A 144179-nucleotide genomic window follows, 5' to 3' on the forward strand; every position below is an offset into this window, starting at 1 on the left:
TCGGCCTGCAGCCGGCTCCCCTCCACCACGAGGCTGTTTTCCTGCACAGGACACATTGCTGCCGAAGGTCGTCCTGGGAGCCAGTTACCCCGCTGGCTAATGACAAGTGTTGACACGTGACTGGACTGGCAACTTGGACTCCACGCACTCCGAATATAGCTCCTTTTCTCTCCCATGCCACCCTCCCTTTATTTTATTTTTTTTTTAATGTGATATTACATGACATTTAATTTTTTTTTTAAAGATTTATTTATTTATTTAATTTCCCCCCCCTCCCCTGGTTGTCTGTTCTTGGTGTCTATTTGCTGCGTCTTGTTTCTTTGTCCGCTTCTGTTGTCGTCAGGGGCACGGGAAGTGTGGGCGGCGCCATTCCTGGGCAGGCTGCTCTTTCTTTTCACGCTGGGCGGCTTTCCTCACGGGCGCACTCCTTGCGCGTGGGGCTCCCCCACGCGGGGGACACCCTTGCGTGGCACGGCACTCCTTGCGCGCATCAGCACTGCGCATGGCCAGCTCCACACGGGTCAAGGAGGCCCGGGGTTTGAACCGCAGACCTCCCATATGGTAAACGGACGCCCTAACCACTGGGCCAAAGTCCGTTTCCCCACCCTCCCTTTAGAAGCCAAGTCTGTCCAGAGAAATCATTCTCCATGCCGAGGACCAAGGGACTTTAGAAGAATATGTGAATCTACAAAAAAAAAAAAAGCAGAGGAAACCTCAGATGATTTTTATCCTTGGAAACACAGGAGGAAACGTCCAGGTTGAATCTGACCTGCAAGTAGACAGGGTGGTGGTGGGGTGAGTGGTGAGAGAGCTCCCACGGCTGAAGGCCGGGGGCATCTAGCACGGCTGTTTTCAATCTAGGCACAGGGTCAGGTGGCTGGGGCTGGGGGGCGGAGGTGGCAGCAAGGGACAATCCCTTGAACACAGGCCTTCTCCGGGAGCATCTTGCTATATCTAAAGGCCCTGATGTGAGGCACTTGCAAGTCAGAAACTTCATGGATATCCTAAGAGCATCCAAGTCTTCCTGCGAATTAGTAGCACATATCTGGAATTTTAAATTAATCACCCCTTGTGTCAGTCAGCAGCTCTTGCCATTGTTGTGCTGTGTAACAAAATCGCAAACATTTCAGGGACACACCACAGTAAGCATTTGTTTCTCACTCACACATCTGTGGTTTGGCTGGGGTAACCCAACTTCAAGCTACGCATCCTCAGCTTGTCTCCCCGCTGAGTGTCACTCATTTGTCCCTAAAACGAGGACCTGAAACCGCGACACACTCTTCTCATAGCAATGGAAGAAGCACAGGAGGCAGGCTCAGCCAGGGGGCATGCCCCAAGCCTTTGCTCACCTCGCACCTGCTCACGTACCGTCACCCAAAGCAAGCCACGTAGCCCAGCCAAAAGTCAAAGGGAGAAGATGCATATACTCTGCTCTTAGTATGTGTGTTGGGTGGGGAGCAGGGCGTGGAGAGCAAATGCTTGTTAGACAGTAATCCAAACAATCACACATCTTCAGACCCGAATGTTCCTTTGAACTAATCAGTGGGTGGAAGATAACAGAGATATGGCACAGGCAAGGGCTAGCTAAGACACCTGCCCTGGGCAAACAACTTCCGCTTTCACAAGAAGATGTCTCTCTCCCTGGTATGTGATGCCAGGTTGATGCCAGGGTTCTAGGACTGAAGAATTCCCTGGATTAGGAGAAAATGGAAACTCCTGGTAGGTGCCATTCACTGGAAATACCCAAACTTAGTAAAGGGCTCTGTAGTAAATGAACTAGCACATTTTGCAAAACGATGGCTTATTTTTCTTCATGGTACAAACTTACACGAGCAGGATGAATCTGAAACAGCTACAACATGGGCACAATTAATAACCCTGACAGAATTCCTTGAGAGGGACAGATCTCTATTATGAAGGCAGACATTTAAAAATATTGGGCATGATTCAAGCACAGCATTCTAACTTCTTGCATTCACAGCTTCCCAGCGCAGAAATAACTCTCTTTGCAGCTTCCCTTTGTTCTTCCAGAGTTGAAGACAAAAAGCAGGGACCCTATGGCAAAATTATGAAGCTGCCAGAATGAATCTTTCTAGTTCTCAGTCTACCATTTCTTCTTCTTTCCCCAATAGCAATCACAAGTTTTCCCTTTAGAAACTTAAGTGCTTACTCAGGGTTGGGTCAAACTTCCCAAATAAGGTTTCTACTTTTGTGTGACAAATTACTTCCAAACTTAGTGGTTTAAAAGAGCAACATGCATTTATTATTCCACATAGTTCCTGTGGGTCCGACATTTGGGATTCTCTTCGCTTGATGTGTCTCTGGTGAGGTGGCATTAAAGATGGCGGGCCACCACCTGAAGGCTCGACAGGCTGAGGAGCCACTTCCAAGATGGCTGCCAAGATGGCGCCATGGGGACCTCTCCAGAGGGCTGCGTGAGTGTCTCCATGATGCGGCAGCTGGCTTCCCACAGAGTGAGAGATCCAAGAGAGCAAGGTGGAAGCCATGGTATTTTTTATGTTCTAAGAACGCCCCAGATTCCATAAACCATTATTTTTGCCATGTCCTCATGGTCACAGAGTTTAGCTTTATTTAAAGTGGGAGGGGGGAAGCAGACGTGGCTCAACTGATTGAGTGTCCACCTACCATAAGGAAGGTCCAGGGTTCAAACCCAGGGCTTCCTGGCCCATGTGGTGAGATGGCCCACACGCTGTGCTGCCACGCGCTGTGCTGCCACGCGCAAGGAGTGCCCTGCCACGCAGGGGTGTCCCCTTGTAGGGGAGCCCCACATGAAAGAAGTGTGCCCCGCATTGAGCTGCCCTGGATGAAAAAGCGCAGCCCACCCAGGAGTGGCGCCGCACACACGGAGAGCTGATGCAGCAGGATGATGCAACAAAAAGAGACACAGATTCCAGTGCCGCTGACAAGAATGCAAGAGAGCACAGTAGAACACACAGCGAATAGACACAGAGAGCAGACAACTGGCGGGGGGGGGGGGGTGTAGGGGAGATAAATAAATAAAATAAACCTTTTAAAAATAAAATAAAGTGGGAGCAGGGAGCACAAGGGTATGAATGCCTGGAAGTGAGGACCACTGGGGCCATCTTGGAAGCTGGCTCTACCACAACCCTCAGCTCACTTAAAAAAACAACAAGAGCAACTCTTTTCTCCTAAAAAGACTGAAAATACTCTGCTGTCAATCATTTACACAGGTTCACCACGGGGTTAGGTTTCAAAGTGGTTTCAGTCGGTTCCGTCAGCCAGTGTTGGATTTTACCTCTAACTGTAATAGGAGGCGTTGTCCCATAGTAAAGGAATTGCAGGCGTTGCAAACAAGAGTGAGACCTCCTGAGTCACTGCATGCTGCACACGTGGGGTCACACTTGAGGACAACTGGGCTGGCCCTTTGGGGGTGCGTGGTCAGAAGAGGATTCAAGTGCTCTACTGGCCATCCCAGGAAACGGATCCTCACTCTGGGCGACACCGCCCCCCCCCCCCCTCGAGTTAGTGAAGGGCCCGGCTGGGACTGGGCGTGGGTGGGGGGCAGCCACGGCAGCCGGGGTGCAGGATGGCCCCCCTCGCCGGGGCCCACACCTCCGCCGTTGTCTGCGCCCTGTCCCTGCACCCCGAGCCCAGGCCTTCTGCTTTGCTAAAGCGCCCCGAGCCTCCCTCCCCACTTGGGAGCACCCCTTCCTAACCTGTGCAGCTCGCACCCCCTCCACCGCCTTCGGGATCCAGCACAACTTAATGTGGTTTTTTTTTTTAAAGATATATTTATTTATTTCTCTCCTCTTCCCTTCCCTCCCCCCCCAGTTGTCTGTTCTCTCTGTCCATTCGCTGTGTGTTCTTCTGTGACTGCTTCTATCCTTATCAGCAACACTGGAAATCTGTGTTTCTTTTTGTTTTGTCATCTTGCCCTGTCTGCTCTCCGTGTGGGCGGCGCCATTCCTGGGCAGGCTGCACTTTCTTTCGCGCTGGGCGGCTCTCCTTACGGGGCGCACTCCTTGCGCGTGGGGCTCCCCTACGTGGGGGACACCCCTGCATGGCACGGCACTCCTTGTGCGCATCAGCACTGCACATGGGCCAGCTGCACATGGGTCAAGGAGGCCCGGGGTTTGAACCACAGACCTCCCATGTGGTAGACAGACGCCCTAACCACTGGGCCAAGTCTGCTTCCCTCAACTTACCATTTTTTTCTTCTTTTTTTTTTCCCAACCCTTTCTTCTTTTGTGCAATAGCTATTTCTAATAGAAGAAGATACAAATAAACCACAAAAATGCAAATAAATAAATGCCCATAATCCTAATTCCAGACATACTCGTGTTAACATTTTAGTGAAAAAACTTCTGGACTTTGTTCTAAATTTGTGGTGGTCGTCCTAGGGCACTAACTTCTTGCCTGACCAAAATACGATGGAGGGTCTAGCATAGACGTCCTGTGATCAAATCCCTGCAGGTCCGTGTTCTACCCTGACAGCAAATGTCCGCGGAGGACGTGCAGATCTGGGAGCTGGGATAACCGTGGCCATGAAACACAGGCAGCGCCTCGGTCATCGAGGGGAGGGGACACTTAATGACGTTTCATCACGGCTGTCCTGACGTGAGGAGGAAGAGCAGGGGGTGCCGGGAGAGCACATCCCAGATACTGAGCTGGGGGTTGGGGGAGAGCTGCTGGGGACCCCGAGGCTTCAACTGAGACGTGCAGGACAAACGGACAACACGAGGCAAGAGGAGGAAGAGGGCACCAGCGGGCGGGAGCAGCGCGTGGCAGCTCTGGGGGATGAGGGCTGAAGGAGGTGCAGCGCTTCCGGTCTCCTGAAACGCTGGAAGATTCTAGAAGAATTTCTCAATCCTTCTGCCGGCGTCAAAACCCCCGGATGTACCAGTTTAAAACGGAGTCTCCTGGTCGCACTGCAGACCCTCGCACTCCTCCCCTTCTTTTTTGATAAGTTCCAGGTGTGGGGCTGCACCTCTGCGTGGGAGGCGGCCCGGGGCTGGCGGGGGAGCAGCTCCCGGGGTGCAGGGCCTGGAGCCCCTGGTCCCCGCCTTGCAGAACCAGCACGGCCCGGCGCCACGCTGGGTGGGGGCGCGGGCGGGAGGCTTCAGGGGGCCGGTGCATGGATCAGCTGGGCGCACGCGTTTCTTTCTCACCTCGCGACGTCTCTGACATTGGGAGGCACTGGATCACCCGAGGCTGGTCGGGATTTAACCGGTGGTGTTTTCTTTCTTTTTCGGCTGAAGCACATTGTGGCACGTTCTCTAGATTTGTTGGAATAATGGTCACTCACTTCCTACGCTCGCCGGGGGCACTTCGGCCCGCGCTTACCCTGGCTCTCCACCCTGTCTTCGTTCTTTCCTAAAAGACCCCCCGGGGCCAGGGCTGACCCCTCAGGATGGCTGACATCTGGCTCATCTAGATTGGTGACCTCTGTCTGCCACCACGCTTCCTTCCTCTGACATCTTAACTGCCTTCTCGTGCCATTTTTGCCTGTAGTCACGAAGTTTCTGTGCTAGAGACAAAGCGTTCCTGGTGTGCGTCTTCTTCGTGTACAGGACACCTCAATACGTAAACATCCCAATAACCAGGAAAGAGGCTTTACAGCTGCCCCCCTGGGGAAGCCCATTCGGCTCACCTGATGGAGCGTCCATCTACCACGTGGGAGGTCCGTGGTTCAAACCCTGGGCCTCCTAACCCGTGTGGGACTGGCCCATGCGCAGTGCTGATGTGCGCAAGGAGTGCCCTGCCACGCAGGGGTGTCCCCACATAGGGAGCCCCACACGCAAGAGTGCACCCCGTAAGGAGAGCTGCCCCATGTGAAAAAAGTGCAGCCTGTCCAAGAGTGGCACCGCATGGAGAGCTGATACAGCAAGATGACACAACAAAAAAGAGACACAGTTTCCCAGTGCCGCTGACAAGAATACAAGTGGACACAGAAGAACACACAGCGAATGGACACAGAGAGCAGACAACAGCAGGGGTGGGGGGAAGGGGAGAGAAATAAATAAAATAAATCTTAAAAAGGAAAACGATTCCCCTGCAACTGACACTGGCAGAACTAGCGCAGTGGAAAGGCTGGTGTCCGCGGGGAAGGCCTGCGACGACGGCGGGGGTTTCCAGGCTGGAGGGGCCGTCTCGGGCTCAAGGCACAGACAAACGCCTCCCAGGGACTCTCCCCCGTGAGCATGGGGGTCTCCTGCCACCCTGCCCCCACTCCAGCCTCACCCTCCGTGGCCCCTCTTCCCACCCACCCTGCAGGCTTTCTCCTGCAGACGGGAGGGGACCTCAGTGCAGGCAGCCCCTCCGCAGGAGGGCACGGGGGGCGGGGTCTGCTGCCCTCAGCACTCAGGCTCGGCGTCTCACGTGCTCTCAGTTTCCCTCTTGTGAACGCCAAGGACCTCCAAAGGGGCAAAGTCATTGCCTTAGCTGGAAGGCGCACATCCCGAGACAGACCGTACGAGTGCCCTCCACGGGCGCTGCTTTGCGCTGCTCCCTAGCTGAAGGCACTGCTGTTAGACACCCCACTTTTCTCTGGGGTGGCGTGTTTGGTGTCTGGTGATTTGCCACCTATGAGGGTCTCTTCAAGACACATGCCTCCCACAGACACGAGTGAGGCGCTCGCCCCTGCTCTGTGTGTTCACCAGCCCCAGGGCTAATGCCTCGCGGTAGGGTGTGGCCGAGGCTGCCGATGGCCCGTCGATACCTAGTGTCACTCTCTTCATTAGTGACAACACTTCGATTTTGTTCAGACTGTGTTTCTCAGCCTCCCTTACAGCTAGTTTGACTATGTGACTAAGTTCTAGTCGATGAGTTATAAACACAAGAGTACAGGATTTCCTGCAAGCTTGTTTAAAGGGAGAGATTTCTTCTTCCTCTCAGTTGCTTGGAAAGTGTTAAAGATGGCTGGCACTCCAGCAGCTGTGTTGGGCTAAGAGGTTACTGTGAGCATGGAAGCCACTATGCTGGGATGCTGGAACAGAAAGATATGAGGAAACTGGTTCCCTGATTCCCATGGAGCTGCCATGCTATCCCTGGACTACCTGCCTCTGGATTCCTTTTAAGCATGAGAGAAATAAGCTCCTATCTTGTTTAAGCCACTGTGGTATTCTGACATAAGCAGCTGAACCTGAACCTAACAAGTATTGTAAGACTACTTACTGCCTTTAGATTTCCTGACTAACTGGAGGATCATTCTCTCTTCCTCCTGGGATGCAGCAAGCTAAGATGGAGAGCATGGACTTTGGAGTGGATGGAAATGGGTTTCAATCCTTGCTCTGCTGCTAGCTGGGTGCCTTGGGCAATTAGTTAGCCTCTTGGTGCCTCAGTTTCTGTAAAATGGCATGTGTTAATTAATGCCTATAACACACCAGGTATGCAGTAGGGGCTCAACAATGTTCGTTTCCTTTGCCCCCGTATTGAGCATTTGACTTTAAACGCTCATAAGAAATTCTAGGTTCACGCACATTTGGGTTCATTTACACACAAGTCACCCTGCTAGAAATGCCCAGGTGGGACCCGGCGGGTGAAAGCACCCTCACACAGTGCAGCAGGAAGCGCAGGGCAGGGGGAGGCGGCCAAGAGGAGAAACTGCAAATGGAGTTTCCGCTTGATCCAGAACACACTTCCTCCGGCTCAAAGGCCTGGGAAGCAGTGGAAACAGAACCGGAGGCCCCTGGGCCAGTGAGTTGCTCACCAAGTTGCCACGGAGCCCTGTCCCCCGAACGCTCAGCAGTGGGGTGACGGAGAGCACGTCCAGCCGGTGTGAAGGAAGCCGAGCGCCTGGAAGGTGTGTAGGTGGAGCAGGAGCAGAAAGGCCGGCTGAGCTGGTGAGGCCCCACCGTGCGGCTAAAAGCAGTGCAAGCAGCCAAACTGCTGGAGCGGTCTATACCGCCACCGCTGATCCGCGCCGCAGGCTGCGCGGCAGCTCACCACGCCCCAGTGCCTGGCCCTGCTGTAAGAAAAGTATGTCGGCAGAATTCCGTATTGTCAGGCCCCTGGCCCGCCCGTAGGCGTGGGGAGGGGGAGAGAACCAAGGTCGGTGACTGGCACAGGGACCACCCGGCGCAGGAAAGAACGGCAGGGCCCCACCTGGCCAGGGCCTGCTCTGGGCACACGCGGCCGTGGTTTCAAATTCCTTGACTCTCAGACTTTTCTGGCAGGGCCGAAGACCCGGTGGACTCCCACCTTTGCCAAAAAAAGTCATCACCTAATCTTAGGATTGGAAGAAACCGGCTAACTGAGCTCGACCCCCTTCTCTACTTTCCAGCGTGAAGCGCCGCAGGCGGCCCGAGGACGTGGCTGACGTCTGGGAGGTGACGGGTAGCCGGCCAGGGACCTGCTCTCCTGACCTCCCGCTCGCGCCCGTACGCCTGTGGCTCAATGTGGCCCTGTGGCCTCTTGGGCAGTTGCCCTGTCATGTGCATTCTCCGCAGCCAACCAGCTGGGAGCGGACCTTAAAGCCCGCGTGTAATGGGATCTGAAATTTCAGGCTGAACAGGGGGGCTTTGAGACCCCCACGCACGGTGGCTCCGGAGAAACGAGGAGAGCAGCCTGCAGAGGCGAGTGGGAGAATGCAGCAGCCAAACCTGAGAAGGACCACTTTTATTTGAAACCCAGAAGCAACCGCCTATGCGCATATTGGTCTGATTACCAGGAACCACGGGGCCAGGAGCGTGATGGGGCCGCAGTCTCATCTGCTTCCGGCGCGGGGTCCCGAGGTGCAGGCCGAGCCGGCTGTGACGGCCTGCAAGCTGCCGGAACGAGGAGCTCCCGGAGGTACGGGTTTAGATTCTTTTTCCATGCACTGGACACCACGATGTGCCAGAGTCTCATATTCCAAGCGTGAGCTGGGCGGCAGATGAGCAAACAAGTCAGAGAGCCGGGGGCCAGGCCAGGGGCCGCGATGGAACCTGCCCAGGAGTGACTCCTGTCCTGTCACTACCTGTGAGCCTCTGGGGGAGACATGACCCGGCACTTCATCCCCAGGAAACACTGGGTGGAGACCAGAGGTGCTGGGATCCTCCAGGCACCCCTCCCGGGGTCCCTCCTGCCTCCCTCCCGGGGCCAGCCTCTAGAGGTTACGGGGCAGCTCATGCACCCACAGCCAGGGACAATGGACACAGGTACCTGCATGCAACATCTTTATTTGGAGCATGTGTGTTACGGCGCAGGCCAGCCACCCGGAACTGCAAGAGCTACAATGTTGCGCAGAGCAATACAATGCGCTCCTTGGGCTGACCGTCATCTGTACATAGCTGGTACCTGCTGCCACCTTCCCTGTGCTCGCTGCGCCCCGCTCACCCTCACCTCTCATCCTCTCCTGCACTGAGGACCCACCAGCGGCCACAGGCCCTGGGACCCTCTCCACCCCTGCCGAGACTTGCGAGATGGCCACAAGCTCGGTCGGCCCAGGGGCAGAGCGCTCCGCTGACTTCAACGCTCTGCAGGTGGCTGCTTTCTCCCCGGCTGGGACACATGGTTTTCATTTCTAGTTTCTGCCATGCGCTCCTCGTAAACTTGCCTTTGTCACCCTCCCGCTCCCTGACGGTGTCTTGGCTCTGGTCGTGGGGCAGGGGCGGCGGGAGGCAGGAGGGAAGGGCAGCTTCTCGGGCTGAGCCGCACGGCCCCCCGGGGGCTCCCACCCGAGGCAGGGGCTTCCTCCTCGCTCCCGACGAGGCGCTGGGGCGCTGGCCTCTGGGCTCGCATCTCGGCCCTTTATCAGCGGCCACAGCACAAGGCCCTCCCTGTCCTCCGCTGGGCTCATCCGCACCGCCGCGGCGGGGACTCGCGAGCCCAAGCCTGGGGTCTGCGGGCCCCGCCGCCTCCCCCATGCTGCCGAGGGGCGGCCCGAGGACGCCGGCTACTGCAGGTTGCTGGACTGTGACCAAGAGGCCACCACGTGAACCATGGTCTGAACCACTCCTCCTTCCACCAAGCCGGGGGGCTGGGGGCCATTCGTCCTTTCGTGTGACTTGACCATCTGTCCCGCACGGACCAACCGGCTCTCCTGGGGAGGGACCTCCCACCGTGCGGCCTCGTAAAGGCCACTTGGCACGTGGCCCTTAAATCCTGTCCTGAGTAGCAGCTCTCCTCCCACAAGCAGATGCACAGAAGCTGCTGCTGGGAGCGCAACGAAAAGAGAATGCGCGAAGGGCCGGGCCCGCGGGAGCTGCGGCCTGGGGAGGGCGTCCCGCCCCCGCGCCCAGCGCCCAGGCTCTGGCTCGCAGCGCAGGCACTGACGGCAATGCTCGCAGGAGCAGGAAACCAGAAGTGTGTCTCGGACCGCAGACACTCGTGAGAGAGGCTTCTGCTGCGCGGTCACTTTCCTGCTGACACGGAATCTTATGTGACTCGATCGTGTTGAACAACGTCGTGGACGGCAACCACACGGGCAGAGCGCGCAGACGGGGTGGCACGTGGGCCGGGACTCTCTTCACCTGGCCCTTCTGCCGGGAGGTGTGGCGAGGAAGCTCTGGGTGCTGGAGCTCCTGCAGGCTTTTCCTCAGGAGCCCCCAGCCGAGCCACTGACAGAGTAAGTCACTTTGCTGCTGCAGAAAGTGGCTGGAGCCCTTGTTTCAGAATCATTTCGTTTTTAACACAGGTCCACAAAACAGAAGGAAGTTCCACTTAAGAGAATTTCCACATGAACCCAAACCTCCACCTACAGCTCTGGTAAGGAAACAAGGATCTCCAAGAGCAGAGACTTTTAAAAAAGCAGCCCAAAGAGGTCTAAACAACACAGAGGGGCACTCTGCAGATCTAACCAGCGGCTGCTTGCAGCTTTAGGAAGTTTGAGGCAGGAGGTTTCTGTGATGTGGAGAAACATGAGGTTGAAAATAATAACACAGATATTTGGCTTTCAATCATTCAGGAATTTTCTCCGAAGACAGCCAACTGGAGTCACATTACCATTGCTCGTCCCTTCTTTTGTAAATCAAGAAATAAAAATACATTTCATAAGGAATTCCTCATATATTTTTTGGTCCAAATGGTCAAAATTGGAACTTTAATTTTATAAGTTCTAAATTCTTAAATACCAACAGTAAGTCATACATGGAAAAAAAAACAGTACGAAACATAAAAACTTTTTTTTCCAGTCACAAATAATAATGGAGAGCTGTGTATATATGAGAAATAGAAATAATAAAATAATGAGCATTAAATTCAAAACCTCTGGAAAGGCTGCTTTTGATTAAAGACTGAATAATTTTATTTCATAATATGCAAGTTTAAACTTTTAAAAGTTAAATTTTGAAAGTTACTTCATTTTCACCCAAAAGATTTATATGTAGGGTTGAATTCAGAAACTAAGGATAAGGGCATAACGATTGGTCATTTCGGCTCAATTCAGAATGGTTTCAGAAGGATACGATACAAGCTTTAGGTAAAGCAAAGCAGAGGCACGTCATGTTTTGGTTTACTTAAGGATATACATAAGGTGCAACAATGAACATAGGATGCTTCTCTTTCTCTTGAGGAGTAAAAGTAAACTTTAATTATTTTCATTTGAAAAAAAAAGTTTTAGGTGTATCAACAAAATTTAAGAGGAAATGAGAGCAGAGTTAAGTGTATACGCGTGTCATTGAGTGCACCATCCCTTCTTTCATTTGTTTTTGAAGAGGGAAGACAGATCCCACCAGACCTGCAGGTGGCTCAGCCTTCATGTCCTTCTACCAGATGACCTGAAGGAGTCACAGCTGGAAGAGAGGGAGTGACAGTCCCCGTGAAATGTTTCCTGGGAAAAGTTGCAGCTGTTCTTAGCACTGAGACTCGGGCCGGGTTGCGGTAGTTGTGAACGTTGGAGCTACTCTAACTTTTTGGAAGAGCCCAAGTCTAGAAAGAGGTGACTCTGAGTCACAGGCAGGAACCAAGACTGCAGATGAGGGCATCTGAAAAGACTTCTCAGGAGTATTTAGAAGCTTCTCCTCTGTTGATTACAGTCCAACTACACGTCATTGTTGTGAAATAAAGTCATATGGTACAGATAAAAACCAACCAGAAAAGCCCAGGAAGAGCTGTCTGAGGGCCAAATTACAGACCACCCAATAGTTCACATTTTAGGAATTTGAAATGTCTAAAACTAGATAAGGTGGTTTCTCAATAAAAAGAGAGAGAAAAAAGGAAAGGAAGGAAGGAGAAAGAGGGAGAAAGGAAAGATGAGGGAGAAAGGACGAGGTGACGCTATTGAAACTTGATAAGAAACTACTTAGGAGACATTAGCTAATAAGAACATCTTGTTAGAAAGAATGGACAAGTGCGTTTAAAAAATGCAAAAATCTTTGCGCAGGTTAATGCAGTATTAAACACAGTAGAATACACAGGCTTATAATACTTTTGTAATGTCATATATATGATGCTCCAAGCACTTTTTAAAAATATGCAGAGACTAATCCAGGAGCATTCTAGAGAAAAATACAAATTTCTTTAAAGGGGCAGGGCAGGGGGGGAGGACAGTATAGTCTCAGGGCAGACAACCCCCTACATAAAAATGTTACACTACGTTCGGTAAAACCAGGTCATCTGGCAGCAAAAACTGTTGTAAAGAAGTTAGCTGGTTTTGAGAGGGTAGTTTTCAAATACGATCTTCTGGCTATCTATAAAAAAACTTTGTGAAAAGTCTATTTTATTAACCCTGTAATATATGTCTATATTGACATTTCTTTCTCCAATAAAAGAAAAGTAGCAGTGTTGTAAATGGGAAGGGGACATAGCATATGCTTTAAAGCAAATGTGAACCCTCTTTGGGTTCCTTTCACACAAAGGGATACAGATTCTTTTAAATAAAATAATACTTCCTTAAAAATCTGCCACCTAACAACTGTTTACATCATAGAAAAATAGCATTTTTGTAAAAAGAAATATAGTTACTTTGTTAAAATGGTCTATTTTAAACCAGCAATTATTTTTCATATAAAGAATTTCTAAACATCCACTTGGAAAATAAAAATAGATAATACTGAGTGCAAAGCAGACAAGGCGTGTTTGCAAAGATCAAACTATTTCATTCCCAGGTAAAGAATACTCCTAGTACATTATAGTACAAGTTTTAATCTTTTAGCAATTCAAAGATATTGCTTTTATTCTCTGATGGCAAGTTACTTTTACATAAAGTCACTGCCAGCAGCAGAAGGCCAAACTGACTAGAAATGGATCATGGTACATTCATTCCACATTTCCCCTAAATTCAAAGTGCTGAGACACCAGGCCACGGCCTCCACCCCAAGCCCCTGGACGTGAGCACAGCACGCAGGCCGTGGAGATGCAGAAGGGGAGAGTGAGGGTATTCGGCCCTTTCAACGTTATTCCACTAGATCTTCTGTGTTTAAACTTTCACGCAGAACCAGACTGACACCCAACCATTCGTCAACTTTGCCAAATCCATCAGCAAGGAGAGTTTCTATGAAAACACTTTTCTAAATGCAGGTGTTAAATCTTCATGCTCTAAAAATAGATGGTTTCAAGTGAAGATTGCTTCATCTCCACAAAGCAATTCTGCACGAATGACTAATTTCCATGTGGCAGTGGCAAAGGATGTATCGATACACTAAACCCAGCAGTTTCCAACTGAGGAGTAGGCCAATTGGGCAGGTATCCCCAAATCAGAGACTACTCAGCAAACCACTGCCATTTCATCACACCCTCTCCACTCGGCTAGGGTCATATGAATCTGCAAAAAGAAAAAGAAAAAAGGTAATTAGTGGTATATCCAACTGGTCTATTTTCTGCTTAATCCGCAAATCATAACAGGTATAGGGTGAAAATCCACAAGTATGACAGAGTTCATTTCTAGACATTTCAACAATCTTGGCTTCACTGAAAAGGAATGTAAATTGCCAGGCACAAGGCTGTTTCAGGAGATGTGGATGACCATTACCCAACCACGGAGGGGAAATGCGCTTTGCTTAGTATTCTGAAGGCCCTTCCTGTTGGTCATAGTGGGCTAGAATTACCTTCGAATACAGTGCTTGTCAACCACAGTGAGGCGGCGGAGGGCGGAAGGTGCTTAGGAGGAATTGTGAGTGTGTCTGTGTGTGTAAATGACCACCTGGGAGGACAACCTGCTTTATTTTACTTTATTTTTTTTAAGATTTATTTATTTCTCTCCCCTTCCCTGCCCTCACCCCAGTTGTCTGTTCTATTTGCTGCATCTTCTTTGTCCGCTTCTATTGTGTCAGCGGCACGGGAATCTGTGTTTCTTTTTGTTGCATCATCTTGTTGTGTCAGCTCTCCGTGTGTGCGGCGCCATTCCTGGGCAGGCTGCACTTTCTTTCGCGCTGGGCAGCTCTCCTTATGGGACGCACTCCTTGCACGTGGGGCTCCCCTACGCAGGGGAGACCCCTGCGTGGCACGGCACTCCTTGCATGCATCAGCACTGCGCGTGGGCCAGCTCCACATGGGTCAAGGAGGCCCCGGGTTTGAACTGCGGACCTCCCATGTGGTAGGTGGATGCTCTATCCACTGGGCCAAGTCCACTTCCCGACAACCTGCTTTTGAACGCAGGTGATCATATACTGTCCCCCAGGGAGCTAGGGGACCCCGAAATCCTGAACCCCAAGGACTGACACATGCCTTCTCAGGCCTTCGTAGACACAAGTGTATTTAAGGCTGGCTGTCACACTGAGTACTCTACAGTCCACACCAGAAAATCCCAACTGCGCCCAAAGGACCTGGATTTCCAAAAGGAAACACCCTGCGAGAAAGCAATGACCCTCGACTGCCACTGGCACCTCAGCAGGCACTGCCCAGCTTGATCACCTCAGGACCCACAGGTCTCTGCGGTGAGGCAAACCTGAGGTTCAGGCTACTCCTCTTTTGGTCAGAAATCTCCTGCCACTGCGGCTAAAGGTCTCTTAATTTCTTAAGAGAAAATGTTTCAGAAATCTGGAAGGATGGCATATAGTTTGGTGGTCAGAAAAACAGTTATAAAACAATCTGTTTCTAAACCCATCAGGACAAGGGTGTATCATGAAGGTGACATAGATTCCTGTTTCCCCAGTGGCGGCAAAATGCACCTGCCATGCCCTGCTCTCGCCTTTTCAGTGTAGCTATAGTATAGTATAGTATAGTATAGTTATGTGATGACTAAGCCAGCGTTTAGGGCGCTTGGAATTGGAGCTGGGGATTGAATCATGTCCCCACAGGAGACACGCTCCGTCTTAATCCATGCTCTGTCTTAATCCACGCTCCTGTGGGTGTGGCTTTGCAAAGAAGACCTCCGCAGGGGTGACGGTCGGTTAAGGTGGGGGACTCATCTTGAAAGATCTGTTGGGTGGGGCCACCATGAACCAGAGTGGGCCTCACCGTGCATGAGTGGGGCCCTTATGGGGAGGGAGCCTGGGGGGAGATGGAGGAGGACACCTGGGTGGTGAGTCAGACCTCCTGTGGGCAAAGAGGCCGTGTCTCCACCGAGAACGCGGTGGCCAGTCACCAAGGGGGGACGTGTGACGGGCGCGCTCTCAGCTAGCCGAGGCCAGGGGAAGGGGAGCATCTGCTGGGCCCCGGGTTTCATGGACACTGGGCACTGACGGGCTCCACGGGCGCTGGGTGAGCTGGAGGCACCTCCACTGAATGCGGCTGCTGCCCTCAGCTCAGGCTGTGGCAGGAACTCGGAGGACAAGGGACCCCTTCCGCAGAGCATGGAGGGCTGAGGCCCTGCTGAAATATAACGGGAGCCACCTGTGTTATTCTCGATTTCTAGCAGCTACAGGAAAACAGAGGGGAACAGGTGGTGTTAATCTTAATAATATCTTTAACCAAATGCATCCAGAATATTATCATTTCAGCAGGTACTCAATAAAAAAATTGGGGGAAGTGGACTTGGCCCAGTGGATAGAGCATCCACCTACCACATGGGAGGTCCGCGGTTCAAACCCCGGGCTTCCTTGACCCGTGTGGAGATGGCCCATGCGCAGTGCTGATGCGTGCAAGGAGTGCCGTGCCACGCAGGTGTGTCCCCACATAGGGGAGCCCCATGTGCAAGGAGTGCGCCCCGTAAGGAGAGCCGCCCAGAGCAAAAGAAGTGCAGCCTGCCCAGGAATGGCGCCGCACACACGGAGAACTGACACAACAAGATGACGCAACAAAAAAGAAACACAGATTTCCGTGCCACTGATAAGGACAGAAGTGGTCACAGAAGAACACGCAGTGAATGGACACAGAGAGCAGACAACTGAGGGGGAGGGGGAGAGAAATAAAAATAAATAAATCTTTAAAAAAATAAAAAAAATTGAAAAGTTGGGGGGACGGTTCCGATTTTTGGTGGCACTGAGTCTTTGAAATCTGGTGTGGACTTTGCACTCACAGCACAGCGCGGTTTGGGCTGGCCACGTGTCCAGGGCTCGGCACCCCGGGTGACTCAGGGCTACTCTACGGACGGTGACGGTCGGGGGAAGGCGTGCTGCCCTAAACGCTGAGAATTCGACTGCTGCGGGCTGGATTTCCGCGATGGCGCCTGCAGGCCAGCCTCGGCAGGGATCGCGCGTGGCCCTTGGAAGCAGGGCCCTGGAAGCCACACTCCTGCCCAGCCTTCCCCAGGCACTCCCAGCACCCCGAGGCCTTGCCAGACATCGCCACGTGGGGCCTGCGGTCTCCCCACGTTCCCGTCCTGCACTCATGCCGTGAGGTAAGCACCCGAGCCTGGTTGGGGCCTGTTTCCACCCTTCTGACGGGGAGCCTGCTCCAGCTGGGATGGGATCCTGGCCCTGAGCTGGTCTGGGGCCACTGACTTCTCGGCCAGGGACCCGGAGGCCCCCCAAGAGCAGTGAGAGGAAATGAGCATCTATAATCTGGAAGGACGCTGTGTAGCGTGGTACGTATGATGCCACAGGAGATGAAAAGTTCTGGAAGGGGGTGTGCATGGGGGGGTGGGAATACAGATACGACACGTGTAACCTTGGCTGAGACAGTTCAGTCTCACCTGAAGCGAGCTGGGCCTCGGGGAGCGGTGACGTCATTCCTCACCTTGGGGATTTGGGGGGACGGGGCGAAATGGGGGTGGAGGTGAGGAGGCTTGTGTTTAAAATGATAAAATATATCCAAAGGAACCCAAAGGAAAATGAAGCAACGAGGCTTTCTCCTAACTTGTGAGGCCCCAGTGGGTGGAAAAGGTCACGGATACCCAGTGTTCCTACCCCAGCCCCACGACCCCGGCGCCTCCAAAAGCAGGGCTCTGGCCACTGAGGCGCAGGGAGCCCCGCTGAGCACCGGTGCTCTTCCGGAAGCGTCCCTCCAGGAGCCCCTGCGGTTCAGCTACCCTGGAACACCAGGACACAACACGGGCAGCTCTGGGCACGTAGATGTTTGGGCCTTTTAATGTGCATTACCAAATGCACCAGACTGTGAGGAGAGACAAATAATGAAAATTTCTACTGGTCAGCAACAGTGGGGCGGTGTTTTTAATGGTTGGCTAAAATTAAGTTTCATTACCACACTGCTGTTTAGGTACCCACCAAACACACCAATGGTCAAACTAAACACTGAAGGAGCGTTTCACTGAACTAGCCATTTTACATTATAAAATACTCCCTGAAATATATGGCCATAGACTAAGGCATAGAACTATTTGTGAACTGGTTTATTATTATTATTAATAGCAGGATTTTGTCTTATGTTAAAATCTTTATAATTCTCAGAATGAGGTACGACTGACATAATCATGCTCGTTTTATAGATGAGAAAACTCACTTCAGAAGTCTACCGGGTTTGAACCAGCATTTCAACACAAGTGAGCATATAGGATTTTTGGGGGTAGGGGCGGATCAGGCTTGAGCCTGAATAAATCCCCACAGCTCTACAAATGGGCCCGTAACACTTCCCTCCATACTGGCAAAGGGTTCCATCCTTAGCATTCTCTCTCTCTCAGCAAAGAGCTCATTTATCAAAATAATGAGTTCCAGGGGGGCCCTGGCAAGCCTCTTATTTCAACCAAGTCCTTTGTAAAAGGAGCAGAGGCACCTGGACTCGGGTTCCTAAGGATCAAACTGCACTGGTGCGAGAATTTTTAAAGTGCCCCAGTAGAATTTTTTAACAAAAATGTCTGGATTTTTCCAGCTCTAACAACAATTGCTCTTTTCCATCTGCATTTAAATCCGTGCATTTCAAATCAGAAAGCTGGTAGGTACTGGGGACAGCACCGTGAAAGGGACACAGCAGCCTGGCCTGGGAGGTGGGGGGGCGGTCCTGGGGCAGCTCTAGAACCCTCTGCTCCTGGGGAGCAGGTTTTCCTCACCAAAAAAAGGGCAGGCCTACATGAACCTCTGTGAGCCTAGATGAACCTGCTATGGTCTATAGCGTGAGCCTCTGGCAGGCTCAGCTTTTCCCCAACCACTTCTGGGCTCAATAATTTACTAGGAAAAGAAGCAGAGACATCGAGAGGCCGGGCCTGAGCTCGGGGAGGGAAGCACCGTCACTGAAGGGCAGACCTGCTGGTGGTTTCAGGGATCACAGAAGCTCTGAAAACACACGCAGGTGAGGGGCCGGGGGGCTGGCGGGTCTCGGGGCTGCGCGTGCCAAGAGGGTCTCGCCTGAGATGTAACGATCCCAGCACTGGAGGCAGCACCGCGGAGGTTGGTTACCTGGGGGTGGGCAGTGAGAAAATGCCCACTGCTAACTTTATCGACTGAACCTTTTCACATTTCATCGAGGGCGTGGTAGTGAAAACAGAAAAATGGGGAGGATGGCTTTGGAAGGTGTGACGTTAAGACACAGCACAGCAGGAAGGACAGTTTATTACATCAGCCTGGTACGTCTTTTCTTATTAAGTTAATGAAGAGCACTGAGGGTTGTTTGGGTGGCTGCCTAGTGTTTTAGGGGGGAAATTCAAAGTACAGATGCCATGGTCTCTGAAAGGTTTATCAAGGGGGCCACACCAAGGCTGGAAGACTTAACTGGTTTACCTCTTCACAGAATGCAGTCTGCAAAGGCAATCTAGATAATTTCTATAAATACACAAGCATCTTGAATACATTTCAAGATCTTGATTTTTTTTTTTAAGGAAGCTTCCAGATAATTCTTTGTAAAACACAGAATCTTTGGGTAAAATAATTCAAAGATTTATCTTTTCTGTACATGCAAACTTTCATTACCCTCCAGCCTGGTAATTTGCATCACCCAAGGATTCCAAACCACTACGAAAAGCGGCGCCCGCGTCCCCTCCTTACCTGGGCACCAGAAGCCTTCGTCCACTCTCTTTCTCTCCCCGTGCGGGGCCGGGCGTCTGTTTTCTTCCCACGAGAAGCAGCCCTTAGGGACGGAGTCCAGGCGACCCGCTCTCGGCGCCGGGTCCCCGCCGCTCGGAGGCCCGCAGGCGGCCTGGGCGCCGAGGCCCCTGGCCTCGTCCGCGGCCTCGGCGCCCCGCGAGACCAGGAGCCTCATGCGGGACACGGAGCTCACCTCCTTCATCCTCATCAGGCGGCCGGGGTCGGCCCTCCTGGGCGGGGAGGCCAGTTTCTCCTGCAAGCTCTCGATCACTCTGGAGGTGCCCTTGGGCCTCTTCTCCGAGCCCACGGCGCTCGGGCTCCCCTCGGGGGTGCGGGGTGGCATGGAGCCGAGGGGCGTGGCGGACCCCGCGGCCTCCGGTGGGCTGGGCCGGGGCTCGTCCACCCCCGCGGGCTCGCCAGCGTGGTCTCTGCCCCCTACGAAGAGGGGGCTCTCGGTCCAGCCGCACTTCCTCCTGCTGTGGAAGGCATCTCGGGGCCCTGCGGGCTCGCCGCGGAGTGCAGTGCCGGGCGGCGGCTTCTCCCCGGTGGGGGCCGGCCACGGGGCACCCTCGCTGGGTGCGGGGTGCTTCTGGCATCCCCCCCTGCTGCTGCCCGGGAGGAGGGACTCCACGGCCACGTCGATGCCCAGGATCCTGGCCGCCCTGGCTTGGAGGGACTCGTGTGGGGGGACGTCTGTGGCGCGCGCCTTCTCCGAGGGACCGTCAGGCTCGCCGGCGCTGGGCATGGGGCCCGCGTGGAGCCCCACGGCCCGCAAGTCTGGCGCCGAGAGGCCTCGGCCTCTGTTAGCCAGGGAGAGGGGAACCCCTGCACCCCACTCTTCTCCAGCATCCACCTGGGGGCTGGGTCCTTGGCTCAGCTTCACCGGACTTAGCACGCTGCTGAGATTCGGGCCTCCCTGTGGCTCCTTCGGTGCAGTGGGGGGGGCTGGCTCTGTGTCACTCCGTCTACATGACGTCACTCTCTTCCCAGGGCCTGGGCTGCCGGCCAGCGGGTCTGTGCTGCTCTCACCCTCCTGGCCCCTCTTCCCCGGAATCCAGCTTTCCTCTGCTGACCCGGAGCATCCACCTCTGCTCCCTTCTGCCCGCCGGGGGCCCGGGGACCCAGGCAGGGCCCACGGGCGGCCCAGCTTCCACTCCTCACTCCAGCTCTCAGACTTGCTCTTCACTCTCCCCGACCTAAAGCCAGGCTCCCCTGGCACCTCCGTGCTGTGCCCTTGCTCCACTCTCGTCTCCCGGCCGTTTACACCCAGCCCGGAATCTTCCGCGCGGCCGTCGGTGTCGTTTTCCTGCTGCCGCCCTGCCTCTCTTTCGTCACTGCTGCTGCTGCCGCTGCTACTTTCTTCCTCCTCTTGAAGCTCCTTGTTAAAGCTTTCCAGCTGACTTATTAAATCCCAGGGTCGGCGACTAACCGGCTTCAAAAGAAACTGGCCGAAGAACTGCTTGCTGTTGCACGGGCTGGCCGCGTCCCCCTTCACCACCTCCCCCGTGGGCGTGGGACCTGCTGCCTGTCCGTGGGGCTGGCCCGGGCACTCCCTGGGCGCTGCCCGATCCGTGCAGGAGGAAGTCCTCGAGAAAGCGCTATTGCTGGACAGGCTGAGGTGCATCTGGCCTTTCAAGTGATGAGTGCCCGGCCTCCGTTCAGGGTCTCCAGGAGCCGAGGCTGGGGCGCTGTGAGTTCCAGGGGCGGTGGGTTCGGAATGCCTGGGCGTTGGCCCCGCATCGTCGGGGCCCCCCACCGGCAGCCCAGGCAGCGGCCGGGAGCTGCGGGGCTCTTCGGCGAAGATGGTTTGTGTCTGCTGATCTCTGTGCTGGTGTCCTGGCCAGGAGCCAGAGGGCTTGAGCCCCCGGTGTCCTGGGGGGGGGACGTACCTGAGGTCATTTCTTTCTTTGTCTGCTGGTTCCCGCGGATGGGGTGTTTGGGCCTCTGCTTTGCCGGCCATGCTTCCTGTGAGCGCCTGCAGCTCCAGGTCGGTGGACGACATGCTCAGGAAGCTCTGTGCCTGCAACGCCGCGCTCTTATCAAGCCCATTCTTTCTATCGGCGCTCCGTTTCAGGTCATTGTTGTTCCTATCTGTGTCTGGCAGATGTGGCTCTGATTTAACTGGGATGGAGACCAAACAAAATATAGTCTCGTTCGCTTGTTTCTTGGACCGTCTCTTGATCTGGCTGCCGGTTTCAAACATCTTAAGCTTGGTTATGGTTTCCCTGGGACCCTCGCCCCGTGGGCTGGGGCAGGAGCCGGGGCCCTCGGGGTGGCCGTGCCGGCTGCCCCGCACCTCGGCTTGCGCTTCTCTCACCGCGCCATTCTCCTCGTTGTCTCCGTCCCTGAGGAGGTGGCCCCGCAGCCACGCGGGGCTGGGGTCAGAAACCCCAGGGGCTCCCCTGCTCCCTGACGCGGGCACTTGGCCCCGTGCGTCCCCCCGAAAGGCCCCATCGTGCTGCCCGTGTCCACATGCAGCTGGTTCTGGAGGGGCTGGGGAACGACGTTGCAACTTGGCTCCTTCCCAGAAGCCCTGGGGCTGCGCGAGCTGAATGTGGCGGATCCGCGGATCATCGAAAGAAATGTACTGAACAGAGATGTCGCGAGCAGGGGCGGGGCGGGGCGGCGTGGGGGGCCCCTGGGGAGAGAGCCGGCGGGTGCCGTGCTCGTTCCCGGCTCCCTGGTGGCCGGCACTGGTCCTCTCCACCGGCGGTGGCTGTCTAGGGGCCGTGTCTTCCGCGTACGGGTTGGTGATGGGCTCGGGGGGAGACCTGTACGACGGTGGAGGGACGTACACCGGAGGCTCCAAGCCGGCGTCGGGCCCCCAGAGGTCGGGCCTGGGCTCGCTCGCGCCGGCCAGGTGGGCTGCGTGGGGGTCCGCATGCTGGCTCTCCTGGCGCTCGCAGCTTTCCAGGGACCCCCTCGCCTGTCGGTGCGATTCATAAGATGGAGGCTTCAGGGGTCTCCCAAACTTAGGCCGTGGTAAAGGGACACACGAGCCCCCCTTCTCAGGGTTCCTCGTGGGTTCAAAACTTGGTGCGCAATTTGGAGGATAAAATGGCACTTTGGGGACACTGTGCAAATGCCCATCATTTAATGGAGTCGGCATTTCCACGCAACTCAGGCCCTCAGGGGAGAGAACTCTGGGCAGTGACTGGGATTTCCCTTTGTTGTGGGGAGTCAGCACGTGCTCTCCTTGAAGGAATGGGTACAGGTCTTGAAAGAGCCTCTCCCCATCGCCCTCGGACATCTGCCTCCCTAATTTCCTTGGCTGGTTCCAGCCTTCGAAGCTTAGGTTCTGCCACCTGGCAGGACCTGCCATCCGCAGCTCTTCTTCCAAAACTGCCTTCCCTGCTGCATTCTCCGTCCTCGCTCCGACTTCCCGGGCACCTGCCCTCAAGTGGGCGGGGAGGCCGGGGGCTGGGGCCAGGCCCCTGACCTCCAGGCCTGCCCGGGCGCCGGGGCCCAGCACACCACCTGGTTCCTGTCCTCTTCTCCTCCGGGAGGCCCGGTCATCGCCAGGCTGTGGCTGGGAGAGCCACGGAAATGGTGGCTGGTCATAAAATCTACAAAACAAAAAGGCCCGAGTTACCTGGTGGGATGGGGAGGGGGTAGGAGAAGAGGCACACGCTCCTCCGACCGTGACCTCTGACCGTGACCGGTGCTCCAAGCCAAACCTGCGTCAGCACCTCTGAACAATGATCCCCGGCCACAGGACTTGCTGCTTGGAGGGAAAGCGTGCCCCACTGCCTGCGCTGGAAGACAGCCCCTGCTCTGCCCTCCGGGGAGTGGCCGTGGCACCCTGGCCGCCGGCTGCACCTGAGAGGGGGCCAGGCCCGAGGGAGCAGGGGAGACCCTGGGGCGGGCTTCTCCTGCCGTGGTCTCAGCCCACCTGACCTCTCGAGTGGGGGCGCAGAGCCGAGGTCCCTGGCTCCGTGCAGGCCAGCTGCGCTATCTCTGGGAGCTGGTCTGGAATCCGCTCCACAGCCGTGACTCTGAAACCTCAGCGAGCTTCAGAATCACCTGCAGGGCTGCTGAATCACAACTGCCAGTCCCTTCCTGGGTGCACACTGCAGGAGGCCCGAGGGGGGGCTCAGGGTTTGCATTTCTAACAAGTTCCTTGAGGAGGCCTGCGAGGACCATACTTGGAGAATATCACGCCGGTGGCTCCTGGTGGCAGGCGCACCCTGGAGTCATGAGAGGGCCCCTAAAAATCCTGATCCCAGGGCAGCATCTGAGCCAGGAGGGGACCCAGGCGTCAGGGTCTTCCCAAGATGCCCCAAGTGCAGCTAAGCCCAGCCACTCTCTCGCGGATTTCCCCACCCAGGAGGCTCATTAAATACACACATCACCAAGTCTCTACTGCTAAAAATTCAGACCCATGAGGTCTTAGGGCCTGGGAATCTGTATTTTTAACAAGCACTGGGTGATTCTTACCTTTGGGCAAGTGGGAAACATGGACAGGGCTAAGGCTGACCCTGAGAGGAAGAGGGGGGCTCTTTCCAGGCAGGATGGTAGGAGCAAATGCCAACCTGGTACCAGGTGGTCGTCCACTCCCTGGCTGCACGTCGGAATCGCCGGGAGCCTTTAAAAGCATACGGCTGCCAGGCCCCGGCCCACACAGCTGGCTTTAACCTGTCTGGAGAGGGGCCTGGACACTGGCGTATTTCAAAGTCGCCCCAGAGGGCTCTAGCACACATCCACGGTATAGAGTCGCTGCTCTAAAGCCACCAAGGGAAGGGCATGACCCAGCCCGTGTTAAGCTGCTATACCTACGAGGGACCAGGCTGGGCCCAGGACAGGAAACCAGGAACCAGGGGGCCCCTGGGGGACTCAGCTGTTTTGATTAACGAAGGGCTAGGAAGAAAATGTCCAACCCTCGAAAACTGTTTGTTTTTTCAAATTATAAAAGGAATATACATTCCCTATGAAACGACCACCAAAAATCATGCATAATCTTATTTGGAGACAGCTCCTTAGGCGTGGGTCTAGTCTCCGGGTGTGAGGACGGGGATTGGTCAGTGGCCTAGGTGCAGCAGGGGCTTGGGACTGTGTGTGATCTCCCGATACAGCCCTGGCATGAGCAAGGTCCACGCTGGGTGCTTCGTTCCTGCTTCACCAGCAGCCCGAGGCGGGTGCCACATCATTCCCCAAGGAAGCGGAGGCACAGCAGTTACGTGACTGCTGGGCGCCCGCGCCTTGTCGGGCCCTGGGCTAAGCATGCCAAATGAAGTATATCATCAACACTTGGCAGCTCCTGTGTGGCAGTTTGACATTATTTATGAATTCCAAAAAGAGATGTTTGTAAACTGGTCTGTTCCTCTGGGCATGATACCATTTGATTTAAATCCAAAGGCTCTATGTTTACTTATCAAGATTAGGGCTTTGATTCTACCGCATCATTAGGGCGTGCAGGGTTGAGTCTCCACCCCCTCGGTGGGCTATATAAACTGATGCTCAGTCAAGAACACAGAAGCAGATACAGGAGAAATGAGAGCTCTCCGTAGACACAGAAGTGGCCTTTGATCCTGGAGCCCTGGGGAGAGATGAGACATTCACCTGACAGTCTACAGCTAACCTTGTGAAGAGACCAGAGCAGCTGAGCCCAGAAAGAAAAAAGGGGAAATAGATGAGTCCTCTGCCAGCCTACAGCTGAGGTTGGAAGAAGCTGGACCCACAGAGCCTTAACAGGGAAGAAGGAAGGAGGACGCCTCGCAGACATTGCCCGCCATCTTGCTTCAAAACATAGCAAAAGACTTTGGGAGAGGAAGTGATCTTGAGTTGGACTCTTTAGGACCTTGTAACTGTAAGTGTCTACCCCAAATAATACCCTTTATAAAAGCCAACAGAATTCTGGTACTTTGCATCAGCACCCCTTTGGCTGACTAATACACCCTGTTATTTCTGCCATTTTGCAGATAAAGAAACTGAGGCACACAGAAAAGTTAAACAACTTTTCCAAGCCACACTGCTTGTAGGTGGTAGGGAAAGGCTTCAAAACCAAGAAATATGGACCTAGAGCCCAGTTCACCACCGTGTTTCACACACTAATGAAAAGTTCCTCAAAATACGTGAATTTAATGGCTGAGCAGCATTCCACCACACGCACATGATCTACTTAACCAGATGCCCCTGTTGGACATTTATGCTGACTCTGTTCTAAAACACTTTGAAAAACACTATTGTTCACAAACATGTCCACGTGCCCCAGCTTATCTAGAATAATCAATCCCTAGAAGAGGAGTTGGTAGATCGTGGAGTGTTACGTATTTTATACATATTGCCACATGAGACCTTAGAGAAATCATTCCAGCTGATACTCGCACCTGCAGCGCTGAGGCAGCTCATCTTGCTGAACTTTTCTCAGCCCTGGTTGTTACAATTCACTTTTTCCCTCATTAGACAAGAGAAGTAAGTTCTTATCATTTAAATTTTTATTTATTTATTTATTACTGGTAAGGTTAATGTGTGTGTGCTTAAGCCTCATTAAGCCGCATTTTGTGGCTTCAAATGGTTTCTAAAACCCAGCCCACTTTGCAGCTCAAACAGCGTAGACTGAGGACTGGGACAGCAGGGAGGTGGCCCGGGGCTATGATTCCTGGACAAGCACAGCTTGCAAAGGCCTGAGGGTGGAGCGAGCCTGGGATTCAGCTGAGCCACCATTCCCCAGGAGCCTGAGGTAGCCGCACACAGGGAGAGCTGGTGTAGCAAGAGACGCAACGAAAAGAGACGGATTGGCGGTGCTGCTGATAAGGATGGAAGCGGTCACAGAAGAACACACAGCGAATGGACACAGGGAGCAGACAATGGGGGGTGGGGTGGGGAGAAATAAATAAAAAATAAACTAAAAAAAAAAAAGCATTGCTGCTTGGAATTATTCCTTTCCCCTAAAAGGTGAGGGCAGCTCCTCCAATGCTGCCACCATGCCCACACCCAATAACTTATGAAGCAGCCACTTGAAGCAAATCATCACCTTGAGGTGAAAAAGTAGAAAATACTCAAAATCTGTCTGAGGTGAAGCACCAGGCGCCCGTGCGCTTCTCACGCGTCCGCGGCGCGAGGTGCCTTAGCACCTGCAGGTCTGGAGCGCGCCACCTCTCTGCTGCTGTCAGCAGAGTCACGTTTTCAAGGCTGGAGGCTTTGAGAGCTCCGCAGAGCATGGCAGGGCCACTGGCCCCTGGGGAGGCCATCGCTGCTGGCCCTGTGAGGACGCCAGCCTCACCCAGGTAGCCAGCGAATCGGCCCAGAAGCCGCCCCCCATACCCCAGAAACGCCTCCGTGACTCCACAGCCCACCAGCAGCCCGAGGAACAGGGCAGGAGACAAACCAGTTACAAGTTCTCGCACCTGCTGGACTACAGGGTCTCAGACTCTGGGCAAGGCGCAGGCGCAGGCTTAAAAACTGTAGCTTAATACAACGCTGCCACTGCCAGGGACCCCGCTGAAGAGGGAGCAGGAGATGTCGTTGGGAAGTGCCTTTGCCCCTGCTCCAAAGCCAGGGGTGAGTGGGCTTTCTGGGCTGCGGGGTTTTTTAAAATCTTCCTTACTCCTCACTGTCCTATAAACGTTTTCCTGGAGTCCCCGACTTTGGAAAAAACAGGGCAATGTGGTTTATCCTCATTTTCTCTATGGATATTTTGGTTTCACAGTAAGCATGTGGTGTGCTTAGGAAAGGTGGCTGAAATCCCAAAGTGCCATGAGCATAATCAGAAGGAAAATAAAAAATGACATAAATAGGACAAGAACATAAACAGGCTGTAAAAGGTTCCCTTCCTCCAGAAGTGATGTGGTCAGTTTTCTCTAGAGGGAATCTATTTACCCACCCCAAAATGATACATTATTACTTCAAATTTGTCAGTACTGCCATATAGGAAACTCATCCAAATGGCAAATATTCTGGATTAAATTGCTTTTTTTTTATTTGCACAGTATACTGATTTAAGGAAAACAGGTCATTTGGGAAAATTTAGATATCTATTAAAAAGCACAGTCCACATTACATAGAGAAGTAGGCAGCATTCGTTTAACAAGCATCCACTTTGTAGCATACGCCAGGCTCTGCCGGGCACAGGAAGGCCCACTTGGGGACAGTTACGGAAAACGCTCCTTCAGACAAGTTATTGGTTTCTATATGACATTCACTGCCAGCTACAAAGCACGCCACCCTAGACAGCTTCAAAACCAAGAACATGCTTTCTAACACCTTTAAAGAAATAAAGTGAGATCAAATTTTTCCTTTTAATAAAGAAGACTATTCATATTTAAGGAAAAACAATGGGACTTTTTACAAAAACATGCTGAGCACATTAAAACACGGTGGGAAAAAGATAAGGTAAGCCATGTGGAATGTGATAGCCCAAATAAATTGTGCTGGCGAGTTCAATGAAACAAGCAGAGGCTTTATGCAGAATTCCTGGGAGGACAAGGCAGAAGTTACACTTCCTAACAGCTCCCTGACCTAATCAGAGAAAAGGGAGGTGATGTCAACAAAATAGTTGATAAAAAAATTCTGTTTGGAAAATATTTGAAATATGAACACGTGGAAAGCCACCTGCCCAAAAGAAAATTAGCAAATCTATTCACTGAATGCATAAAGATAATTGTGAAAGAAATTGGGAGAAACTTCTGTTAGCTCACAGTGACTCATTTTTAGCCACAGCAGTAAATACTATCCTTTAAAAAAAACCAAAAAACAAAAAGGCAGCATGCTAGAATGGGGCAGTATGTGAGATAACCATTCATCACGGATTCACAGGCTTTACGATTACCAGGGTCCTCCTAGCTGCATAATCTGCTATAAACTGGGCATGCTAAATCTGGCATCGCGGCTTCCACTGCGGGGCGCAGCCCGGAGCGGGGTTTCATGAGAAAACGGAGTGGTCTTGTTGCCTGCCTACCTGGCTGGGGGTTCATTAGAGTGACTCCTTCCCTCCCCCGTGGGCAAAATCCTGAGTCCGGTCTTCCCAGGGGCGTCCCCAAATAGCCTGGCCAGTTATACACCACTCTGGAGGTGAGGCTGGGGGTGGGGACGCCCCGTTACAGGGGTCGCCAGGCATGTGATTTCTTCCAGACCTGCAGCTCTGCCTGTCTAGCAGATGCGTGGCCCTTCAAGCCTGGGGTCACATCCTGGACCAGTGGATGGCTGCCGTCCTCTGCCACAGTGGACTCCCACCAGAAGTGGCCCCGCTTGCAGACGGGCCGGTCATTCTCACCGGATGGACCATGTGCACTGGAAGGTCACGGGCATGGCTTAAAGCACAGCTGCTCCTCTACGAGAAACCTTCCCCGTCTAGACTGGCCGCAGGTGCTTCGGCATCTCTTTAGGGTGCCTTAGATTCTGCAGGCGGGGGCTGGTCCTTGGGAAGGGGCTGCCACCTCTCCTAATGGAAAGTGCTCCTAAAGCTCCTCGGGCCTCGGAGTCTGCAGCGTGGTTTTTCAGCATGCCTTGGTCCACCCATTACCCTGTTCTATGCAAATAACCCTCTGGCACAGGGGTACAAATAGGGAAGGGAAAATATGAGGTTGAGAGAAGATTAAGACCAAAGTGAAGGAGCAGGCAGAAATTAAAGACCAGTCAGAAAAGATAAAGCTGTTCTGAAAACATAATGGGTGAGTATCACTACTTAGTGAAGGTCAATTCAAAAAAGAATACCTGCTGCCTTGGCAGAGGGATAGCTAGACAATGCCCAGATGCGTGGTCAGGCAGCTAAAGTACTGCTATGGGCCTGTACTCTTACGGTATCTCAAAAAATGAGTGCTAATGATAAACAGCATAGAAACTCAGTTTCTCTCTTCTCATACTGCCATTGAAATAAAGTACCTGGCAGACTATTCCAGGAGATTCATCTTTGTTATTTTTAAAAACACAAACTTAACAAAGGGTCTGGAAGAGGAAGCAAGATTATTAGACCTTGTAAATGATGCTAAATTTAGACATATGAAGCAGGAGAATAGGAAAACCATCCCAATGCACCAAAGTTATCAGCACACATGATGATAATCAAGTAGGACTCATCATTGGAAAAGCACCTTATGTACCCGAAGGAAAGCACCAGAAGTCACAGTTACTCAGCAACAGAGGCTTCTGGGCTCCTCACCCAGCTCAGGGTTCTATACGATTAGCTCTGAACGGACAGTGACCTTGGAAGCCATTCCACTGCTAAACCAAGTTGCACTGCTTCAGGATCATAATATTTTTAAAACCTTGATGGCTAGAAATGGGCACAAATTGCCCTTCTCTGGTTGCCAGCAGTTGCCTGAATAATCCTTGGGCTGGGACTGTAATAGACTTTGCACAGCCTCGTAAAGACCTTTTATATACACGGGGTAAGGTCAGAGGCTTGCGAGAGCCCTGCTGGAGGGAGTGGAGCTTGGGCGCGTTGCTGGCTTTTTACAAATTAGTAAATGCACTGGTGGTGCTGATGTGAAAGAAAGGCTGGCACATCTTGCAAATTGTGGTGAAAACACTGGTAACAGGTCTTTTTAATGTATGAAATCAAACCAGGGACTTGGAAAGATCCCTCATTGAGGGCCACACTTCTGAGGTTAAGTCTCGTCCATTGACAAACCCACCTATAAAGAAAAAAAAAAAAGAAATGAGAAGTAGGAAGTGGCAAAAGAATAACAAGAAGGAAGAAGAGCGTAGTTCTGCAGGTAAGGAGGAGAAGCGAAACACTATGGAGGGAAGTGGACTTGGCCCAGTGGTTAGGGCGTCCGCCTACCACATGGGAGGTCCGTGGTTCAAACCCCGGGCCTCCTTGACCCATGTGGCACTGGCCCATGCACAGTGCTGATGCGCACAAGGAGTGCCCTGCCATGCGCAAGGAGTGTGCCCCATAAGGAGAGCCGCCCAATGCGAAAGAAAGTGCAGCCTGCCCAGGAGTGGCGCCGCACACACGGAGAGCTGACACAACAAGATGACACAACAAAAAGAAACACAGGTTGCCGGTGCTGCTGATAAGAATAGAAGTGGTCACAGAAGAACACACAGTGAATGACACAGAGAACAGACAACTTGGGGGCGGGGGGGAATGTTTTTTTAAAAATCTTTAAATAAGAACCAAAATACTATGGAGAAGAGAAGGTGGGAGCTGGCAGAGGGTGCCCAGCCCGTGGGCATGAAGCACGTGCCCCGAGCCCTCTTCTGCAGAACATGCCGGAACCACCTGTACTGAGCCAGGTCATATTTGAACAACATCCTTCCGACAACGCACTGATGAGAGAACAAGGCTTGTTTCACAGATGACTCAGGTGGGCCACTTATTTAAATTCAATTCACTGTTTAAAATGGCAAGAACGCACGGATGCCTGACTTTAAAGGGGAGAGGACACGCTGGACCCTCCTTCTTCCAGCAGAGCCTTCCAGAAGGACCTGTGTGCACATCCTCTCCACACACAGACACCCAGCGACAGGCACCCAGCGGCAGGAAAAGCCGCCCAGGGGGACCACGGTGCCGGGGCTCAGCCTCAGAGCCCCCAGGACGCAGAGCCCCCAGGATGCCGATCCTCAGGGAGGGGCCTCTCCAGGGACCAGGGGACGCCCAGCGGGAGCAGGGGCAGCCCGTGCCCTCCCGCCGTCGCCTCCAGGCCCCTGACCACCCTCGGGCTCTTCCTAGCCTCAGGAAAGCAGGGCTCAGACCACACCTGCGGCCAGGCCTGGGGGAGCCCGGTGTCCCGCAACCAACCCCAAAGGGGCCTGCCCAGGACAGGAAGCAGCTGTTATGGAGTGGGGGGGCTTGCCCTGGGGCCAGGGGTTCTTGGCTGAAATGCCCCCAGTACCACAGCTTTCCTGTCGATGCCACCGCTTTCTCGTCGATACCACCGCTTTCTCGTCAATGCCACCGCTTTCTCGTCGATACCACCGCTTTCTGGTCAATAGCACAGCTTTCTTGTCGATACCACCGCTTTCTGTGGATAGCAGCGCTTTCTCGTGGGTACCACCGCTTTCTCGTGGGTACCACCGCTTCTGTGGATACCACCGCTTTCTCGTCGATACCACTGCTTTCTCGTCGATACCACCGCTTTCTCGTCGATAGCACAGCTTTCTCGTCAATACCATCGCTTCCTCATGATGCCACAGCTTTCTCATGGCTACCACAGCTTTTCCATGGATAGCACACCTTTCTCCTTTGATATCACAGCTTTCTCGGCAATACCACAGCTTTCTCGCCCTTCACCTGCTTTCTGCTCACACGCCTTCACCAACGTGCTGAGCCCCTCTGCCCCCGCGTCCTCCTGTGAAGAGGCATGGCACTCATTCCTTCCTCCGAGAGTTTTTTGGGTGAGATTAGATAATATATTCAGACTGTTTAACACAGCGTCTAAAACATAAGAAATGCTTGTGTTCAGCTATTATTACTCTTACTAACCTAATTAAAATAAATTGGGCCTTTAAACTCAGGGCAGGACGTAAATTTGAAACTCTTTTTCCTTCCATCATCTAGGGAAGGGGTGTGGGTGGCTAAGGACAGGGTTTATCGGAACCTGAGGATTAGTTTAGGTCTGTATGGGCTTTTTCTAAGTTGTAATCAACAGGACTTCAAAACAACAGGAAATAATGATATAGCTGACTATCATGGCGTGATGAAGGAAAAATCCACACCCATTTCCACAGCGATGATGCAGAACCAACTGCTGTTTAGTTCATTAAAACCAAGCAGGAAGAGCAAGGTCGAGCCGTTCTCTCTTGTCAAGTCAGTAGGCAGGCAGACTATTTCAGTCTTTTCACATGTCCTCTTTAATCGGGATATATCAAATTTCCACCAAAACGCAGCCAACCATCATGATTCACGGAGCCTGTATTTGTGAATTTGCCTACCTGCTAAAATTTACTTGTATCCCCAAAACCGACACTCATGGCGCCTTCATGGTCATTGGTAGACAGATGCACAGTGGCAAAAATTTAAGCCACCAGACACACATTATCCCAGCGGAGGTCGAACAAGGTAACACTCTGGCCTCTTGTTCCGGCTCTCAGAATGCAAACAAGTGCTCTTCCCACAGTTACTTAGTGTCACATTTTTTGGGGCTTTTTGTTGGTGATTTCACTTTTCAAAATGGCCCCCAAGCATAATCCAGAGTTCCTGCTCAGGAGGGCGGTGACGTGCCTTCTGGAGAAAACGCGTATGTTAGACTGGCCATGACCAGGCGTGAATTCTAGTGCTGCTGGCCGTGAGTTCAGCATTAATGAATCGACAGATACATGAAATACGGTGTCTTTAAACAGAAACACACTGAAAACAAGGTTACACGCACATCAGTGGATGAAAATGTGACCAGAGGTTTGGAGGAACCCAGCCATATGCTTCATCTTGGAACGATGGCTCAGTATTTGTTAATTTGGAGTAGGGGCGACTGTAGAGAGCATATCTGCTGTGAATAAAGAGAATCTCCTACAATTTCCCTGCTGTGGTCCACACACTGCCACCAGAGACATGGAGAAGGAGAGAGCCCCAGGTTCCCCTCCCTCCCTTGCATTCGCTGGCTCGTTTATTCGATGAGCAGGTACTGAGTGCTCTTCGTGCCAGCCACTGTTCTTTAGAAGCCAAGCTTAGAGTTGCTGGATGGAGAGGGGCCACCACCAGGGACAGCAAACCTGAGAGCCCAAAGGGACCGAGAAGAACCTCTGGTCCACGGCCCCGTGGCCAGGACACTAAGACCCAGCAAGCCAGGCCGTGGCCCCAAGGCCCCATAGCTGGCGCTTATCAGTATGGCCCCTGGACTCCTGGTCTAGACTCTCTGTGCCTATCAGCAACTCAGAGGGCTTGTCCTCTCTGAGGCAAAGTGCCTGGACCTGAAAGCCTACAGGTGTCCTCCTCGACACATGCTTCATGTCCTTCCATCCCTTGATACTTCCTAGGTCACTGGCTCATCCAATCCTTTACCCGAAGAAGACACTGCACGCTAGCAACACTCCTCTTGGCGATGGCAAGGCAAATGCAGCTCTCGGCAGTGCTGCTGCCGGCGTCTTCTCCTTAACTCTCCAGGCACCTCCTTATCGCTGTCCTCCGCAAGTCTCCTGGCCAAGGGGCGCCACCTGCTCCTGGTTGGGAGAGGAAACCGTGGCGGCAGAGCCAGTAGGAAACAGTACAGGAACGAGGACAATATCCAGGCGCTTCGAAGGTTCCGTGGCTCGTGAACAAAGAAGAAGGGATTACAGAGAGACCCCAGCGAAGAACAGGGGTCGAATCTTCTTGTGTGCTCGCTCATGCTTTTCTCTGTGAAGAGGTCAAAACAACAATGCCTAACAGGATATGAAATCAGCAGCTAAGAGACAAATTATGCTTGTGATTTGTAATTTTGTAAAGAGAAAGAGATACATAGAAACAGATGTTAAACTTGAAGCATTCCTTTTTTGGAAAGCCTTCTATGCAGCACGTGATTGGAGAGAAGCTAAAAGAGCCTCTGAAAATGATCTAGAATGGCGGTTTACTGATCAGACGTGAACCTCCCAAGTTGAGGCCTGATCGCCACATCAGAGACCCCCAGACCGCAGGGTCTCTAATTAGCCACGACCGCCACCGATGACAGGAGAGTGCTACAAGCTGCTGTCACGGTCAATGAGCGCAACTTTTCACCAGAATTCCTGGGGCTAAGCAGAGAAGAACCTATTATGGTGTGACTTTCAGATTCAAACCTCTCTGGGTTAAGTTATTTTACAACTTCCTATAATTATAAGATTTCAGAGGAAACACATGAAGGAAACCTGACTGCCTGATAACAGGCTTTTATGTATCTTAATGGTAGCTAAGGATTACTAAGGATTACTCGCTTGAAGCTGTGTGCGTTTTAAGCAGGCAGTTTTCTCCACGTCCTGCTAACACCTAGCTTTCCCCCTGCCCACTTCCTCTTTTTGCCCCTTAATCTCTCTCTCTGTGCTGGTAAGCAAGCCTTGAAGCAAGGCTTTTTGTGCCACAAAAGATGAATTTGGTTCAAACTGATGAACTAAAAGAATACTTCCCATTCCCATCTTGGAAGGCAGAGCTAAAGGTAAGGTTCAGAAGCACCCTTCTCATGTCACCAGAGAGAAGACAGGGATGCCACCTATAAAATACATCCAATACGTATTTGTTGATGGATGTATGGCAAAAATCAAGATATGAAAATCTAGCATGAAATCACTGTCCTGTACAACATGACACTTTCACAGACATTCCAGGTTTTCTAACTCTAAGGCCTATCAACGCTGCTGTGACGTCTGGCCCAGTCTGTGTTTTGTGTCTGGTTTTGTTTTTGTTTTCCGCACCACATGAATGACTTTCACGCAAAGCCTGCAGCCAACTGCATCGCCCCGCTCTGTTACGGAGACCATTTAGGAGAGTTTTAGCATCTAAACGAGTTCCCTGGTGAGACAAATGGCTTAGAAAAGGAAAATATGCCAGGTCTTCAGAGTTTCGGGGACCAGAGAAGAGAGTAAATTCTGGAGCACACGGTCAGCCCCCCTGGCCTGGACCCGCCCCACCCACAGCCCCTGATGGGGTGGGGCCCGGCATCGGACTCTGAGCATTCCCTCACCCTGTCCAAGCCCCTTCCCCTCACCAACTGAGGGATGGTGGTGCCACCTGACCATGGGCAGAGAATCCTCTGGATGTCCAGAACTATCCAATCCTTTTCTCAAAAACATAAACTGAGAGAAGGACAGCAGTCGGCAGGGCACTCTGGAGTCACACCACCGTGCAGAGTCAAGGACAGAGCAGAAGTACCAGGACCCGAGTACACTGGGACGCAGAAGCGACTCCATCCGGCAGAGGAGGGTGTGGACACACAGGGGCAGAGGGGGCGGCCGCTGTGCATGGTGACAGTGACCAACACACCACGAGCCCCCGGGGGGGCAGCCGAGACCTGGAGCTACATCGAGTGGCAAGGCAACCCTGGACCCCTCTTCTAGCGGCGCCAGCTCTTCTCACTTCCCACCTGCGGGGATCCATGAGGTTCTCTGCCACGGCTGCCTTACGACAACCTCTCCCTTCTTATTCAGGTGGGTTCCAGGTTCTTTCACCCGAGGAGTCTGCAAAGGAGGGGAACTTTACCACCAGGATGGGACCGCCTCCTGGGCATCTGGCCAAGCCCACGGTTACTTTCTTCCTCGGCAAGAGCTGGCATGTCGGGACCAAAGCTGGCGACACCGACGAGGGCTGGGAAGGGAAGCCAGTGATGGAGACCAGCCTTGCAGGGGCTTTCACGGCAAATCCTTCTCCACCTCCCAACCTGTGCGAGGCCCTCGTTCTGAAGCGCCGGGCACACACACAGCTGCCGCAGCACGTACGGACTGAACTGGGTCTGCTGAATTTTTTTTTTTTTAAAGATGAGTGTTTACTGAACGTAAAACTCTAGGTCAGGAATCAGCAGGGTCGGAGATGAGCTGGGAAGGTGGTCATCCCCAGGAGGGCAGAAGGTGCTGGAAGGAACACAGTGGGAGCCTGAGGAAGACGCTGAGGGGAGCGGGGCCCACCGGGGTAGGTTGGGATTTCCAGCAGGGGGTCATGGGTTTTCAGACAGGTCGGGGGGGGGGGGCACAGGAAGTGGCCCGGTGTGGGGGTGGGTGGTCGGGGGAGGGAGTGGGGCTGCCCAGCAGGGAGTAGCACACTCAGGGTACAGAGTCCAGACCCTGGGATTCAAATGTTCATCAAGTTCTCAGCTCTAAGGCCAATATAATACCTTACACTGATATCTACTTGTGGAACACAATTTCCTCTCTAACCATTAATTGAATTAACTGGGGGCAAATGGGCAGTGACTCCTGGGCCTGCTCTGTGAGCCTGAGAGGTGTGCAGCACGTACTGGCCCTTTTACTGTCCTCCCCCCATCTTGGGGACTCAGGGTTACTCCATCTAATAACGGTCAAAGCACAGCCTCTTCAATAAGTTAGGAAACAAGGATTCCCCATGTTAGAAATTAAGTCAAGGGGCCACACTTGTATTCCTTTCTTCTTTTTAAAGTTCTGCTGGATGTAACCTGTCCTTAAACAAGAAACTTCTGCTCTAATACGATGCTAATTATCAGAGGAAAAGAAACGTGCCCTGATCACTCTTACCAGAGAATGCAATGGTTGGGCCAAGCCCAGGCAACGGCCAGTGCCACTTTCCAGTGGTGGGCACTTAGCAGTGTGTCAGAGCGGCACCAGGCACCTTTCTCCCATTTGGAGATGGCAGGACAGTTTCCTTGTACAGCTCTCCCCACAGCAGGAAGGGGGCATGGCTGTGCTCCCAGACTGCCATGTGTGCCGAGGGAGGGACGGAAGAGGACAAGGAGTGGGAAACGTCCCTCCAGCCCAAGACCACCGTCACAGACCTGGCAAGCTGCGCACCTTTGCCCGCAGGAAGGGGCCCGCATAGCCGCTCCTGCCTGGCAGCTGGGGGCTAGCGGCCAGGGCTGGGCCCCTCCACAAGTCATGTGCACTCACGGGGCTTCAAGCTCTTTGTCTCTAAAATGACGAGGTGGCCATCGGGCTTAGCTAGCGGCCATCCTACCAGAAGAAACAAAACCATCTATGTTGAGGTCTGGTCACCTTGACTAAGCCACTAAAACCTACGTCTTTCCAGAAGTCAAGGGAATGCTGAGGACTGTCCCTGAAGTTTGGGGGCACACCCTTGGCAGACCTCGAGCCCCTGAAAACTGCAAGGAGAGGAGGCCCCACGACTCTTCCAGGCACCCTAATGGCTTGGATTGGTCAGGGCCCCCCACTCCCCGCCCCAGAGCCTGCGACCAGCCAAGCAGAGGGACCACGTGGGACAGGCCGTGTCGAGTGACCCAAGGCTCCTTACGTGAGTCACAGTACTGTTGGTTTTTCTTTTTCTTTCTTTCTAATAGTTTAAAATGTTAACTATTAGCACCTATTTCTTTCCTCCTAAACCACTTTTTATCTACTGGGGACAAGTCACTCCCCTCTGTGCCTACCTCTCTGTTTGCCTCCTGTTTTCTCAAGGCCAAGCTCTCTATCAACTACTAAAGAAAGAAAGCACCTTTTCATTTCAACCCAGGGAGTCTTGCAACTGGTGTCGGAGGCTTTGGACACTGGTGGATTTTTGCAAACATGTGCATTTTCTCTTTCTATCTTACTAGGCCCTCTTCGACACCAAAGCTCCTGTCTGTCTCCCTGTTCCTCAGCCAACCTCGGCACCCTGGGAAGCCGGCCGGACCTGCCGAGCCCTCTGTCACCTGTGCAGAGACATCCAGCGCAACAGAGCGCAGGCCCAAGCTTGTCCCTGCTGGTGGAGGGTGGGGCCTCCTGCAGAGCCCAGCGGGTCTATGCGGCAGGGGCCATCGGAGGGAGCCACGTGACGAGGGGCCAAAAGCGCCGAGCCAGCTGTGGGAGAGCACAGACTCCTACAGGGGGCTCGGCTGCCTACCGCTCCGGCACCCAACTCTGCACCGGCCCCTTGAGTCTTAGGGAGACCCACGTGGCCGGCACAGCACATGTGTGGGGAAGCCATGGCCACTGCCTTCACTGCGCTAGAAAGCGGCGGGGAGGGTTCTGCATCCACCAGCAGAGCAAAACCAAGCGCCGTGGGACACAGGAGGAATGGGAGACGAGGCCCGCCACGGTGCCCGGGGCTGGCTGGAGGGAAGGGATCCGCTCAGGCACAGCCACACGCAGCCCAGGTTGCGGCGTGCCCGAGGCCGTCCCACCGCTCCGCCAAGGCACCGGCCCTCTCCCCAAATCCAGGCGGCCGAGACAGCAGTGGGCACGGGCCCGGGCTCTGCAGGGCAGAGGTGAGCGAAAGCAGGGGCAAGTCCTCCTCCAGTGTGGTTGGTGCCTGCACCTGGCACCTCGGGGGCAACTCCTACCCCTCGCTGGAGACGCAGTCCTGACGCAGCAGCAGGTCCCTGCTTTCAGGGCGTCCTGCCCGCTCCGCGCTTGCCCAGCCAGGGAGGTGCCGGACGCACCGAGTCCATATGAGCAGGATGCCTCCCAGTTTTGCCCGAACGCTGCCACCCAGCGAGGAAGGGCCTTTCTGGGCCGAGCGGCTCCGACCTCGTTAGATGCAGCTCGCTCCCTCCTGTGGGCCGTGGGTCTCTCTGCTTCCATTCGCTTCCACCGCCCACCTCGGCCTGGCACGCAGTTCCACAGCAAGGCCCACGTCCACCCAGCGCTCCGGCCCCAGCCCGTGCCCTGCCCCAGGGCGGCCTCAGAGCACAAACGCACTCTCAGGGAACGATGACAAAGGATTCCTCCGGGCTGAAACGGCTCCGAGGGGGCTGGCTCAGTGGCCAGCTGCCCAGACACCCCATTTTTTAACCTCGCTCTCTCTCTCTGGTGAGGAAACACCCACAGATGCAGCTGTACCCAGACGGGATCTGCACACTGGGGCCAGTGTGTGCACAAGAGAAAGCTGCGTTGGCAGCCAGTGGAATTATATCAGCTTACGAGAAGAAAGATTTTCTTCTTCACAAACGGAGAAGCCCCTTTTCACCTCCCCTGGCCTACAAAACACAGACGCATATTAATTAAAAAGCCAAACACTGTGCCCGTGTCGTGACATGCAGTAGCATTTACGGAGGCTTTCAACGGTGCCTGCCTGAGGCCAGATGAAGACCGGACGAGGGGACGGAGGAGCAGGACGTGAAAACCGAGGACCTAGCGTGACCCAACTCGCTTATCAGTCATTTGTCAGAGGCCCCCAGTGGCCAGGGCCTCCCAGGTACCTCAACGAGGAGACGCTTCTTATCCCTAAGCCCCCTGTCCCCCGGGGGCCCCAGCCAACTACCAGGAGAGAAAGGAGTTCCCTTACTGAACCCTCGACAAGCACCCGAGTCCGAAGGAAGGGGTGGGTTAACATGGAAACTCACCCCGTCTCCGAAGTTCTAGAGGCAGAAGAACTCTGGAGCTCTCGATGGCCTCCCGGGGTTCCTCGGCGGCTCTCGGGCTGGCCCGCGTAGCCCGGCCCCAGGGACGTCTTACCCGGTGCCAGCGCGGCAGGGCTGTTCTCATACCCATTCAGCACACCCTGGCCGGCTCCTGTCCTCGTGAGGCCGCGCCGGGGCTCCTCGTCCTCGCGGGGTGCTGGGAGGTTCCTTGACACTTTGTAGCCGTGGGAAATCAGGAGGTCTTCCACGCTGTACATGGTGCCCTGGCTCTCAGAGCTCCGTCAGTAGAGACATCCTGGGGGCAGGGCCCGAGGCTGAGGGGAAAGCAGAGGCTCTGGGTTAGGGGTCGCCCTTCCTGCCCAGCAGGGCACCCTGATACTGAGTGGGAACCCGCTCCCCCTCTGCCCACGCCCACCTAGCCCATGGCTGGCGGCGGCGACAGTGGGGACGGGCGGACCGCACTACCAGGCTAGGTGCCCCGTTCTGTTGGCGTGGACAGGCCGCGGGGTGTGGTGGGAGCCTGCGGACGCCAGCCCCGTGGAGGCTGCTTGTAGCAGAGGCTGGAGCGGTGTTTAAGCAGTGAACCCGTCAACAGTGTCCACCGTCCCGCCTGCCCGTTCACCTATGAACAACAGGCACACGGAGCCAGGACAAAATAAATACAGGCTCTGGTGCTGCAATTACTACTTCAGGTTTCTAAAAGGGGAAACTACCTATGTCCAGCTCAGTCTTACTCTGCGTCCCGACTTTCATCTTGTAGCTGTACCTCTTGCTCTAAAAGAGGAGAGCAAGGTCTTCAATCAACATGGTGACAGGATGGATACTTCAGAGGGAATGATCTAAATGGCCGCTGCAAGGGAGACTGGCCCCTGGCATCGCACAATAAATTTTAAGTCTTTAGGCGCATAATGATAAGCCAAGCAACCCACTCCACAGTCATTCATGCCCAATCTGCTATATGTTCTCCTTTCCAGGTGAAACTATGAAGGATCAAATTTCTTCCCAGTGGATCTTGGGGAACATTTTGGCATCTCTGAGCCCAAACTGGCCATGGTGCATTAATTCAACAGCAGTAACTCCCCCCAAAGCAAACCACACCAAGGCCACAGCACCGACAAAGAATAAAAAGACATGTGGGGCTGATGTCTTGACTTTTACCCAAGAGTATTTCATTTCCTAGGTCATTCCTTGATCACATGGTTGTGAAACCGACTTTGGTTGGACGGAATCTTGCCCTGCCTCTCCAGAGTTTGGGACTCTGGCTTGGGCAACAGGCACACACAGCCAGCTCCAGTAAGGGAGCTCAGCCAGCTCTAGCCACTCTCCGCTGGTAGACGGAAACAGAGCCGCAGTGGCCACCATAGACAATGGCCAGGAAACGCCTGCACCGGTCTGCAGGTGAAACAAAAACGTGTGTGCTTCCTGTCGACAGGATTTCAGCTTGGAGGTTGCACAAGTCCTGCTGCCTGTGCAGGTTCTCCCCCTTCTCAACCCGACAGGAGCCTGAAGGGCTGAGGTGTTGGCATGCACAGGTGGTGCCCAACTTTGGAGGTCTAACTTTCCAGTTAGCACCCATACGTGATGGGAGGTAGACAGGCTCTGCAGTTAGGTGCTAAGAAACCCATCTCCAAAGCAATTCTGCCTGAAACGCTCTTGCTAGGTGGCTTTTCAGTAGTTGCACGGTTTGGGTCATTCACTTAGAGATGGAAGTACCAAGGAAGCAAGCGTTTGTTCTTTTTTTTTTTTTAAAGATTTATTTAATTATCCCCCACCCCCACCCCCCACCCCTGTTGTCTGCTATGTCTATTCGCTGTATGTTCCTCTGTGTCTGCTTGACTTCTCTTTAGATGGTACCAGGAACTGATCCTGGGACCTTCCCAAGTAAGAGAGAGGCGTTCAATCTCTTGCACCACCTCAGCTCCCTGGTCTGCTGTGTCTCTCATTGTCTCTCCTCTGTGTCCTTTTTTGTTGCCTCGTCTTGCTGTACCAGCTCTCTGCTCAGGCCAGCTCACCACATGGTCAGCCTGCCCTCACCAGGAGGCCTGGGAATTGAACCCTGGACCTCCCATATGGTAGATGGGAGCCCAGCCGCTTGCTCCACATCTGCTTCCCAGCATTTGTTCTTTTATTCAATGAGCAGGTCACTGGGCAGAGGAAAGCCGTGAGATCGAGTCCTGCAATGTGGTGGGTACACGGTGCTTCAGGAATGGAAAACACAAATGCTCTGAGGACCGGGTCTTTGTTCTGTTCGATGCCGTATGCCCTGCCTCTAGCACAGAGTATGTTCTCAATAAAGAGTTGTTGATACCAACTGATGATGCAACTGGAAAATGACCTTATACGGAAGGTTCAATGCGGAGCGGCAGAATATCCATGTCTACATAAAATACCATGACTTTAAAATGCTGTTTGACCTAAAGTAAGGGGGAAATGGAAAGGAGAAATGAGTTTATATGGCTACGAGTTTCTAAAAAAGAGTCTGGAGGCTGGCAGAAGGATTGCCCTCATGCACAACTGAGCAGAGTCAGAGAGACAGATAAAGCAGATACAACCCCCAGATATTGGTTCCTGTGAGGGCTAAAGAGACCCATGGGAGTTATGGTCATGGCCGATGGGGTTAACTACCAGGGCAGATGGCCCCTCTTTGGAAATGGTGTTTATGTGTGATGAATCTGGACTCAGATGGGATCTCCCTTCATAAGACTTTCATGCTAATGTGCTGGAGGTGCAGTTAATGTTGGGGTTTAAGATATATTTAGGGGATTTGAATCTCTGGACTGACAATGTGATAGCCAGGTCCTGAGCCTCAACAGACTCCAGCACCTACAATCTGATCTATTGGACTTACCACACTCAGCTAAGATGGAGGTGAAGAAGGACAACCACCACACCATGGAGCCTAGAGTGATTACAACTGAAAATGGGAGGATTGCATCCAGCATCCATGTGGAATCTGAGCCTCCTCTTGACATAGAGGTGCAATGGACACAACCAATCCAATGTCCACATAGAAGAGGTGGCATTGGATTGGGAAAAGTGGACATGGTGGACGATGGGTATGGGGAAAGGCAGGAAGAGATGAGAGGTGGAGGCGTCTTTGGGACATGGAGCTGCCCTGGATGGTGCTTCAGAGGTAATCACTGGACATTGTAAATCCTCACAGGGCCCACTGGATGGAATGGAGGAGAGTATGGGCCATGATGTGGACCATTGACTATGAGGTGCAGAGGTACCCAAAGATGTACTTACCAAATCCAATGGATGTGTCATGATGATGGGAAAGAGTGTTGTTGGGGGGGGGAGAGGGGGGGTGGGGGGTGGGGCTGAATGGGACCTCACATATATATTTTTAATGTAATATTATTACAAAGTCAATAAAAAAAAACTTAAAAAAAAATAAACAATTAAGCAGTGGAAAAAAAAAAAAAGAGTTGTTGAATGAATGCACACGAGAGAAAGTGGCACTTGGGTTTTGAAAAGTGAATAGGCGTTCATGACACAGGGAATGGACATTTAAATACACATTGGATACATTTATCCCCAGAGTAAAGAAATGGCTTAGCGATTGCATTCTGGTAGCCTCGACCAGGGTCCCTGGCTGGCTCTCTGGCTCCATGTCACGACCAGTCTGCACCACAGGTAAAGTGAGAGTCCAGGTCTCAGGACTCAGCGTCTTTATTAGTTCGGGCTCTTTGAGGAAAAGCCCCTCACACTACGCTCTAACTGGCCATCCAGGTCCCCAGGACAGCTGGGGAGAGTGCGGAGGGCCTCACAAAACGTGTGGGGCTCGTTCTCCTCTAAGGGTTAGGGAAGTTGGCCCAATATGGCTAAGTTTGCATGGAAATTATGTTTAGCAAACCCTTAAATTGCCTAACAACCCAGCGTGGGCCATAAACATCTCGCAGAAAAGGACCAAACCATCACACCCCCTTGCAGGTCTGAGGCCACGCCGCTTAGAGTGCTGGGAGCGCCAGGCAGGCTTTCACCTCTCAAGGCCGGCGCGCAGAGGAGGCCGGAGCACCAAGCCAGCCAGCCTCCTGCAGCATTCGGAACAGACAGCTGGGCGGGAGGGGCGGGGATAAGTCACAGGCCCGAGGGGACCACCCAGGGGACTGTGCCCCAGCCTCCCTCTCACGACCACAGGAGGTCCCCTTGGCCTTCTCAGTTCCCGCCCAGGGCTGGGCTTCCCCCTCATCTCCAACTCCCACCTGAAACCTCACCGCCTCCCCTTGGTCAAAGTCCTCATCTTTACCGTGTCCAGCCTGCTTTCATTAGCATCTGCAGCTGGTTAGGAGGTGGGCTCTCCTGGTCCCCAAGACGCCAGGACCCTGGGGACGAGCCCGAGGCTTCCCGTGAGTGGCTGGGCTGAAAGCGCCGCCCTTGGAACGCTTCTTCCCAGCCTTGAGGCCCAGCATTCTAAGTCAACAAGCCCACAATGCCCTCCCCCAAGCACGCTCACTAAGTAAGCCAAGAGACAAAAGGACAAATATTGTGGGACCTCAAGGACGTGAAATAATCAGAAGAAGCAAGGTCACAGAGTCAGAAACGAGAACACAGGTTAGCAGGGCTGGGGTGGGAACAGGGAATGGGGAGATGATACTATGCTGGTACAGAACTTCTGTTTGGGGAAGTGGGGAAGCTTTGGTGACAGAGGGTGGTGATGGCAGCGCATGGTGAATGTCATGAACGCTGCTGAAATATATATTTGAATATGGTTAAAGGGGAAAGTTCAGGTTGTATATATGTTACTGGAATAAAATCTTAAAAAAACAAAAAACAGGACTACACGACGCAGTGAACCCAAAAGTAAACTATGGACTACAGTTAATTGTAAAGCTATAACAACATTCTTTCATCACTTGTAACAAGTGTATCACGCTAATATTAACAGAGTGTTAATAACAGGGAAAGCTGTGTGTGTGAGGGTATATGGGAACTCTGTTTTATCTGCAGAGCATTTTTGTAACCCCACACCTTCTCTAATTTAAAAAGAGGGGGGGAAAGATAAACTAAAAAAAAAAATCATAATTCCCATTTTAACCAACTCAAAGGGTTGCTGTTAAGAGCAAATACAGCCCAAAGTTTGACAGAGATATAAGTTATCATTGATGTTTTGATAGCACTAGATTTCACAACCAGGAAAGGCTATTTGCACAGCTAAGACAGCATGGCATCATTTATGGTCCTAGGTTCTAATCCCAGCCCTGGTGCAGACACCAAGGCTTAGTTGTCATCCTGGGACAAGCCATCAGCCCCACCAAATAGTTTCCTGGTCTGCAGGACGGAGCTGCTGCTATCCTCCTGTTTCACAGGGCGGCTTTGAGGGGCCACTGAGAATATGCAAAAGTACAGCTCACCATGTAGACAGAAGATTATGGATCTGCCAGCCCTTAATGGCTCTAGATGGTCTTTGAAGGGTTACGCCTTGTGGAAAGATTTCACGCTAGTTACTTGTTTTCACCACGCTGTGTGGGCCTACTTCAACTGCCATCCATGTCACTTGGAACAGTAAATACTACTTTACATAGTCCAAAAAATTAAAGCACATTTCCCAAGCGCCTACAGTGTGCCAGGCGCTGAGGTTTAATGGCGAACAAGACACATCCTCTGCCTCGAGGAGCTTACAGTCCAGTTGAGGAGACAGCTGGAAACCAGGCGGTTAAAGCAATCGCTGTGCGTGTCGGTGACGGGCCACTCTCCACCACTACGGCACAGACACAGGGATGAGACAGGAGGCTACGGAAGGGCCTGGGCCCAGGCTCCTGGGAGTGGAGAAGGCTTGTGGCAGATTGCCTCCCGGCCAGCCCTCCCCGAGGCTGCATGCTAAGACCACCCAGTAAGCAAGATTTTACTGCCAATTCATTTAACAAACTTTCCCCCTTCACTGTTCTGAATTTTTACTGTTCCCTTGGATCTGACACTCCCAGCAGAACATCCAGGAGAGAGGTCAAGGCCGTGCAGATGCTCAGATGTAATTACAGGTAAGGAAGAGCCTCTGGGTGCCGGCTGGGCAGTGGCACAGCCACGAGAGACCAACAAGCACGCCGCGATACCTGGAGGGCAGGACCGTCTGCTGCACTCGTGCAGAGGAAGCACTGCTGGGCCACCTAACAACACACACGTGAACAGAACAGGGTCTGAAAGTGGGGGTGGGGGGAGCTCCCACCTGGGGGTCCTTCAGCAGGTAAGGAGACTGACTGGGAGGTGGCTGTGACTTTTAGACGTTTTTTGGTTTTACAGCAACCCCTTGTAGGTGTGTGCGCCCACATCAGTAGAAAGTTTAAAGAGAAAAGGTTTGTCCTTATATCCTGAAATGGGCTGTAATAGTTTCTGTTCTATTTCATTGCTTGAAAATACAGGTTGTCACCCGTTAAATGAATGTCAGGATCGAAGACCGGGCCACACGGTTTGAAAACCGCTGTTGCAGGGGCCACTCCTGCTCCTTCAGCATGCTGGGGGAGATGAGCTGGGGCAGTTTTTCAAGGTCAAAGAGCCTATCAAGATGAGAAATTCCCCTACCTAATGAGTTCCTCGCCCTCATCTCAACCACAAATGCAGCTACTTTATTGTACCACAAATGTACTTTCCAGGAAAATTCATAGCTACCAACTGAAGCTACCTTCCCAGACCTGGCCTGAGAGCACAGGACGCAAAAGAAAGAAATGAAGGGAAAGCGACACTTTCTGCTTCTTCCCTCACTCCACCTATTCCCTCCTGGGGCTCTAAACACTTGTCTGGCTGATGGACAGACAGACCCAGCCCTGCACAAGCCACGGGGAAACCTCCTGTCCCTCAAAATAGAGTGGCCTCCGAGGCGGCCACTGCGGTTTGCTCTTTGGTTTGAGACAGCCAGGGGGCAGCTTTTTTTCCTTTCCCCTTCTGATTTCCCTAGTTTTCTACTATTCTCTGACCCACATATTTCCTACTATTTTCCTACTATTTTCCTACTATTCTCTGACCCACATATTCCTAGAGTAAGTTCACCATTTCAAAGCCAAAACGTACAAAGCAATTTTAAAACTCCATCACCACAAGGGAAAACGACAGCCTTGGAGAAGGGATGGGCTCTCCTAATGGCGATTTCTCTGGGGAGCAGGTGCCAAAATGTCTCGTCCCCTCAGGGGGTCGTTCTCCTGCCCGAGCACAAGAGAGGCGGCAGAGGGGGCAAAAACAATAGGGGCTTTGGGATCAGCAAGACGCAGGCGGCCATTCTACCTGGGAGGGGGTCTTTATCTAATTACTGCTGAGCCTCAGTTTTCTCATCTGCAAAGTGGATGGCTCTGCTACTTATTCCAAGGACCACGTGCATCAACTAGTGGCTCTAACTAGTGGGATGCAAGGATGGTGATTGCTACCAGTCTTTGTGGCACTGCAGTTTCTTTTTTACATTTGAATTATGGTAACATATATACGATGTAACATTCCCCATTTTACCGCTTTCAAGTGTACTGTTCAGGGCTGTTAACTGCGCTCACCATCCATTACCAAAAATCTCCACCACCCCAGACAGGAACTTGGTCCCATTAAGCATGAAGGCCCATGCCACCCCCACCCACCCTGGTGCCCTGTACCTTTCGGTTCTACGTGTGGCATTGCTGTTTCACTACCAAGGAATCAGGGCTATGCCAGCAGCCGGCACAGAGAACTCCACGTGGCCTCCGGCCCTATTTTCGTCTGGCCCAACTTGGGTTTAGGTGAGTGACACAAGCCTTTGGATGAAGACAAACTTTGTGGGATAGTACATAGAGAGAAGAAAAGTTAGATTTATAAAAATCACACTTTCACAGAAGATTCTGTGTACAGCATATAGCATTCACAGAAAAAAATAAAGATCAAGGTAAAGTCTGGGGTTTCCCCCTATCTTGTCTCTTGAAGAAGCAGACTGACAAGCGTTCAAACACACCATAACTAGATGTGGACGAGGTTCAACTGATAAGAGCATCCGCCTACCACATGGGAGGTCCGCGGTTCAAACCCAGGGCATCCTGACCCGTGTGGAGCTGGCCCATGCGCAGTGCTGATGCATGCAAGGAATGCCCTGCCACGCAGGGGTGTCCCCCGTGTAGGGGAGCCCCACATGCAAGGAGTGCACCCCATAAGGAGAGCTGCCCTCGCGAAATAAGTGCAGCCTGCCCAGGAGTGGCGCCGCACACACGGAGAGCTGACACAGTAAGATGACGCAACAAAAAAAGGGACACAGTTTCCCAGTGCCACATGATAAGGCGGCAAGCAAACACAGAAGAACACACAGCGAATGGACAGAGAGAGCACAGACAATGGGGGAAGGGAGAGAAATAAATAAAACAAAAATCTTTAAAAGCAAACAAACAAACAAACAAATATCATAACTGACAACTCAGCAAAGGAGAAGAAACACGGGTCACGCTGAGCCCGGGGGGAAGGCAGGGTTCAGGGCACAGCTCCCTTCTGCGTGGCTTAAATGATCCTTTCATGGGACGAGACCAAGAAAGATAAGCGTGCTAGCACGCAGTGGGGTGGAGGACTAGCACAGCTGAAGAGCCATGTGTTTCAGGGCCAGGTTTTTGTCTGAGTGAGTCATGACATGACTAGGTTTGCATTCTGCTACTACCATTTTTTTGTCCCTCTTGAAGATGCTTCTGACAAGGTTGTAAAGTGCTCAGAATACCTCTCCAGTGGATGCACAAGTCTGTTTTCCGAGATTCTTTCCCAGGAAACTCTGTCTATGTAAGCCACAAAGAAGAGCCTGCAGCCACCTGGAATGGGCCCAGTTCCCTACTAGCCACTTGGCATACTCTGTTTCATTTTATACACCCAGCAAAATTCCTGACACAGCTATGATAGTCCCCATTTTACAGACGAGGCAGCTGAGCCAGAATCCCAGGTTGCACAGCTTGTCGGCGGCAGATCTAAGGTTCGAACCCAGATCTGTCCAGCATCAAAGCCAATGCTACTACTTTAGACCTACCCATGATATTTCCTTCCTTAAAGGTAACAACAATTTCCTAATTTACCAAATAATGCAGAAATATAAACAAGGAAAGATAGAAAGCATGGTGGTATTCAATTTTCTTTTAACAACAACAGCAAAAACCACTGGATATTTAAAAAGGAAAAAAAAATCTTTCTTCTCTGTGATTAAGAGGGCTCTTTTAGATACCTCATTCCTTACACACACACACACACACACAAGGGCCGATGCCTCATTCACTGTAATATCTTGACTGCAGTTCTGGTAATACTGCGCAAATGCTCAGCGACACAACTCATTCCCAAATAGTCTGTACAACTGATCTGTGACCTGCAGCAGAACTCTGCCATCAGGCTGGCTCTCAGACTTTCCATCAGTATCCTGGAGCTGCCACAAACTTGTGTGAAACTAAAAAGCAAACAAACTAGGCCTATGACAAATGGGGGAAGGGGAATAAGTAACATTTGGAAAAAAACTAAATCCTAAAAGAAAAAAAGTATCTGTTCAGAAACTGCCCCTCTTATCTGCAACGTTAATAGTATATGGACTTTACTGGAATAGACAGCGGGAAACCACAAAAGGGTCTCAACAAGGGACGTCAGCGTCAACGTGACTCTGGCAGGAGGGCACAGGACTGAAGCAAAGACATGAGGGAGGACAAGCAGTCAGAGGAGGGCAGTAGCAGAGGAGATACAGAACACAGGAACCACCAGAGTAATTTTCAAGGGAGGAAGGACTGGATTTTAGCCTACCAGAATGGAACAATGGTCACTTGGGTAACAGAAATACAGAAATCTGAAATAACTATATTTCAGATAGGTAATTTGGTTTTGTTTGAACCAACCCATACCTACCTAAAGTAATCTTATGGTGTAGCAGGTTTCTATGATCCTCAAATATTAACTAACTCATACCCAAACGGAAGGCAGGAATAATTTGGGAGCTCTGTGAATAATCCACCTAAGCATGGAGTTGTCCCCCCCACCCCCTCACTGTAGGGACGAATTTGTATTTCTCCGTGTTCTTCAGCACATATTTGTCATGCTGACTTGAACAGGAAGAAAGAAGAGACTCTCTTTGGACTTCAGTGTTCTGAAAGAGGAAAAGGAGAAGGTTGAATCCTTTTCTAGAAATCCCCTCACCTCTCCAGCCCCTTCTCCCCTGTGAGGCACAACATGCATTTCCAAATCAGCTGGCCTCAGCAGACAGCACAGCCTGTGGCCATGGCAGTGAACAAAGACAAATGGTCACAGATGACAGAACCTCTGACCTTGGCCTCATCAGCACCCTGCCCAAGAGAAAGCTAAATGACCACGTACTGGGAGGAAGAGGAGGGCACGGGGCAGGCGGGTATGCATGTACATGTGTACACTGGGGGGGCGGGGAGGGAGGGTGCAAGGCAGGGGAGGGAGGCCAGGGAAAGTATCACCACTAGCAAGCCTCCATCCCAGAGAGTGGGTGTTGCACACTTACTCCCACTTCGATTGAGCAAGACTCTCCTTGGGGCTCTGTGCTGGAGAATGTAAAGGAAGCAAAACTCAGCCAAGAGCCTCCCTTGCAGACATAATCGTGGAGGTGGTATTTCAATTATGGACATTCTCTTCATTAGGGGCTGAGATTAATGAATGAACTTGATTTAATGGGTGCCTTTTTCTCTCCCCTTTATAAAAATAGTTTTATCCTATTACTTACAGTTAAAAGCTCCGCAAGACAGTGAAATGAAACAAAATTAATACGCTCATTAATTCAACAAGAACTTTCCTTCGTTTCAAAAATTTGCTTAGAACATGAAGTTAAAATAAAGAAATAAATACCCTATAAAAAATCTGAAAAATATATACACCCTCACCTGTAATCAAAGACATGCCAAGTAATCAAAGTACCATCATCCACTTACCCAGTTCTGGACGCTTTTAGAGAGCACTGTTTGCTCCAGGGTCTCTCCCTCCTACTTGGGGGTAGACAGATGCATGTGGGAGTCTGTGTGCAAAGGGGACTTGCCTTTCTTAAAAGTGACTAAGTGGCAAGGAATAAAGCTTCCAAAATTGGAAACCCTATGAACAATCCCACTTCTTGGATCTATCCTAATCAGAGATGCACACCAAGTTTTATACAAGGATACTCATCCAAGTTTTTATTTATTGTAATGAAAACTTAGACTGAGCGTCCATTTAAGGGATGGTTAAAAATTCTGGTGCATCCAGATGGTGGACCAGAATATAAACACACATACAGAAAGGTATGTTTCCAAATATATAGTGGTGCAGGGAAATGCTCACAATACCATGTTAATAAAGACTGATATAAAACCCAAGATTCACTGCGATTCCAACTTCGTTTACATACACATGCACACAGAGGGAAAACACCAAAGGACACACACCAAAACATCAACGGTGGTGTTGGATTAAGTTTTTCATTTCCTTATTTGTACTTGACTATATTTTATGATGTTTTACCATGAAAGGTATTAGGGTCAACCATATGAAGTTGCCATTTTGCAGGTCAGAATATCCAAATATTGGCAATTTCATATGTTTTAATCCAATATTATTTCATCATCAGAAAAAAAAAACACTTTTAAAAAGAGCTGATTAAGTAGCATTAAGAAAATGTATCTTAGAAAATATATTACATACTTAGAAGACTCCTTGACAATCAGAGAAACATTGAATAAAAGAATAAAAAGGAAATTATATAAGGTTCTGCTATATGGCATGTGTCTTATCTGCTACAGAGAATCTTAACCTGTTTCCAGTAAGTCCGAAATCACATACACGTTCTGCTGAAAAATCCAATACGATATTGCCAACAGCATTCTTAAGGTCTGGTTCGACATTGTTACTCCTTTAAAAAGCCCAACTTCTAAGTGGTATTCACTGACATTCCATACTTAAGATGTAATTGGTCCCTCAAATTGTTGGCAGTTCAGTGTAAATATTTCTTCAACCGACAACTTTTAGGTCTAATGTTATGATTAATATATAACAAAGTGCTTTCTTTAAACAAGAGGTAAATAGCCAAGACATAAACAAACCAAAATGGAGCATGTTGCTAACTGATCCATGGATTTTTAATGCTTTCTACAGCTCCTTTTTTTTTTTTTTTTACAATGGCAGAACTGTGTATTTTATTATGAGCAATAGGCTTGCCATTTCCCTTTCCAGTCTTAATAATTAAATAAAGAAACTCAACAGTTCCAGTTGAAGTTCTGGGACAATAAGTTCCCACAGACTGCTGTTCCTGTACCACATTACGTGCTGATTAAGCCCTGCCAGAGCCTGAAACTTCTTAAAATCTCATAAGACATAATAAAACATATTGAATCTGTGAAGTCATCATTTTAATAAGGCAGCTATCGCCGAGTTGGGTTTCTTTAAGGTGACAAAAAGGGAAAAAAAAGATGGAAAATGTTTCTAAGATGAAAAAGATCCTCAAACAATCTTTCTGGGTTGGATCACTGAAAAGGCAGAGAGACAAAGGGAGAGACAAAAAAATTCGCCAAATATATTATGCACTTTACTTTGTTCATAAGTATCATCTCTTCTAACTCCTCTTCTCTGTCTCTGTCCCCACACCATTAACACACTCGCGTATATGCCATCTTGCCTTCTCTTTCACACCTGGATTCTAGATCACAAAACCACTGCCCTGGCTTCCTCACCCCATTTCATGAGGTCCCACGTACCTTATTAACATTTCTGAAAGAGTAGAAGTCATTAAGAAAAGGCTGAAATTGAATCAGATTTTTAAAATCTGGGAATTTGGGATCTTTGTGAAAATAATAGGAAAACTTAAAATAGGTTAGAATTTTATTCCATGATCATTCTATACTTCAAACACCACATGTAAGGATTCCTAAGATAGTCTGTTAAATTTGTACCAGACTAGTTTCTGTTTTTACATCTCTTTAGAATAGGGGTTCTTAACAAAGTGTCTGTGAGCTTGAATTGAAATTCAAAAAACCATTATTCTTGTGGCAATGTGTTGGTGCTGATGTGATATATTCATTAAATAATACACAGTATGGTGTGGACATAGTAAGGGGTCTGTGGTTTTCACCTGACTGGCAAAGGGGTCCACGGAACCAAAAAGGTTAAGAACCCCTGCTTTAGAATAAAACAGCCAGGGCTTTATATGACTGTTAAAAGCTTAAATTATTTCATATAACCTTTATAGTCTTATTGGTTTTCTAATTACAAAAGTCATATAAATTAACACTGCAAAATTCAGTATTGAAGTCAAAAGTAAAAGTTCCCAGAAACCTCCGCTGTGCCAAGCAGCCAGAAGGTTTGGCTGCTAGTCTTATAACTAACTATTCTTCCCATACAAACACTTGCTTTCCTTTGTTTCTATATTTGTTGGAAATATAACTTGTTGTCTCTTCAAAACAGTATCTAAATTATTTCATTTACATACAAAAGAAACAAGTTTAACAGATAAGCTTTAAAGAGATTAGCAAAGAGCAGCACACCGTCAGGAAGGTTGTTTAGCGGTCTTTGCCTCTTTGGCCAGGCTGTCTCCAACTAGCTATAGAAAGTTGTTGGAAAACATATTCAGTTAGAGAAAATAATAACCCAAATTTAAAACACCATCCTGCGTATTCAAAACAAGAATCACTGAGGTTTCAGTGATTGGGTTTTTTTTTTTTTGTCTTTTTTTAAGAGACATTTAGTGATTGAAGGTTATCAAACACTTTAGCAAAGGAACGTCCCTCAGCCTTCCCTAAGCCAGGAGGCCCTTGGGACAAAGCACAACAGCAAGGTTTTAACACGGGAGATAACCCCTTCCATCTAAACGGTGAAAAACAACATCTGCTAAAAACCAAATCAACTGAAGGAGTGGGCTCAGCAATAGGCCTGGAGGATTTTCAGAGATGGAGGCTTCGCTTATCAAAATAAAACCCACCGCAGAACAATCGTTTCAGTCTCAACCTTCGGTGCTCTAACCTTCTCTCTAGATTAATCAGCATGGCGGCTGGCCAAGCTCATCGAAATGGAAACTCTGGATTCCTGCAGGGGAGTCCTGTCCTCCCCAACCAGGGGCTCTCCCAGCAAGAACAAGAACTCGGGGGACCCAAACACTCCTGGGCTGTCTTCACTGAGAAGATTTCTAGGATTTCTTTTTAAACTGACTTTTTAAAATTAGACCCCAAGGATCTTATCCTATTTGCTTTCTTTTAACTGAAAAAATCGGACACTTACTTATTTTCCTTGCGTACCCCTGGCCCCCAGTTAAATTTTGTAGCTACTGAACAAGTACCCCAAAGCCACTGGAACCTGCGACCGCTGCGATGAGTTATGAGACAAGCTCTGATTGGCTCATCAAGCCCTCCGCTGCGAGTAGGCGCAGTCATTTTAACTCGTGTTCCAAGCGGTGGAAAAACAAACTTTTTTTCTTCTCGCAAACAGGCTTCCTCCACCCACCTAATCCCCCTGAATCTCTTGGGCCTCGCCAAGGGCTTGACCTTCCAATCTCTGCAGCAGAGGGTGAAGTTTTGCCCGCGGACAGCCCAGGCGATTAAAGGCCTCTGGTTCAACAAGTATTTGCTCGCCCACTCCAGCGGCTCAGTTTGCTACACGCTGCTGCACAGAGGATCACCCCGGGCCTCCGGCTTGCTCTGCTGGTGGCTAAGAATTAGACATCGAATGCGAAAGAATTACGGAAAACCTACTGAATTTACCAAACTCCCAGTTTCACACGAAAGCCAACCTACGTGAAACAGAACGCATGCATGAGTTCAAAGAATATATACAAAATAAACACTGCTTGCCTTGCCGGGTGGCCTTAATCCGGTCATTCTCCAAGTTGAACGCCTGACACTGCTGGACAGGAGGCGCCGCTGCTCTGGAGTCTGACCTGGACAGCCCGTGACTTCCAGGTCTGGACTCTCTACCATTTTTGCCGGAGCGTTTTCCTCGGAATCCCACTTGCCTCCCAAGGACCCGGCCCCACCCCCACCCTCACCCCGTTTTCCAACCTTCACCCCGAATCCCTGGGATGCCTATTCTTTGCAAATCGGAAAAGACAAAAAGCCAGGGAAGGGAAAACTCTGATGTGGACGAAACATCACATCCAGCTGTCACCGACAGGAAAGCCCTTGGAGCTGTGCGGCCCACCCCGCCGCCCCTGCCTCCCCCGCCTAGGTGCGGAGGCTGCCGCAAAGCCGGGGGCGGGGGGGGGGGGGGGGGGGCGGTGACAGCGCCGGGGCGGCGGGGAGGGGGAAGGAGAGCGCCTAAACTAGCTCCCCCAAGTCCCCCTCTCCTGGAGAGAGCCCGGCTCGGGCATGCCCAGGTGACGCCGCCGCCAAGTTCTCGTCTCGGGCCGTTTCCTTCCGCAGGGACTCCGGGGCGTCTTCGGCCGCCGCCCGGCTCGGCTGGGACCGCGGGTGACCAGGCGCGCGGGCGGCGCTTTGGACTGGGGGTGCCGAGCGCGGTCGTGGCGGGGCACCTACGAGGACCGCCGCCTTTCGGGGCCAGCCGCCTGCGGTCGGGGCCCGGGCAAGCCGAGAGGGCTGCGGGGCGCCGAGCGCGGGGACCCCGCGGGCCCCACCGCCCCGGCACGCGCCGACTAACGGGATGGGCGGCACTCCCGGGCGGGGCGCTCTCCTTCCTCCCACCCTTTTTAAATCCAAACACTCACCAACAGCCCGGCCCCGGCACTGGCCGGAGGCACACCCGCGGTGCGCGCCCTAACCCCCAGTCCCGACCTGCGGGGCGCGCAGGGCCCCGGGGGTGACCGCCCCCAGCTCGGCCACCGGCGGCCCCGCGCGGGGCCAAGGGCCCAACGTCCCGCGGGCAGGTCCGGGCTGTGGCCCCGGGGCCAGGGGGGACGCCGTGGAAACCCGGGAGGACGGGGGCCGGGGAGGTTCTGAGGAGGGACTCGGGGGACAGATGTCCAGCCCGGGGCAGCGGCGCGGATGTCCCCACGAAACCCGGCGCGCGGGCGACGGCGGAGGCGGGTTGGACGCCGGCGCTGGGGCGGGGGCGACCCCGAGAGCGGAGCGGCCGCCCCCGCCCCCGGGACCCTCCCCGCGCGGAGGGCGACGGCGAGCGCCAGCGCCATCGGCGGGGCCGGGGGCGACGCGCAGCCGAGGGACCCCCGCGGCCCCGGCGGGCGCCCGAGGGCCGGGGTCTCCCCTTCCAGCACGGCAGGCGCTTCCCCACCGCTAGGCTGCGGGCCCACCGCGGCCGGCGGCGGGGCCGGGCACCGCGCGGGGCTCCGGCAGGGGCGCGCCCGGGGGTCCCGACACCCCTAACGCCCGGCAGGCGGGGAGAGGGGCGCGAGCCCGGGCTGGGGAAGTTGGGGCAGAGCGCGGGAGAGGGGCGAGGCCCGCCAAGCCCCTGGGACTGGGTCCAACGGAGGCGGGAGGTCGGAAGAGCGAGGGACGCCGGGACTTACCGAGCGGCTCCCTCATGCTGCCCGGCGCTGCCGCCGCCGCTCCGGCCGCCGGGGACCAGCGCGACCGCCCCGCCCGCGGCCGCCGCTGCCGAGCATGCCCGGAGCCGCCCCGCCGCCCCGCCCGCCGCCCCGCCCCCTCCGGCCCGCCGCCCCGCCCATCGCCCCGCCCCCTCCGGCCCGCCGCCCCGCCCACTCGTCGCTCCGCCCCCGCCCTGCCTCGGCTCCGCCCGTCTCCCGCGCTGCCCCCGCAGCCCTTGCGGCCCCGCGCTTCGGCGCTCGCTGTCTCCGCGGGGTGGGCGGGGGCCTCGAGCCCGGCCTGGGCCTCGCCTCGCGGGGTCGTGCGGAAGCGCAGGTGGGCTGGCGCCGCTTCCCTCTCCCTGTCACTTGGGTTGGGACCTCTCCAACCCCGTGCGAATGTCCACGGTTCCGCACACAGATGCGCGCATAGACAGGCACAACGCACAACTCAAACGCACACTCATCCACGGTCACACACACGCAAGGACACGTACAGACACAGGCGTAAACGCAAACACAACACCTACACACAATCACACACACAAGCACGCACGTCGGCGCCGTGAGGAGCAGAAAACAGGAGAGCTCAGCGTTTGGGTCTTGGTTCTCTTAAGAAAGAGGGCAGGGAGAGGGTTGAAGAGATGTGATGTTGGGGCATTTTTGGGACTTTTGAGTTGTCCTTAATGATATTGCAGGGTCAGATGCTGGACTTTATATATCCTGCCATAATCCACTGCATGTCCTGGGGGAGAGTGCAAACTACAGGGTAAACTATTATCCACGTGGAGATGAGTGTGCCACAATGATGAGGGAGGTTGTTGGTGTGGGAGGAGTCGGGTGGGGGGTGGGAGTATACAGGAACCTCTTATATTTTTTTAATGTAACATTTTTTTTGTGAAGTATATATCTTTAAAAAAATACAATTTACAAAAATGATGTGGTGGGGAGGTGGGGAGTGGGTTATATGGGAACCTCTTATTTTTTTGTTTTTTTATGTTTTTTAATGTAGCATTCTTTGTGATCTACTAACTTTAATTAAAAAAAAAAAAAAAAGATGTCTAAGAGTCCAAGCCAAGGGACCCGAGAGGGCAGCTGGCCCATCCTCTCAGTTGACAGTTGAGGAAACTGAGGTCCACAGTGTGATCTGCCTAGAGGCAAGAGCAGGCAGAGGCCAGTGCAACGGTTCAGACAGGAAGGAAGCGGGCCTGCCTCAGCCCCTGGGAGCCGCAGGAGGAGTGGACGAGGGCTGGGTCTGTGTAGGCACAGAAGTGCTTTCCCTTGGGAGGGCAGAGAGAGGAGAGAAAATGTTCAACGTTGCTGATGAGTTGAGGAGCGGGAGAAGGGTGTTGGCTAAGTTAAGTTCACCGAGGCAAAAACGAGTGGGAGATCCACCAGCTTTCCCTACAAATCCCGTTTTTGAAAAACCGTTTAGGCACAGCATGCGTTGAGCACTAATCATCCTAAGGCTTTCCGGCCTGGACAGGCTTTATATCTCTTTTAATCCTCACCACAATCCTATGAAGTGGGTGCCACCTTGCAGACAAGGAAACTGGGTCTCAGGGAAGCTCTCAGCTAGCAGGTTGCAGACCTGACCCACCGAGGAAGGGCCCTAGCTGGGAGGCACGTGCAGTCTAACAGAGCCAAGAGACCAACTGCGCTATTTTGGGAAAAGAATGGATAATATAAACAAGTGCTGTATGGACAGCGCAGGGGAGGAAACCAGATGGGGTGATGGGGGAAGGGGGGCAGCACGACCAGGTGCTCATGAGTCTGGCAGCTTGGATGCAGCTCTTGGCTGCTTCTGCCACTTTCTAGACGTGCCACTTTTCTTCTCGTCAGTCCATCTCCTCTCTAATAAAGTGGGGGTAATGCTGATACCCACCTCATAGGAAAGGCACGAGAGGAAAGGAGAGCCTGCCTCTTCAGAACCTAACGTGGAGCTGGGCGAGCTGTCAGAATGCGGAGGCCATCGGCTTGGGCCACTTGCACGGGCACTTACTGGGTTGGAGCCACCGGGGAAGGCTTTGTGGGGAGCACACTGAAGGACAGGTGGGTCATGGCTAGCAGAGGGCTTTAGCCCCAGGCTGGGGAAGTAGTATGAGGAGGAAAAAAATAAAGGAAATGGAGATGCAGGAGGGTTTTCTGAGGAGTCACAGTCATTAGCAGTGGAGACGCTAAGTCTTACCTTCAAAGCATCGTCCATGCAGGGATGCTTCGGGGACATCTCTGAGTCCCATTTCTCCTCAATTTGTCAACTCAGTGAAATCACTGTTTGTTGGGGTGGGGTTCCCACATGCGCTGCGCAGTGTGCTGACACGCACGGAGCCAAGTGTTCCCCACGATGGTTTATCAGCCGGCGATTTGAGACTAGAACATGTTTTCTCACAGAACGATGTTATTTTGCTAGGTTTCTGGGTCAACCACAGAAAGTTTTATAATGTAGCTGAAAGGTTGGATAGTTGCCGTAGAAAATATTGTTGCAATGCGAGGATCTAAGCAGAATCAAATCAAATTCAGTTTAATAAGAACTTATGTTTTAACAGAAAAGTTGATACAAAGCCAAATGAATTAAAGGAGATCGGAGACGGGGGCTTCTGAAGAAGACCTCACAACTGTAAAGAATTTCTCATGGTTGTTTGTCCCTGGCTCTTTATCTTGACATCCTCTTTTCAAAATGTGTGCCTTGCGTCTTTCCTCAGGGCTGGTACCTCAGTCGCCGGGCGAAGGTTTTCTGGCCACAGCAAAGGCCATTGCAAATAAACATGCAGAATGAAGAAAGGAGGAAGCAGCGCCGGGAGGAAGGTGGGAGGCATGGAGGAAACAGGGACAAAGGGGAGTACTACACGTCCCCAGATGTAGGTAAGAGGTGGTGAAGAAACCCACTGGGCTGACTTTTCCCTCTGGTCTCCCAGGACACAGACATAGGACAGTGGGGGTGAGATGTGAGAAACCAACCATATACGTATACACATTCATATAGTTCTAGATATATATATTATAATACACACATATGCATACATATGTACACATACCCAAACACACAAAATCGTGTATTTATGTTTTTAGAAAAGAGGCCATTTTTTCATAAGTCGGATCTTTGTAACTCAGAGAACACCTGTGTAAGTTTTATTTCAACTGTAAGAAGAAACCTTTTTTCACCTAATCCCACCCACTCCACTTTGCTGCAACTTCAGTCTCTTTCTTCCACCTCCTCGATTTTGGGACATTTACACACACACACACCAGCTCTTGTTTGTTCCTATGATGCAGAATAGAACATATTCTTTCAATTCATTTTTAGCAAGATGCTGTAGGAAGCTCACCCTGCGCCAGGAGCCAGTGCAGGAGTCCAGCCGCGGACATCCAAATGTCCCTGCCTTCCTCTCGCCTGGAGAAGGGAATTCACAGACGCAGGAAGGAACTTGGGTGGCTGAGTCATCAGAGGCAGATGTGCAATGACCAGGGAAGGAAGCCTTCACAGCCTGCTTAAGAAACTTTATGAAAGACAAAACCCTTGGTTCCTTCACATATTGCCTTCATCCCTCCCTGAGCTCAAGTTCTGCTCCAGTGACCTGCTCTGAGGTTTCCTTGAGCAGATTAAGATGTTCTTAAGGTTTTTTGAGTCTGTAAAACACTATATGTTGTCACTTTAAAAACATTAACAGTCCAGAAAAACTCTGAAGTCCCTCTTGTTGGTTTGTTCAAGAAAGTCAGAAAATAATGGCTATCCAAAAAATAGAAATAATTTTATATCAACAGGTACCCATAAGCTTGTGTTTAGAATTTGTTGCCTGTTTTTAAATTTTTACAAACATTCTCTACTGGTTAGGTATTGACATGCTTTGCATGTGTATAGACGCCATACTACATAAACATTTTTATTTGTGAGCTAGGCATCTGTGTTTGCAAGGACCACCTACTTCTGAAGCAACTGGGAGACTTGGTTAAAAGTCAGGTTCATGGGCCTCCTCACAATGTACAGAATCAGAATTTCTCATTTCTGCAGTTGAGAACCTGGAATCTGCACTTTAAGTAAATGCCCAGATGATCCTTACACACACTAAAGTTAAGCACAGCTAAACGCCAAATCCTCTAGACTGAGGAATGAGCAAACTAAAGTAGACTTATTACTATTCCAGTGATGAAAGAACTTATAACATTGATATAAAGGCAGTGGCCACCAGAGGTTCTGAGGGGAGGAAGAGGGAAAAATAGGTGTACCATGGGGCATTTTAGGGACATTGGAATTGTTCTGCATGACCTTGCAATGATGGATACAGGCCATTATACTTTTTGTTAAAACCTATGAAATTGTGCAGTGCAAAGTGTAAACCATAATGCAAACTATAGAGCATGGCTAGTAGGAATGCTTCAATATGTGTTCACCACGTGTGACTAATGAACCACACTAGTGAAAGAGGTTGTTAATGTGGAAAATTGTGGGAGGCGGAGGGGCTGAGGACTCCCCTATATTTTCAATGTAACATTTATGTACTCTAAAGCTTCTTTAAAAATTAGTAATGATAATGAAAAAAAGAAATAAGACTAGAGCACAGGAAATAGAAATATGTGTCAAGAACCTAACAGAATGATTGGCCCATAATAAACACTCAAAAACCAGCAGACGTCAACATCATTGTATGGTGACGAAGAAGAGGAACATAGCAATGCCCCTTGTGAATAAAGTGCATTAGGTATTAACTCTTGACTTAGGTTTTCTGACACTAACTTAACAGAACACTTGCAACCCTGAGGATTACAAAGAAAAAAAAGCATAGGAAATGTTCTCCAATCATATACCTTCTCTCCAAGGAGACTGGACGGTCACTGCACGAGCAAAATCATTTCCTAATTCTGTCCTATCTTTTTGTAAGCTTCTTCCTCGTAAGGCTGCACTTTAACAGCCAACAGCCCTTCTGCCTCTCCCCCAAGCCCTGTCATCACTCACCCAAGCAAAGGGCTGCTGTTTATCAGTGGTCAACAGAAGAGCCCAAGCATCTTCCCTGCCTGCAGTTTGCAACCCTTTGCCGGATAAGGAAAATCCTGGAGTGATGCTGCCATCAGCGAAGGGCAATGGCTGGCTGGGTTCCCACCTTTTTCTAAGGTGATGCCGATGTTGCCTCCAGGGGTCCTAGAGCTGGCTGGCATGGGAGGGGTCCAAGCATGGACACAGGGCAGCTACTCGAGAATCAAACAGAGCAAACCAGAGCATTTTATGTACCAACTCCCCCACCCCCCGAACATTTTATTTTAAAAGGGGAAACTGTGTGAACAACTGTGAACCAGGTTGGTTACCAACCTTAACTGCAAGGAAACGACTCCACATGAAGAGAGAACAAAATGACCTCAGGTAGCCAGGAGAGATGAAAACTTCACCTTCCATTAATGCTTACGTACATAAGGGCTGTGTATTTTTGAAGTTGTTACTCTAGTTGAGTGTTGAAGAGAAGGTAAATCTCTCATGAAAGAAACTTTCCTGGTCTCTAACTTGTCTGCCTCCCTAAAATGTCTGCAGCATTTTGTTTCTTTTCATGGTGTGCCTTGGATTTGCTCTATCGACATCATGTTCAGCTCTGTTCCTAGGTTCTGGCTTCCTTGGTGGAAGGCGTCATCCATCCTTCTGTTCATCATGAGCCAGCACCGTACCTTTAGAAAGGTGGATGGAGCCACTGTCTGTGGACTTGAATTGCTGGGCATCTTTGGAGTAAAAATGACCACTGAAACTCACATTGTGGAAGTGATGGGCTATAAATCCTTATCCTATTAAGTGGGGTCTAAAGGATATCAGCTGGGAGCAGGTGTAGCTCACTGGCTGAGTGCCTGGTTGGCATGTACAAGGTCCTGGGTTCAATCTCTTGTACGTCTTAAAAAAAAAAAATCAGCTGACATCCAAGGGTTACCAAAGGAAGAAGACACAGAATGGCAGCCCTTAAAGAAAATGTCTGAATTTTCCTGAAGTCTTTGTCTGTTTGAGGCTTTATTTTTGCTTTTTCCCTTTTCTACATTAAACGCAACTTACTGTACTAAAACTCTGTTTGTTTGCCCCTTACCTACCTGGAATATGTGTTTATCAAGCAGATTTCATGCCATGTGTGTGTTTTGCTTAATCCAACAAAAATTAAATTTTCTAATAGCAAATAAAATAAAAACATGCGAACAAGGGAGACCAAAGAGATAATTAGTGGTTTGCGGAAGGCAACTAATTGCCATGTAATACGAGTCAGAGACAAGAAATTAAGTCAAGTGAAGTCAACTTTCCTTCAGCAATAGTTGCAAAACAGCAATAAAGCCTAAACCCAGAGTCTCAGCTAGCTGGAACAATTGGGTAGTTTTTCTGAGCGCCGAGATAACGGTTGCAGTGTTTCCTTTGACCCCTCTAACCTCTGCAGAGAACTCCCAAGTACATTTTCCTAATCAGCACTGATAAGGTCCAGCAGGACTCCGCGTTGCTAAGAGGAGCCAGCCCTGGGAGGCCTCCGTCTCCACGTGGGAACTGGGCAAAGGCTGAAACACACTTTCCTGTGAGAGGACGAATTGAGTGCACTTTTCAAGTCAGCCGGGAACGGCATGTACTTTCTCATTTTCTCAAGCTAGTGAATGCATTAATTCTTTGCCTACATGTTTTTACAGTGTTCCCTATAGTTTCTGATGCCTGGAATGTATATTAGAACTTTTGCTGAAACCACCAAATACCTGGAGGTTACCATAACTAACTAGTCACAGATGTAGTATTAAATCCAACCCTCTGTCTCCCCCTCTCTCTTCCATGCACGCTGGATCCCCAATAGTAAAGTTCTTGGAACCAACACTCATCATAAACACCACGGCTCTCTTTTCCAGAGAAAACTGCCTTCTCCGCGGTCAGGGCCACCTGCTTATTTAATGAGAGGGCACATCCCTTTCATTCTGAATGTGGGGTTAGGATGGATTTGATATATTCAAGGATTAATAAAAAATGTAGGATGCTTCCCAATGGCTAGTTCTTTGCTGCTACCTCACAATCAATCTGGCCCTCGTTGTTTGGTATTGTTCATCTTTTTTATGTTTACCAGCTTTCTTAATAAACTAATATGAACAGGGCAAGAGAACGCTGGGTGCTGTGATGGTGGCAGGAAGATAAGGACAAAAATATTCTAATGTTGCAGCCATTGCAGGATGGTAAATCTGATTTTCAGCCATTTGATGTATAACATTAAGGTCTTAATTATTGTCTTTAAGGGAATGCTGAGAAGTTCAAAGGCAGGGAGATTTTCTTATATGTAGATTTGAAACACTAATATAATGCAAGTTAGAAAAAGAATCCCATAGACACTAGTACATTATTTCTTTGTGCAAAAAACCCCCTCTTTTCTGCCTCAGAAAGGCCTTTAACCAGAGGCCAGTATCCTAAGAACTTACCTGGCATTTAAATAAAAAACCACAAGACATCTTTAGTTTGTGCTTAACTCCTGGGCTACTCAGTAAAGTATATTTATTTAAGGGTTCCCATTTTCCGGGTTACAAGATTTGTTTCATGTTTCATGCCATATTCGACACTATTTCTACTAATATCTCAAAGTAAATCCATGTCTTCTTGCAGCATATCTATAAGGATAAAGATGTCATTCATCACGCCAGGTGGAAGGTTTCTCAAAGGCATGACACCTGATGACAACTGCCTTCACAAAATAAACCATAGGGACTAGAAATGTCATCCTCTAGATCTGCGAACGCATGAAGCAGGACTTTTTGGACTATTTGGACAATAAAATGAGCTGTTGGCTGTTACTGGTTAGAAACCTAGAGGTGGGGCCCACATAGCTGCGTTTGAAACAAGTTCCCCCAATTTTTTTGTCTTTATTTTTTTAATGTTACATTCAAAAAATATGAGGTCCCCATATACCTCCCACCCCCTCACCCTACTCCTCCCCCCATAAAAACAACCTCCTCCATCATCATGAGACATTCATTGCATTTGGTGAATACATCTCTGAGCACTGCTGCACCTCATGGTCAATGGTCCACACCATAGCCCACACTCTCCCACAGTCCACCCAGTGGGCCATGGGAGGACATACAATGTCCAGTAACTGTCCCTGCAGCACCACCCAGGACAACTCCAACCCCCGAAAATGCCCCCACATCACATCTCTTTCTCCCACTTGGGCCCCAAAGCTCCAGAGCCACAGCTTGAGAGCAATCTTGATGTAACTCGATACTGACCAGGTTCTCTTAGTAATACCTGTTGCCTCATTCCGTAGAGCTTATTAACTACAAAGCAATTTGCTGCCACATTTGGGGAACCGAATGCCTTCAAAGGAAGAGCTTGCCAGGAGGTAGGATAAGCTGGAAGAAGAGGGTATAGGCTTTGGAGTCACACAGATTTCCGAGGGGTCCTACTGCCATTTGTTGGGTGTCTTTGGGCAAAGCACTGCCACTCTCTGAGCTTCCTTTTCCTTATATGATGACAGCCTGCAGTCCCATGGTGAGATTAAACGAGACACCGCATGAAAACATTCGGGCCGCGCCGATGCTCTGTCCCGGTGAGCTGTCGCCGCGCCGCACCCTCTGCGTGGTTCACGTGCGAGTTCACGAGAGAAAGGCAAAGCACCTGGCACATCAGAGCACTCTGCACACGGGAGCTATTCACATCTGCAATTTCTGGTGACTAAATTTAACTTCTGAGCACGGGGCGGGAACAATTTCCATATTCATCTGCTTTCTGCAGAAAAAGCGTTACTGAGATAACAGAGGATTAACAAATTGTGGGAAGGCCCATGCTGCTTAGCTTTTTGGTTGGAAAGCAAGACCGTGGCTTCTCCCTCTCTTTTTCTTTCAGACTCAAAGACAAAAGAAGCATATTGCAAAGAGCACTTCAGGTGAAAAGAGAGAGTCAGGGCATCTTAAAGCTACTGGAATATCACAAAGGATTAGTCAAGATACCATCTAAGGAAGATATTAGCGGTACCTTAGTTCTGCCGGAGAGGGAGCCCAGGGAGCACAAGATGCCAAGAGAGCTTTCGAAACAGAGGACACTTATTGAATGTGCAACACGAAGTCTAAAGGCTGACTCTGAGCATATGGCTGTGTGTGCATGTATGTGTGTGTGTGCGATGGGGCAGTAAGAGCACCGGATTTCAGGGTGTAGAGGAGAGTCTGGCCCAAAGACAGGAGGAAGACTAAGTGTGTTGGGAATCTTAACAAAAGTGTTGGGGACAAAATAACAATGCGATATTCAATCGGGACCATACACTGAGGCATACAGAAGTATGATACATTTGCACCGCTCTTCCTTTAGATATTGGCACATATTGTGCTTTGTCATTTAGACATTAATACATATTGTGCCTGGGGCTGGGAAATGACTCCCCTGCCTTTCACCGTTTTCTTCCAAATTTCACTGAGATGGTGCCAAGCAGACAACTGGTCAAGCAGGACATAATGTGACAAAAGTATAAATTCACAGAAAGTTTCAGCGATTTCAATTTCAAGGACTGTCTAGGTATTCAGAGCCAAATTCTCTGCCTGAGTCCAAAGGAGCCAGCCTGGCTCTCTGAGACTGGGCCCCGTGTGTCCACAGGCTGATAATATGTCACCTAATGCATTGGAGGTCACAGCAGGGCACCCACCCCAAAATGTAATGACAACGAGTCGAGGGCAAGACAGGAGGATGTCCAGGTGTGCTTACCTCCAGCTGCTAGCGATCCCCATATGGAAAGAGAATCCACAAAGGGTGGAGAAGGACATGACGACAATCCACAGAGTGGGGGCGGGAGGGGAGAGATTACGGAGCAAATGTTACCAATAGCATACCCTCCATCTCCTTTCCTTTCTCTATTACATCCCAATACATCATTGTTTTCCCACGCAAGAAGCAAGACCTGCTTATTTTAGGAATGCTGGACCCCTCCTTTCCATCCCAAGATCAAACTAGTTTTTAAAGGATTCAATTATTTCACTTAGGTTCTGATTGCACAAAGAATTTCTGTAGACTTCTAGAAGCCATCTTGAATTCTTCCATGAGGGAAAAGGCCTTGGAATTCAGAGTGGAAGGGATTGGGGTTGTCCCAATTTCTTAAGAGAATATATTAATATGTGATTTGGTAATGGAGACACCGATGCAACTGTAGACCAGGAAGGCATTCACCTCACACACACTGTTACGCATTGCTTCCAATGTACATTGGAAGGGCTCTTTAGGAACAGCATGTGTTTCTTGGTAAGCCTGCCAGTATGGCGACATTTTATCCCCAACTCATGGAATGGCCTAATTGACTTAACATTTGTGTCCATACCAATGACACTGGACAACTGCTATATAACAAGTGAACCAATGGTTGGGCAAGCAGATAAAGAGACCAAAGTTTGTTCCAAATTTGTTAGATTTTGATCAGAAGTTGTACCCTAGCAACCTACATTCATTCTGGATAAAAGTTTTTGCATGAAGTGAAACCAATTCACATCAGAAATGCCCGACAGCAAACACCAGTCAATGCCAACCTGCCAGAATCATGCCGTCAGAATGTGGAACAGCACACTGGAAAAATTTGAAATGAGTGAGAAGGGGAAAAACACATTCAAAATTAGAGTTGTTGTTTTTTAACTAATAGTTGCAAAAGGGAGGAGTCCCTTGGGAGAATTAGCAAAAATTCTAGAAAAAGCAAAGGGGTTGTCATGTATTTTTGTCTGCTTTGCTTTCCACAGCCTGCCATGACTGTACCCTAATTAAATGGCAACACTTATTTCCAAGTATTGCCCTTCGTTCTGAATGTTCTAGACTGAGACGGCAAATGGGGTTTGCCTAAAATCCCCTGGGGCAGACTTGTTTTCATTTCTAAAGTATAAATCTGGTGCAGCCAGGGACTCTTGAGCCACGTGGTACCTGCACAGAAATCTGACAGTTATTTCTTTCTGGAGAGGTGGAACATCAATGTACAGGTATTTGTTGATTGTTGTGACCACAGTCGAAGCTGAATCTCAAAGTCCTAGTCCTCCAAGATCACACACAGCCAGATAATGAAAAAGTGGCTTCTGTCTTCAGTGAGAGATGGCATCCCGGTGGCCATCAGGCCAACCCTTTCCTAATTTTGTGGTGAAATTATGAAGTGCTGTCTGTGTGTACTTGTCACCATGTAAGGACAGGCTCGCAGCCTAGACAGCGTGGCATTGCCCATCATTAGAGAGTCTAAATTAAACTCTGGTGTGCTGGGACAGGCAGACTGCTGTTCCCGACATCGCAGGATAAAGTCAGCAGGAGAGCACAGCTGTCATGCTGGTCAAGGGTAAAAGGAAACAAAAGACTTACTAGAGCTGGGGAGAACCAGCTGGGAAGGCCGGCCTGCTCAGGCCCCCGTTTTATTCATTTTTAAAGGGTTTCTCAGGGAGAGGAGAAGACACGTTCCCTGCAGAAACTCACTTGCCCGGAATAGCAGTCAGAAAAACAGATTTGTATTTGCTTGAACTTGGAAAAATATATTAAGACATTTGGAATCGCAGAGCATATGAGCAAGGCTGCTTCAAGCCAGCCCCAATGGGCCGCAGGCCCAGGGAAACTTGCCTCCCCAAGCAAAAGGAGGAAGGGCTGTCTGTGTCAGGGTAGCACGTCAAGGGTGGAGACTTCTTTTCCAAACCTGTCCTGGGCAGAAGACAGTGTGTAGGAACTGGGCTGCCTGAGCCCTTGGTTAGGGAATGAGGAAACAAAATTCACTTTTCTATACTTTCAGTAATTCAGTCATTGAAAACGGGGTATGGCTTTTCCTCTGAAATTCCAGGGGCTCCCCCTTGCCAGGCAAACGCTGTGCAGGTGAGTCCTGTTCCCTGACATATCTCACAGAGCCACCCTGCGGGGACCTCACCTTATAACTGCCACACCCACATGGCCTACAGCCATGAATTGGAATTGTAGGAAGGCACACATCAGAGTCAAGAAGGGCACTTTGGACTTTCTAGGGGACAGGATGAAGAGTTTCATTTTATTAAAAAGATACTGCAGCAACACAGGCCTGCCAGTGAGTGCGAACCAGGCAATTCTCCCCACAGGACTGTGAAGACGCTGGAAGCAGGTGCTTGGAGGCCCGGGCAGCTGCACAAAGGCCACCATTTCAGGGCGTCCTGCAGCAGGCAACAACGCTGATTGCTCCGACCTGACAGCAAGACCAGTAAATGATATCCACCACAACTGGAAAGAGCTGGATCTTGAAGATCAATCAGAGAAGTCACTTCTTTAATGATTGATTGGTGGTGGCACCTGCCCTCCTTTATGCTCCTACATAAAGAAGCCAGCAGACAATAGCAAATTCCTCTTTGGAACTAGACCTGTCCATACTGCTATGGTGGCATTTCTCCTTGATGTGATGACACTTAGGAGAAAGAGTGCTCCAATGCTGGCTGGCTAATGGGGAGCAAAGTCAAGGAAGGTGGAAATGAACTTTGGTGTGATGGAGATATGACTCTTTTAGATGGGCTCTTTGAGTCCATAGGGAACAAAGTTTTCAAGAGAAAGAGCCCAATTAGCCTGGTTAATCACCATGGGCTCTCTCTGGGCAGAGCTTCTTTGCCAAACCTCTTAGGTCAGGTCATTGACCAGGCTCTGGTCAGCTGTGATTGACAAGCTGAGTCACCTGATACAGATCATGGCCACCCCCACTCAAAGAGTAGAGGGCAGTGGGCAAGAGAGTTCCCCAGAAGGGGGCTGTGATGGACATGTGATGGATGGGCTGATCCATTCATACCTAACTCGGCACTTAAAAAACCAGACACTGGGCTTCAAATGTGTCTCCCCTGTTTAATCCTGAACAGTTTTTGCAGATTTTCAGGATATATTTTTATTTTATTTTATTTTTTAATTATTTTATTTTTTATAACACTTTTTAAAATTAAAGTTACTAGGTCACACAGAACGTTACGTTAAAAAAACATAAGAGGCTCCCATATAACCCACTCCCCACCCCCCCACCAACATCATTTTTGTAAATTGTGTTTTTTTGAAGATACGTACATCTCTAAAAATATTGCATTAAAAAAACATAAGCGGTTTCCATATACCCCCCACCCCACTCCTCCCACCTCCCAGCAACCTCCCCCATCATTGTGGCATACTCATCGCCCTCGGCGACATTTTGGAGCACTGCTGCACCACATGGATAATAGTTTACCTGTAGTTTACACTCTCCCCCAGTACATTCAGTGGGTTAAGGCAGGATGTATAATATCCAGCTCCTGACCCTGCAATAACATTTAGAACACAACTCCAAGTCCCAAAAATGCCCCCACATTACATCTCTTCTTCCCTCTCCCTGCCCTCACCAACTACCGTGGCCACTTTTTCCACATCAATGCTACAATTTCTTCCATTACTAGTCACAATAGTTTTATAGTAGAATATCAGTAAGTCCACTCTAATCCATATTTTATTCCTCCATTCTGTGGACCCTAGGATAGTGATGTCCACTCCACCTCTATATCAATAGGGGGTTTAGATTCCACATAGATGATGGGTGCAATTCTCCTGCTTGGAGTTGTAGGCACTCTTGGTTCCCTGGTGTGGTGGTTGACCATCTTCACCTCCCTGTTAGCTGACCTGGGTAAGTCCAATGAACCAGAGAGTAGGAGTTGCAACTCTGCTGAGGCTAAGGGCACAGCTGGCCAATGGCCAGTCCAGAGATTCAAGTCCCCTGAGTAGACACCATCCCAAGCACCAACAACAGGCTCAGTAAAAGTGACAGAAGAGGCATGTGTAGAAAGTTCGCATCTGAGTCCAGTTCCACCACTCTCAGGAGGACAAATTCCAAAGTGGGGTCTATTGATATGGCACGAACTCCAAATCCATCTGCCATGACCATATATCCTGTGGGCCTCCATAGCCTTCAGGAGAACCAGTACCTAGGGTGGTGTCTTCTTTGGCTGTTTCTGGGGTCCTGCTGAGGTGTGCATAAACGCAACCTCTCTGATGACCTTCTGACTCTTTTTTGGAGATTCTTCAGAATACATTTTTTAAAAGTATTTCACTCTGGTCTTACTTGCACAATTATTCCCAGTCATCATTATTCATTGTTGATTTAATTTTTCAAACAACCTTTCTTCACAAAGAGAGGGCAAAACTGAAAACAACTCTCCATATAAATCTCTTGGCAGAAAAGGGTGTCCTTACTGACTTACCTGAGTTGAGCATGTAGATGTTTCCTAGAGTAAGCCAAGGTACACTTAATCTCCTCCCCATCCAGTGGTTTGCTCTAATAGTCAATGGATGGGGCAGTGGAAAGAAAAGATTCTTTCCCCTTTTTGAAACTCTCATCTTAGAGACCTACCAACTTTCAAAACATCAATTGCATCTTTCTTCTTAAAGATTTAATCTCAGTTTTCCCTCTACCTCTTCCCTCCTTCCCACCTTCCAATAACTGCATAAAATTGCTCTTTTCTTACTTCCTTAGGCTCACAGGTTTGAGTCAACTTAAGTCCCAATCCCTATCTGCCTATCTTAAGTCATCATTAAGTCCTGTTTTCGTATCCTTTTCAACCTACCTCTTCCAATATATTCTTGCAATTTTGGCAACAGTACCCTCAGCTGGGGCTCTTCCACTGGCCTTTCTCTCTTCTCTCAGATTTCCTTCACACACCATGAAGAACAACATTATAAAAATCTTGCTGATTGCATTGCTCTGCTGTTTGGAAACCTGTCATAAATCCCATGTCAATTTCAAATTCCTAAAGCAAGTTTTTCCTACACTCAGACTCCTAATTGCAAGCTTCAGTTATTATCACCACCAGCACCCCAACACCTCTGTAGAATCTCCCCACCTCTCTTTACTCTACAGTTCAAGGTACCAGACCCACCTCCCTTCTCAGGCATTCTGTGGACCATTCCTTATCTGGAATGTTCCTCCTCATTGTACCTCTCTCCAAGAATAGCCTCCTGGGCTCTGCTCACTTTCAGGGGCCATCACCCAGCATTATGCCATAAGCTTGCATGAGCTGAATGCTTTCCTCTAACTGTCCTCTTCTGGCTCAGCCAGCGTCTTCTCATCCAAGTTGTCTGCTGTCCAATTGGCTTCCTAATCTCCTCTCTTGTATGAGACCAGGTATCTACCAAGACTTGTCCTCTGCTGAGAGAAAGAGGAACACAAATTCTCTCTTTTTACCAGCCCTTCTTTAGAATTGCACCAGATGTTTGGATACCAAATGTGATCTAAGGAACAATGGAACATGTCCTTACCCTGGCCAGAATATCCTCACAGTCCACCATCCATGGGCCCAGATTAAGGCAAATGTTTCCCAAAGTCCCAGTTAAAAAGGCATCGATCTTACCTGGGCAGGATAAGACATCATTGGCACCAGTGAACTCATGACCCTGGACTAATTTACCAGATTAGCTAGAGAATAAGGAATAGTGGAACAGAACAAAGTGTACGATTATTTAGATATTTTATAGATCAGGCAGGATGTTTGTGGTTGCAAATGACAGAAACTCTGTTTCAACTAACTTGGTGATATATGAATTTTGAACTGGATTGTGGAATTGAAGAAAGGGTTGAACAGACAAGTTGGGTGAGGTAAGGTGTGGAGTTGAGCCCACACAAAGATTCACATGCCAGCAGGAGTCTTTGTGTCTTTCAACTCTCCTTCTCTCTGGGTGGAAGTTTCATTCTCTCTCACTAAAGATAACCTTCCTTCCTGCTGAGAGTTTCTGAGTTTTACATTATAAGGTTCCTAGCTCTGGAGAAGGATTGATTCTCTTTTTCAATTTCAGAGTGTGTTAGTTTAGTTTCAAATACTGTGAACTTTCCTTTCTTTTATCCCTTAGGCAAAAGAGGCTCAAGTAGGTTGTTACTTAAGTAAAACTATCCAGTGGTACCAGATTGCCTCTAAGTAGAAAATAAGCTGGTGCTATTGAGACATGCCCCTGAAAAGATACTACCCATCTGGTGCAGAGCAGCCATTGGAATTAGAAGGTCTTTGTGGGGAAGCTGTGTGTAGTGCTACCACCTCCAGCATTGACTACAATTCTTTTGCAATAAAGTTTCTTTATAATAGTTTTTAGATATATCAAATGCATATATAGCTAGAGAGTCAGTGGGTATATCAAATTTCTTAATTTGCAAAAATGTAAACTTAGCATTTAAATATTGTTTAAATAGTGTCTACATGCAATTGTGCTTTTACCTTCTTCTTGGAAGTGAACAATTTGAATATGTATTTATATATTTCATACACGGTGGTGATGCTATAAACCTTAAAGAGTGTCTTGAAACAGATGGTAGTTTTAGAATAAAACAGATCCATTAGCTGTCAAATCCAGCTCCCTGTAGGATGGAAAATACAGTCACTTCTCAGGTAGTGCTAAAAAAAGCTCTCTTTCAAATACCTCAGGATATGGATTCTTTTTTAAAAATTTTGCCATAAGAAGACATGACATCTCACTTTTAATGAATATAATAAACCGTGAAAAAGAAAATAGCTTCTCTGATCAATTGATATGAAACCCAGTTCAAAATGTATTTTAAAAGATGATGCACTTGATTCCCAAGCAAATGTTGCAAATTTCCAGGGTTCTCCAAGTGTAGTCTCCTTGTCCCCATCGGTGGAATCTTTCTATCTCTTATGTTAAATACAAGAAGGAAGAAAAAACAATCTCCTATTTTACCAAAGTAGAATTTTCTAGAACTAGGAAAACCCTTAGAAGACATTACAGATGAAGCAAATGATTTGCCCAAGTCAGACAACTGTGCAGTAACAGAGAACTGACCTGGAATTGGAAATCAAGTCTCTCTAGTGTACTTCCTCCCATCTCTATCAAATGGTGAGAAATCATTTTCTAAAGGAATACTTTTGTAAATAGACACTGTCTTAGTTTTCCAGGTGGCTATGACAAAATCACACAATGAGAATTTATCGGCTCATAGTTTTGGAAGTTTTAAGGTTTCTTTCCTCTCACAGCAGGCAGTGTGCTCATTGGCCAGCAATCCTTGGGTTCCTAGGCTTTCCCGTTACATAGTAATATCCTCTCTTTTCTCTTCCAGGTTCCACTGGTTTCTGGCTTCTGGCTACTCCCTGTGTCTTTCTCCAACTATGTCTGAATTTTTCCTGCTTATAAAAAACTCCAGTAATCTATATTAAGACCTAACCTCATTCAGTCGAGCAACACTTTAAAACTAAAAACAATATCTTCAAGAGATCCTATTTACAGTGGGTTCACACTCACAAGAATATAGATTAAAATTAAGAACATGTCTAGGGAAGTGGACTTGGCCCAGTGGTTAGGGTGTCCATCTACCACATAGGAGGTCCGTGGTTCAAACCCTGGGCCTCCTTGACCCATGTGGAGCTGGCCCATGCACAGTGCTGATGCGCACAAGGAGTGCCGTGCCACGCAGGGGTGTCCCCCGCGTAGGGGAGCCCCATGCACAAGGAGTGCACCCCGTAAAGAGAGCCACCCAGTGCAAAAGAAAGTGCAGCCTGCCCAGGAATGGCGCCACCCACATGGAGAGCCGATGCAGCAAGATAACTCAACATAAAGAGACACAGATTCCCATGCCACTGACAACAACAGAAGCGGACAAAGAAGAACATGCAACAAATAGACACAGAGAACAGACAACTGGGGTGGGGGAAGGGAAGAATAATAAATCTTTATAAAAAAAAAAAAAAGAACATGTCTAAATTGGAATATATAATTCAGTCTATCACATTCCGCCCTCTGGACCTCCTAAAAGACATGTTCTTCCCACATGCCAAATACATTCACCTAATCCCAATATCCCAAAAGTCTTAAGTCATTTCTGCAAGAACTCTAAGTCCAAAGTCTCATATAGGTGTGTTGCATCCTGGGGCAAAATTCCTCAGGTCCTAAACAAGGCCTAAACTAGGCAGAGCAAAGTCCATTTGATCTCGAGGTCTGAGTGCCATCTGTGACTTGCTACTTTGTCCTCTGGGCCCCCTGGAGAGGCAGTCCCATCTGTTCCAAGCACTTGCACAGTAGCCATGCTCTCCCCAAATGCTGAGGCCCAGGCTTCACTCTCCTTGAGTACTGGCATGGCAGCTTCACTCTGCCTGAAAGCCGGGGTATAGACCTTACCTTCTCCAAGCATTAAGGTGCTGGCCTACCTCTTCCCAAATACAGAGGCAGAAGGCCTGAGTCCCTCCAAGCACAGGAACAGACCTCCCTTTCCAAACTTGTGGGTGGGCCCTTTCTCTTGGCTGGAGATCTTTTTGGTCCAGACCTCTACTTCCATCTTTTCACCCTTGAAGTCATTCTTCCCTCAATTTGCCCTTTTTCCATCCCTTTCAGTCCAGGTCAGCAGTGCTTCTGTTCATGAAAATTTCACAAAACCCTTGCCGGCTTTGGATGCGGCTGTTCAAGGGGGTCCAAACCAGACAAGAGGACTTTCCACAGATCCTTTCTGGATATGGTATTTCCAATCCTTACTTCCTCTGAAATGGCTGACTGGATCCATGTTTAACCAAACCCCCTTTTGCCAAGGGATGTTCAGTTAAACCCTCACATGGAGTCCTGATCTCTAAGGACTCACTTCCTGGAAGCTTGGGAGGATGCAGATAAAGCTTCTGGCCCCCTTCTCAGAGCACACTACCTGGATAGGCTGTGAACTTTCCACATCATCAATGGTTGGCTCCTTTATGCTTAAGAGTTCACTCTCAGCCTAATGCTTTCCTCTCATATTTTACTATAAACTGCAGAGAGAAACCAGATCATACCTTTCAGCTCAGCTTGGAAATCTTCTCAGTCCAATATCCATGGCTATCGCTTACAAGTTCTGCTTTTCATTGGACATCAGAGCACAATTTCACCAAGTTCTCTGCCACTTTAAAACAAGGATTACCTTCCTTCCAGTTTCCAATATCACAGTCACCGTTTTCTCCTAAAGCCTCCTGAAGTAGCTTTAATATCCATATCTCCTCAAAGCAGTCTAGGCTTTTCTATAAGCACCTCAAAATTCTTCCAGCTTCCACCCATTGCCCAATTCCAAAGCCTGTTCCACATTGCTAGGTATTTGTAATGACAGCATCCATTCCCAATGCCAAAACCTGTACTAGTCAGGGTTCTCCAGAGAAGCAAAATCAACAGACGATATTATATTAATATCTATATAAAATATTAAGAGATTTAATATAAGAATTGACTCTCACAACTGTGAGGATTGGCATATCTGAACACGCTGCAAGCTGGAAACTTCAATGAAGTTTGTATTTCCTTTGAGAAGATGGCTGACTGAAGACCAAGACAGAAACTCTTCTTCTGACTTCTGAAATCCTCAGTTCTCACTTGAAGACCTTAAGATCTCCATCTGACTGAATGAAGAGACTCCTCTCACTGCTGAAGGCAAACTCCTTTGCTGATTTTAGATGCAATCACTGACTGATAATTTGAATCCATCTATGAAATACATTCACCTAACAATCAGGCCAGTGCTCCCTTGACCAAACAACTGAACATGATAACCTCACCGTTAACAATCAAATTAACCATCATAGCAACCCATAACAGATTTCCTTAATATGTATATTCATGTGGATCTACTAAATAAAGTATTGTTTGTTTGTTTTTAATGACATGCCATAGGCAATGGCAAAGAGAGTTTCTTAAGAAACAAGAAAATGAGAAAAGTACACAGTCCAAGGCATAACTGTGAGCATACTGCAGGGTGATTTGTGCCCTAAGTAAAGTGTTTTGATAGAAGATTTTAAAACTGTATTTTACATGACCATAAACAGTTTTCAAAATAAATAAACATAATTGTGGGTGTGCAGCTCTACTCAGTGCAAAGAGCAGAGTGCTTTCTACATTGCAGAATATGGGGTCTAGAGACAGCTAGTAGAACTTTAACAGTGACGCTTAAAGGCCTATTTATTGAGCTATCAAATTGGTGTTTAACTTAAACCCTTGTTTTACGTGGGAATAAAATGAAACTTCTGCCCATCAGAACTACCCCAGTTTGACCATGAGTCAGAACAGAAACAGAGACATATAAGCCCTAGGAAAGAAAGCACGCAAACGGGGCAAAGCAAGTTTAAAGCTTCTGAAAACTTCCGGTATTCACGAGGTGGGAGAGGTAAATGAAATTGACTATATAAAATATAGTGACTATCTGTACTCTGAAAATGATCACAATCACCCAATTCATAGTAATTCCTCATTAGACTTGCACATGGTGTCCACGTTGGCCTAGCCCCACAAAAATAAAGGAACAATTCTGATATAAAAGCAGTAGGCATCCTGCTATTCACGAGCCTCTTCCCTTCCAGAAACAGGATCTTTTTGTTTTAATCTTTTGGTTTCTTTATGAACAAAAGTTCAATTTTTACATTTTTGCTATTTCAGATGAGTAATTTGATTGTCTTTTGAGTAAGACCTACATATTTGGTATTAAAGGGATCATCCCTCAAATTCGGGGCAATCCAAGGGCAAAATAAATTGATTCTGCATGGACCATCTGTTTTCTTTATTACTATTTTTATGCAGCCATTTGTATTGGTCTTTACTTTGTAAAGGTATTTCTACATTTGTCAGTTAGTCTCTAACATAAGATTCCTCTTAGTCCAAAGATTCTGTAATGAATAAAAGACATGGTTCCTGCTTTCAATCAATTTGCCATCTACTTAGAGAAAAGAGGTGCCAGAGCACAGTATGGGTCAAAAGTCTGGCTTCTGAGTGAGGGACCACATGCGTTGGGAGCCAAAGAAACGAGAACTGGTATTCAAGAGCCAACGATGTGTGTTGAAAGTCATGGAGTGATGGTTTGACATTGAAGATGCAACGAGGCCCAAGGCTCTTGTCTCTAGCACACTGATGACTTGGTTCACTTGCTTTATTTAAGAATGTTAATTGACCAACGGTGGTGTCCAATCCATGGGGTTCTAACCATATGTCCTGCTCAACTGCATGGCAGCAGTCTATGACATCCCAGAGAGTTTTGTAGTCAAATTCTTAGGCTAATCCAATACTCCCTTAAGAAAGTCTATTTGTTGAAATGAACTCATATTAAATATTAAAAATGGAAATGACATGGCAGATTGAAAACTCTGTATCTCCACCAACTCCTGTGAAAAATGGGAAATTTAGAAGTATTTTTAGCATTAAATTCTCACCAAAAAATAAACCATGGTATTAAATTATACATATTTTTTTTCTCAAGGAAAATTGAACATGTACAAAGTGCCCTAAAGATGAACTGTCCAAAAACAGCTGGAAACAAAGTCTACTTTTTGACTGGCCTCCTTTTGTATAATGAACTTTTACCCTCCAAATCAGGGCAAAGGGCACATTGGTTGGCCAAGGCGTTAATCCAAAGACTGCATCATACAGACAGGGCAGAAAATAGAGTCAACTACTGAGTTGGAAACGAACTACATTCAGCAACCTAATCAACAGCTCACTTTTTGTTTGCAGCTGTTTGGGAAAGATATAGGTAAGCCCAAGGAGGGAAGTTATGTCTACGTTTGGACCCTCCCAGTCATCTTAGTTCTGGATTTTCAACCGTGGACTCTGCCTGCTGAAAGTCAAGTCACAAATTCAGATCAGTAGTTACTATCCAGACTGGAAATCCAAGTCCCAATATTGAAAAAGATCATTGGGTGCTTTGTTTCCAACTGACAAAAAGGCACCTTCTCTTTTGTAACCATGGTTTTTCTAATAGCTCATGCGCTGGGTGAAGAGATGGAGGACACAGCCAGCCAGCGTTGGTGAGCCATAGCATTTGAACTCATTCCAATCTGAGACAGATGACTGGACAATGTTCACATGTTTCTTAAAAACAAAGAAATAAGAGCAACCCCAAGAGGTCAGAACTAGTTTTTTAAAAGGTATCTGATATTTCTCTATTTTAAAGTATAGCACAGGGAAACGGACTTTGGCCCAGTGGTTAGGGCGTCCGTCTACCACATGGGAGGTCCCTGGTTCAAGCCCCGGGCCTCCTTGACCCGTGTGCAGCTGGCCCATGCGCAGTGCTGATGCGCGCAAGGAGTGCCCTGCCACACAGGGGTGTCCCCCGCGTAGGGGAGCCCCACGCGCAAGGAGTGCACCCATAAGGAGAGCCGCCCAGCGCGAAGGAGGGAGCAGCCTGCCGAGGAATGGCGCCGCCCACACTTCCCGTGCCGCTGACGACAACAGAAGCGGACAAAGAAACAAGACGCAGCAAAAAGACACAGAAAACAGACAACCGGGGAGGGGAGGGGAATTAAATAAATAAATAAATAAATCTTTAAAAAAAAATAAAATAAAATAAAGTATAGCACAGATTTCTTGGTTTTGGTAGAATTTTATTTCTTGCTAAAGAACTCCTGCTATTACCTGTCTGATTAACAGGTAGAGTGAAATGAATTCCAGACTGGGGGTCCGGAGACTTGGGTGGGAATCCTGGCCACACCACATGAAAGCTCCATAGTTTGGGGCAAATGAGGAACACCTAGATGATGGAGGAAGCCCTAATTCCCCACTGGCAATATGGACTAATTCTTCAAGTCCCTCTCCACTCCTTCACTTTCATCCCCCCTCTCCCCCCCTCCCACCCCACCAGCAAGAAGAAGTCATGTCTGGTTGCCAGGAAGGAAATGAACACACTCAGTCCAGCATCTTCCTCCCTCCCTCTGAACATGCTGGGCCAGCCACTGCCTACGGCTGGGAAAGTATGGATAATTTAGGGGCAAGCCGGTAGCAAGCCACATCCTCCAGTATCATTTTGTCAGTAACAAAATTGTCTGACTCCGTCTAAGCTCAGAAAGGGCAAGGGCAGATTTGGGGGGTGGTTAATTATTCCTTCCCCTTATAGAGTACCTTGCCCATCACTGGACTTCAGTCAAGTTTTGCTTAGAATTGGTGATGGTAGAGAGTGGGTCTGGAGGAAAAAGCAGAGTAGGCTGAGTGTGAAAAATATAAATAGGAAAGCAGTTTGAGGGCTGATGCAGCTTCAGACTCCCAAAGAGAGACACTGAGATTTAGAAGAGAACACAGGGCAGATGTCCTCCACACAGGAAGTTCAGGAGGGAATGGTCACCCTTAGGAGTTCTAGAACACACCACTGTCCTCCAGGTCCCTTGGTCTCGGTGAAAGCTGGAGGAATCCTCACTCCTGCCTGCAGCCCCCGCCTCCTGGTTCATCCGTTCACTTAGAGCAAGTGGGATCATCTGCTGGCTGTTTTCAGATTTTAAATCAAATAGTTTGGGAGACAGCAAGATCAGGGTCTTAATTCAATTTCAGTTTTTCTCTCTCTTACAAATAGTAAGGTTCAGAAACACGATGACCCTAAGGCCAGAACTGGATGAAGTCCATCTGGTTTCAAGGCCTTGATGTGGGAAGGAAAGAAGACGCAGCACAGACGATTGGTCTGTATCCCAAGGAGGGAGGCTAGGTACAAAATAATGCTTATTAGCTAAAACAGAGGCTTGTTTCCCCCTCCTCTGGCCAGTGGCAGTTCCTCAGCCTCCTTTGAAGCTCTGTAGTGGAAACGATACATTGGTCGAGTGACCGGCTGTGCACTGGGCTGGGAGACAAGAAACTGGACTTTGAGGCCAGCGTCTCCATTCCGTGTCCTGGGTGGAGGGACTTCCCTCTCTGGGTCTCAGTCCCTCCCCTGTAAAATGAAGGGGTGGGCAGCTTTCTCCCCTCGGCGAGGGTGGGCCTCCACGCTCCATTGCCCTCTGTCTGGCAAGCAGAGCTGAGCCGCGGTGACAGCGAATGACCACCTGAGAGAAAGCAGGAGCTGCGGCAAGAACGTCCGTCTGCCATCCTCTTGAACAGCACCTTGTCTTTTCCTGCCTGGTCTGGTTGCCCCACTTGGCAGCCACCCCGGAAACTACTGCTGTGCTTCCATCTGCCGGATCTGTGGAACATCAGGGATCAAGGGTGTGAAATGTGGCTGCTGCTTCTGTACTTTCTTAGTTGCTAGTAATGGCTGTCCAGGGCCAGAAATGTTGGACGACCTTTTTGGAAATCCCTTCTGAAATACATAAAAATATCTCAAGTTCACTGGATAATGGCTTTGTAGAACCTAGGAGGGTTCTACCCTGGCCCCGTCATTCTTGTGGCCAGTGATACTGCCTGATTGTTCCAGAGAGGTAAGAAGTCCTTGTGGATGAGTTAATCACTTGAACAGCGCAGCAGATGCCAGATGTCTACTGAACAGCAAGGTCTCTCGGTGTCTTGAGGTTTGTAAAGCCCGCCTGCTGCACACACTCACACTCAACGCTGCTACTCACTAAAGCGTGAAGACACAGGATTGTTGCAAAATAAATTCAAAATGACTGGTTTGTTTAGTTCCCAATTATGCTTATGAAAATGGTCACAAGGTCCACATATGTCTGCATTAACGTCAAGGGTCTACAACCTGGTTAACTTTCATCAACAGCTAGAGAACATGCTGGCATTTTCCTTCTCAACCAGATGCTTATTTAACTAAACGCTCTCATCTTTAATTGAGGGTTTTTACCCAAAAATGCTGCTCGGCCCAGAGACGTTTAGTCCTAGCTTCCAAAGCTTATGATGTTAAAAATACCCCAAGAATACAGGACAGTTGATACACAAAGCATCGAGGTTCAAAACTCTTCCTGGACACGCCCTGCTTGCTTGCTGATTGCTTGACGAATATTTCAGGAGAAAGTATAGTCACAAGTGCTGGGCCAGCCCCAGGCAGGAGTGGGTGGAGGTGGTTAAGAGAAGGAATTGAGCATTCCACCTTGCCATCTCCTTCCATGCTCAGTCCTGGGTCCTATCAGATCGTGACAAACAGGGCCCCGGGCACTGAAGACCAAGGGCTGTAGGGCAGGTGGAAGGATGGGCCCCAGGGGGCTTGTGTGCGTCTGTTAGCCTCTGCTTAATTCATGTCCTATTGATAAACTAGATGGGGGTGTAGGGGGGAATTGAAGCCAAACCACAGGGCAAGGTTAGAAATGTCAGCCCAATGTAGACAAAGCCTCGGCCAGCATAGAGCAGCGTTCAGGTTTGCCCTGAACTCCCTTAGTAGGACCGGCTGAGTTCGTTCATCTCCTCTTGGGCCCACTGACTTGTTTAGACTGCAGGTGCCCAGGCACAGCTCAATGCTCATGGCTAAATAAAGTCTCTAAAAGCCTGGAGGAGTAACAATATGGTGACTTAAAGAAGACTTGCTGGCACATTTGTGAGAAGCTCTGCAGTACGATTTCTGACAGTTGTTTGGCATAATTCGAAGATCACTAAACAGAGCTAAGAAAAAAACTTCAAAAATAGATGTGATTCTGGATGAGACCCTAATAGCATAAGGGAATTTCTGTTTAAATTTATCTTTAAAGGAAGTTCCTGTCAGAAACAGAGATGAGACTGTGGTTAAAGATAGGTGGTGCTAACACACGGGCGCTGACGTCAGGGCTTGGAGGAACGTAGGCGTTAGGGAGGTGGAGAGATGGTTTTATCAACTGTTTGGATTTCTTCATGGTAGAAAGAAGTATGTTTTTAAGTTCTATTCAAGTTGTTTTAAGTCATTTTACCTAAGTCTAATCAAAGAGTGCATAGTGTACAACACCTAGGAATCTTCTGGAAGGATAGAAGGGTGGGCAATGGAAACAGAGGATGGGCAATGGGTTGTCCAGTGGGTTTCATCGATGGGGACTCAAGTCAGACCATAAGCAGCAGGGTGGGTTGAAGACAACTATGGAATATCAGTGCCAAGCCACTGCTCCTGGCCAATGGTGGCAGACAAAGCAAAGCAGCTGCGGGCTTCCAGAGTAGTCAAAACCCCAGGTCGGCAGACAGGTGCCAGCAGGACCACCTATGGTCCTTTGCAACAGGTGGGAAGAAACACCTGAGGGCTCTTCTCAGAGTCACCTGGGCTTGTGGGTAACCTCGAGGTCAGAGCCTCACCACGGAGCACGAAGCACAAAGCTGCGCGTGACGTGGCCTCACAACGAATGCCTTACTGTCACTGTCCTAGAGCTGTCAAGAAAGAAGCATCTTCCTTCCTGCTGACAGAGAGAGGAGGGCAGGATTCCTAATGGCACTGGAGCCAGGGCGTTAGATGCCAGTATTTGCAGCGTTATGTCGCTGGTGTTGACTGTGTGTGAGCCATCCCCCAAACCTGTGCCGTGTAATACTTTTTACTTCTGCTGAGGCACAGATTAGGAGGCTGTGCAGGCAACGTTTGGGGATGAGAATGAGTCATTTAACTGGCGAATGAACCTAGTTCACTGCTTTGCATCTGCAGTTGAACTCAGGTTTTGTCCTTTTTTTTTTTTTTTTTTTTTTAACTCTATTACTATTGTGAGTTCCTACTGAAAAATAAATTGTTGCCTTGTGGGGATAGGTCCCTAAAAAAAAGTCAATAAACTACTTGTGCTGATTTGAAAGTGAGAAGAATGTAAAATACTTCTAGGAAGTTATGGGGTTTTAGATAGAAAATTGGAGTTTTAGTGAATTTTAAAATAATGGAAAGTACATGTTATAGAGAGAATTCAAAATCTGCAGATACACAAAGGTCCTGCATGTTGAGTCTCTATACATTCCAACTTCGAGGCATGAACGAGCTGTACTCTATGTAGGTGCTGAGACTGAGTAATGATGGAATCTACTTCCAGCTATAACCAAGGGACTACTCGCAATGGAGATAGTTTAAATTCTGACAATAAAAAGAGAAAAAGGCTCCTAACTTTTCTGTGTTGGTCCCAGTGGCCCACTGATTCTGTAACAACTCTTTGGGTACACGTGTCTGGGTTGCTTACGTGCTCATTGTTTCCTTCGTGTGCACCCTCATGTCTGTTTGGGTGACTTGGAATTGGCATTTCAGCGAATCCCACGCGCTGCCTGTGGGGAGCTACACAGGCACAAGAACTCGGGCAAACAGAGAAAAGGTGGGTGGTTTGCTGAATCCGTGATAAGTACCTGCTCAGTGCCTTCCATTCCTGAACTCCAGCAAATACCTCCCTAAATACCGCCCCCTGCAAGTAGCCTCTTGTATTAGAGCAGCGCTCTGATGTTGAGGCTTTAACTCTGATTGGCAGGACTGAAGCCCAGGGAACCCCAAGGAACCCCAGGAATAGAGTTATAGCTTGGGGATTCAGCAAGGGTTTGCAGGTAAAGGTTCTTGCAGACAAATCTCTAAGATAAACTCAATAAACTCTTTGCGTCACATATTGGCTTATTGACTATTGCGTGCAGTAATTGGACCCTCACCTGGGGGCTTGGAAATTTGTTATAAAGAGACAGGTGCTGTCATGGCATCTTGTCTTTATTGCACAGCATTTTGCTAGGTGCTGTGAGGACTTAGTATGAGGTGGTGGCTGCCATCTGAAAGGAAAGTTTGCAATCCTTCTTTTCCATGCATTTTGTTTATTTCTACTTGCTTATTTGTTGGTTTATAAATGAGGTAGAACTTCTCTTTGAAACTCATGTCAATGTCAATTGACTGTAACAATCAGAAAAAAAAAATTCTGTGTTCTGCTGTGTTTTTCACATTGTCAGTAAAAATCCAGGTTCAGTCCGTATGAGCCACTCAAGCCATCACAGAGGAGCTGTGCGTGGAGGTGCTGCTGGAAAGGCCAAGCCGATGAGGCCCCCTCTCCCCATCCTTCTGCCTTGCTTTGTCTTCCTGACCCCCTTTCACCGCTGTTCACCAGGGCCAGAAGCACAGTGTGTATCTGCAGAAGAATGTCAGGATGGACTGAATTGTGGGTGGAATGCAGTCAGCTTCACCCAGGGCTGAGCTCCTACGGTGCCCCAACTGTGCCTCATTTTCCCCATCCATAAAATGTGGAAAACACTACCTACCTTACAGAGTTATTACAGGGGTTAGCGATAAAGTATAAGTGCTATTATTTTTATTATTTTGAAAACTTATAGAAACAGATCCCATTCTCAAGCTGGTACATAGTGAAAATCAAGGAATTGCTCATACATTATTCATCACCCCTTCACATGACTTTTATATAACATTCAGCCAGAATGTTTTTTTATCTGTTTCTTCTTTATTTTCTATTCTGAACTTAGAACAGCGGATAACTAGATCATTAGTTCACTGACATGATTTTTTTTTTTTAAACTGAGCATCTGTTTGTGGCAAGGTCTCTGGTTCCTAAATGGATGTGGTCTTCTGAGGTGGAGGGATGAAAAAACTGACAGCCCCGGTGGAATTTCCCATGACATGTATGTGACTTGTATCTGTTTGGAGACACTGTGGGAAAGTGAATCAAGCATGAGCTTAGATTTTCCAGTGAGCAACTTGTTTTAGCTTCCCGGCTACTCACAAATACTATTCAACGGGCTGGCTTAGTAACAGGAATTAATTGGCTCTGGTTTCAGAGGCTAGAAGATTTGCTTCCTCCCAGGGTCAGTATTTTCTGGAAATCTTTGGGGTTCCTTGGCTTTTCCATCACATGGCCATGAGCATGGCGACATCTTCTATCTCTTCTGGATTCTGTTGACTTGCAGCGTCTGGCTGCTCCCCATGGCTTCCTCTCTGTGTCCAATTCCCTTTTCTTATAGGACCTCAGTCATACTGGATTAAGGTCCACCTTCATTCATTTTGGTCACATCTTTACTAATAATATCTTCAAAGGACCAACCTACGAATGGGTTCTCACCCACAGGAACATGGATTAAGATTTGAACCTGTCTTTTCTAGGAGGACATGATTCAATCCCAACACAACTGTAGAATTTTAATTAGCTTTGAGTCCATTTCTCTGCTGGAAATAGCAACTCTGTATTTCTTCGATAGCATTTCAGTAATTACAACAATTCTAAACAGAATAATTTATAGGCGGTGTTTTTGTAAGCTTTGAGGAAAAAGGAAAGCCACATCCAATTCTGTATTTGGTGCATGCCTAGGGGAGCTGTCAAACAGATGTGTAAGAATATTCAAGGCAATAATGTAGATCATTTAGTTCATGCTCTCCACCAGTATTCTGAGACGGTACTATCCAACAGCTTTCTGTGACGATAAATAGATTCTAATCTGTGTTGACTGCTATTGTAGCCACCAGCCACCTGTGTCCTCAAGCACTAGAAACATTGCTAGTGTGATGAAGGAACTGAATTTTATTTAATTTTAATTAAATTTAAGTGAAATAGCTGCATGGGGTTAGGGGCTATGGAAGGGACAGCTGAGTTCTAAGATACCAACTGGAGCTCAATGCAGCAACCTCAGCCATCGGGAGCACCAGTGAGGACTAGGAATCCCAAAAGGCAGCCAGGCGGCCGTGAGAGATTGCCACCAAGACCATGCGCCAGGAAGCCTGGCAGTTTAGTCATCTGAATTTTCACCCCACAACAGATTAGAGGCAGCCAATTTGAATGAGAGGCAGGTGTAATGGCAGCAAGCCAGAAACGGAAAAGTTTGAACAGACCAGAACTCAAAAAAACAAAACGATCTAGGACTACTGAGTATATGGACAAGTACTTTCATACCTCAAAAGTATAGTATTCGATGCCTTGGCCATCAAAGCATGATAACAGTTCAGGGAAGTAGGCTTCCAAAAGGGACAGAGAGAAAACAAGCCAGCCTCATCCAGACTTTAGTGTATCAACGTTGGGTGGTAAAAACAAAACATTCTGAGACACAAATGGGTGAGTTCCAGTGTCTGGAGCTTCCAGGAACTGGCTGCGTCGCATTCCCCTACAAGCCAGCAATGGAAGTACCCTCCCCTTGAGGTCATATTGCTCCTGAGATAAAGTTCCGAATAAAGATTGGGGCCCTCGGGTTGCTGGGTGTGGCTCTGGTGTGGCTCTGGCCACCCCTCCAGCCTCATCTACAGGGCTCTCCCCATCCTTTGTTCTCCAGCTGCGCTGGCCTTCTGTTTCCTGAGAAGGACTTGGCTCCCTCCACCTGGAAGGATTCTCCCACACTTCACCCCCCATCCCTCTCCGCCCCCACTCCAATGCTGCTTCCTGAAAAGCCTTCCTGACACCCCCCCCACACACACCTTTGGTTCCTTGGGTTTCTTCTGTCATTCATTCTTTAATGTGAAGTACTTCTCTCCAGAGCACTTACTTGAATACAAACTATATATTCGCCAATGAGATTGTTTGCTTCATTTGTCTGTAAACTCCAAGACCATGGGCTTGGCCTGATTCCCTTCAGCCTTGCTTCCCCAGTGCCTAGTGGATGCTGAATAAATGTGAAAGGAATCAGTGAATGGATTCTGATTTGTTTTTAAATTTTTCTGTATGACAAATGCCCTTCAACTTTAATTTTTACATAACTCTTAACACCTCTGTCCTAACACTTTTGCATCTAAAATTTCTTGTCTCTAGGATGACTCATCTACAGTATACGTGACATCCAAAAGTTCTTACTATCCAGTAACTTATCATCATGAGACCGTCAGTTCAAATTCCACCCACTTCTCCCTTATTTGGTTCACTCACTACATCCACCCAAATCACTTCCTATCTCCTTTAATCCTTTGGATTGTATGTTGGCAAGCTGAATCGCGTGTGTGATTCTTAGCAATGGGATTTTCTTCATTTTTGTTCACTGTTTCCTTCACTTGATCTTCCTGATAGTCTCTGAATCCCATGCTTACTTTCTTTTCTGCCAGGGTAGCTGTGTTGTCTTTTGGGATTTTTAGTTTATTCTCCACTCAGTCTTTTTCTATTATCTTTTCCATAGACTTCCTCTAAATTCTCAATCTATTTTTTTCCTTTCCCCTTTACAGAAAAACATCTTAAGAAGTGGGGAAAATGAAACCTAAATCTATTTCAATTCCTCTTACCACCTACCTTTGAAACATAAACTCCATTCCAAAAGAAAGGCCTGAGCTAGTCATTTCTAAAGGCTTTAGGGGATTCTCAATCTCTTATTTTCTGTTTCATTACATTTTCTTCTACACAAATCAGGAGAAAACTCCTATTACCCACATCCCCTCCCTGCTCAATCCAATCAGTCAGTTATGTCTCAAACTTATTTCACTCTCTCTCTTTTTTTAGGAGTTACCGGGGATCAAATCCAGGACTCCATACATGAGAAGCAGGCACTCAACCACTTGAGCTTCAACTGTTTCTATTCCTTTTTTTAAAAATGATATTTCTTCACTGTTAGATTATTTTTCCTTTCCAAAAGACCTTAATTAGTAGCAAATTCTTGATGTAAATTCAATTCTCTTTAACAAATATTGCTTGCACACTTACTACATGCCAGGTGCTGTGCTAGGGAAATGGCAATGAATAAAATGGGGAAAAAAATATCCCTGACCTCCTGGAGATTACATTTTACAAAAAGGGATACATGATAATGAACATATCAACATACATATAATTTTAGATAGTGAAAAGTTCTGCAAAAAATGCTATATGATAAATGCTCTATGCAATGAAAAAAATCTGAATTTATTCTAATGTATGAGAGGGTTCGTGATTCTTGGTGGAAGTTGTGACTTTGTTTTTTAAACATTTTTAAACATGGAATCCTGTCATAAATGCATTCATAAAATCTTACTTTTATTTTATTTTGTTTTGATGAAAGGGACATTTATGGGGCATCTCCTGAGGGCAAGATAGTAACATTGATGAGATATGGCACAATGAAGGGCAGGAAACCTTGGCAATTCTGGAGTCATAAGAAAGACTGAAGAAAAGAGTAGATTCTCTGTGGCCTTGACCTGGGTAAACCATTGAGAGCCAGAGGGGGCTGGTGTCCGAGACCCCTTAAAGCCACATGGTTGGCTCTCCACCTACCCACGCAATATCCTACCGCATTTGATGGCAGCGCCCTAGTGGTTCTTTTACCATAATATTTTGTTCTTTTTTTGTTATAATGTTTAAAGGTGTGTTGTAAGAAAATAAGAGCCAGTAACTCAGGTTCATAGACTCAGAGCTAGAAGGAGCCTCAAAAGGCACATGGCCCATTTTATAGATGAGAAAACTTAGGAAATATAAAGGTGTGTGTGTATAAGTGTGCATATATGGATTATGTGCATATATGGATTATATACATTTACAGTCAGTCCTTTTATCCTAAAGAAGCCCCCTCTCCATTGTGCTATAATGACCTACTGACAACGAACATTTAAAAGTCAGCTTTCCCAATTTAATTCAACCAACCTTTCCTACTGTTTGGCTATGAACAAAATAGCTTGGAGATTACAAGAGAACGCATACAAATGAAGAGTCTGTAATTTCCGTTTGCTACACACATGACAGAATGCAGAGTGTGTGCGCTAAGAGCTATGAGAATGGCACAGAGGAAGTATCATGGGAATAGAGCAGAAGAAATTCGCTCCAGTGTGAATCCGTTCTCCCTGGAACTAGCCCGCAGGCAGAGATGGGAAGGAAAGGGCGTTAGGGAGGAGGAAACGCCAGCTCATTCAGAGGCCGGCGGAGGGCTCACGCAGCAAAAGGGCAACGGATTCAGATTCAGGCGTCCTGAAGTGGAGCGCTCAGAAGGCGCAGGTAGTGAGAGTGAAGCCCTTTGCCGGGCACTTGAAATGCCCTGCTGCAGGAGTTTGGGCTTGATTCCGTCATAGGCTTTCCAGCAGAGGAGTGACTTCGTTCCGACCGTATCTGATTAAACTGGGAGGAGAGCAAGAGGGTCCTGGTTAAGAGGGGTTGGCTGAAAGCTGGCAGCTCACCCCTGTTATTCGCAGGCTGCCTGGGATTGTAACGGTTAACTTTGAATGAATAGGCTAAGGGTTTTGCATATAATTAGCTCACTTGATTGTCACAACATTCCTGTAAACTAGGAGATTTTATTATTCCTACTTGACAGTTTAGGAAGCTGAAGCTTAGAGAGGTTAAGGAACATGCTAGCAAGAGGCAGTTGGAGAACAAACGGTTTTATTCCTAAGTCATCCTCCTAACCGCGGAGCTATCCTGCCCTGTCCTGCTGGCACTAGCCCTATTGGCAACGACTTTTTAAAAATAGGTTTTAAAAATCCCTACTTGGCTGATGTTGAAAAGGATGGTGAGAAGACAGAGACCGAGTGTGATTGTGTCTGTAGCTGACCCCATCACTGTGGATAACATTCAACTCCCGAGCGGCCACTTTCTGGAATGCCCTGAGTCAGTAGATTGTTCCAGAAACACGCTGAGAGCTCTGTCTTGTGACGAGAGTGGCAGAGCACCGGGGGTGGCTGTCAGGTGTGTGTCAGAACAGCGACATGGGCTGGCACAGGTGTTCTCTTTATTCGAGCTCAAAGTAGGAGGAGGTAGACCAGCTTAGCACTGGGAGCTCTGCTCTGCAATGGGGAGACGAGGATTCTGTCAGAGGAAAAGACTACAGGCAGAGAACAACATGATACCCCAAAGAAGAAGCGGTCAGGGAGAAGGTTTCCCATTGTCCCCAACATTTGTTCCTCACCCTTGGTGACCACAGCCAGAAGGCAGCAACTGTCCTTCACCGAATCTGTAGGAGGATGTTTCAGGGGAAAGAGCTGAGTAGGTGGTCGCTAAATGTTCCTCCTCAAGTCAAAGCCTAGATAACAAACGCCTTCTTCCTAAACTCACATTTCAGCCTACTCTTCATTGGGAGAGAAAATTCCCAACCAAGTTCAAGGGCTTCTTCCATGTACTCAACTTTAAAACAAGATCAACAACAAAAAACCCCACTTAACCCTCATAGGCTTTTGGCAAGTTCCCATCAACATGTTCCACAGTGAACCTCTGGGGAGGAGCCTCCTTCCTGTCCCGAGTTTTGTGCGGTGGAGCCTGGCATCCTTGGCCCACCTTGCTGCCCAGGTGGACTGCCATCAGCTAGGGCTTGGGAGGAGGCCCCCCTTGCTCTCTCATTGCCTGCTTAGGCACTGAGCATTTTCACTCTTCTGCAGGCTGCCGCTCTCACACGCCCTTGTGCCCAGGTATCTTGATAAACTCCCATCCCTTGCATGGAGGCCTTTCCCTAGCCCATTTCACAAAGTGGGGGAGCAGAATTTCACTCCATGTGACAAAGAGGCAAGTTAGCGTCAAAGGCTGCCTGAATCAGGCATTATTACAACCTCTCAGGTGAAAGTCTGGACTTCATCAATGACCTTGCTCTTGGAGGACCAAGGGTTGCAGGTATGAGGATGATTGTATGGTGTTTTAGGAGACAGCAAGGAGACTAGCAAGACAACTGCCGATTGCAGCTCAGGGTTCAAGGTGAGGAGAAGCAGAATGGAATGATAGTCCAGCAGACCCTGAGATACTCTCTCTCTCCCTACCCTGCTCTCATTTTCTTTTCTTCTGTCTTCTGAACAGATGGAAAATACACTGGGACATCCTCCCACTGCTTTCCTCTCTTCCCAGTCCCCCTCTCCTCTTCTCTCTCTCTTCTCCTTTACTTCCGTGTTCTCTCTTTGGTCTGTGCCCTACCTTGCCTCTTTTCCCTGCCTTGTGCTCTAACACCTCCCTCCTCTGATTTTCATCCTTTATCCTTGTGATGATTAGGCTATTGTGTCAACTCAGCCAGGTAATTGTGTCCAGTTGTTTGGACAAGCAAGCACTGGGCTAACTGTAATACAGGAGCATTTATGGACTTTAGTCATCATTGACTTTACTGCAGTGGTAAATCATAGACAGCTGGTTATAATTACATCAGTCAGGGAGATTGCCATCAGCAATGAGTGGTGCTTCACCCAATCGGTTGAATCCCTTAAAAGGGGAAGTGATTCCAACATTGAGAGAGAATTTCCCAGCTCATCTTTGGACAGCCAACATCTCCCAGAACTTGTCAAGAGCCTTCACTGGACTTTCATTGTAGTCCCTGGTTGTGGCCTGCCTGTGGAACCTGGACTTGTGCATCCCCATGGCTGCATACTATTGACAGATATCTCTTGTTGATTCTGTTTCTCTAGAGAACCCTGAGTAATACATCCCTCTCCACTTGCCTCTGTTTCCTTCACACATTCCTGATCTTCTAGCCACCCCCTAAACATGGAATTGCTTCTGTGTTCAGTTCCCCACTCAGTTCTGATCTCTCCCTAGCTCTCATTCCTCTTTCAGAAACTTTGCCCATTCTCTGAATTTCACTGGTTGCCTTAATATTTCCTTCCGACTGTAAAACCAGGCTCCCAAGGTCTAGCTTCCCCTCAAGCCCCAGGGCTGCATTTGCCACTACCCCTTGGGTATGTGTTGGCAGATCTCTTGTTGTCTTCTTAAACTCAATGCAAAACAAAACTTCTCTTTCACCAAATGGACTCTTTCTCCCAACCTCCTTATCTTAGCTAACATGCCACCATTTTCCCAAGCTTCCAAGATGAAAATCTTGAAATTATTTTTAGTTGACACCTCAGTCAGTCACTAGTCTTATTGATTTTTCCTTCAGTATCTGCCTGGTATCTGTTTCTCTCTCATATCTGTCCTCCCACTCTGCTTAGGGCTGCCTCCCATTATCTCAAACCTTGATTATTTCAGTAAATACTTTTCTGCTTTAGCTTCTCTCCCCCACAATCCCAGGGGTGAGTGGAGGGCAGAAGGCAATACAGTCCATCTGCCTTAGCAGCAGCATCTGGGGATAGGGTAATGGTCTCCTCACAGTATGCCCCCTGTTGATCCACCTGCAGTGCGGGGAGCAAATTATAATTTGCTCTTTAATTATTCTGCCAATATATATTTGCAAGGCCTACAATGTCAAACACTGTCCTAGGTATTGAGATATAATAATGAACAAAACAGACACATTCCTTGTCCTCATGGAGCTTATGTAATCATAAGAGATAGACATTAAATAAAGAAATACATATTTAATGAATTAAAAATACATAATTATAGAGGAGGTAGTAAATAAAGATGAATTTGACAGGTAATAATAAGTCATAGAAATAGGTATAGAGAAAAAGAAAACTGAACAAGCCAATGAAAATTTGAGCAATATCATTAGCCATTAGGGAAATGCAAATCCAAACCACAATCAAATATTGCTTCACACTCACCAGAAAGGCTATTTTGGAAAATAACAAGTGTTATTTTTTCATGAGAATCTAAAATTGAATGTTTGAAAAGCAACCTGATTCATTAGCTGAGAGTTCCTTCAGTCCCAAATCTGCCTCAGATAGCAGCTCTCTCTAAGTTTGAGCTCTGAACAGAGGCTGTGGATTATAATATTTTAACCACAGATTTCTAGTCAGTAGGGCAGAGAGATGGAAATGAGGTACATTGGCAACCAAACACTCACATCGCCCCCAGCAAAATGAGCTCCTCCAGGCTGATGTAAAGAGCTCAGGGAGACTTAAAGAACCCTCAAAACAACTTTTCCTAAACTAGATGTTAAATAGAAAATTCCAAAAGAGTAAGAAAGACATGTATGGTATTTTCTGGGAAAAACAAAAAACATCTTGAAATGCCCTGTCAGAGCTTGTTTGAAGGAAAGCTCAGCAACGAACTGGGCCGACAAACCAGTGGAGTCTTGGCCCTTGAACAGGAGACAATGTCACCTGTAGATAGTTTCACTCCATAAAGAAACCCTTTGGGGGCTTAAAAACAAGCAAACAAACAAAAACACGAAACCAGAAATACTAAGGAATGTAAATCAAGTAAAATCTTTTCTGTGAAAACAAAACCAGTGCTGCGATGTGCACGTGAAGTTATAGGGTAAGTAGTATTAAGGACTAGTTATTCTGGAAAGGTATTCCAGAGGACCAACCAGGGTATATGTGTGGATTCCTCATCTCCCTAACAACTTACAAAGCAAAGGCTTGGCCTCAGCCTGGACTAGTTGGAGGTCCTCCTTCTCAGTATTTTGACCAAGTAAATGCTGCCTTTAGACTTGGAGGGGAGGGTCATTTAGCACATGCAGAATCCACAGGAAAAACCAGAGCCATCGACTCTCCAGCACCCTTTTATGGCCAATCCCTCGCAGATGTCAACAAGGTTGAACTCCACTTTTGGAAAAACCCAGTAGCGCTCCTACTTAACGGGGCCGTAACTCAGTTTTATATAGTCTTTCATCTCAAAGGACTGGAGGTACTTTTACACTGAAATACAAATTATCATGTACACTGTGACCTCGGGGATGAAATGCAGTTTCTGCCTGGCAGCAGCTGGCGACAATGCTGACCATCAGCTCAGAGTGGCAGTGGCGGCAGCAGAAGGGCCGGCCAGGAGGCACTCAGTGGGGGAGAATGAATGGGACCGGCCCTTTGAACGTTGGCACCTTGCTCCCCAGAGCTGGAAGTGGCTGCCCCTTTCTGTTACCTCATTGTCTTCTGAGCTGCCTGGTGCCCTCACCTCAGTGCTTTCTTCCATCCACTCCCACCTACACACATGGAAACTCTAAGTGTGCACTCTGGAAAGCATCTGGTAGTCTAAAGGGCAGGCAAAGGCTCCATTTTCACATTTGATCACGTCGTGGAGGAAATGGCAAACCTTGGGCCAAGTCCAGCCCACTGATGGTGTTTGTGAGTAAAGTTTTATTGGAATGCAGACATGCCTGTGGTTTGCACACAGGGCCAAGCTGACTAGTTGCAAAGAAGACTATGTGTGGATTGTGAAGCCTACAACTGTTTACTGGCTGGTTCTTTACAGGGAAATTAGCCAACCCCAGCTGTAGAGGGCTTTGGGGGGCTTTTTTTTTTTTTTTTTTTTGCTTTGCTTTGCAATGTTTTGTATTTTTAAAGGGGTGGAAGAAAGGAGTAAGGAGGCTCTTTCAATAATCCCTAAAGATCATACTATGGAAGAAACGTTCTCTCACACCACCAACCCTGTATTCAGACCATAAGTCTCCAGTTTCCTTATTCCTTCATCAGAGAATCCCACTTACTCATGGAGCCTCCATTCCTGCCAGGCCTGACCCAGCTCACCTAGCCTCACCCCATGACCTTACTGCAGCTGTGTCTGTTCCACTGGCCAACTGGTCTCTCAAGTGGAAAACTTGGAGACTCTTCGAGGACCCCTCCCTGGCACCCTTCCGTGGCCTCCCTAGGCGGAGGGGGTTGCCCCGTCCTGCAGGCTCTCATCATGTTTTGTTCATTCTTCCTTGGCATTCTTCCCTCAGTTGTACTCCTCTTATCTTTTTATGTGTCTGCCTTTCTTATTAGAATGTGAGTTTCCTTGAGATGAAGAACCACATCTATTCATTTTAATTTTTAATCCCCAGTGCCTAAAACAGTAGAAGACATATAGGGGGATACTCCATTAGTGATTATTACAAAAATAACTCATTCAGCCTTATGCTACCAGAAGGTAAGCTCAAGGAAAGTGAATGAAAGGGTTTTCTAATATTCTCTTTATTTCAGGCTTTCTTAAAATATTCTTCCCCAGGGATGACCCTTGCCTTCTCCCCTTAACCTTGGCCCTATAAAGGGATTTGACTTGTACAAATCCGGGGGCTAGTTGGTCATCTAATTTTGAATTTGGAGAAGAAGATCCTCATTGCAGAAATATACATCAAGAGCAGTTAGAAAAAGACCAACTCTCTAACAACTAGAGCTGTCTCAAGGCTATTGAATGGTCTGGCATTGGGTAGGAAGAAAGTGGTATGTCCTGGGAGTCCCTTCTAGCTCTGGAAATAGGGTAGATTCTCTCATGTGACAATGGAATACAGATTTGCCACCATCAGATTCAAGTGAATCAATATAGGACCAGAGGCCCAGAGCATAAAAGGAGCCAACCCTCACGTGGCACGTGACATTGACATTGCACCCTGCCAGCAGCAGGGCCACCTCTCCCCTGATTCCTAGCCTCTTTAATGGTCACAAGGGTGCCACAGTAAGTCATATTTTGCTGTAGACAGAGGTTGGAGGTGTGAGTGCACTGGATATTGATCACAACGTGGCCACCCAGCATCTCGTGAACAGATTTTGTTTGGAGAACTTGAGCTTCCCACAGTGAGCCCCAGTGTCCAAAGCAGAAGCCAGAATTCTCTTCCCTAGCCTCCTTTCCAGCTGGGGCATGGGCAGATGGCATTGGCTGTGCAGTGGGACACAAGGACCATCCTGAGGAGGCAGGAAGGGGGTACAAACCACGTTACAGGAAGTTGGTACCGTGTGGCAGAAAGCCAGAGCAAGAGTGCCCCATGCAGATTGTCTGCTGAGTGGGTCTGGGTGCCTGTGCCCTGCTCCTGCTGCTGCAGTGGACTGCAGCATGACATTTATTTTGCTCCTGGTTGTGGAGCTCGTGCTTGACTCTGGTCTCGCAGAGATACTGTGCTGATGATACCCTTTAATAAATGGTTTCCTGCTAGTGTTAGCTAGACGTACCACTGGTATCTAAGACCCTAGATGCCTGTGGATGCCATGGGTCCTTCAGGCTAAACCATTTTCTTCCTGGGCTTTCTTGCCTCAGTGCTATTTTGAATAGCACTTGGCAGGGTGACTTTGTACTGATTCTCTGCTCATTTGCCATGGGACTCATTCCTCACTATCATGGGGGCGGGGTTAGGGGAAAGAATGGGGGTCTCACCTCTGCTAGCTATGTTTCCCAGGCTCTGTGTCACCTGGTCTCCTACTGGGCTTAGTGAAAGGGAGGCACCAGGGGGGACTGAAGGCAGGAGTGAGGGAGAAGCCGGGGCATTTCTCCCCTCTCTGCTTCAGCTAGCATCTCCAGGGCTGTGAGGTTACCTTGGCCAGGAAGGGCCCCACGGGCCCCGCTTCCTCCTGGGGAGTCTGGCTCCTGGGCTTACGGTCCCGGCAGATCTCCCTGTTGCCTCATCGTCCTCATCTGGCATCTGCCTTCTGTCATGTGAGTCACCAATTCACGGCCTTACGTTTCCTCTGTTTTAAAAGCTTAGAGTGGTTCTAAGTCCCTGGTTGGACCCTGATTGACACAGCGGGTTCTACCACTTCTGCTCAAGGGCAGAGACTGGCTACACACCCACAGGCTGCAGGTGGGAGTCTCTGGGCAGAGCCTTGTCCCTGGAGTAGAATTCCCCTTATTGTCTTGGGCAAGACCACTGGCTATGAAGATGTCTACAATGAGGTAACTGTTACAGAGCCATCTACGTAACTCTTCTGGCCTTTTCAGAGAACAGCATTCAAAAGAGACTCTTGATAGAAAGTCATGATTAGAAACAGCAGCTAAATCCTCACCTCACTGACCAGAAGATTCCATGAAGACTAAAGCAAGCAGAGATGGGTCAGTGAAGGCCCATAAATATTCAGCTTTAGGGAATTTAGAGCATCTTGCCTGGCTCTAGGAGAAAAAAACTGTAAACACTTTTTCCTCTAGCTCAAAAGAAAAAAACAACAATGCTATGACACAAAGATACTCATTATGGCATTATTTATTAAAATATATTAAAATGTCCAGCAGTAAGAAAGCTATGGTTTTATCATGATATATTTACCCTATGGAATAGTTCACAACACTAGTGGAGATAATTATGAAGGCAATGTAGCAACTTGGGAAATGTTTATGGCAGTGTTAAATAAGCAAAAATTACAGAATTAGATAATATGTCTACACTGTGATCACAGTCATCTGATAATCCTAAATGCATATGGACAAACTGGAAGTAATACAGGAGAAGGAGTTGATATGTTAAGGTGACGGGTGACAGTTGGTTTCATTTTTATAAAATTGCTCTTGACTTTGTTTTTATAATGATGTTTGTACAGCAATAAATATCCTTACCATCCCTTTCCGTCCCTTTCTAATCTAGGGTAGTGTAAGGCTAAGGAATGATGAAAAGAGGAAAATCAGGGCTCAGAAGCAGTCAATTGTCAAGATTTGGAAATATTTTGAAGGGGGTATGAAGGTCACAGAAGAATATTAAGATGAATAAAATGAGAAATACTAAGGTACCAGATAATACAGAACTTCAGTGATTCTTAGGACCTGAGCAGACACAAGAAAAACACATAAGATTTTAAATTTGGGCTAAAAAACGTATTGTTGCTTTCATTTTCAATACAGACACATTCACATCTGTTTCTATTGAATCAGCATAGTGGAAGGTGAAGCCCCTTTCCTGCCATAATTAACAAATAGAGACACCAAAGCCTAGAGAATTCAGTGGCAGAGTTTGACCTGTTAACTTCCCTGAGCCAAATCCAGTGCTTTGGCCTCCACACCATGGTTGCTTCTAAATAAGGAAGATGGTAGCCGTGATGGTTACATTCATAGGCCAGCTTGGCTAGGTTATGGTGTCCAGTTGTTTAATCAAGCAAGCACTGCCCTGATGATTACTGTGAGGGCATTTCATGGACTTAAATCATCAGTAAGTTGATTGCATCCGTGATTTATTACATCTACAATCCACAAAGGAGATTGCCTTCAACAATGAGAGAATCTTATCCAATCAGTTGAAGGCCATAAAGGGAGAACTGAGGATTTCAATGGTCAGAAAGAAAAATTTCTACCTCTACTTGAGCCAGCCAGCTTCTCCTGGGGAATTCATCAACATCAAGTTCCAACTTGAGGCCTGCCCTATGGAATTCAGACTTGCCAATTCCCACAGTCGTGTGAGCCAATTCCTATAAAGTCTCTTAATATTTACATGTATTTTATATCTATCCTGGCAGTTCTGTTTCTCTGGAGAACCCTAACACAATAATTGATCAACACAAATGACCCCCAAGTGGTCCCAATGACCTGAGATGGCTTTTTTCCTCATTCAGTCTCAAGACCTCCCTGTAAGTCTTCCTTAGCTGCTGTGGCAGAATGTAGCCTCCTGTGCCTGGTCCCCTCTTTAGACAAAAGTTGTCTCTGAAATGGGATCTTCTTATCTATCATTGGAAAATCTTCCTGTCAGCTGCAGTCTGCTCATTTCCTTCATGTTGATTCCCAGCACTGCAGAAGTTCTGTTCTGTTTGTGTAGAAGATTCAGCTACTTTTAGGAAGCCTGCCTGTAAGAGAAGGGTCAATAGCAGGACCTGCCTCCCAGGGCAGTTGTAGGATTTTTTTTTTTTAAATGAAGAAGTATGTATGTGCTGACACATGAAAAGTTGGCTTGTTAGCTGGTTGTAGAAGTCCCACTATAGTGAAGTATGAATAGGAGCAATTAACTCATGGGCTGAGGTTAAAAATGTGGACAAAAGTTCCATCAGAAGTTACTAGGATAAAGGTCTTTCATTCTCCCATAAACTTATTTAATTCTTAGTATGCTAAGTAACCAGAGTGATTTCTTTTTTAGCCCAAGATGCAAGACTCAATTAATCCAGCTTCTTTCAGTTGTTTTTTTTCTGCCCATCTCTCACTCCCTTTATATGCTGCTCCCCATATTTAGTCTTGTAAATTGTTTCACATCAAAATCTATTTAGGAAGGATATAACCTGTTGATTACAAAATAAATCAGTTAATTACTATATGTAGCTTGGCTAAATGAACAACCATCCCCCTTGTCTCCCTGCTATGTTGCAAATCAATGAATTTGGATACTGAGTGTTTAATCGATAAACCAAAGATTGATAATATTTGCTAAGTGCTATTAACTTAGTTACTGCTCCATTAATGACTTCCCCAACATTACAAAGATTAACCATAATCAAGATGGTGACTTTTCCCAGGTATCTCACTTATGCTATTCCCTAATAAAATAGGCTCATACTCTGCTGGTTAAGAACTCTAATGAGTATGTATGTGTGTGTGTTGGTGTGTGTGTGTGTTTCTTCTCTTGGCTAGACTCTCCCTATATTTCAAGGTACAGTTCATATCTTGCCATCATCCATTCCTTTATTCCTTTGGCAAATGTTTTCTGAGCACTAGCAATGTGCCAGGACCTAGGCTAGAGTAGGCTTCCCATGAAGTTTTCAAGTCCTCAGGGTCCAAGCATTCCTCCCAAGCTTTTTTATGAATGATGTTCTGCCCCTCCCATCAGAGTCTGGTCCTTTCCAGAGCCAGGACCTTATCTCATTAATCTTTGAAGCCTCAGTGCCTGCCTGGTGCTTTGCCCTATACAACATCTCAACAAATAGTTTTATTAATATTGAAATCACCTCACTCAGGTAATTAAAAATAAAACATGTGGTTAGTGCATGGGAAGTGGAATTTGATGCCTTCAAACCCAGGAAAATTTGTCATGCAGACATATAAAAGCACAGCCAAAACCCAAGCCTTAGAAGCTGAAGCGATGTTCTAGACACAGATGAGAAGGGCGACAGGCAAATGTCAGAGCAAAGCTTACTATGCAAGTCTAAAGACTGGAGCCCACAGTCCAGACTGTGCCTGAATGAATGAATGATGCCCAAACCCACATGCTGCTTGGCCAGGCACAAATGTGGTGATGGTGGTAATGATAGCAGCCAGGCTGTCTTTTATGGGAATAACCATCACTAAGCATGGAGCTGAATACAATTTGTCAATGCAGAGCCATCTTGCAAGGTAGGAGGAATGGAAAATGATAGCTGCCAAGCAAAGCCTTATTGATCTTGATGCAAAATTGATTAACTGGGGTGGTCATTTAATTTGGTGAATCCCAGTAAAAGATTCTGTTTTTGAAATAATCCATTACTGTAGGTGGGAGACCTTTTGATTGCATTAGATTCTGTTAAGGGACTTTGATTAGATCAACTGATTAATCTCTTTTGATTGGACTATGTCAGTGAGGCATGACTCAGGTTGGGTCTCCACCCTCTTACTGGGTCTTATATAAAAGGAGACACAGAAAGAAAGAAGACACAGAGAGGGGAAGCCACTATTTTGCCTGACCATGTGAGAAAGAAGACTTCAGGAAAACAGAGAAGCCCTGTGAAGCTGAGAGAAGTCGTGGAGCCTGGAATCATCAGAGCAGAGTCACAGAAAGAGGCCCACAAGAGGCTGGGCCCACAGAGCAGCTCAAGGTTAAAGAGATGAGCCATATGCCTGAAACCTCACAGCTGAACTCAGGAAGAAAGTGGAGCAGCTAAGACAGAGAGGATGCCCAGAAAGAGACCAGCCCTATGCCTGGTTGTCCACAGCTGAGCTCTAGGAGATGGTAGATTCTGAAGGGAAAGGTAGGGAATGTGACAAATATCGGCTGCCATCTTGCTTCACCACATGGCAGGAGCACAAGGATCACAAGTAGCTGACATTGATGAGAAAGCATTTCTGATGGCATTTTGATTTGGATATTTCAGGGCCTTATAATCATAAGCTTTTATCCTAAATAAAATTCCCATTATAAAAGCCAACCCGTTTCTGGTACTTTGTATCATCAACCTTGTGACAAACTAAGACAACTGGGAAGAGCAGTAAAATTTAGGTTCAGAGGTGGATGGGATGTAGGATATAAAAATAACTAAACACATAAATACCTCAGGTGGATAAAACCTAATATTCAATATATACAGTGCACAAACAGCTAAATGTTCCCATGAAAGTCAGTGGTATGGCCTTGCAGAGTGCCTCTTAGGAAGAAGTATTTGTTGGGGTCCGGGGAGCAAGCCCAAATCTCAGCAGCTCTACCACCTAAGTAATCAAGAGCCTAACTTGACACAAACTCCTCTCAGACTGTACTGGTAGTTTTCGAACTTGATCTACCATAGGACTTATCGCCTGCAACCCTCTTTTCAAACAAATAATAGTAGTAAAGCAGACACTTGGGCCTCACTCGCAGAGATTTCAATAAAGTAGATCTTTTAAAAATTGTGCTAGGTGATTCGGGAGGTTGGCTGGACTGGGAATCCACTGGCATAGAGCTCTTTCTTCTTTATTATGCTTACCAGGCACTAAAGGGTTTGTTCACCCCTAAAGATATGTCATTGGAAAACAAAACTTATACATATAAACAAGGGGAGAACAATGACAGTGAGAAAGGAGGAATCAGGGTAGATTAGATGCTGCATAAGATACTCTGGGAGTGGAGAAGGGGCAGAGCACCCCTGGCAAGGAAACAGCGTTAGCAAAGCCATGGAAATGAGACTAAATGGGGAGCAGGGAGGAACAAGCTCACTGGGGTGGAAGATACACAAATCGGAGTAGATAGAAATAAATCTGATTTATGGATATTTAACAAGTGGCTATATAACCCTTTTTGAACTACTCCAGTGGAAAGAATGTCTTGAATCCATAATTCCCAACCAGTTTGGAGTTATAAGATACTGTAATTGTTGGTCTGATTTCACAATGCCTCCATAACTCTCCAAAGACATCACCAGAAAGGCATCTAGATCCTAAACACATCAAGTTCTCCCTTTGTGAGACTTTGCAAATCCTTCTTGAGAGTTCCCAACTCTAAGATAAAATACGTTTTGGGTTAAATTTCTAAGAACTACATTTCCACTCAAGTGAAGTCACATTCAGATACTTTACAGCCATGTCCATGTGGGAATAGGGGAGAGAGGAAGCCTGTTGAAAGATGTCACCTCAGAGCTTGCCCTGGACCTGAAGCTACTTAATATTGTCAGTGGTGACTTGGGAAATTTGCCTAAGAATGTATTTGGAGAGTCTGCTCCAAGCCCAGCTTCATGCTGAGCCCTGGGATCTAGAGTCAAATGTTCTACATCAAGGAACTCATCTTCTTATCCATTAGATTTAAGCCTGAGTCCACATTTGGACGTGTGCTAGCCCCTGGGACAGGCTCAAAAAGATCATAAGATCTAGAAATGGGGAATGACAAGGAGAAGGTGATAAGACACTGACCAAGGCCAAGATTGGTCCCTCAGTTGAGGAATGGAAACCATAGATTAGTATCTTGGATTGCAGCCAAGTAGACAAGTCGGATCCTGAGACTGAGCAAGCATGGAGAGGGCAATAGTTAGAAGTAACCTCTTCACCCCTGTGGCATCAGCAAGGCTTGTCCTAATTTACTCATTTCAGTTGTGGCTTCGGTTTTTATGGGAGACATTCAAAAAATGAGAAGACCAGAACAATTCAAGTAGGTAATAGAAATGAGCCCCAGAGAAAAGTTAAATGAGTCTAATTCCTTTCAGAGAAGAAAAGCCAGAAAAGGGATTTAATAGAGCATTCAAATAGAGGAAAGTTACTTTAAGGAGAAAAGTGCTTCTGTATCTTAGAGACACTTAAATGAGAAGAAGTGCCTTCAATTTCAAGAGGAAAGTTTCATTTACTTTTTTTAAAAGATTTATTTTATCTATTTATTTCTCCTCACCCCCTTGTTGTTTGCATTTGCTAGGTCTGTTCATTGTATGCTCGTCTTCCTTTTTTATGAGGCAGCAGGAACCAAACTGGGGCCTCCCATGTGGAAGGGAAGGACCTACTCACTTGAGCCACCTCCACTCCCAGCTTTGTTGAATCCCTCATTATGTTTTCCTTCTTGTGTCTCTTGTTACATCAGTTCACCGTGCCAGGCTGTCATGGTAGCTTGTTGTCTCGCTTGTCTTCTTTAGGAAGCACTGGGAACTGAACCCAGGACCTCCCATGTGGTAGGTGGGAGCTCAATCACTTGAGCCATATCCACTTCTCTCATTTACTTATAAGGAAAACTTTCTGACTAGAAGGATTGTAGCAGATCAGACAACTGGGGAATTGGTGGACTCTCCTTTCATCAAGGCCTTAATGTTGAGGAGAAACCTTCTTTTGTGTGGAAAGGAGAAGAAGAGGTAGGTGAATTACTCCCTTATTGGTCTAGAATTCAGGCCCTGGTCTCCTCCAGAATTAAGAAGGTGATTTTCATAATAGCAGCAGTGACAACTAGCACTTATCTTGTGCTTGTCACGAGTCAATTATGAAGACTCTTACACATAAAGTATATATTATATATTAATTCATTTAATCCTCACACCACCACCACAAGGCAGGTTACTGTCATTGCCACCTGTTTATTACAGACAAGGAAACTGAGGTTCCCGGCAGCTAAGTCATGGGATTCAAGGTCTCACATCTGGCAAGGCGTGGAACCAGATTTGTGCCCCAGCAGTCTATGTCCGAATGTTCCATGCTCACCCACCTTGAGGAACTATATCTCTCTTTTGGTTCTATAAAAGCAAAACCCTTTCTCATCCCTGACTCACAGTTCTTCTGGAAGGCAAGATCAAGAAGTCGATGTTTCTGTTTCTTGGCTGCTACAAAAATACCACGCAATGGGTTGGCCAACAGCAGACATTTATGGGCTCACGGTTTCAGAGGTGAGAAGGCTGGCTCACTCCCGGGGTTGGCACCTTCTGGCTGGCCAGTGAGCTTTGGGGTTCCTTGGCTTTTCCATCACAGGGTCTTCTCCTTTCTCTTTTGGGTTCCGTTGACTTCTAGCTTCCGGCTCCTTCTCTTTCTCTTTCCGTGGCCCTCCAATTCTCTTTCTGTGGCCCTCCAATTTGCTTGGACCACACCTTAACAGAAGCACCCTCATCAGAAGGTTCTGATTTCCATGGGGTCACACCCACAGGGTGGGTTAGGACCAAGAACAGACTTTCTTCTGGGCACACAGCTCTCGGCCACCACAGTTAGAGGGCTTTATTTGAACCATATCCTGTGCTTGACCACTTTTAAAACCTGTGGTTCACAGAAGGAATTCTCAGACCAAACCCTTTCCCAGGATCTTTCTGCTTTCATCCAAACAGTAAATTGTCCGCAGCAGGGTACCCTGAGCATACAGCTTGACGGGTGCTGGGGCCAGGGGCCCAAGCCTCCTAGACCCCCTCCTAGCCCACGTCTGGATCAGGATCCACTTCTAGTCGTGAACCAGGGCTCACATCCTGTATTAATTTATCTCCACCTGCCTTGTTCCAAAAGGAATTTAAGGCAGTTCAAGGCTAACATAAATTTTTAGATTCAAGCAAACCAATACCTCTGCTAGTCTAGGCCAATAAAGGACTTGCTGATATATGCACGCAGGGTTAACCGGATGCTGCCTGAAAAATCTGCTCTCGCTGAGTTTCAGGTACAAGCAGACAAGCTCAGCCAAAGAACAAACTGTCCTTATTTTAGTAATTGTCAAGAAGGGGACTTAATCAACCAAAGGAAGGCAATTTTCAGGTTGGGATGGGGATGGGAAAGAAAGAAGAAATTAGTAAATTCCTCAACTACTAAGCCAGTTTTTCTCGAGTAAAGAGAAATAGAAAATTGATTGTAGGTTTCATGGCTTTCTGGGTAGTTCTGGGGAAAAAAGAGGTCGTGGGGAGTGGATGCCCAGGTTTTAGTCAAGGTTTCTTTGAACTTGGTTCCTAAGTCCCTGGTCCCAGGGTGTTAGTGATTGTCTAGAGTCGAGGCCTTTATTTATGACGTGCGAGCTGGTCGGAAGAATACGCTTTACAATTCAGGAGCGTTGGGGCCTGGGTTTGTGTCTTGGGACCCCGCAACCCTACCTGAAGTGACTTTGCTAGGTCTGCGTCACGTGAGAATTCGTCTTTCCACTCTTACTTCAGGAAGAGTCAGAAAGACCAGGCCCTCCCGCCTCCTGCCCCCTCCCACTTCTGTCACTCCCCAGGGCGTCGGTCTCGTCACGGAGGCCCTCAAGCCCTGCACCTGCCTGAAGGGTGGGCAAGACCAGTGGAAGGAGGCAGGACCCCGGGCCCAGCTCATATGCATGCCTGGGAGCCCCTTTACCCAAAACACCAGACACACCCACCTAGTGCAAATCACCTCTAAACAGGCTGGCAGCGAGCTCCTTGAGGCTCTGTGCCCAGTGGTCTCCACTCAAAGATGGTCCAGAACCCACTGTGTTTGGAGGAAGGCGGCAGCCAGGCAGGTCTGCCCACACGCATCAGCCAGGAGTGAACGCATGGCCATCTCGCCACCTTCGCCACCATCACTCCAGGCCAGGGTTGGATGCCTCGTGATTGAACAAGATGTGGCAGGGGCGGGCGGGAAGCAGTATGGGGGACAAAAGGAAGTCTAAAAGAGACTCTGGCAATGCAGTAAATTGACGGGACCCTGAGTGCCAAGGTCAAGGGGACACCTTTGAGAATCAGTGAAGTTATGCGCCCTTTCCCCAGATGAAAGCACGCCACACACCAGACAGACCCCTAAAACTGTGCCTACGGTTTCAGTGCCTTTTCTGTGGGCACCCCGAAGCCCGGCTATGGCCGTGGCCGAGAGCCCCGGTGAAGGGCCCTGCCCAGTCCGGCCAGATCCCTTGTCTGGGGAAGCCCGGCAGATGGCAGCGGTGGCTGTGTAGCCTTCCTCTTTGAGTGCTGATTTTTAGGTCCCACACCCCGGTGTGCTGTCCTGGCCGGAATGTCCTGGTTTTGGAGACACACCCAGATCGCCATCCATCTGTGCGACTTCAGTCAGGGACTTAACTTGTCTGAACCTCAGCTCTGGTTTTTTCATCTGAAAAATGGGGGTGATAGCCGTCCTATATGGTGGGGATTGCTCTGCAGATGAAATGAGAAAGCACGCACAGGATGCTGAGCCAGGCGTTTGGCATACTGAATGCTCAGAACATATTATTAGCTAGGAGTAGGTCCAGTGACAATTCGCCCACATGGTGACCATTTCCCGGAAAGGGCTTGAGAGGAAAAGACCGTTGGTGGCAGAGCCCAGAGCTGGAGGCATCATCTTGGTTCCTCTGGGAGAAGGTCTTCCACATTCCGCAGCCTCTTGGCTCCATCTCCCAAGGGACAGCAGCAAGAGGGCGACGAGCACGTTTCCTCTGATGAGACAGCGCTGTGTGGCAGCTCAATCCAGGGCACTGAAATGACTGAAGAATGTAAGCAACGAAGGATTCAGCTCCATGATGAGTAACACACACCAGTAGGATAGAAGCGTGGAGAACCTCAGCGCAGGCCACTTTGCAGTGGGCCCAGTCCAAATCGAAAGGGAAGGTGTGTGGTCAGGAGATCGCCCTCTTGCCCCACTTCAAAGGGATTGTCACACAGTCTCAGGAACCAAGGAAATTCCATTTCAGACTTTCAAGGCCTTTTCCGTGGCATAACCCAATAGAGTCCCATTTTAAAAGTATTTCATCGATAGCTTCTCTCACACCAAAACACATTTCCCCCCTCCTCTTTTTTAGGACAGTCACAGGACAGGGAGTCAAGAGGGCAGGAAGGAGAGGAGGATGATGGTGGAGTGGGGCAGGGAGGAAGGAGACCAAAAAACAAAAAATAAAGAAAAGAGGAAACCCACTGCCTCCGCCTCAGGGTTTTGGTATAGAAGGCTTGTTTCCTAGCCTAGGGGGCGTCATGATTTTGTTCCCGTGGTTTCCTAGCTGCAGGTTCAGCCGCCCTGCCCTTGGACTAGCTGTCCCTATAAAACCACTTCCGCCTATTTTCCTGCTTTGAAAAGTACCCTGGACAGAAACCACCAGGGCAAGAAGAAAAGAGGCAGCTCCCTGCTGAGTCGGTCCAGCCCCAGCCCCCTGTCCTAGCGGTGGCAGTCACCTGCAGATGCCGGGACCCCAACCGGAGGCGGCAGCGAGGAGCCTCCCGGCTCTGGGTCTATGGGACCCCACCCCCACCCCGAGTGCAGATCGCTCTACCTGGACAACCATTCACAGGAAGCTCAGCCGACCCCACACAGACGGGGAAGATCAGTCTAGGGACCCCATGGCAGAGCCAGCAACGCGGTGGCGACGGTGCCTCCAGACCCTGCTGGGTGTGCGGGGCAGATGGGAGCCGTGGAGGCTGGGGGGCCTAGGGCTGGCCAGCAGGGAGGGCCAGGCCCCTGCTGGAGAGAGCGGAGCCGAGCTGGCTCAGCCTGAGTCTGTACACGTGAGGCGAAGGAGGAAACGCTCGGGCCAGGAAAAAGGTGGGGCCTCGCATTGTGGAGCGCAGGAAACGCTGGTCTGCTTTGAAGCGAGGAGCGCAGCCGGCGGCTTCCCCTTGTGGGGCAGTCTTGCTGCTCTCCAAGACGCTAAGCCGAGGTCCAAAAGGCACAGGTGCCAGAGGCTGGAGGGCGAAGCAAGGTGGCTGGATGCCAACGTGAGGTGGACGGTGGTGCGCAGGTACAAGTCAAGAAACTTGGGAAATAAGCCTTCCTTACAAAGCTGAGAGCATCACACCACACATGCAAGCAACACGAACACCACACACGCATCACATGCACACATATACCCCACCTGTATACACACGTCTTTTAACAATGGCATGTTTCCATCATCACCTGTTGGCCATAAAATAATAAAAGCTATTAAAATATTGGGGCCTTGGAATGGATGTGGCTCAGGCAGTTGGGTGCCTGCCTCCCACGTGGAAGGTCCCCAGTCCACCCTGAAGAAGACAGACAAACAACGAGCAGATATGTAGCAAAAACAACAAGCAGACAATGAGCAAAAACAATGAGCAAAAATCAACAAGCAAGACAATGAGCAAACAACGAGCAGATAGTGAGCAAAAACAAACGAGTGGGGAGCGGATGTGACTCAAGTAGTTGGGTGCCCGCCTCCCACATGGGAGGTCCTGAGTTTGATTTCCAATGCCTCCTAAAAAAGAAACAAGCAGTCAATGAGCAAAAATAAGAAAACAGACAAGGGAGCCGTGTGTGTGTGCGTGTTGGGGAGGAATAAAGTCTGGGCCTAATTGTTCCAACTTTTCCAACATCAGAACCCTGTTTTATTCCAGGAAAAAAAAAATTTTCTATCCCCTCCTCAAAGCAAATCAAAGTGGAGCCTTCTGGATGGCGGAGGGGGGCGCCCGCCCACAGCTCTCCCTGGCTCCCCCCGCCCCACGCCTGCCTCTCTTGAGCATGGCTGGGGGAGCACAGCCCGCAGCAGTAGGCGCAGGCTCGCAGGGAAGGGCACACGTCCAGCCATTGCCAATCATGCCTCTCTTCCCTGGCATTAGCTGTTCAGAGCGGCCTCGGCGGGCAGCAGGGCCGTGAAGGACAGGGAGCACGGGCCGCAAGCTCCTGGGGACATCGTGTCTCCCGCGGGGTCCCGGGCAAAACGGAGGTGCAGGGAGAGACACGATAGTCCCAAGAACAACCGCGGTGTTCTCCAGATGCTCCCGGGAGCTCCCCGAGTCTCACAGAAGCCAGGAGGGGAATTTAGCCAGTGCCACTCTCCGGCGGGCTCCTGAGCGGAGATGGCCTGTGTCCTTGCAGGCTTCTCTACAGTCTGATGTTGAATTATTTGCAGTCGACTGCAGAAGAGCAAGGTGCTCCCGGCAGGAGGTCCTCAAGGGCAGGCAGACCAGGTCCTTGGCCTGGCCACTGCCGGGCCTGGGGCACTGACGTCAGAGCAGGCGCGTTTCACCGGAGAGCCCACCCAGGCCCTGCACCGCGTCTGACAAACCCCCTCCGATGGCCCGGGTGGGGTCACACGAAGGGGCTGCCTGGACAGGACTCGGGGGTGGGGGGGTGAGAGCAGGGGATGGGGAGGGGCACAGGTGGTGACACCACTGTCACCTTGCCTGATAATGGAACAGAAATTCTAAAGCCAAAATACCCTTGGCGGTTGAAAGCATATGATGTCACGAGTGGTTAATATTTGTTTTCAGAAGTAGCCTTTGTCATCTGGTAGGGCGCACTGCAAAGATGCTCTCTGGTCCTCCTACCTGCTCCCCGAAGGGGGGAGACCTTCTCCATTTCCCAGAAGTGGACCCCAGGGCTGGGATGGTGGAGTAACCTAAGATATGGCATAAATGGTAAAAGCTGGACCAGAACAGGTCCCTCGAATTCCAGAGCCAAGTTCTTTGCCCTTTAAGGATGTTTCTATTGTACTGGGAGATGGTAGTTGCCTTTGAGGGAAGTATCTATGTAAAATGTACCAGTGGAGGTCAGGGGGTGAGATCTAGCAGGCGAATATGGTTGGAAATTTGTTTCTAATTAAATGTGATACAAAAACCTAAAACATAGTATCATTTCCTAAATTGCAAAAAAAAAAAAAAGCTTCAAATGCCAGCCACAGCCACCAGTTTCTCGGAGAGTTATCAAAATCCAAGCTGCCTTTGTGGATACCTAACCTTGGAGATTCGACTGTGGAACTGGATTAGCCCTAGAGACCCTGGAGACTGCTTTAGCCAGTCCATAACGGGAGCTTCCCACACGGAAACCACTTAGATGAAAAATGCTCATTTGCCAGAGGAGCAACTGGATGGTTTTTAAGTGAAATACAAACCAGTGGAGGCCAGAAAGCTGCCCATGGCACTGTGTACCAGTGTGGCCACCCAACAACATGGCCATCAACAGGACACAGTTTATGACATGTTTCCAGAACTGCTATTGGCATTTGCTCCTGTCGCTGGGGTGGCTCCTTCTCCTCCGCTGCCATCTTGAGGTAGGTGGCCTAATGGGAAGCCCCTGATTTACTGCCAGCCAGTGCTAGTGGAGGTCAGTGCCACGTGCCTTTCTGGTAGACGCCCTCAGGGCACTGCCTTCATTCGGGTGCTCTGTTTTACACTAAGCCATGGGAATTAATAAGGCTAGGTTGGTCAAGGAGGATAAAACTTAGACTTTCTTTTGAAAAATTGAATGAATGAAGTGAGAATCTCTGAGGAAGGAAAGCTGGACCCTTGCGATCTTGAAATCCATCTTCCCTTGAGGGGTATTTTAGGCCAGCCTCAGAAGACCTGTTCTTCTTTGAAGCTCTGGCTGAAGTATGAACACAAACAATTTCTGTGTATCAACACAGTGCAATAGAGCTGGAGTATTAAAGGAAGGGCTTATAGATAACAAAAGGGATATAAACAAAGAAGCTACCATACAATCAGAGGACTGTCATCAAAGCACTGCACCTCACCCTTCCTAGGATGCTTGCCTCCTTCCTGCCCCCAGCTTACCTTGCAGGGGTTGAGCCATCTTCAGTGCCTGGAAGCATCATCCAGCACGTTTAGATGCCTCAAAATCCAAACTCATGAGAACTGGGAGTTCCCTCTCCCTGGCTCTTCCCCAGATGATCCATTAATTCATTCATCTACTCACCAGAAGGTTTCCTTCCAGGCGGTAGACTTTGGGGTGGGCTCTGGCTAAAGCGGTAGAAACAACGCCTCTGCCCCGTGGAGCTTCTGGTCATGCGAGTGATTTGGATGTTTCTAAAAAAAGTTTCCCTTAGCTGCTGACTCGCTGCCTTACACTTTGCCTGAAGGATCAAACGCGGGTTTACTCTACAGAAAGGACCCTGACAGTCACTTCTGTTTGGACTGGGGCGATGTTGATGGCAAACAGGACTAGACATCCTGTTTCCCTGATTCTGAGTATTGACAGCTTGATGGTGTCTACACACTCAGGACAGAAGCCTGCAAAACCCCACCCTTTGTGCGATGTATGAGAATGCCACCACCTCTGGGCACAACCCTGGGCTCTTGGCACCCTTAGGCTCCAAATGAATTCCTTTTTTACTGGAAGCATTCTACTCTTTGGTGTTATCAGCATATCTGCACCAAAGTGCCTCACGGTCAGGGAAGTCTGATTTCAGGGCCAAGACCAATGAAGTGTCAGGTCCCAGTTCAAGTCTGAGACCAGACAGTAGGTTTATGAGGGGACAGGGGTGAGCAAAGGGCCTGGGAACCAGAAGACCCAAGCCGAGCCTAGGGGTCCTTAGTATATATTCACGCAGTCAAGGGCAAGTCAGAGGGCAGGAGGACAAGGAGCAGAGGGGATCCAAGCCTCTGAGGCCAGGTAAGAGAAAGGTCTAGAATCAGGTAGGATGTGGGAAGCAGGTGCAAAGCCCCACCGCCTTCTGATCTTTCATAAGTCAGCAGGTGGGTCAGGTAGGCTGAAGAGGAAGCCAGCACAGAATGTGGGCAGGGTGGAGGGGCGACGGGCAGGGCTTCCAGCTCACCGCAGGCAGACCCCTAGCTCTGGGCTTGGCCCCTCGCTTGCTTCAGCTTCCAGCACTGTGGAGTTTTCAGACCTCCCAGTTATGCCCAGAACTTCCACTAAACAAAAACCAAAAAACGGAAGGAAGATATGGCATTCATTTTTTAAAAAATTTTCTCATAATAGTTCCTATAAATTCACAGCAAGTGTAGGCCTATACGTTTCTGTGTGTTCTAAATAGTTCTGTAGTTCATTATCTGACTGCCAGTTGGGTAACTCCTCACTGGGTTACTAATTACTATTTTTATTACACTCAAGAGATTTTGACTTTCTTTTGGTGATTTATTTTGCCTTGTAATTAGATGTTGTGAATAAATTAGAGGAGTTTTAACATGATCTTGGGATATTCTGTAACAATCACACTGAAAGATGAAAGAATCAAAAAGCCAGCAAGGGAGTGGATGTAGCTCAGTGGCTGAGCACCTGCTTCCTATGTATGAGGTCCTACATTCAATCCCCAGTACCTCCTAAAAAAAAAAATAGCCGGCTCTAACTTTAGTACATAGCTGTTACCTCATTTTCCTAACTGATGGGGTTTTAGCACAAAACAAGGTCATGGCACCAAACTATTAGTAGCCATTTTGTTTGTCATCACCATGTACTCAGAACTTTTAAGAAGTGTTGCTTAAGAACACTGTAGATGAAGTAGTAAATATTATTAATTTTATTTTGTCTCAAATAATGAGTATGGAGAAAAATCCAGCCCAAGTGCAAGAAAGACCAATGGATTTTAACATAACAAGATGTGAGTAATTCATTGGTGTGGTTTTGGATTCCACATTGAGAAATTACCACTCGTTGAGTTTTGATAAAGTAATGAAGAGAAAAACCCACAATTCTCTGCAAAAGCTAGTACAATACTCCTTCCATTTCCTACTACTGTAGCAGCTATAAGAAATCCAGTTGTCTTTGATTAAGCCAGACATCAAAGAGGCTTGCAAAAATGTAAACCAATGCCACACTTTTCTCATAATTTTTTTGTTTTTGAAAATATACTTATTTTTATAAGAATATGTTGTAATGTTAAAACATAGCATGTATTATTTTGCAGTTATTTTGAGTCAATAAACATTAAAAGAATTTCAGTTTTCATTTCTAATTTGGTCAATATCAACAGATACAACCCACGTAAGGAAAAGTCCTTTGAGGTGTGTAATCATTTTTAAGAGGGTAAAGGCGGCCTTGGAACAAAACGGCTGAAAACGGATGTCTTAAAATGCATATACAAACACATTCCTCCATTGTTACCGGGCCACAAAATCTTGCCTGATTCCCTGGGAAGCAGAAATCCTTGAGCAGCTCATGAGAAGAACTTGTAAACTTACCCAAGTAAACCAACAAGAGCCCAGTAGCACTCAGGCCCACACCACCAGCCAGACGGGGCAGCCTGGAGCAGCGCGACAAAGAGCAGGAATTTCAGCCTCAAAGGATGAATATTGCCGACATCTTGATATACTGCTATCGCCCTAAATTATGAGAACCATTGTCCGATCTCAATTCTTGGGGCCAAATTTCTCCACTTTTACTGAAAGCCAAGGAAAACCTGGCCTGGCCTTTTCTCCTGATAGTTCCTCTAGTCTCTGGGAGAAAGGTTCTGCCAATTATCTCCTATTTGAAGAAAGATTGCCTGAGGGAGACAAGAAGTTCTAGAGAGTCAAGGTGGATCCTTGATTTCCTTTCATCCAAGATTTATCCCAAGAGTTCCTGTAAGGTTGGACCCAACTGTGGCCTTAAGTGGTCAGCATTTGCACACCAGGCACTAAGAGAGATGTGGGCGCTCACAAACAAGTGAGGTGGGACTCCAGACTCCATCCCACTCCATGTTTACCCAGGTTGTTTTCTAGAATAGTGGCTCTCAGAGTGTGGTCCAGAACCAGCAGCATAAGCCTCACCTGGGAAAGTGTTAGAAATGCAACTTTGTGGGCCCAACCCAGGCCAACGGAATCAGACACTCTGAGGGTGGAGCAGACAGTCTGGGTTTCAACCAGTCCTCCTAAATCACGGGACAGGCCGGCTCTAGAACAAAAGGGGAAGGAGGTTACATTTGTCTTGACATCTTCCCACCTACCACTTCAGGGTTGCTTAGCCCTTTCCCAATTGGGTTCTCCAACTCCAGCCATCTCTCCTACTTTACACTACCATGGATCCTTGTTTTTAATCTAGCTGATAACCCATCCCAAAATGAAATATGAGCAAAGAAGGCTTAATCAAATAAGAAATCCCTGGATGTGGAACCCAGAAGCACTGCCCAGAGACCGTCTATCTTAGCCTTACGTTTTATCTATGATGCTTGCCATTCAATTCAATTTCTTTTAAGAGTTTATCTCTTTTTTGGACATATTTACCTTTAATCTCTCCTTACCTCATGCATAACTAATAGAAAAATTCACGACTGGGAAAGTGGACAGGGCACCTTTGCCCTACTTTCTCCTGCCCAACTTTAGAGCAAGAGTTACTTGGAAAGAGGATTCCTTCACCCTCACTCTTCATAACACTAAGGGGAAGGAGGAAGATGGTGGCAAGTTGGACTTCCAGAGATGGACCCCAGTGCTAACACCTGCTGAGCGTTCTGAGTGTAATTCAGCCTCCTACTAGCATTGTCAAGGCTGACCGGCTGCATGAAAAGTGTGCCCACCCAGTCAAATCTATCACATCCACAGGAAGAATAATTCAAACTTTGGATTCTTCTACTGGGGATTCAGAAGTCGCATTCCCATGGGGAGCACAGTCCCTATTTGGAGAACCACATAGACTGCAGCTCAAGAGACCATGACAACAGTCCCCCATGCCCACCCGAGTAGCACAGAGAATACCAAGGGCCATGCTGCTGGGAGTCTCCAAAACCACCTTCAGATATGGATAATTCAGAATCTTTACTTATGGATGTCCCCAAACTGCCACTGTTGGCCCTAAAGGACCATGTAAGTCAACTCTAAAAATTGACATATACTAATCTTTCTTCTACGATATGCCATCCATTACCACTTCTGTTTTGTTTGTTTCCATTAAAAGTGTAATGAAACACCCAGGATAAGTTAATCATTAGAGTTTTGGAAAACTACATAAAAGCACATAGACAACCACCCACCTTCTTTCAGGCTGTATGTCTCCTTGCATTGCTGGGGGAAAAATTAATTAATTAATTAATTTAAAAAATATATATATATATAGCTTTCATTTTGTGGTTCTTGGTCCATCAAGCCTAAGATATGCACAGAACCATAGAAGGATGTTTAGTTTTAAAGTATTAAACCAATCCAGCTTTCTCCCCTTTTGTACTCAAAGTGCCAAAATGCAAGCTATTGGGCATAGGCATTCTGTGTTCTTAGCCTTTACTCTTCTGCTATGCTTCTGTAGCACACATGAGTCACCAATTCCTGGGCTAGAGAAATCCATAAAAGGTCATATCTAGTATCCCTCTGCCTTTGGCAGGACCACCCTATATCAGATGAAACATCATGTCTTAGAGATCTCCAGAAAAATATTCCATTCCTTCATCTCTTCCCTCTAATGATACAAAAGAGGACACTTTGGAGGAGAAAATCTGTGGTCTCTCTCCTTTTCACTACCACTTGACTCAAAAGTTATACTATTGTAAATCCTCACAGGGCCCACTGGATGGAATGGGGGAGAATATGGGCCATGATGTGGACCATTGACCATGAGGTGCAGAGGTGCCCAAAGATGTACTTACCAAATGCAATGGATGTGTCATGATGATGGGAGTGAGTGTTGCTGGGGGGGGGGAGAGGTGGGGTGGGGGTGGTGGGGTTGAATGGGACCTCATATATATATATTTTTTTAATGTAATATTATTACAAAGTCAATAAAAAAAAAGTTATACTATTGAATCAGTCAGGGTTCTTGGTTGCAAATAACAGAAACAGGCTGTTGAAGCAAGGGGGATTTAAAAGATATTATTTGGGGTTCTCAATTGATGGAAAGGTAAAAGAACAGGTTTGCAACAGTAAGAAGCAAGGAAGGCCTGAAGGGAGAATTCATGTTGCATAAAACAAAGCAAGTGACTTGTAGGTGCAACCTGATCAAGACACCACGAGACCCCATGCCTGGCACTATGGAGAGAAACGAACCTCTGAAACTCCCCTGCATTATGCACACAAAATCCAAAGTCCCAAGAGCAAGTATCTCAATGGTAAAATTAGGTCACTGTCCCACCCAACCTGGCTGGAGCAACAGACAGATGGAAAAGTATTTGGTATTTGGCCTCTTGGCCTCCATATTGGGGAGAGGCAGGAACTAGGAGGACCTTCTGGCCAAGGCAGCCCTCAACGGGAGGTGGAATTCCCAATAGGGAAAGGGGTGCTCCTTGGAAAGGAAGATGGCTATTTGATAGCCCATAACATTAAGATATCAGTGCTCCCTCCCAAGGGGATATAGGATCGAATATTTTGGCTACAATCAAATCCTGCCACGTACACTGTATAGTAAGAACTTTTGCAAGCACCCAGGTAGAGTTTTTAAAGAGTTCACAAGTTTTGAAGGGTTCAAGCCCACTAAGCTTGATTTCAATGCATGTTGTAACATATCCCCAGCACTCACATTCTCTGCATGTCTCAAGGCTGCTGGCTGGGAAATGAGCTGCTTGACATTCCTCAAGTGTGTTTCCCAGACTGTACGTGAACACTGCAGGTGCCTTGTACAGTGGCAGATTTGTCACCCGCACATCTCGGAGCTGGGCTTCCTATAAAGCAGAGTGATCTTAAAGTGGGTGGTTCTGTGAGTGTTCCAAGACAAAGAAGGAAGGCGTGGCCTCTGTCCAGAACTGAATCAGCCCCCCAGAGTAGGAAACCAATACCATTTGGGCTGAATTCCTCACTGCTAGGAAGCCATGTCACGTCGACAGTGGGACCAGTGGGCCACATGAGACACGATGTGCTCTACTCTGCAATGACATATCCCATTTCACGATTTGAGAGTCACTGTCTACAAGACGCACCACTGCTAAGAAAGAAAAGCTATGTGACAACACTTCCTTATCATGCAGAAGTTTTATGTGATGCGTATTGAAAGAGCTCTTAGGGTCTTAGATATAGGCTTCATCATATATCGCTTTTACACATATGCATAGAGGAAAATATAATAGAAATAAACAGAAACCTCTTCATATTCACACTCTGGCTTTTCTGAATTGCTTTTTGACTCAGAGTCGCTGATATTTGTGTTCTTCTATGTAAACTTCTCTGTACAATGAAGAGTTTTAATGATACATTTCTTAAAAGAACCCATCAAAGAGCTAAAAGTCATTGGTGCTGAGCAATTAAGCTGGCTTTGCAATTATTTAGACTTTTTCCTCTTTCAACTTCCATGTTCCTCTTTCAACTTCCATATTAGGAACTGCTAAAGCAATCTCATTCACCACCTTTCCTTCTGCCTTCCCCTTTCCCAAACGATTTGGTCTCTAGGGGTTAGAGAGGCACTCCATTCTTGCCCCCGATTTTTCCAGGCTGCTGCCACCCTTTCTGTGGACTTTGATGCTGGCATTTTTAAAAGTTAGGCATTGAAGCTAGATAAACAACTGCTGCCTTGCTGACAGTGATCAGAAAGCAATGATTGTCTGGAAGTGGACTTGGCCCAGTGGTTAGGGCGTCCACCTACCCATGGGAGGTCTGCGGTTCAAACCCTGGGCCTCCTTGACCCATATGGAGCTGGCCCATGCACAGTGCTGATGTGCACAAGGTGTGCCCTGCCACGCAGGGATGTCTCCCAATTAGGGGAGCTCCATGCGCAAGGAATGCGCCCTGTAAGGAGAGCCACCCAGCGTGAAAGAAAGTGCAGCCTGGTCAAGAATGGCGCTGCACACGGAGAGCTGACACAACAAGATGATGCAACAAAAAGAAACACAGATTCCCAGTACCGCCTAACAAGAATGCAAGCAGACACAGAAGAATACACAGCAAATGGACACAGAGAGCCAACAACTGGGGGGAAGGGAGAAAAATTAATTAAAACTCTTCAAATCGTTTAAATAAAACTTTAAAAAAATAATAATAAAGCAAGGATTGTAAGATGCATACAGATTTCAGAAATGTTAAAGTGTAAAAATCTCATACCTTAGAATTACTAAATATGAGAAGTAAGGTGCCTTTAAATTAAAAAATGCTATAAAACCTGAACTTACTAATTTTGTTGAATAACAGTTGTTGTCCTGCAAGATGTGGGTGGTAGGAGTTCACAGTATTTTACAGTGTCATTTTGAAACTCAGTCATTTTGACTAATATATTTTGACACCTATGTTTATTTCATAACCCTAGACACACAGTAAACATTCAGCTTTGCACATAACTGAGAAGTGTAGGCAGCCGGCATTCTCACCCTCTCTCATCCCCAGCCCATCGCTCGCTCTAGAGTCTGACTTTCTCCTTCACCCTGCTCCTTCCCTGAGTTTGAGCAACACCCTGAGGGACAGGTGGAGTTGGGTATGGGAATTTTGATTAAAAAGCTGAAATTTTAAGGTACGGTATTTTTAAGGTCAGAGTAACATGTCCCCAAGGTGGTAAAAAGTGACATCATCCGCACCGCAGATGATTTAATATCATCTGGGCAGGAGTCAGTGAGCTTTGGATGCTGGGGGTCACTGGGATGGGGAGAGGACTAGGATCTGGGCTATAAAAGGCATGGTTAAGGGCGAAGGAGACTGGCAATCAAAGAGCAAAGAACAGACTAAATGCAGGGACTTGAACAAAGATCTAGAAGGAGGCAGAGAGCATTGGCCAAGAACCCATGGGGAGTCCAGAGACTTAAACAAATCGAGCCACAGGCAGCACTGAGTATCCAAGTACAGTGGATCAGCAAGCCTTGGTTAAAAGTTTCATATGTACTTCCTGCCAGAGCAGAGGCTGGGGAAGGTATAGGCTGACCAAGGTCTAAAGGAAAATGGCAGATGGATGATAGCTGGATGAGGTGAAGAGAACAGTGTCTAGTTCTGCCTGGAGCTCAGATAGGTTTGACACATGATCTAACATTGTTTGTGCCTCTGGGTACAAGCTAAAGTTCTTTCTCTAGCTTTCAGAATGTGCTAGTTTGGCACTAGCATTCCCTGGATTCTCCCTGATGATCCTCAGGGGACAGCTAAGTTCCAGATGCAGAAACAACCACGGATGTGCTTTCATCTCATGTTGTTGAACTCAATAAAAGAGGATGACAACTTGAAACCGATATGAAAACTTCTTTAAGGCATGGCTGCCCCATCTCCACTCCCACAGCTGGAGTTTCCTGCTAACGTGAGCCTCAAGTTTCTGAGGATCTTGGCCAACTGACAAAACAATTTGCTCCTAATGGTGGCTTGATGACAAAGAGAAACCTCTTATGGACTGCTGGAGCAGCAAAACAGGTCCAAAGAACACAGCTTTGTGTTATGGTACCCACAGGGAACAGCGGGGCTTGGGATTCCTTGATTTTCCACTGTGAATGTTCCAGAGATGACCAGCTCAGCAGGAAATCCTGGGTCCTCTAGATCTACACGTTCCCACATGGTCCTCTTGAGCACTAATCAAGTCCTACATCATCAACGAGCTTATCCACAGTGGAAAAGAAGAAAAACAAAACCCAGGTTGCAACACCCTGCACACTCCTGCTTTTGACAGCATTTCCCAGTGCTCTCCAGGAGAGAGGAAGCTCCGGAAATGTTTAGTTCATGCAGCAGCAGGACAGAGAGTTAGCAGGAAACCTTGTGTTTAAGAGATTTTTTTTAATAGCTTAGTTTAGTTAATTTTGGTTAATCGTTGGGTCTGATCAAAAAGGTCAAGATTTAACTTTTTTAAAGTTTGAAGATAAAGGATACATTGCACTGCTATCACACAGCTAAGTATTTTCTAATTGCCTATGAAATAAACTCAATTCATAAGCAAAAAAACATCAACACCATATCAACAACATCCATGATTTTAATTATTTCCTTGATATCATCCCCTTTTGCCTGACGTGCTAATTTGCCGTAAAAATACTCCCCTAAGCAGTCACATTAGTGGAAGAGAAATGAACTCCAGGGCCACATTTACATTAAGTGATGGACACAATTGTCATGAGCCTCACTCCACCCCAGCCATGCTCACCTCCACAGAAGGCTTAGCTGCATCTTCCAGTTAAGGCTGAACTTCTCCAACCGGCAACATCAGGGAATCTTGAAGCATCTGGAGGGACGGCCCATCGGCCCGCGTGGCATCGCTCTCTTCAGGAAGTGTGTCCCTCTGGAATCCTACCTAGTGCCTCCTCTCTGCAGCGAAGTGGCTCAAGCGACGGAAGGGCACACTTGTGGTTAGCCTGGTTCTGTCCTGAGCCTGTGATCTTGGGCAAGGAAGGTGCTCTTATCACCCCGGTGTCAAGGACGGGGCTGCTGGGGCTCAGCTCTGCCCCGGATCATGAACTCGGGACTGTCAGATCTTGGGACTGTCCAACCCGGGGCTGTGCTTGTCCCGTGGCCGTCACTAAGGAAGGCATGAACAGAAACATGGAACCCGTCAGGCAACTTGTCTTCAAATTCAGAAGTCAGCAAAGGGAAACGGAGTCTGTAGGCCAACAGCAATTGCCAAAAATTCTTCAATAGTGATCAGCAATGGGAAGGTAAATGCCTGGAACATCCGCTCAGTCTTGGGGAGCTGCCCACCCAGTAGCATGGCCAGGATGGCCATCAGTAACCATCTTGAAGCCACGAGGACCACAGCCTGACACTGGCCACCCCTGCAGGAAGAGACCTGGGGCCCACACCACCCTGTTTGCCACGAGCACCCTCAGCATCCAACACTGCTGGCACCGCACCCAGTCCGACCCCGTCCTTCCCCCGCCTCCTTCAGAAACTCCAGGTTTCCATGAGCACGCCCTTCATCACCTTGCTTCCCCCAGCCCTCCAACGCTGACGCTCTCCAACCCACTCAATGGGCTCAGTGCCCTTCCGGCTGCCCGACGCCCTTCCCAAGCCCAAGCTCCCTCCACCCTTGTAAACACATTTGCTTCTTTGAGGGACAAGCCATCTAGCTATCACTTACTCTCTCCTGCCTCACTGCTATCACCTGCCAGCCTACAGCACTGAAGAGTTTAGCCCCCTCTGTGCATTCTCTTTCCCATTAATCTTTAAAATGCAGTATTGAATTGAATTACACAAATCATATAGTAGCACATCACTGTGAAAAAGAATAAAGCATTATAAATAAGGCTAAATCCCCTTAGACCTCCACTCTCTACCCCAGGACCTGCTCCCATCCCCAGGTATAAATACTGGACCAATTTTGTGCCTGTCATTCCAGACCATGTTTTCCTTGCATTTGCATACGTATATTCACGTTCAAAGAAAACACATGGTATTGCTAGGTGGGCATTTTTTCAAAAATAGCATAAGACTTATGTATAACTCATCACTTAACTTTTTTACTCCACAATGCATCTTCAAGAGCCAGCCCTGTGTGGTGGACATGCCCTAGGGTTTCTCCTGCTGGTCTTGAAGAAGTCAGCCACTAAGTGCTGAGAGGGCCTGTGAGGGGGCCACGTGGCAGCCTCTAGGAGCCTGAAAATGGTCTCCAGTTGACAGCCACCAAGAAAGTGGGGACCTCAGTCCTACAACCTCGAGGAGCTGAATTCTGCCAGCAACCATGTGAGCCTCATGCTCCAGAAAGGAATGTAGGCTGGCCAACATCTTGACTGCATTTCTCTAGTACAAATACAGCAATGAATAGGCATGACACAGATGCAATTTTTTTTTTTGAAGAGTAAATTATATAAAATGGATTCTGGTAATAAATTTTACCAAATTGCCATCCATTGCTGCATCAGCTTATATTCCCAACCCAGCCAAACATGATGGAGAAGGCACAATTCCTCCACCTCTCACCAGTTCTTGATATTAACTTGTCTCTGAGTATTAATGAGGTTGGGCATCTTTGTATATATTTAAGCCCACTTGGTTTTCCTCTTTTGTGAAATGTCTTTTATTATCTTTTGCCCATTTTCCTTTTGGGTGTGTGTGCCTTTTTAATTGAGTCACTGAAATTCTCTATAAATCTAGGACATTAATCCTTTTTCTTTTGTATATATTGCAAATATACAATATTTGCATGTTCTGACCTGGAGTTTGCTTTGATGTGTAGTCAAATTGATCAAATTTTTTTTATATCTTTTGATTTTGTTTTGCTTTTAAATGCTTTCCTATCCCAAGATTTTTTTTTTTTGAAAAATTCTCCTGCATCTTGTTACAATGTTTTTATAGTTTCATTTTTATGTTTTTATTTTTGCTCCATCTGGAATTTATTTTGAGTTGTCCACTCTTCCACCCACCCAGCTCTGGATCCACCCTTACCATTCACCTGATACTGCTTTGGGCATGGTCCCTGGTGAATTCTGTGTTGCTGAATCAAAAAGCAGTTCTGGCACCACATTTTACTTGGCCTCTGTCAGAGTGGAGCATGCCTTCTTTTTATTTTTTTAAACACTCCCCCTCTCTTAACCTTGGGACACCACACTTTCCTAGTTTTTCCAGCATCTCCTTCTTAGTCTCCTTTACTGGATCATCTTCCTCTTTCCAATCTCTAAATGTTGATGTTTCTTAAGATTTGGTCCTGAGCCGTCCTCTCCATCTTTAGTCTCTCCTTGGGGATGTAAGCTTTATATAACCTCTATAATGATTCCTTAATTGTGTGTGTAGGCTGGATAACTTTCTTGAGCTGCAGCTTTATATATTCATATATCCACCTGGCATTTCTACTTGGAGAAGCCACAGCCATCTTAACTGTAACAGGTCCAAAACCAAACTCTTGATTTTCATCCCCCATTCCAAATCTGTTTTCTCTCTAGGCTGCTTATCATCACCACCCGCTCCTTCCACTCAAATCAGAAACCTCAGGTCATCCTTGATCTTTACCTTTCCTCTACCCCCCATATCCAACTAGTCAACCAGTGCAGTCAACTTTATCTAATCTACCAAGCCTATCATGACTCAATCTGCTGCTCTCCATCTCCCCTGCCATCACTCTAGTCTAGGCAGCTCTTATCTGCACCTCAGCTTCCCAGCTTCCCTGCTTCCCTTCTCTCTCCAGAAGGGTGGAAGGGTACACTCCTTGTAAAAACCTAGGTCACTGTGGTCCTCTGCTTGAACTCTTCATTGGCTTCCCATTGTACTAGGGACTATCCAAGCTGCTTTCCAGGGTCTCTAAGTCCTCATATAACCTGGACCCTGACTCGCCATTCTCATCTCAGGCTGTTCTTCTACTCATTCATGGATCCTTCTGCAGGTCTTTGAATGGTCCAATTTCTTCACCCCTCCAGACCTTTCCTCCCAATTCTCCATCAGCCCAGGATACTTTTTTGCATGGGTCACTCCCTTTCATTCTTCAGGTCCAACTGAAACGACAGCTCCACAGAAGGACTTTCCTGACTCCCTAGCTAAGGTGTGATATCACCTTTACCCTGCATTCTCTTCTCTCTCAGCATCCTATTTGTTACCGTCACAGAACTTGACACAGAAAGACATAGTAATAGTCATTCTTTCTCTCTCCTCCATTAGAATGCAAGCCCCCAGAGAGCAGGGATGGAATGTACCTGCTCCACGATCCTTTTGCTGTGAATTACTGCAGGATGTTGCACAGAGAGACACGAACAAGCACTTAGCAAACTTTCCCCAAATGTCTTCTTGAAATTTAGATTTAGTGTGTGTGGAAATTAGACTCCAAATCCTCCCAGGATGAAATAATTTTGTCTCCTTTTCAACACTGGAGGTACAAGAGGGTTGGTGTTCAAACGAGACTAAGCACCCAAATACCTCTTGTGATCTGGAACAGAATTCTGGAACAATCCAGGGCCGTTCTTTCTCTATAGGACCCTTGGGTGTCTTTTAGAGTATGCACATGGCCAGAGACTTCCATCTCTAGTAGAAGGAAAAAGATGAGTCCCCAGTTCCCTTTATCCTGTTAGTAAATTGGCCCCCTGACCAGATGAGCTCGGGAGGGTGGAGGGGACAAGGGGTGGCAGCTACAGGCTGTATTTCCACATTTTCCTTCTCCCATCTCTTGAAATCTGTGATGGGTTTCTTTTGGTCGCAGCTTAGACGTTTAGGAGGACTGTTCTTCAATGGATAGTTGGGGTATTTCATAGGGGGCATGGAGGGGAAACAGTGTAATTGCAGTTTCACAGATAAACGGAAAACATAACAGCCAACGCTAAATGGGTCTTGCATGTGTGCTGGCACTTCACATGCACTAGACCAAGTCCACCCTGCTTTAACCTTCTGAATTAAGGATGCCAATCACTCCTCTTGTACAGATGAGAAACTGAGGTTTAGCAAAGGTCACTCAGTTTAAAGAACACCTCCCCACTCCTTGCTTACAAGGCTAAACAGCTACAATAAGACCCTTTATGTAACAGCAATTCACTGTTCCAGGAACAAAGACAAGAGAAAATATTTGTCCTACTGTCATTCAGCGAAGCAAATGGATTCTACCAGATCACAGAGCCCTATAGCTATGGATGGGGTCATGGAAATAACCAATCCAATGCCCATCTTTTTTTTTTTTTTAACAATCATGTTTGTATAAAGGGACAATTTTTTTTCTTTAGGAGGTACTGGGAATTGAACCTAAGACCTCATACATGGGAAGCAGGTGTTCAACCACTGAGCTATATCTGCTTCCCAATAGGAGCTGTTTCTTCGTTTGTGTGTTTGTTTGTTTTTAGGAGGTACTGAGGATCGAACCCGAGACCTTGTACACGGGAAGCAGGCGCTCAACCACTTGAGCTACATCCGCTTTCCAGAAAGGGAGAATTTGAGATCTAAAGTATAGGGCTGAGGGCTGATCAAAACGTATTGTATTTTATGAGGAGAATTTTTCTTACACCCGTTTGAACAGCCTGTTCTGTGTATTGCTCTGTCGTCTGCTGCTGTGGCTTTTGAATTGACCAAAGGAGAAGGGTCATAACTGTTTACAGCTCTGACAACGGAGCGCCACGGGGCGGACCTGCCTCTGGCCTTAAGTGCCATGGTGCCTTCACACTTCAGTCTCTGCAGTTGCTTTGAAAGGTCCTGTTTTTCCTCACTGAGGCTCCTGGGATCTGGGCAGACCCACACTGACCTTATCACCTCTGAAGCAGATAATTCAAGGGTTATCTCCGTCAACAGGGTGATTTTGGCAGCACAGCCCATCACCTCCCAGAAGGATCAGAAACTCTCAAGGGGAAGAGAGAAGCCAATCCAGGCCTGCCTGAGTAAACAGCCCCAGGCTGGAGCGTCCTGGAGGGGCTGGGGTCACCCACACGGCCCCTAGCCCGGACCTGCCGGCAGTAACGTGGGAGAGAGGAGGGTCGGGCCGTGGCAGCCCTGTGCTGTGGACACCTGGAGAACCTGAGACGTGGCTCCCCACAGCCCCGCCCAGCCCAGCTCCCAGGCTCTTCGAGGAAGTGGCTGCACTGCTGACAGCCCCACCAGGCTCTCTGTCCCATGCCGGTCTTCCTACTTAGCCTTAAAACTCCCTTCTTCCCTTCCTTCCTTCTGGCCTTTTGCTTTGACAACTAGGTGGAGATTTCCTAAGGGGTTCCGGGGTAAATGCTTCCTCCCTCCCCAAGAGTTCAGTGAGCGTGGGAGACTTTAGATCAACAAAATTAAACCCCTGTGGACCACAGGGCCTCTCCGAGCCTCAGATGTGCTAATTAACTTCGTAAGTCTCTGAGAAGGGGACACAGGATTTCCCAAGCACCTTTGGTTAGGACACACCCATTATCTTGCCATCCACTGGTGCAGTCCACAGAACCCAGTTTGGGTGCCAGGCCTCAGGAAGGAAGGAAGAGGGGAGTGTATTTACTGAGCATCTGCCATGGGACAAGAGTGGGGCTGGGTGCTTCCCAGACACGCTCATGCCACTCCTTTGATGGGACATGATGTCGTTTGCTGAGAGTCAAAACACCAGAAGCATCCAAAGGAGAAAACGGCCCCCAAAGGCTGCTCGTATGATTATCTATTCTAAAGCCAGGCCGTGTACTGGCTAAGGAGCCACCTGCCGTGGGCTGTGGTGTGTGGCTGCGGGTGAGGTCGGGAGGAGGGCAGGCTCCAAGGATGGAGCACAAACCGTCAGAAGATGCTCCGTGTGAGGACGATCTCAGAAACGCATGGAACAAACGCTACTGCAGATTTGCTGGCTAAAAGAGAAATCTGGAAAAGAAAGGCATGGCAAGAGTGAACTGGTACTTTTAGGGGCCATGCACATATTTGTAGTGTTGAAAGAAAAGAGCACACCGATGAATTTCTGTGTGTTGGAAAGAGAACTGATAAATTGCGTTCTTACCTCTCTTTCAAATAAGTGTTTCACTTCAGAAGTTTGGAATTTACAGGAAAATTATGAAAATGATAGTTTCATATGCCCATACAGTTAATCTGCTTAACATTGGTCTCACTAATGAACCAAAAACAATACATTGTCATGAACTTAAGCTCATCATTTATTCATATTTCCTCATTTGTTTTTCTGAATATCCTTTTTCTGCTCCAGGATTCTATCCAGGATGTCACATTACATTTAGTCGTCATCTCTCCTTAGGCTCTTCTTGGCTGTGACGGTTTCTCAGACTTCCCTGGTTTTTGATGACCTTCATAGACTGTTCTTCAATTTCGGTTTTTGTCATGGCTAGGCTGGGATTATGGGTTTAGGGGGTGGGGAATGCCACAGAGAAAAAGTGCATTTGCCTCATGTCACACCAAGGGTACCTGCTATCAACATGGCATCACATTTTTAAAAAAATTTCTCTCCCCGCCCCAGTCGTCTGCTCTCTGTGTCCATTCGCTGTGTGTTCTTCTGTGTCCACTTGCATTCTTGTCAGCAGCCCTGGGAATCTGTCTCTTTTGTTGCGTCATCGTGCTGTGTCAGCTCTCCATGTATGCGGCACCACTCCTGGGCAGGCTGCATTTTTTTCCGCACAGAGGCAGCTTTCCTTGCGAGACACACGCCTTGCACGTGGGGCTCCCCTACACGGGGGCACCCCTGTGTGGCACGGCACTCCTTGCGTGCGGCAGCACTGCATGTGGGCCAGCTCACCACGTGGGTCAGGAGACCCTGGGTTCAAACCCTGGACCTCCTATAGGGTAGGCAGATGCTCTTTCAGTTGAGCCACATCCACTTCCCGTGACATCACATTTGATGTAGACATTGATCACCTGGCTGAGGTGGTTTTTGTCAGGTTTCTTCACTGTAATGTTACCCTTCTACCCCCTTTTCAAATTGCATTTTTTTGTACTCATCAGCCCACACTTAAGAAATGGGGCATTATGCATCACCTCCTTGAGGACTGAGTACCTATGTAAGTTATTTGGAATCCTTCTACATGTATGGTTTGTCTATTTTCTTCCATTTATTTATTTATTCAACCGATTATTCATTTATATCAGTAAGGACTCATGAATATGTATGAAATACTTTGTATAAATATGTGTAAATAACACTGTTTATTTTCTTGCTGAAATTGTTCCAGCGTTTGCTATATAGGAAGCTCTTTCAGTTGGCTCCTGTGTCACTCTGACACACCCCATTGCTGTGGGGGGGAGGGAGTATTTATCATTGGTGGTCGTTGTTTTTAGCCCTTCCTTACCTTCTGGCACTACTGAATGCTCCAAGCTTATCTTGTAAGCTCCCTGCCTCAGTCCTAGAATTGCCATTTCTTCAAGAAACCTGGTTCCTTTTCTTGGAGAATGGTCTTAGAAAGCAAGATCTGGGTGTTAGGTATGCTCGATGCTACTGGGGCACTGTTGCTTGGCGGCCCTCCCAATGACAAAGCCAGGAAATAGATGTGTGCCTACTAACCCATGTGTAGACAAATGTCTCTAAATATGTCTATCTGTAACCATCTGTATCTTTATTAAACTAAATGTGAGTTTGTCCTCATGTCTTCAATTCTAATCCATCATTCTAGTCTTTTCCCCTTGCTTGTCTGTGTCCTGCGTTTCCAACTGCGAGAAACCTGGCTCCACCATCTGCCATCCATTTATTTAATTGCTCCATTTTATACATGTAGACTGGTTTCAGAATTACTAACCCAAATCCCCACAGGGCATAACTTTACTAACTACAATGTACAATTCCTCTTGTCTCCAGTCTTACCGATGAACTCTATTTCCAAAGTTACTTTTCTCCAACCTCTTCAGTCAGGCTGTTTCATACATTCATAACACAGTTAGAGTCTCTTGACACATTCTGCATCCCGTTCAAGGATCCCCAACCTCCTAAATGATTATTTAAAATTTGCATTTTAAGGTTCATTTTTCGTGCTGTAAATTTTTATGAGTTTTGACGAATACATAGTGTCATGTATCTCCCATGACAGAATCAGACAGAATAGTTGTACTTTCCTAAAAATTTTCCAGGGCCTCACCTATTCCACCTTCCCTTGCATTTTTTTCCCCAAGTTCATGTAGGCAGATATTTGAGATGAATATCATATTATGACACAAATGCAATGTAATCTTTAATTGTTTACATAATATATTAATAATAAAAGGATTTTTATAATAACATTATTGCAAAATATGTTTATTTTGCACCATATCTTAAGTCCCATATCAGGTACAATAATTTACCTGCTAAAACTTCTTCCTTTATATCATTGTGCTCTTTCAGAGTAGAGATAGCTGATTTCCAGAAATGTCATCACTCTGGAAAATGTCCAGACCTGGGGATGTTGAGTACAACTATCAGTATATAGAAGTTTAAATACTCGATCTGTGCATATCAGCAGAGCTGCAACACCTACTCTCCAGTTCATTGGACTCACCCAGAACTAATAATAAAAGGATAATGATGGACAACACCCATCCCAAAAAACAGAGTTATCTACAACTGCAAGCAAGACAGTTCCATCCATCTGCCCATGGGATCTAAGACCCCTCTCAATCAGAAACAGAGTGGGCATCACCATCCAAAAATCCTCAAGATGGACTAAAGTAGGCTTATTATTATTCTATTATTATTCCATTATAGACTTATAATTATTCTAGCAATGGAATAACTTGTGTCATCGATATAAAGGCAGTGGCCACCAGTGGTTCTGAAGGGAAGGAGAAGGAAGAATAGGTGCAAAATGGGGACATTTTTTAGACATTGGAATTGTCCTGCATGACATTGCAATGAGTGATGCAAGCCATTATACATTCCTTCAAAACTTATAAAATAGTGCAGAATAAAGTGTAAACTATAATGTAAACTATAGCTCTTGGTTAGTAGCAGTGCTTCACTATGTGCTCATCATTGTAATTAATGTACCACACTAAAGAAAGCTGTTAATGTGGGTTTGTGAGGGGTGATGAGGGGGTGGAGTATATAGGAATCCTCCATGTTTTTTATTTAACATTTATGTAATCGAAAACTTCTTTAAAAATAAAAAATAAAAAAAATTTAAACATATAACAAGTAGCAGGGTTAGTATTTCCACATGGCTCCAACTCTCCACTGTATCAAAAGGCCTTTCAAATTTTCATAAATCTGTTGGTTTAAAAGCTTAGCCAGGACTTCCTTTTTGCCATGCAACCAACTATTGTCCCATCCCACTTTTTAAAAAGTCTAAATCATGTTTATTTACAAACTCAAATTTTTACAGCTAAGGTATTCTCACACTCACTCTGCAACTATGATTAAAGCAAAGTATAAAAAGAATTTGTAACCCCCATGCTTGCACTCAATAACTATTTTTCATCAAATATAGTTTTATTACTTGGAGGGCAAATCTCATGGAAGTAAAATTTTTATGACTTACATTAATTCCGTATCCTTGGTTGTCATGTTTTTCAACTTGCTGTCAAGCCACAGAAATATATTTTTAGGATATTTCTAAGGGAATCAGTATGGAGACTTAGACCAAAATTACAGCAATTCTCCCTGAGAAACTAAAGCAAGAGGCTTCTGCAACACACATACACATGCTGCACCCTGTATGTAAGAAGGATAGGAGATAAGCTCTTTTTTTTTTTTTAGGTTTCTAAACTTTTTTTTTTGTAATTATTCTTTTTTATTTTTAAAGAACTTTAGATTACATAAATGTTACATAAAAATTATAAAGGATTCCCACATGCCCCACTCCTCCCCCTCCCACACTTTCCCTCATTTAACAACATCCTTCGTTAGTGCGGAACATTTATTACAATTGATGAGCCCATGTTGAAGCATTACTACTAACCATGGACTACAGTTTATATTATAGTTTATACTTTTTTTCCTGCACAATTTCATAAGTTATGACAAAACATACCATGGCCTGTATCCATCACTGCAATGTCATGCAGGACAATCTAAAGTTCTGAAAATGGCCCCATATTACACCTATTCTCCCCTCCCCCATCCCTCAGAACCTCTGGTGGCCACGGCCTTTACATCGGGGATAAGAGTTCTTCCATTGCTAGAACAGTACTAAGTCTATAGTAGAGTAATAATAAACCCACCACATGTGGTCGTGATCCTGTCTGTAAATAAGACCTTTGAAGATGTTATTGCAGTTAAGGTGTGGACTCCCTGGGGCACAGGATCTTGGAAGATCCTATTTAGATGAGGCCAAACTAACCAAGTTAACCTTATGCCACATGATTGGAGTCTTTAGAAGCAGAGGAAACTCGGAGGCAGTCAGTCGAGAAAGCCACAGGAGGTGACCAAGGAGACAGACTGCCACGTGACAGTGGCACGGATGCAAGCGAAGGAACCTCAAGGTTTGCAGCAGGTCAACACCAGAATGCCACAGACTCTGGGAGAAAGCATGGCCTGCTGAGACCTTGACGTTGGACCTCTAGCCTCCAAAACTATGAGGCAATAAATTCCAGTTTAAGCCAATCCATTGTATGGTATTTTCATAAAAGCCCTGGCAAACTAAGACATACACTAAAGTATATTCTTGCAATGTGCCTGAGTTCTCAAAGAACTTATCTCCTTGTTCAATTTGGCCTCATCTAAATAGGATCTTCGAAGATCCTATGCCCCAATGAGTCCTTAAGGAACAATAACATCTTCAAAGGTCTTATTTACAAGTAGGATCATAACCACATGAAGGCGGGTTAAGATTTGACCATGTCTTTATGGGGAACATGAGTCAATCCTCAAGTGTATATCTTACGATTCCCATCCCTGAATTTGTTCTAAAAGAGTGAAGAAGCCAGAAACAAGACCCTCATGCAAGAGCAAAGAATTTCTTCCCAAGTGCCTTTTTTTTTGATAACCTGAATGCAATTTTCTGCCTCTAACATACCCCATCCCAATCACAGATAAAAAATATATAATGTACTATTGTATTATTAGTCACTAGCCCTAAACAATATCCAGGGCCTCAGGTACTTTTGCCTTCACAGCTCCCTTCCTCCACTAAAAAATATTAAAAATTGTATTTTACCAGTATGTTGCTATAAAGACAAATATATTACTATTATATATTAAAACACATTTATCCTAAGTGTTCATTTTATCTTCTGATTTTAAAATAATTTGAAACAATTTGGGGGGCTCCTGAAAGTCCTGTGTCTAATAAATAAGTTTGACCTGAGTTGATAATTGATTGGTAGAGCTTTCACACGTTACCGCACAGTCTATCATTTTCCTAGGGCTGCTGTACTAAAACACCACCAACTCAAAAAATAAAATAAAATAAAATAATTAAAATGAAAAAAACACAACCAACCGGGTGGCTTAAAGCAACAGAAATTGTCTCAAAGTTCTGGAGGCTACAAGTCCAAAATCAAGGTACTGGCAGAGTCATGCTCCCTCTGAAGCCTGCAGGGTTCTGCCAGTGGCTTCGGCAATCCGTGGTGTCCCCTGGCTTGTGGCATCACTCCATCTCTGGCACTGCCACATGACTGTCTTCTGTGTCTGTGTGTGTCCAAATCCCCCCTTCTTATAAAGAACGACACCAGCCATAGTGTTTTGGCCTCTCCTTAACTAATCGCATCTTCCATGATCCTCTTTCCCAAGAGGATCTTCATGAGACGGGGGCTTAGGACTTGGACGTATCTTTTGGGAATACACAGCTCAGTTCAATCTCTAACAATGCAGTTCCAGAATCCTCATTCCTCCGTATTGCTAAGTACCAATGGTTGAATTCAATTGACATACATCCACAAGAGGGTACTTTTTAGCAGTCTTAACTGTAAGTAAAGGAGTACTATGGCAATCACTTTCTATCTCTCAAGGCATAGGACATAATGATATAATTTGTTCTAGATAAATATACAACCATGCTCATTTTTTTAAATTTGTCAGATGAAATGCCCCAGAGCACCATGTCTTTTCTTAAATATCAGTTAGAAATACGTGGGCATTCACGGTAAAGTTTAAAAAATCAGCACTTGTGTGAAGGAAGAGAAAACTAACTTACAGGCAGAGAGAGTTTTGCACGTGGCTCCTGCGGCTCAGCTAATTACCCATTAGGTCCGTGCAGAAGGGGCCAGGAGAGGAGCAGAGTCCTGGAGAAGATAAGGTATCAAGGAGGAGACTCGAGTCATTCTTTCCCTGGTGAAGAGTCCTGAGTGCAGGCATTAAAACCACAACAAAAGATAAGGTCAGATAAGATAAGAGAAAAAGAAAATTCCAAAAACTTTCCTTTTCTTCTTGAAAATGGAATATTGTCCCTAGAGGCTTTCACCAGAGTTCATGTTTATCATCACAGAGGCTTCAGAATAAAGTAAGACATTTGTTAGCCAAATTATACTCACTCGGCTGTCTATTATTAAATTACCAAAATATCATGTTGACAGTTTTAGAAATCAAATCCCTCAAGAAGTGCACCAGGGAATCTTGGAGTGAACCGTATTTTAAAGTAATAAACATCCTCTCCTGTGTTCCTTCCATAAGTTGTGCAAGTGGCCTGAGGAGTGTACAGTGAGCTCCCTTCAAAGTAGGCACATCCTTGAGCCAGTTCTCCAGTGCCATTTGAAAATAAAGGCACATGAAAATCCCGCAGGGTACCAACCGGAGCCTCCTTCTCTAAGATAGATAACCGTCTGTCTACACGCATGCGGCTGACCAGCCCCACCAGCATCCAGGCACCAGTGTTTCCCTCTCTCTGAGCCTCTCCCTCACCCCACTCTTCTCCTCCCACTGTCCCAACTCAAGGCAGAGAAATTGAAAAGCACTGACTTACTTAGAATTGCCATCTCTTGGGGATTGGGCTAAATGTTCTACATTCCTCATCATCAGGAAAACGATACTATTATCCCCATTTGATAGAAGGGAAATTTAGGCTTTAAAGACACCAACTAGTTTGCTAACGTGGAACTCAGCCAACTAGATGTGGACATCTCAGGCTGTTGGACACCAAAACCTAGCTTAAAAATTTTTAACCAATTTTTAAAAATAAATGATACAAACATATCCTTCAAAATTCCAAAACTATATATTGATGGACTAAAGAAGTCTCTCTCCTATGCCTAGCCACCCACTTTGCTTCCCCACAGGCAATCAATATAAGGAGTTTCCTGGGAATCTTTCTAGAGATATTTATTTATTTTATTTATTTATTTTTTATTTATTTCTTCCCACACACACCCCCCCCCCCCCGCCCCCAGCTGTCTGCTCTCTGTGTCCATTCACTGTGTGTTCTTCTGTGTCCTCTTGCATTCTTGTTAGGTGGTACCGAGAATCTGTGTTTCTTTTTGTTGTGTCATCTTGTGTCAGCTCTCTGTGTGTGCGGCACCATTCCTGGGCAGGCTGCACTTTCTTTCGAGCTGGGCGGCTCTCCTTATGGGGCGCACTCCTTGCGCGTGGGGCTCCCCTATGTGGCAGACGCCTCTGCGTGGCAGGGCACCCCTTGCGCACATCAGCACTGCACATGGGCCAGCTCCACATGGGTCAAAGAGACCCAGGGTTTGAACCGTGGACCTCCCATATGGTAGGTGGACACCCTATCCATTGGGCCAAGTCTGCTTCCCATCTAGAGATATTTTATACACACCTAGGTCAACAGAGATGTGTGTATATATTGTTCAGCAATTTTTTTTTTGGCTGTGAAAAATGTTGAATATGTACAAAAGTAGACAGAATTCTATAATGTAGCCCACTGTTCTCATTAACCACCCTTAACTAGTATCCACTTTCTCCAAGACATCCCAGCATTTCATCTCTAAATATTTCCACATGCATACCTAGAAGATGAAGACTTAAAAAAATCAAAATACTAATACCATAATATGACATCTAAAAATGAACAATTCCTTAATATTCTCAAATATTCAGTTAATATTCAAATTTTCAATTTCCTCATAAATATCATTTTTTTTACAGTTTATTTGTATCAGGATCCAAATAGGATCTATCCATTGTAATTGTAGACAGATCTTTGAAGCCTCTTTTAATCTATAGGTTCTCTCTCTTCTTCCTTCCTTTTATTCTCCCTTGCAATTTTATCTGTTGATGAAATCAAGTTGTTTGCCTTATAGAGTTTCCAACAGTTGAAATTTTCTTGGGGGGAAAATCCCTTTTACATAAATGATAGCATAAAAAATGTACTATTTTGTACTTTTTTGCACTTAGCAAAATTCATTAATCCATTCAAGAAATATGTGTTAAGTGCTTAACACTGTTCTATGCACTGTGGATCTAATAGCAAGCACAGAAAACACATGCAAACAAAAAAATTCCTGCGCTCTCTGAACTTACCTTCTAGTGGGCTGACACAAACAAAAATGCAAATATATGTAACAATGGACCATTGTGTTAGTAGAAGAATAAAGCAGGAAAAGGATAGAGAATATGTGAGGAGAATTGTAATTTTAAATAGTGTGACCAAGGAAAGCTTCTTGTGAGCAAATTTGTAAAGGAGGTGAGGCTAAAAGAGCAAATAGCTTTAGTAAGAACAGACAGTGCAAAGGCCCTGAGGTGGGAGAAAGACTAGAGTGTTTAAGGAACAGCAAGAAGGTCAGTGCAGCTGGAGCTGAGTGAGCGAGGGGCAGCGACGGAGGAGAGGAGACCAAAGAGGACACAGCTGAGGCAGGGGCAGGGCACCGTGGAGTGATTTTAGCCACTGTCAGGACATAAGGAGGCTCAGCACTCGTTTTTTATGGCTACATAGTGTTCAGTTATTTTGATGTGCTATCACTCTTCAACCAGTTTTCTATTGATGAACATTTCGGCTGTTTCTGAGCGTTGGTATATTACAAACAACACGTCATTTCACACAGCAGTGTGTAAATTTAGAAAGTAAATCCTGTATTCTGAGGAGAGGTGTTGTAAAATCAGAGTAGTGTATTTCTAATTTTGAGAGATCTGCAGAGCTGCCATCTACCTTCGTTTGCTTGAGCTGCTATGACAAATATCACAAACTGGTTTTGACCTACCGATGGGAATTTCTTGTCTCAGGGACTTGGAGGCCAGAAGGTTTGTTCCTCCTGGGGTCAGCAGCTTTCTGGCCGGGAGGTAATCCTTGGGATTTCTTGGCTTTGCCGTCACATGGCCATGTCCTCTCCTTTCTCTTGGATTCCCGCTGACTTCCTCCATCTTTCTGTGGCCTTCTCTGATCTTGGCTTTGTTTTCTTCTTCTCTATAAGCTCCAGTCATCTGGATAAGGACTACCCTGCTTCACTGGCCACATCTTAACTGAAATAACATCTTCAAGGGCTCCCATTTACAGTGGGCCCACACCAGGAATGCGGACTAAGGTTAAGTGCATGACTAAACTGTGTACGGAATTCAATCCACCACACCAGCCCAAGAAGTTGTGCCAATTTATACTCCCACCAGCCGAGTAGGGGAGAGGAGGGCCTGTTTTCCCCAGTGTCTCACCAACACATTGTTAAAACTTTTTGACCTTTTCTCATTTGACAGTTGAAAAAAAGTTGTCACTGTAGTTTTAGTTTCATTTATCTTATAAATGAAATTAAGCATTCTTTATATGTTGAAAATACATTTCATTTCCCTTTCTGTCTATTTATTATTTCCCATTTTTCTATGAGCCTTGGGGCTTTGCCTTTTCAGTTTGTAGTTTTCTACACATTACAGGAATAAACGATTTACAAGTATTTCCCCCTCAGTGTGTCCTTTCCCTTTTTCTTTGTGGGTGGTGGCCCTTGCCATTTTCAATGAATTTTTTTCCATAGTCAAATTTGTTAATCTTCTCTTTTATGGCTTCTGAGTTTTGTATCATATAGAAAAACTTGGATTCCTAGTCACCAGGCTATTTCAACAGTGTTCATTGCCTAAGTTAACTACAACAATGAACAACCACAAAATCTTAATGGCTTAACATGAGGTTAATTTTTTTGCTCACATAATGCACAGGCCAGCTCAGCCTACTGTTTCACTCAGGGACCTAAGCTTCACAAGCTCCAGGCTGGCACATGCATCCATGATCACTGGGTCAAGAGAAGGGGCATGGCAAATGGTGCTTGAAGCCTTTCACACACATGGCATTGGCCGAAGCAAGCCCTTTGCCCTGGCTGGGCTCCAGGGGGTGGAGAAGTACACTTCTGGGGTGTGACCAGAAGGAGAACAGGAATGCCTGGGAAGAATCCCAGTGATGCCCACATGCTCCTCTTCCTTGTGAGTCAAGGTGAAGAATTGCTTTTCTATTAACCCCAATTTTAAGGCCTTCCCAAGCACTTTTTTTTTCCAAGCAAAGTAATGCAGTGTGGACCCACCTATGCAGAGATCAACTGGCTGATGGGCTGTGTGGTCAATTTGAGAAGTGGAAGTGGGAAATATTCAGCAAAGGAAAGCACTGACTCAACTGCAAGACAACTTGGCCTCCCCTCTCCCAGCCTTTGCCACAGGAATCTTCTCCTCATTGCGTTTAAGTACAAGGAGGCTTCCGCCTTCTCACTTCAGAGTCAGAGCCAAGATGACACCGTTACTCAGCAGCTCGTTTAGTTGTGTTGGGTGCAACATCTGGAACAAATGCATAAATTAATGTTGGTCACTTTCACGTGAAAATAAATAGCCTGTATCCTAAAGACCCAGTGGAAGGTCCTGTTTGTTTAGATAGTGGACTTTTTGCAGATTTAGCAAAGCCAACAGATCTTGGAACTTTCAACATAAACAATGAAGGAACTAAAATAAACCCTCATGGAGTGCGGCGGCTTGCTCGGTCGGTAGAGGTGGGGTCTGGCTGCGGACGAGGGGTCGGTCCAGCTCTGGACGAGGGGTCGGTCCCGCTTGGGACGAGGGGTCGGTCCCACTTGGGACGAGGGGTCAGTCCGGCAGCAGACGAGGGATCGGTCTCACAAGGGGTTGCGCGGTTCGGCTGACGGGGTCGCCCGGCGAAGCCGGCGACGAAGGGGTCGCCCGGCGAAGCCGGCGACGAAGGGGTCGCCCGGAGAAGCAGGCGACGAAGGGGTCGCCCGGAGAAGCAGGCGACGAAGGGGTCGCCCGGAGAAGCAGGCGACGAACTGGGGACAAGGGAGGCCAGGCCCTTGTCGGGGGCTCTCAGGACTGGAGGGCGCACGGCAGAAGAACTACCGCGGAGACAAGGTAAACACGCAAGTCCACTTTACTGAGGGAGAGGCAACAGTTTTATAGGGGCTGGGGAAGGCTGATTGGTCGAAGCCACGCCCTGTTCTGATTGGTTGCCAGTGAAAGGTCAGTGGGCGGTACTGGACGGGGGAGGGGTGGTGGTTAGGGATTGGCTGTCGCTGTTGCTGGGGGAAGGGGCAGGGTTTAGGGATTGGTGGCTGCTGTTGCTGGGGTGGAGGGCAGACTGGATTTTTCCGCCCACGCCTGGCTATTGCTGCTGTCGGGGGAAGGGAAAAGGGCGGGCTGGATTTTTCCGCCCACACCTGGCTGTTGCTGCTGTCGGGGGAGGGGAAAAGGGCAGACTGGAATTTTCTGCCCTGCGCCTGCGCAGGGAGAAGGAAGAAGAAGGGTGCCGCCCCACAAGGCATCGGGTGGCGCCATCTGGGAGGAGGGGCGGCCGTGGAAGCATGGCTGCCGAGAAGGGGAGACCCGAGGGCACTCTGCGCCCATGCCGAGCTTCCTTCAGGGGTGGCGGTGAGTCCGACCAGCCACCCTATTATGGGGGCAGCGGCTTGGCCTGCCGCGGCTGCTCCCCCGCCAGGCCAGCAAACCACACTTCAGCCTGAGGGGTGACCGCATTTCCCCCTTCTTTTCAAATAAGCACCAGGATGGCAGCAGCAACAAGTAGCTGAGGCCCAAGAGGCAGTAAGCAATGAGGGAAGCGGGGCTGAAGAGGGAGGTGAGTATGATGGGGATACAAATGTACAATTTGGGGGGCGGTATCTTGCTGTTGCAAGCAAGGGTGGCCAATGTCCAATTCCCGTTGATCTCGGTGGCTATAAGGTCTATCTGTTGTTAAAAGTCCAGGATGATAGCGCATTACAGGTGGTTGATCTCTTCTTGGTGGCGAAGAGCGGCAGAGGCAGACTGTGTGATGGTCTGGAGGATCACAGTGGTGAGGACAAGTTGCGTCAGGGCACCAGCGACGGTGGTGGCAGCAGCGTCGGGAGTGGTGGAGACGTAGGCGAGGACAAGAAGGCCAAGGTCTCCACGGGTGCGAGAGAGGCCGATGTTAATGGGGCGGGCCGACATGGGCGGCCCAATCTGCAACGCAGTAGGGGTTCAAGCGAAAAAAGGAGGGGGGCGGGGGACGAGAAAGGACGCTTTGGATGGCTGAGAAGAGGAGTGAGGTCGAGACAGGAGGAAGCTCCGCAGAAGTATGGGGAGCTGTTAAAAGCAGAAACGTTATTAGATGCTAGAAAGCAGGCCGCAGGCCGGGGAAAGCAGGTTGCGGGCCGTTTCGCGGGGCTGGAGCTGCTTGAGAGCGATGGCGGCATGGGGGGCCGTGGTTACAATCTTCTGGGGTGGTAGTGGCTAGACAGATGGCAGAAAATATTATCAAGAAAGCAAAGGTTATGAGAAAGAAATAGAGTATTAAAGGCTGTGGGGGAAGTGAGAAGATCATTTAGAGGATAGGGTTGAGAATGGTATGTTTAAGACAGAAGCTTTGTGGTTTGTAGGAGACTGCTTTATAAACGAAGGAGAATGAGGGCAGTAAATATAATAACGATAGATAGGAAGATGACAGTGAGGAGGAGTCTTTGTTTAAGGTTCCAATCGTCCGGCGCAACAGTGGCTAGGCCGATAGCGAGGGGTGTTGCTAAATAGACAATAGCTGCAAAGACAAAATCATCTTCTGTTTCCTCAAAAATAACTTTTCTTTAAATACTTAGTAGCATGCAATATTAGAAACCGTTTCCTAAAAGCAAGTTGGTAGGGGAGCTTGGTTGCTGTTAATCTTTCCTGTTATAAAATTACCTTTTATTATTATTATCATCAATTCAGTTTTATATATATATATTTAAGAATGACCTTTTGGAATTAGCCATTTAATACCTTAATGTAAACTATTGAAGATAAATTTTATCCTTACAGAACACATTCCCTTACGTAAAGTTATCACAATACCTTTTACACTTGCCGCATGCAAATTAAATTTCAAGAGTTTATGAAAAATTAGCCATCTTACTTTAGGACAAAATACGTCTTTTTGCAAAACTTATTACATTTCCGTTAGCATTTTTACAAACTTTTAACCTTTTTAATATTCATATAAGTTTTACATTCTTTATATTATCCTGTGAAGAAAAATAAGTTATTCATTTTAATCTAGGCAAGAACAACTTTTTATGAAGACGTACAGTTAATTTTGTTAATTAAGACTTACAATTTTTTTTAAATTGTAGATATCTTATCAACATTTAAACTTATGTATTAATATAATAAACTTAAGTATTAATATAAGCGCTTATTTAATTTTTGGCCATTTGAATAGAGCTCTTTTAAAGATTTCCAGTAATTTATATTTACCATCCGGAGGTATCACAATATATGTTGACATTGAGCGAACAGACAGACAAACACAGAACAATTACAACACATTAACAGAAATATATAATATTAAAGGGGAGAAGAAGGTCCCGATATACTTGAAGCTGTTTGAAAGAGATCTTACACCGGTGAGTGTCTAGGAGACCGGCGAGGGCCCGAACTTGTGGGGCTTGCTTAGCAGATAGGATGTTACCCATTGCTAATGGCCTTTTGGAGCCGATAAGAAAAGGGGCCCTTACCTTGAGAGCGCGGCGATGGGAGCCGAGGTGCGCGGTGAGACGAGGGGTCGGAGCCGATGGGACTCCGACGGTGGTCGCGGGCCAAGAGAAGGCCCCGACGAGGGGAGGGCGGGACGACGAGCAGTGGAGCAAGGCAAAGGGGAGCAAGCACAGAGGGGAGGAGGCAGAGGTGAAGGCAGGGGTGGAGGTGCTCAGGCACGCGCTCCTGAGAGTTTTATTGGCGCCTCTTAATCATAGCGGGTCGGTATAAGCCCCCGACATGGAAGGAGAAAGCCATCCAGCGATTCTCCCAGACCGCCGTGGATCGTATGAGGTCGCCAAGGTTCAGGAGCAGCAATGCAGAGCGAAAAGATAGGAGTGAGAAGAGAGGAGAGCGTAGGGCTATGGTAGGGTTACTTCAGACGTGCAAGCGCGTGCTCCCGAGAAATCCAAGGCTCCTCTTAATCATAGCGGGTCGGTATAAGCCCCCGACATGGAAGGAGAAAGCCATCCAGCGATTCTCCCAGACCGCCGTGGATCATATGAGGTAGCCAAGGCTCAGGTAGCAGCAATGTTGCACGAGAGAAGTCCCAAGGTGAGAAGAGAGGAGGGGGTAGGGCTGTGGTAGGATTACTTCAGACGTGCAAGCGCACGCTCCCGAGAAATCCAAGGCTCCTCTTAATCATAGCGGGTCGGTATAAGCCCCCGACATGGAAGGAGAAAGCCATCCAGCGATTCTCCCAGACCGCCGTGGATCGTATGAGGTAGCCAAGGCTCAGGTAGCAGCAATGTTGCACGAGAGAAGTCCCACGGTGAGAAGAGAGGAGGGGGTAGGGCTGTGGTAGGATTACTTCAGACGTGCAAGTGCGCGCTCCCGAGAAATCCAAGGCTCCTCTTAATCATAGCGGGTCGGTATAAGCCCCCGACATGGAAGGAGAAAGCCATCCAGCGATTCTCCCAGACCGCCGTGGATCATATGAGGTAGCCAAGGCTCAGGTAGCAGCAATGTTGCACGAGAGAAGTCCCAAGGTGAGAAGAGAGGAGGGGGTAGGGCTGCCAGGTTATGGAGTGAGGCTGTGGTGAGGCTTGCCCCACGTTGTGCTGTGGTGGGGTTGCTTTGCCCCACGTTGGGCGCCAACTGCGGCGGCTTGCTCGGTCGGTAGAGGTGGGGTCTGGCTGCGGACGAGGGGTCGGTCCAGCTCTGGACGAGGGGTCGGTCCCGCTTGGGACGAGGGGTCGGTCCCACTTGGGACGAGGGGTCAGTCCGGCAGCAGACGAGGGATCGGTCTCACAAGGGGTTGCGCGGTTCGGCTGACGGGGTCGCCCGGCGAAGCCGGCGACGAAGGGGTCGCCCGGCGAAGCCGGCGACGAAGGGGTCGCCCGGCGAAGCCGGCGACGAAGGGGTCGCCCGGAGAAGCAGGCGACGAAGGGGTCGCCCGGAGAAGCAGGCGACGAAGGGGTCGCCCGGAGAAGCAGGCGACGAACTGGGGACAAGGGAGGCCAGGCCCTTGTCGGGGGCTCTCAGGACTGGAGGGCGCACGGCAGAAGAACTACCGCGGAGACAAGGTAAACACGCAAGTCCACTTTACTGAGGGAGAGGCAACAGTTTTATAGGGGCTGGGGAAGGCTGATTGGTCGAAGCCACGCCCTGTTCTGATTGGTTGCCAGTGAAAGGTCAGTGGGCGGTACTGGACGGGGGAGGGGTGGTGGTTAGGGATTGGCTGTCGCTGTTGCTGGGGGAAGGGGCAGGGTTTAGGGATTGGTGGCTGCTGTTGCTGGGGTGGAGGGCAGACTGGATTTTTCCGCCCACGCCTGGCTATTGCTGCTGTCGGGGGAAGGGAAAAGGGCGGGCTGGATTTTTCCGCCCACACCTGGCTGTTGCTGCTGTCGGGGGAGGGGAAAAGGGCAGACTGGAATTTTCTGCCCTGCGCCTGCGCAGGGAGAAGGAAGAAGAAGGGTGCCGCCCCACAAGGCATCGGGTGGCGCCATCTGGGAGGAGGGGCGGCCGTGGAAGCATGGCTGCCGAGAAGGGGAGACCCGAGGGCACTCTGCGCCCATGCCGAGCTTCCTTCAGGGGTGGCGGTGAGTCCGACCAGCCACCCTATTATGGGGGCAGCGGCTTGGCCTGCCGCGGCTGCTCCCCCGCCAGGCCAGCAAACCACACTTCAGCCTGAGGGGTGACCGCAATGGAGAATAAGAGATAGGAACATTTTCTTCAGCATGAATCATGAGCTAATTCTTGTTCTCCTAAAAATGTAAACTAAATCAATGTATGCTCTGTCAGTAGTTAAAGATCAGGAAGAACCCAGTACCTGCCTTGCATTCCAATATAGATGTTTGAGGGACAGAATGTGTGTTTGATTTTTCTATTTGCTAGAACACAATCTCTCTCATGTTACCGCAAATAATGGGAGTTCCTTTGAAGGATATACATGAGAAATAAGAGAAAGAGAGATTTTGTGGGAGTGTAAGAACGGGAACCAGTGTACATGCAGATGTCACTGGAAATGAAAGCCAGTATACATGTAGATGTTGCTGGAAATGAATCCATATCCAAGGCAGCCTTAGAAGCTCTCTCAGCAGGTTTCAGGTTGTACAGAAAAGAGCTTCAGGGAAGGAGCATCTTTCGAGAGCTCGCTCTTATGCTTGGTGGAGCAGGTCGCAGTGGGGCTCTCCTTCACACCTAAAGGGTGAATGCTAGCATTCATGCTTTGCTGTGGTAGAGGAGATAATTAAATGGTCAGTTGTCTTTTAGAGACCCAGGCCATGTGTTCATTGAAAAGACAAGGACTGTAAGGAAAGAAATGGTGGCTGGAAACGTCTTGTCTTATTAGACAATTAAAGCACAAAGCTTAGTCAGTGTGGTGTTCTGAAGCTGGATATACCCCAGAAAAAAAATGTTCTTAAATTCAATCCATTCCTGTGGTGTGAACTCACTGTAAACGGACATTTTGATGAGGTTACTTCAGTTAAGGTATGGTCCACCTCAATCAAGATGTGTTTTCGTCCTCTTACTGGAGTCCTTTATAAGCAGACAGAGAGAAAAAAAGAGCCAGAAGCTGAACATCAAGGGAGCCCAGAAGAGAAAGGAGGGGCCAGGAGGCACCACTATGTGCCTTGCATGTGACAGGCAAAGGACCAACAATGGCCAGCAGCCAGCCCCAGAATACCAGTCTTTAGAAAGGAAGCATCTCCTTCATGATGTCTTGATTTGGATTTTCTTTTAGCCTTGAAACTGTGAGCAAATAGATTCTCATTGTTTAACTGTTTCATGGTATTTGACTCAACAGCCAAACTAAGACAGTGAGAGCAACTGTGTGGACTGTATATGTACTTTACATATTTGATGCCCCTCTCTACTAAGCAATCCCTAAAAGACCCTTCACAGGTGCCCTTCTTGGTACTTGTATCGTGGAGGTCAGGGTTCACCATGGGACTTTCTTTGTCTGAAGGAATGTATACCATGTCAGGAGAGATGGTAAAGCGTCATTGCATGATTCTGCCATTGCTTTGTTCCCTCTGTCCCAAGACTTGAGATAGGGCTGCTCCTTCAGCCTATCTTACAGAACAAAGAATAAAGGTTAAAGCTGGCCTTCTGTCCATTTGTATACGAACAAGAAATAAATATCTGACGTTGGAATATCCCAGTATTTGGGAGGACATTTATTATTGCAGCAGAATTTTGTTTAAGACGATGAAGGCAGATATCAGGACCAGAAGTGTAGTGTTGATTTACCAAAACCCCTACAATTTGTAGAATGGTACCTGCAACAAATCAGAAGGCAGAAACTATTGTCTGCAGCAAACTGGAAAGTGAAAAATGGACCAAATAAACTCATTGCTTTAGGTAAAGAAGTGGGAAAATAAGACAGTGGTAACACAAGTTTGCTTCTATTGCCTGCATTGGAAAAGAAAAATTACAAGAAATATATAAGCTCAGAAAAGGATTTCCCATCTAAAAGCATGACTGAAAGGGAAATATGGGAGCAGAAATTGCACCCCAGATATTCCAAAGCTTACAAGGTTAAAGTTTAGGATAAAAATGATAATAAAATAAGAACTGAGTGAAAGCTGTTTGAGAAACAATCCATCTCTAAATCCTTCCATTCATTCTATTCCCCTGGGCCACTGTCCCTTCCTCACCTCAGCAGAAACCTAGAGGTTTGTTCTCTGGAGGGGGTAAAACAGAAGGTCACAGGGCTGGGAGATACCAGTGACAGTGGAGTGTAGATGTGCAGCCCTTTGCTCCTATTCGACCTCCAGAACCTTGGTGGGTAGACCCATCCTCTCCATCCAGAAGGTTAAGACTCTCAGTGGAGACATTTATCAGCCCAAGAGGAAAGATCTTAAAATACTGACATTTGGGATTCCCCCCAAAACAGTCCACCTAGATCATACTATAGTGAAGTCCAAAGTCAACCAAGTCCTACCCATGGACTCAGAGCTTCAATCAGCTTTTTCTTCCTCAAATCTTAAATTGTGCAGGCAGCCAAGGAATATCACCATACAACTGAGGGACCAAAACAAGCAAATGGAAATGAAGAAATATGGAGGAAACAGAGACCATTCAGGGGGAAGAAAATACAAAATATTTACAGCTCATTAATATCTTCAGATAAATAAAAGAAATTTTTGCATCCATGACACAAGAACGGGGTGTTTTGTAAAGGATCATTCAGAGGCCTGAAAAAGAGACCTTAGATATTAAAAGCCTGATTGTAGAAACAGCAACAACAGCAACAACAGCAACAACAACAACAAAAAACAATGAAAGAGATGGAATTTAAATTCAAAGAAATCTGCCAGATAGTAGTCTAAAAGTCAAAAAGGTGAAAAATAAAAGCATGAAGCATAGTAAAATTAGAGGATTCATCCAGGAGATCTAACGTTAATATTTAATAGGAATTCCAGAAAAATATTAGATAAAATGAAGTGAGGAAATCATTAATGAAATGATTCAAGAAAATTCTCAGAACTGAAAGAGATGAGTGGCTGGATGGAGAGGGCTGACTGAGATGCACCCCAAAGCACATCATCTGAAATTTCAGAGCCTGGGAACCAGAAGAAGATTCTGTAAGTTTCTGGAGAGGAAAAAAACAGGTTATCATGGGCTCAGAATTTATGGCTATAGACTTCTTAAGAGAGACACTAGGAGCAAGAAGATATTTGAAGGAAAATGATGTCTGAACTATTATTCTACATGCAGTGAAACTATTAATTGAGTCTGAGGGCAGAAAAAGGCATTTTAAGACATGAAATGTTTTCAAAAGATCAATTTTCTAAGTATCCTTTCTTAGGAAGCTAGCAGAGGAAGTACCCCACCAAAATAAGAGAGTAAACCGAGATGGAAGTAGAGGCAGGTGTACATGGGAAATCCAACAAAGAAAGAGGCAAAGGGAATCCCCAAGGTGATGAAGGAGACCGCAGGAGAACAGACAGAGGGACACAGTGCAGGTGGGAGCACTACATCCTCAGATCTCCACTGCCACTGGAACATCTCATCTGATGGAGGCTGCAGAGCTCAGCTAAGATTTTTTGGCTTATCTTGACTGACAAAGTCTCTTCTTTTTTCGCCATCACCTGGAGGAATGATCTCTTTTCATCCCCATAGAAATGTCCTTTGACTTACTCCCAAGAGCAGGCTGTGGAGAGGTTAGACCCAGCAGGTTCAGATCAGCCTCCGCATCCGACCATCACCATGGAAACCCGTTCATGACACGGGGCCTCACCAGTGGGTGGTGAGCTCTGCATTTCCCAGATCTCAGCCTGGAGCCCCCAGCTTTTCCAGAAGGAGCCCTGGTCTACACACTCCAGGAATGTGCAGGGACTCTCTAAACCCAGAGACCAATGGAGTTATTCTCTCTAGTAGGCGCAGTTTTACTTTTAATAATAATAATTGATTGAAGCGAAATTCATGAACATAAAATCAGCCATTTTGAAGTACATAGTTCAGTGGCATTTCGTACATTCACAGTGCTGTGCAACCACAAAGTAAACCCCTTGCCCATTAAGTCGTTACTCCCTTCTCCAACCGCTGGAGCCACCAATCTGCTTTATGTTTCTATTCTGGACATTTCATGTAAATGGAATTGTACAATGCGTGGCTTCTTTCACTCAGGGTCTTGTTTCAAGGCTCACCTGCATTGTCACCTGTGTCAGTACTTGACTTCAATCAGGAGGTACCAGGGATTGAACCTAGGACCCTGAATATGGGAAGCAGGTGCTTAATCACTGAGCCACATCACTTTTCAGAATGACATTCCCTTGTATGGATACAGCATTACTGGTTTGTCCTTTCATTCGCTGACAGACTCTGGACTGTCTCTCTGCCTTTTTTTTTGTTTTTCAGGAGGTACCAGGGATTGAAACCAGGACCTTATACACGGGAAGCAGGAGCTCAGCCACTGAGCTCCACCCGCTCCCTATCTCTGCCTTTTGGCTCCTG

At 47.8% G+C, this 144179-nt stretch overlaps 1 protein-coding gene across 2 annotated transcripts; it reads right to left on the reverse strand.

The window, feature by feature from the left end:
• Positions 1–10971: 10971 nt before the first annotated feature.
• On the reverse strand, positions 10972–55424 carry JCAD (junctional cadherin 5 associated). Of its 2 annotated transcripts, none has more exons than XM_004455820.4 (4): positions 55350–55424; positions 38981–39312; positions 19155–22759; positions 10972–13663 (listed from the first exon to the last, which is right to left on the reverse strand). In XM_004455820.4, exons 2-4 carry the CDS (start codon positions 39253–39255, stop codon positions 13629–13631), a joined length of 3915 nt encoding a protein of 1304 aa, XP_004455877.1. In that variant the 5' UTR covers positions 39256–39312; positions 55350–55424; the 3' UTR covers positions 10972–13628. The 2 variants fall into 2 exon arrangements, with proteins under 2 accessions (XP_004455877.1, XP_004455878.1); XM_004455821.5 differs by lacking the exon at positions 55350–55424 and adding an exon at positions 53722–54548.
• Positions 55425–144179: the final 88755 nt, after the last annotated feature.

This window comes from Dasypus novemcinctus, chromosome 5 (assembly GCF_030445035.2).
Source record: "Dasypus novemcinctus isolate mDasNov1 chromosome 5, mDasNov1.1.hap2, whole genome shotgun sequence".
NCBI classification, from domain to species: Eukaryota; Metazoa; Chordata; class Mammalia; order Cingulata; family Dasypodidae; genus Dasypus; species Dasypus novemcinctus.

Excerpts from the sequence above, each read along its gene's own strand:
- JCAD (XM_004455820.4), bottom strand. The coding sequence starts at position 39,255 with ATGTACAGCGTGGAAGACCTCCTGATTTCCCACGGCTACAAAGTGTCA. Across the intron at positions 22,760-38,980 it reads TCTAGAACTTCGGAGACGGG|ATTTTATGACCAGCCACCAT; the intron begins GTGAGTTTCCAT and ends TTTGTTTTGTAG. Across the intron at positions 13,664-19,154 it reads CGAAGGCTTCTGGTGCCCAG|ATTCATATGACCCTAGCCGA; the intron begins GTAAGGAGGGGA and ends TTCTTTTTGCAG.